This window comes from Lineus longissimus, chromosome 4 (genome assembly GCF_910592395.1).
Source record: "Lineus longissimus chromosome 4, tnLinLong1.2, whole genome shotgun sequence".
In the NCBI taxonomy this organism is placed as follows: Eukaryota; Metazoa; Nemertea; class Pilidiophora; order Heteronemertea; family Lineidae; genus Lineus; species Lineus longissimus.
The window spans coordinates 16,876,378-16,998,273 of record NC_088311.1 but is presented as its reverse complement, the minus strand read 5'-3'; the positions used below and the strand labels follow the sequence as shown (position 1 = coordinate 16,998,273).

Here is a 121,896-nt window from a genome sequence, read left to right as displayed (position 1 = left end):
GTCCTTCGATGCGCACGGTGGACGTTCGGGAAATAAAGCATTCATGTCCCCTGCTATCTTCTCCCATGCTGCCTGTTTTCTCTTGTTTGCCTGGACATCCGTTCGCTTGTCTTCAACGATATCTTCATGAACTCTTACCAGCTCAATTAGAGCTCTCCGCTGGTCCGGAGTGAAATTCTCACTTCTCTTTCTTCCCGACATTGCCAAGCGATGTACGTCACTTTACGGCCTATGGGCTGAATGCTGTGCAAAGGAGTTCAGTTAAGGTCAACCCCATTCACCAAGTATTACATGATCGTCTGAACAAAGGAAATGCAATCTATGCTTCACATTGCATCACCAGCTGGACTAGTCTAGCTAGACAGACGTCCTTCTGTGGTTCAAATTTCCGATGAACACCAGTGTTTTGTAGGACATGTCTACCTCTAGTCTTACAAATGTTTAGGCTTAAACAGGTCCAAGTTAAACAAAAGAAAAACACGCTTTATAAGTTCGGCCCCCTATTTTTAGTCGCAACGTACGTGCATGGCTTCAATGAGTGATAGAACTTGGTCTCACTCCTTTTTATTCAATTTTTAAGGTTGTTCGACAAAATACTTCGGGGATAACTGCGAATATCAGTGTCACTGTAATGGGGATGAAGATTGCAGCCAAGACGGGTCTTGCCCAAATGGATGTGCCAGTGGATGGGATGGGGAGTATTGTCAGCGCGGTAAGTTTTAAAGATAGATCAACTATGTCGACACCGAGCGGTTTAGTTTCCATACTGTTGCACAGAGATATCTTACAACATAACAATGATTTGATCTTTTTCATATCGCATAAGTAATCAGGATTTTTTAGGACATTCACATAGAAAGACAACAGCAATAATCATCTAGATGACCAATTTGTTTGCGAATTTCCGATAGTCAGGAATTCATCATGCTTTCTGGCATTTTCTGGTCAGGTGGCCAGGAATGAATCATGCTTCCTGGTATTTTTTGATAAGGTGGCCAGTTGAAGTTGTTTATTCTCATTACAAAAGAAGTAGGATACCTTGACTTTTGAAACCTTTAGTGTCAACAGATAAGATAAGCATCTAAATTTCTGAATACTTCACAAGGCAATAAATACAAGACAGAATTCTTCTGGCTGTCGTTCATCCATGTTTGGCACGCCTCGGCTTGAAAAAATTGGTCATGATTATTGCTTGATAAATATAAAAATGCTCATGCCTATAATATGCTCATGCCTATATATGTATAGTGGGTGGGTGAAACCTAGGAGATATTTTATAAAAAGATAGGGTCGTCATATCGTTTCTAAGTCTGGCATTATCTGATTCAAAATTCTGTAGGTTTGCAGATTTGCTCCACCTGTTTCTTGAATATTCAGACACGTTCTTGCATGTCTTAGATCGGTGAAACTAAAGTATGTGCATGGCGTGTGGCGAGCTGTAATTGGCCACAAGGCACTGTGCAACCTCCTTGCGCATGACCGGAACTATTGATATGGACGTCGTCCCGTCCCTGCTTGAAATGGCCGCCACTGCAATCTGAATGTGGTGAAATACCACATCCATGAAACTACCAGACTTTTTGTGGGGTTTTCTTATTGCAAAAGTTCAAAAAAGGTTGTCATATTGCATTTCAAGTCTTTGTCTGAAAAAATTCCCCCTAAAACAACGTGACTTTGAGGTGTTTTATGACACTTTTTTGCTAGCGTGTAGAAAAATTGTGTGGTCAGGTTTGTTCGTGCAGACGCTGATTTAAAGCCTGCTGATTTGAAGCGATGTGAGTTTGGCCCTTGAACAGTTTTTTTTCGTGGGCAACACGGCGTTAAATAACAAATGCCTTGGAAAGAATTCTCCGAATCACTTATGTGGGTATAGGCCGTTCACGTCCTATACCCTCCCACAATATGCATGATAGGATTCCATGAGCTTGCCCTACACTATACCATTTGAAAATATACTAGCTTGGGATGTTGAGGGCGCAGTCCAGGATTGCCTGAAATCCATGTGTCATTTCAGAAAAAACTACTGTTTTGCAGTGCCACCTACAGACCGCACTCTAAAATACAAACGGACATTTTTTAATTTTCTGCAGCTCCTTCAATCACAGACTGACATCTATCAAAATAAAGCTGGGCAGTCATTGGCGCATTGAGATATTCCAACTTCAAAAGTTATTTTTTTAAGAAGTCTAATTTTGACCCTAAAAACAGTGACCATTCCAGAGGCCCTAGAAAGAAGACTGTCTGTTTTAGCGACCTGGAATTTCAGGATTTTGCTATCTACCCATAGGCCTTCCACCAAAACAAATTTCAGGCAAATCTGAGATGGTCATACATGTATATCACCCTCTAATAGAAATCCGTCTGATTCTTATAAAAACTGGCTCTTAACACGGATAGGCCATTCAATACAAGAGGAAAATATAGCATCAACTGAATTTTAAAAAAAAAGAAATACGTCTCATTGTATGAATGAAGAAAACCTAAACGAAAACGCTGCACTGGTTACGTGCAAGACTGAAACATACTCTTGTTTTATTATCCGTTTTTTTTCGCGTAATGAGCTGCTTGCGGAAAGACTCTCCGAAAAACGCTTGTGTACGCGTCACAAGAGCGCAAATTCTGATGACCTAAATGTCGACGTTCGGGAATACGTCGTCACATAGGTTGGTTTTTTTTCTCGTATACGTAAACGTTTTGCTATAAGTTGCAGATCTCAACTGAATGCGTTGGGAGAGGTTTCGCACTTTTGAACTACGAACAAGTATGTTCTTCATTTATTTAGTTCTCACCAAATATACTGTATGCCTACTCTCGCTCACAACCTATGTACATGTAATGCATTCATGCCTACATCCATGTGATACTGCAACTTTCGTCTTTCTGCAGACTTACGACGTGATAGAATAGATATGGAGACACCGATAGGAAGCCATGTTTATCCTCAATGTGTTGACATTGCTCAACTTCCCGACAACGCGCGTCGGTATAGGCGGAGGCTACGGAGGCAATACCGCTGGAAGTTCAGTATGAGAGGAAACTAGCATGACGCAATGCACATTACCACTGAGCTTAAAAAATGTATCGTTATTATTGTATCGTCTGTTTTAGGTAATGTTGCTGCAGGAAAGTCTTCAGACGCATCACAGGGAACGACCAATGGCACGCATTACGCCTCTTTGGCTCTGGATGGTTATACGAATCAGGCGTTTTCAAGATGCAGTCATACAAACCAACGCGAACATTGGTGGCAGGTGGATCTAGGGAGGAACTATGTCCTATTTACAGTGACAATATGGACAATGGGTAAGTCATAAATGTGATGAATATCAGAGATAAGGCCTCAATATCAAGCAAAAATGGCAGTATTTAAGTGCCAGTGGGTGATTTTTTTAAAACTCAAAAATGGCGTTTTTGACTCATTTGAAGGACAATTAAGGAGGTGAACTTTTATGCAATAATGTTTTGGATTTTGTTACGCAGAGTTTTATAAACCCCGTTATTAAGAGGGACGACGGTATACGAGTCACGGCAGCCGAGATTTCTTTCTGAAACGTTCGATGCGTCTTATTTTATTAGACCTCCAAAGAATTTACCTCTTGAAACTCAGGAGTCAGAAAACATTTTGAAGACCTGCTCAGAGAAATTTTGTGTTGACAAAATGTATCGTCTGGATGTTTGTTGTCAAAATTTGTACCTTTGTCGGCTTTTGTCGTTGCGTCGATTACCGACCCACCTAGCTGATGCACATGTCGTCATCATCTGGAATATCCGTTCTGTCGTCTTTTTTTCATGGTGCCATTGAAAAGGTCATTATGACCAGTACGGTTACCAGTGGTACATGTATTTTTATCAATGTGTATTTTACAAGTGCATTTTATTTACTGTATCGATGATGTTATGTTTTATTTCGCTGTGTACATGTATCCACGAAAACACTTAACTAAACTAAATATGGCCATAAACAATGTTGTTTTTTTGAGAACGTGTCTTCCGACGGGACGGGAGACTTCTTGAAAATGACCCTTTCTGAATTGGCCTGAGAGGCTAAGCCTGAGATGGGCCTGGTTGAATATCGATTTCTCTTAGATGCTGCAAATTTGGGGCATGTCATATGGACTGCTTTTGAACAGGATGGCACATTTCCACTGGCTGTTCGGCTCTTGCTCAGGTGAATTTCAAACGTGCAGCTTTGGAGACGACGGGGGTACTATCCACGGGGGGGGGGGGCATTGAAAATAGGATCTGTTGCGAGTTCGAGAGTAACCCCAGACATACTCCAGATGTCGGGATGGATAGTGCTGCTCAGGACCTTTCTTCTCCGGGTCTGGACGTGATCTGTCATTAAAGAGTTGACTGGTGGCCGAGTTGCGGTTGGGAGAAGGTAAGGTAGCGGAGCGAGTTATGGGCAATAATAGACGATAGGGTCAGCTCCTGAACTTGTGGTACATACGCCAGGTGTTTCACACGTAACCAAGTGGTAAAAGAAGCCAGGACACGGACGATTCAGTATCGACATGAATTGAAAATTATTCAGCTCAGCTGCTCAATATCGTTTAACTTAAACCAAGAATGCTTATTTATACCAATGGTACGTTTTTAGCTCACCTCTTAGCAGAGGTGAGCTTATCCCATACCGTGGCGTACGTCGTCCGTCGTCGTCGTCGTCGTCGTCGTCGTCGTCGTCGTCCGTCGTCGTCCGTCGTCCGTTAGCAGGGCACGTTTCGTAACTGTTAGAGCTATTGAGTTGAAACTTGGTACACATGTACCCATATGTAATGACACCTTGGAGACCAAGTTTCGGTCCGATTCGTTTCATGGTTTGGCCACCAGGGGGCCAAACGTTAAAAGTGAAAATATGCAATATCTCCCTTAATAGTAGTCGGGAAATTTTGAAAAAAATATGGTAGGTACTTCTAGCAAAGGTGCATCATATATCCTCCGGGTTTTTGATTTGACCTCCTTTTCAAGGTCACAGAGGTCAAATGGTGTAAATTGGCCGTTAGGATGTAACGATGGCACGTTTCTAAACTGCAATGACTATTGATACCAAATTTGGTACACATTTACCCCTTAGTCAGGTGATCTTAAGGACCGAAGTTTGGTCCAATATGATTCACCACTTGACCACCAGGGGGCAAAATCCAAAAACCTTAAAAATGTGATTATTCCTTAACTTCTTGTCCGATTGCCACCAATTTGATATCATGGGTACATCTAACCACCATACAGTATATGTCACACAGGTTTTTAATTTGACCTTCTTGTCAAGGTCACAGAGGTCAAATGGCGTAAATTCGCCGTCAGGCCGTAACTATGGCACGTTTCTTAACTGCAATGACTATTGATCACAAATTAAGTACACATGTACCCCTTGGTCAGGTGATCTCAGGTACCGAAGTTTGGTGCGATCTGATTTGCCGTTTGGCCTCCAGGGAGGGGGCCAAATCCTAAATTCTTCAAAATGCCATTATTCCTAGTAATGACTTGCCCGATTGGCACCAATTTTATATCATAGGTACATCTAATTCTAACAACCATTCAATGTGTCACCCGAGTCTTCTTTGATTTGACCTACTTTTCAATGTCACAGAGGTCGAATGTACTGTAAATTGGCCATTTTAGGGAAATTGTAATTGCTTGGACATCAAACCTAACACTACATGACACAATACCATGCTCTTTATCCATCTTTCCTCCACATGAGGTGAGCACAATGGCCCTGGCCATTTCATTTATAAATATTTATGATAAATATAATATATCATATGTATCGAGTGACCCAGAGAAAAGGTTCCACTATTTAAAATTGTTGAATATCACAAAGTTTGTATCGTATACATGTACATGTACATGCAGCAATGGAATTTTGATACCCTTACCGCATCACTGGTGCGTCATTGACCGGCAACTCGCGCAACTGACGCGAAGCAGGACGGATGTCAATTGTGATTTGGACTGTAATTCTACTACGACTATCATTATCACTATTATTATTTAAACCATCGTTTAACCCCTAATGTTAAAATTTCTATCAAAACATGCGAACGTTCAAAAAGCTTATTCACAAGATGATTATGAAATTTTGCGATAGCATATGAAAACCTTTATATATATCTAATAAATATCATTAAACTATCAGCACCACATAAATACAGCTTAATTAGCCTTCCCCAGCCAACAATCCTGGGATAACTTGATTTTAATCTACTATTAAAAAGTCCTTCTTCAATCTTCTTATTATCATTATCATTATTATCACCTCTGCATCCAAAGCGGTTAGCAGTTTTTAATGAAATTTGACACAAATATTAGTTAGGGGATAAGAACGAAAATTGCCTTGTCCTTTTTATCATTGATTACGTAATTTACATGAAATAATTTGTTTCATGGCTACTTTTTGGGCAAATATTGACCAAAAAAAATTTCCGGAGAACTCCGAGCCGCTCGACGGAGGGCAGCCTGGTAAAACCAAGCGCCTCCCTGCGAGATCTCATGATATTTGGGTGGTAGATCGCTCCGGTCTGGACGGAGAGCACTGCAACTTTCAGGGATGATAGTTGATATGTTGAAGTTGTGCATGTGGGTTTTACATTTTCAGTTATGTAACTTATTCACACAATAACGAGTTCCATTGTTTTTTTACCTCGATAGCTCGTAGAGCTCGCTTTTTATCAAAGCTATTTTCATGCAATTTTCAGGGAAGGTGGATCAGACGTTTTGTAACAACTCTTTAATTTGATATTTGCCTTGTTCATGAAATACTTATCAAATGTCTAAACATTGTTATCGGACAACTCCTCCGTCACCACTCGGCGGAGAGCAACTTTCAGGGATGATAAGTGATATGTTGAAGTAATGCACGTGGGTTTAATACTCTCCGTTATTCAACTAATTTGCATAACAGGCCTACTAGGCTCCATTGTTTTACCTCGTTATCTCTTAGCTTGCGTATCATCATTGCTATCGTCGTGCAATCTTCAGGGAAGGTGGATCAGATGGAGAGCGGAGAGCGCTGTAACTTTCAGGGATGATAGGTGATATGTTGAAGTTGAGCATGTTGGATTTGATCTTTTCAGTTACTTGAATAATTTGGAGAAGAAATCACTGCGGGGAAGCCTCCGAGTTTGCCCCGCGAACTCGGGACACCTCTAGTTTCTCTTCAGTTCTGTTCACAGTGCCAGAACTAAAATGATAACAGAAAATATAACTATCAGAAAATCCGGTTATTTTAAAATGAAGTGCAACCAAACGAAATCGACAACAGGAGTTACGATATTGAACTTTCATACAAAGGAAATTGATTTTGAGACTGATGGATGAATGCCGAGACATATTTAAGTAGTCCATTGCAAATTCGACATGCAAACATTACTGAATTCTTATTGGGTGTCAAAAATGTGACATCACTCTATAGGGTCGTTTACATGGATCGGTTCAGATTGGCCTGCCATGTATTCGCACGAACTTGATCTGGTCTGGTTCGATGTAGGCCTACGTCATTTTTAGACTAACGTCATTCATGACGTCGCGAGCGATGTGATCTGATCCGGTCTGGTTTGGTTTGGTCTGGTTTTGTTTGGTCCCGTGTAAACGGCCCTTAGCAGTGTAGTGCAGTGCCTAAAAAAGAAATCGGTCCAAGCAGACGGGACTTTTTTGATTTAATAATGTTCTGTTTGTGACAATTGTTAACTGAATCCTTTATTTTGAAATTCTGAGAAAAAGTAGGGCATGCTGCCTAACTATTAGACAGAAACCTCACTTCTTGCTGTTAAAAAACTGCAATTCCAATATTTGATGACGTCATCTACATTACAACCAAGCAGGTGTTGCTGATGATTACAGATATTACAGATTTCTCAATTGATTCGATATCGATTTCATTTTGAACTTTTTCAGCTGAAAGTGAGTGCAAGAATACTACGATAGGTGCAGAATACAGGGGAACACAGAGCACGACGTTGATGGGTTTCACCTGTGCGGATTGGCTTGTATACAACGGCTACTATACGCCGGCTGACTCCTACAATTACTGTCGGAACCCAGACGATGCCGCTCGTGGACCTTGGTGCTATATTACAGCCACACACACATATCACTATGATTACTGCTTTATTCCATACTGTAAAAGTAAGTAACGCCCGTATAAGGGCACGGTGCTGGAAATCTTATCAGTCGATATTAGAACACTTTTTGACATTGTTAGCCAGGGTACTAGTATACACTCTTGAAATAAATTTGTAAAAAAAACTATTTTACAGTAATCTATTATACCGTACTTATCTGGTAGTTGCTATTGCACCGACTGTCAAATTAGGTTTTAATCATCACCATAGTAATTCTTTAAATACCACTTCAATTAAACGAATTCTAATAATACACTAACAATTGCATTAGTTGGACCGTTGCCAAAACAGGCGACGAGGTTGGACAACGTGCGATCGGCGTTGACCTTTGCCCTCTTAAAAAACAGAAGAAAACAGGAAAATCGATGGAATCCGTCATGGGTTTGTGGAGCTCGATAGTTGTGATGCAAACACAGGAGAGTCAGGATGGACTATAGTTGGTTTCTTCAACTACTACAATTACCATGTATTTTAACTAATTTCAAAGTTGGTGCAATAGCAATTATCAGATTAGTTTTGACTCACTCTTAAATTTCAAGAGCGTATAGGCCGGTTGTGTCGCTGCAACCAGAGTCTTTCAAATAAATATGAAAGACTCTGCTGCGACTGAGCCGGTTGAGTCGCAGCAGAGAAAGGCTCTGTTTGGCGTGTACAGGCGGCTTATAACGCATCGACACAGTATATACTTTAGCTCCCTTCTGAGCGGGCCCCACGAGTGTTTCATAACCTCTGCGCTACAATGCTGTCAGATGCCGCCCGCTGTGGACAGCTTGCAGCGGCCTCTAAATGTTGAGCAGACGAACCCACTCAGTCAGGTAATAAATGGGTAGAGCATTTTTAACATCATCCTATATCGGCTGGCACAGCGCGCCGTAATCTGAAACAATATTTTCATCGGTTGGTGCTCGGTATGAGCATCCTGAGATTCAGGTTATTTTTAGTCTACGTCATATACATAACCTGTTTGAAATTTCGACAAGTTGAGTATTATTGAGAACCACTGGTTATGCCAGGATGCGGTATAAGAGGCTGATGGACGTATGAACAAGCAGAATGGTGGGCAAATTATCACTTGATATAGTGTAATTTGCATGTGACTCTCAAGGCAATGATTTTAAAGTTCTGACCTGCACTTCTTTTATTTAACATTACTTCAACACCCATTACAATATTTCAATAACATTTACACACACTGTGGGAGGATTAAGAAATGCATGAATTTTCACTAGGATTGACTGGGGTGCCTTTTGAGATATACAGGGGTGGCGAGTGCTCTAAATTTTGGGATATCATGATGTCTAGACGAGAGTATTGTTGTGATATTTTGACATATCACTTAAATTTTGCCATAAATCTAAAATCATCAAACTTAGCTTAGATTAAAAGATTAAGAAATGCACGAATTTTCACTAGGATTGACTGGGTTGCCTTTTGAGATACAGTGGTGGCGAGTGTTCTAAATGTTGGGATATCATGATGTCTAGACGAGAGTATTGTTGTGATATTTTGACATATCACTTAAATTTTGCCATAAATCTAAAATCACCAAACTTATCTTAAGCAAATGAATAATGTAAAGAACAACCACCACATCGCCTTAGAGTGGATATCTTTGTAGTTATTTATCCTAAAATGTGGCGCGTTTTTTATCCATTCGGCCATTTCTGAAATCTGCCTACTGTTTTCGAGACAATGGCACTCAGTCACCCGTGACTGTATAAGTCGGTGATGTGTACGTGTTAAAAAAAGTATGTGCATGCAGCTCCTCCTATTTGCTTTTAGTTTTCCATGAAATGTATACTTTTGAAGATTCGCCCTGTATAAAGCTAGTTTAAAATGTTATGTATGTAACCTCTTACAAAAGTCGAATCGTCCCAATTGCTTTGTAAAGTCAAAATGCATTCTCTTAATAGTATGTGTGTTTTGTCATCATTGCAGACAAACTGACGAATTTTAAGATCTTGATAGATGAAAATCTCTGCCATCATGAAACTGGAACAGTACAGTTTAGTCGAGCACAAGAAATTAAATGTGACACGACGGGTCCTGTTGTTGGAAGACGCCTGAAGATCCAACGAATGGAACCATCGTCTTCTCTAACATTGTGCGAAGTGAGCGTACAGGCTTCCAATTTAGAGGTTCGTGTCAGCAAGGTCACGTAAAGCCAGCTCTATGCAGGCTTTTTATCACTTTAGCTCCTCCCACACTGCTCCTATACTTCTGGGAATTTTGTCAGCATGTGTTCTTGTAGCGTTCGACTGAGTTACCTAGAAAATGACTAACGAGCGTGGTAAATCACACCTTTGTCATGTTTGTCAGCAGCATCACAACCCTAAAGTTATGCAGCTGTATATGCCAGTATGAAGTTGTTTAAAAAAGACTGTAGAATTCTAATTTATAGAACTTTGCGCATCTATCAGAATGCCACAACAAGCGCTATGGCCCCAACTGCAACAACCAATGCCAATGTGCCAATGATGAAAAGTGCGATGACAAGACAGGACAGTGTCCATCTGAGTGTAACGATCGCTTCACAGGCCCTTACTGTAACATAGGTAAGAATCGTGCAAGGAAGGATTCATAAGAAGGACGACCTGAGCTTGGGATAACCAGGAGAATAATGTGCCCCTGCTCGTCATTATGGACTTCAAATGTGGTGTCACACAAAGCTGATCTAATGATGATTTTCGCTAGTGTTGTGTGGGGTTTTGGACTTCAATGATTTTTATAGTCCTGCTGGGAGCAATAATCGTATGAAAAGCCAACAGATCTATTAATGAAACTTCTTGAAGGGACAGGTTGAGCATGGTGTGGCTATTCCATGGTATACATATAGATAAACGGTGATAACGTATGCAACAGAAATAGTCCTCCGACGGCCATTACCGATATCAGGAAGGATTGATTACCAAATGGTGACACGAGATAATAAGACATTCTAAAACATCTAAATTTATAAGAAACCGCAGTTTACAGTGTAAAATGCACTATGCGCCAACAAAGCCTCGTTTTGAATTCAGCGACCATGAAAACCGCTTGGGTTGGTGCAAATTATGAAAGCAGTCAAAAAACAATTGTGCGTTGTTTAATTTGAGATGTTTTAGAATAGATAGTAATACCTCACTGCTGATTGTCTCAAAAACCGCGAGGGTGGAGCAAAATGTTGGCCGAATCATCGGCTGTCGACCCCCGCGGTTTCGGTGTGACAGCCAAAACCTCCAGTTCGGTATCCTTATTCCACTAGTTCTGGCTTGCTCGATCCATCTTCTGCGCCATTTGACGGGGTGTCTTGGCGTTCTTGGTTTAGGAATCCACACTCATCTGATGGCCAACTGCTATCAAAATCAGGCTGAACGAATTTTCTCTACAGTCATTTTCTCTACCAATAAATGTATTCAGTAATAGTCTATCTGAGGCTTACGGAGCAAACTGCATTTCTTTAATTACATCATCTTGTATTTAAAGGGGTACCAGCAGTTACAAAGGATGGTCTCTCCACCCCGTCTTCCGTCAGTGTCCGGTGGCAGTACACCCTTCACGACAGTGCCTTTGATGCCGGCAAATTTGATCGGTTTGTTCTGAGATACATGGAACACTCGTCAACTTCTTCAACTGTCCACGCCGAACAATTCCCGAGCCAGGAAAATGTGAAGCATAACGTGACCGGTCTCAAGCCATCGACAGAATACAGCTTCCATGTGCAGCTCATATATAAAATCTCCACGAAAAGTGAGGAAGTAAATGGGTCAGTTGAACACTTTCGAACTGAATCATGTGCAGGTAATTTGAAAACATCACTTTTTTTACCAAAAAACATATATAATGCATCAGCCCCTCAATGTGATTCATCATCGATGGTTTAAAACTTCTCTAAAACTACTCCAAAAACATACTCACAATTCGCTTTCGAAGACAAATATTTATTCTTCTGTTTGAAGTACAAAGTCATGTACTCAGCTGCATTGCCTGTTTGAGTAAAAAATGCTCAAATATTTAGGGTAAAAATACTGCACCAGTTTTAGTGCCATATCCCAGCTATATAAAACCATTTCGGCCTGCCTCGGGCCCGGATAATACAGAGTGTGGTTGCAAAGAGTTAACCAAAGGTTTGACATTTGACATTTTGTGGGCAGGTTATATTTTGCAACTGATAATATAGGATTAATGTGTTTGGCAATTTCTTTTAAAAATTTATTTCGTTTAATATTAAAGGCTACATGGGTTCGCCGATGATAACGCAATCGGACTCAGTTGTGGGAGGAGGTGCCTGGCCAAACAGAGTATCCCTTACAATACACGCACAGGTATAAATCGTTTTTAAAAATTCGTTTTCATATTTTTTTCCAGTCAGGTTATTTCAAAGGCCTACGCCGTTCGTTGAAAATTTTCAAAATTTGTACATGAATTTGATAATGTTCAATTGCGTAAAAACGTACGAAATATAAACTTCCGGCATTATTGCCGCTGTACATACTATAAATACCAAGTTTCAACAAATTCGTAAGGAGTGTGTAATAAAAAGTCCCTTTCTCAGCCAAACATCTTTTCATAAATTTTTGTGACCATCAACCAATGATGTTTCAGAAACCAGAGATGTTAGCTGACTGCTTTAAGGATTTCCACGTGTACGCCAGGAAAACCACCGAATCAAGCTACATGAAATTAACAGAGGCAGACCAAACTCACACTCTCCACAACCTTACAGCATTCACAGAATATGACATCAAGGCGGCTGTGACAAGTCCCGATGGACAAGAGAAACATAAGCTTCAGAAGATAACAACAGCAGAAGATTGTAACTGTCTTAGAATTATCATATAAAGTTGCCTCTTTTACTAGGTTCTGTTATATCAATCCTTCATGCAGGTATGCATTTATAAACAAATAGGACGCACAGGGGGAGGGGCAGGGGCTATGAAAACGATCCCCCGACCATTTTGAGGTATATTGTTGAAATTCAATGAGAAAAGCCCTTTTTCAAGATTGCCAGTGATTTGCCCTTGTAATTTTTGGAAAACGCCTTTGAAAGTCCCGGGGGACTACCATGAAAAATTTATAGTAACATTATCATTTTTTCATTTTGACTGATCTATTACCGTTGTTCTGATGGTCACGTTCCAAGTATATTATGTTATGGCAAAATACTATATAAGGCGAGCTTATATACATTTGGGGCCTATTAATCACAGGAAATGCCTATCCAAGCTTAAAAACGGCTTTCTTGAATAATCCTTGGTTATAATACAGCTGGCTGCTAAATGTCTCAAGTACTCATGCCGACTTACCGGCGGTGAACATCAGTCCTAAAGTCTACTCCTCTAAGAAGGATGGATAATTAGGCACAACGACGGTAGATCGGCATTGAAGTACAATGCTTGTTTGTCCTGTTTCAGTTCCGTCAGTGCCGACCATTGTGAAAATTGGGGGAAGTTGTCAGGAATTACGCATTCCTGAACCAAGTCATTTCCTGAATCAAGTTATTAGTTCGACTGCAGCTGCGTGGAGCCAGGAAGTCTGAGGAAATCCTTGCGGATTAAGCTAAGCTTAATCGTCTAAGCACCTTCTTTCATCTCTTGACATCTGTTAATTCGTAATCTTGTTTACTTAGTCAATAGTTTGTAGAAATAAAGTCAGTTGTAAAAAAGATACGATAGAGTCAAGTTCACCATCAATTTGTAGTCAGCAACTCCCCAGTAGAAAACCCGAAGTGCGGAGTTTTCGACATGGTGCCGTGACCAGGATCTGGGAAATTCACCGAGTAAATACACAACGCAATATACTAACGTAAAGGTCAAAATGGATAAAATCGATCAACTCAAGAAAAACAGAGACTTGTTACAGGAAGCCTTGGACACCGGTTTCGAACAGGCAAATGCCGTGATTGAAAAGGAGTCACCAACGAAATTCGAACTGTCAAAAGTTGAAGCATGTTCAACAGAAATCGACGAAACGTTCGTCAAGTTACAAAGTCTAAACGTGGAAATAGCGAAACTAGTTACAAAACAGAAGGAAGATGACCTAACCAAAGAGGAAATCTTACAAACGAAACAGAGGAATATAGACAATCGAACCAAACTAGTGCACGTGAGTAAGTTTGTAGAATTACAGTCCAAGAAAACGGTCGACGCGCCAGCCGCGTCAGTACCCAAAACAGCGCAACTGCCAAAGTTGAAATTACCGACATTCGATGGGACTTACACATCATGGAAATCTTTTTGGGACACGATTGAAGCAGATGTTCTCAGTGCTAACTATGCGGATATCACGAAATACAATTATATCAAGGGACAGTTAACGGGCTCAGCGACAGACGCTGTTGCTGGTCTTCAAGCTTCAGGGGAAAACCTGAAAGTACTGGTAGAAATCTTGAAAGAACGTTTCGGACAACCCCGAAAAATCATTCGATCACATGTGAATAACCTCTTAGAAATGCCAGGGCCTGCAGGACATTATAATGCTCTCCGGGAATTCCACAACCGAGTAATGGGGGACATACGGTCCCTAGAAAACCTCAACGTCGATATCTACAAATGCGCTCCGTTTATTGTACCAATCATCGAAAAGAAGTTACCGAAATTCTTCCGGGAAAAAATGGGAACCTCAGGGCAACAGGATGCTTTTGACTTAAAGCGATTCATGCAGTCTTTCTCGGAACAGCTTGAAAACGTTGGAGAACGCGCAGATGCTCCTCCACAGTCGGATATTAGTCATAGGAAAAGTACGCAGAATCAGAATCGAAACCTGAACGGGAGTAAAGTTTCATTGGATTCGTTTGTAAGTGTGCCCACAGCCAAACCCAAAATGTGTCAATTCTGCAACTCCGGTCACAGTTGTTTTGAATGCACTCTATCACCAACAAACCGATACAATGCCGTTTTCAACAAACGCCTGTGCATCAACTGTCTTCGAACATCTCATATCGCCAAGAAATGTAAAAACCGCAGCAAATGCCACACGTGTGGTAAAAAGCACCACACCAGTCTTCACGAATACTTTGAACAGAAATACAGAAATTCAAGTAACACAGGAATGTGTGCCGTAACCCCCAAGTACTCCGATGTACGAAAAATCGATATCAATGATCACGTGGGATTTAAAACAACAAACGTGAACTCCAAAAAACGCGCAACCAATAGGCCGTCCACAGTTCTACTAGAAACAGGGTATGTTACCTTACAGAATAAAGGGAAGGAAGCCACAGCAGGAGTGCTGATTGATAGAGGAAGCATGTCCTCTTACATTCGCAAAGATACAGCACAAAAGCTTCAACTCAAACCGGTGCGTTCCCAATCCATAAGTGTTAATGGCTTCGGAGGCCACTCTTCAAAACGGCAATACGACATTGCAAATGTTGAAATTGCAACCACTGACGGTATCAAAATAATTGAAGTTCTCATCACCGATGAAATAGTCAACCCCATCAATCAACGAGAATGGAATACATGTAAGGAGTACCCATACATAGCGAACATTGAAAACAAGTTAGCAAATAACTTTAGTGCCGATGAATTCACCGTGGATATCATGATTGGATGTGATCATGCCTTCCAGTTCCTTGAAAATCGTCTCGTGAAAGGGGACGGGCCGACAGTACAGTATTCAAATTTGGGATGTTTTGTGTCAGGACCACTGTTTCCCGTTAAAATCGAACACTCCGTGATTACATCAGCAGATCGAATCAACACAACCGCAAACGAACATATCATCGAGGACAATGATCCCGAGATACAATCACTTGAGGAATTCAATTTGTAGTCAGCAACTCCCCAGTAGAAAACCCGAAGTGCGGAGTTTTCGACATGGTGGAGCAAAATTTTGGCCGAATCATCGGCTGTCGACCCCCGCGGTTTCGGTGTGACAGCCAAAACCTCCAGTTCGGTATCCTTATTCCACTAGTTCTGGCTTGCTCGATCCATCTTCTGCGCCATTCGACTGGGTGTCTTGGCGTTCTTGGTTTAGGAATCCACACTCATCTGATGGCCAACTGCTATCAAAATCAGGCTGAACGAATTTTCTCTACAGTCATTTTCTCTACCAATAAATGTATTCAGTAATAGTCTATCTGAGGCTTACGGAGCAAACTGCATTTCTTTAATTACATCATCTTGTATTTAAAGGGGTACCAGCAGTTACAAAGGATGGTCTCTCCACCCCGACTTCCATCAGTGTCCGGTGGCAGTACATCCTTCACGACAGTGCCTTTGATGCCGGCAAATTTGATCGGTTTGTTCTGAGATACACGGAGCACTCTTCAGAGGGTCAAACGCTAAGGTTATATTGCCCAAGTCACGCACATGGACTTACTGCCAACAAACTAATGAACCGATACCCGCGAAACTTGGTGCATTTATGCAGGTCGATGCCAGTTTCCCGCTGGATGGTAAAAGGTCGAGGTTATAAATAGTGTACCATCATGGTCGTGCGGTCGAAATAACCAAATAATGGACAACTTCAAAACATGAAGATACATTCGTTTACACCTACATGTAACATGCCTAAGATACAGTGGTGAAGGAGGTTTTATTGATTTTGTCGTCTTTCAGGCGCGAGCATTCACATCATATGGCGGTGGAGAGTGGACTGAGGTCATGAGTGTCCTCACCAAAGAGAACAGTACATGTAAGTAACCAGGGACGTGAAATAATCTTTATACGTTTTCGATATATTTTAAATATACATTGTATAGATCTGTAACCAAATTTAGGTGCATGTAAATAACGTTTTAGATGCACATGTAAGGCAATTAATTGTCAATTGTCATGGCCAAAGAATTTATAGGAGAACACATGTTTTTCCCTTGTTGTATGTATTTGAACATCGACATCGCCATTCTATATGAAAAAATTGAAATGCGTGAAGATACAGAATTAGTTTGTTAATTACTCAACGATGATTCATTAAAATGCCAATCTAACTGATAACACCCATCTAATCTTTGATAGGTGTTGTCAGTTAAACTTGCGTTTTAATTGATCGCGTGGGTCATCAATGTGTAAGTATTGAATAACTGGTCATGGATCTTTATTCGCCTGTGCAATAGCAACCACTCTCCATATACTCTAGTTTCTCACTTCTAGCGTCCAGCTAGACGCAAGGACCCAGCGCGCCGCGTAGCGGGAAAATAGCGAAGCTGGCGTAACATTTATAACGGTTAAACCGTGATCTCATTATGGACTTATAGCGCGATTATGGGGTTGTAACTATTTTGCTGTATATTGTCACGAGGAAAGAAAAGCACGCGACCTATCGCCAATCTATTTATGTAAAGTGATAATTAGAAGGCATATAGTTCAGGAAATGTTAATAAATAATCATTCCTTATCGTCTTTTGAGAATTTTTAATTTTTAATTGTAAAAAGTATATGCCTACGTCACAAAGTCTCTGCAATGGTCATTTTTATCACAAAAGTCTCGCGCAGCCAGACCTTCTTCACTTATTAGTCTGGCGCAAGCCAGGCGTTCTTTGTACTAGACGTTTTCCACCACAATGTATCTGGGCCGAAGAAACCCTGCGCAAGATTACCTCGAGCTGGAGTAAAGATTATATCATGCTAATGACTCGAGGAGCATACTTCCCGATTGCGTTTTCCCAGAATGGTGCATATCGCGTGAAGCTACTTAGTCTGATACCATTAGGCCCCGTGTGGTGGCGCTGAGGCGGCCGCTGTAATCAAGAGAGTGGTTAATTGAGTCACTCTATGTTATGACGGACCTAACCAAAATCGCTTACATATTCGCATTGCTACAATAAAATATCTTATACTGAAACCACATACCCCCTCACACTCAGAAACCACAAACGCCCACCCCTTCCTGCTACCTTAATACTTCTGGATCTTTACACAGTGCAAATTTCTAGGCCCGTAATGGGGTAATTTTCAGGCCTTCTATTCAAGCTTATTGTCATTGACGCTGCTGGTCAATCAAGTATAGGCCTAAAGAAACTCGTTCCTGCCGTAGGCCCACCAAAATGTTCGCATACACTGGCTTACCACATTGGACGTTAGGCGTGCGAAGCTAGAGTAGTGTAACCGTTATATTTTTCTTGCCAAAACTGGCCCTTCATTTCGTACAGCATCACTACAATAATGGACGTAGAGGTGTAATAGTTTGTAATGTATAAACTCCTCCGTCAGTTTAGATCGGATGACAACAAAGCCTCTCCTGAGAGTATGTCTTGGCGGGCGTTAATTTTGGAATTCTGAATTCTGGATTCTGGTCAGTCTAAAAGTGCTCTACCACAGCTTTCAATACTTGATGTATCTGAAGAGGCACTCTTGGCATGGCCTATCAAGGTGCTGCTCACGGTGCTGAACCTCCAGCTTGCCTTTCGACTAAGTGCCTTGCCCGAGACATTGCTAGGAGGAGCACGCATTTTAAGTTATAATAGTAATATTGTAATTGGTTCGAGCCATTGGGCAGCCGACATGACATGTGAAGGCCTATCTAAGTTCTCCTTCATGTCCTTTTTCTTCTCCGTATAAAAAGGGGCATATTGCTGACTGAGGAACGAGGCATGTTGACATTGCCTCATTATCTCTATTGGACCAATTGATGTCCTGGTCTGTGGACAATTGGTTGGTTTAATTTGCCTTATATTTTCATTGCAATGTAATCCTTCGGCCCGTGCAGCTCAAGAAAAAGCCCATTTGAACCTGCCTGCGCCACGGGTATATTGCTTGGTTATTAATTATCATATCACTTTGAATCAGAACAACGGGTACCATCCCTGAAAATGCTTTTTTATTTCTTTTCCGTTGTGGTTGTAGCTGAGACTAATGTTGGCCTGTTAGCTGGACTGGTTATTGTAATGATAATTGTTCTTGCGGCCATCATTATTCCCGTGGTCATTAGTGTAAGGTAGGTACAGTTACGTTAGCGTTGCGAGTGTTCAGAGACGTTTTTGCAGTAATCGAATCCATAAGCCTACAATTCTTAAACGGCTTGGTTACAATGTACACCTGTTTATAGTGCATATTGCATTGTGCCTCGTTTTAGCGGCAGTGATTATGGTAAGGCAACCATAGCATTTAGATTCCTCGCGGTGTTTCGTGAGACAACAAATAACGACAATGAGGTATCAATTCCTTAAACTCTATGTTATATTTGAGTCTGTTCGAAAAAAATATTAAAACGTCACGTATGCTTTCTGTAAATATTCCGTTGTTTGGAGAACGAAGCATGTAAAAACGTAATAGGACGTCATGTTTCGAAGAGCCAAAAGAGGCCCCGTGAGCCTAATGAATAACTTGCTTAAAACGAGGTCTATATTTCCTTCTGCTCTATATTCTAACAGGAAAAAGCGTAGAAGTAAAGAACAAGCAGCCGAATCACTCGAAATCCAGCAGCATGAAATAACAAGTCTAAGCATTATACAGGAATTCGAGTGTGGAGTTCTTCAAACAGAAAATGGTGAGAATCGAAAATAGCCCCGAGGTGTCATTTTACAAACATTCTGACCTAATCACAATGCGAGGTATAAGGATAGCACAAATAGATTTTCTTGAAGAAGAACCATCATCAATAATTGATAAAGACCAATTTTTTGTTTCAGTGTCAACTTTGCCAGTTGTCCCCGTCGATACTGGAAAGGGGTATTCAAATCTGCAAGGTCGAACCGTAACGATTTCTGATCTGGCTCCTTATGTCAAGAGTATCAGGGGCGATAGAGCAGTGGAATTTAAGGATGAGTTTGGAGTAAGTTGCTTACATTTTGTTGTCAAAGGCATGTTACGATAATGGTTGATCTTTTTTACTCGGATTGCATTTATACCAGGCCATGTAGAATTAGCCGAATAAGCGGAATGAGTGGATTCTGGGCTTCAATCACCTGGAAAAGCCAATATTTGTCGCGATGATTCTCGCCATGCCTGAACTCTGAAGACGAAAGGAGGTAACGTAATACAGCGCTGCGCGCGGCTACCGACTGAACTAAACTGTCCCTACGGACCAGTTTTCATACCCTCATTGCGAGTCATGGCTTAATGACTGTAAAAAGCGATTTTCAAATAATCTTTGTGGCGTATCTAACAAATTAAAACTTAATGAATTCCTTAAGTTCCATTTTGTATGAAATTATATTTTTTACAGAATCCGCTCATTCCGCTAATTCTACATGGCCTTTATACCACCCGTTCTAGTCCAAACCATGGTCCAAAACTGCCTCGCAACACTGGCGAAAATCATTATTAGTTATCAGCATTAGTTGATAAAAGAGTGGTGGCGCGCATGGTTGCAGGCTGAGGTATTGTCCGCCTGGCCTGGTAAAGCCAACGCCCAAGTTGTCCCTTTAAAAATGTACAGTATTTAATAAGTCAGTACAGATTTTTTCAATAGTCTATTACATGTATATAATAAATTGACAAATCATAGGTAAAACTATGACACTTATGAGGGTAACACGTTGGTGCAAATAATGAAGGTAAGGCGTTTTCCCGTCAATATGATTGGGGCTATACGTATTCTTCAATTATACATGTATATAATTCGGGACTATCCTATAACCAGAATTTTCTCTGCAGAAGCGATTCATTAAAAAAACCCGGAGTTGTACAGATATTTCTTTTAAAAGAACAGCACGGATGTATAGCACTATAACTGAAATAATCGTGCTATACGTCCGTGCTATCAGATACCCTTCCTTGCTTCAGGAGTTGCCAGTGGATGTTGTAAGGTCAACCAAAGAAGCGAAGAAACCAGGAAACAACCCGCTTAACCGCTACAAGAACATAATAACTTGTAAGCATTTCATTTCACGGTATTTAAAGGAATGGGCGGCTTTTTATTGCGGTATATGTTGGTTCTTCCCGTGGTTCATCAGTAAACTATTTTTCCAAACGTGATCGATGCTTTTCCAATTTTATAGTAGAAAAACGCGTTATTCGTCATTTCTAGTATGCATGGCACGAAAGACCTTTCCCGCCACTTGAGTGCACGCAGAGATCCGAGCTCAAGTCACCCCGTCATTTCCATTTATCGTCGCAGTTGCGGGGTAATCAAGCGCCATCAGTGTGACGTCGGAAAAATCGATATCAGACGTCACAGGGTAGATCCATGGCTCCAGAAAACCCCTCACTAGTGCATCGTTCAATGCTTAAAGGGTTGACGCATGGAGAGCTAACTCGGGTCAAATCGGAGTCAACATCGGAAAAGCGTGATAATTCAGTCAGATTTTGAATTTTTCCATTTTTTGTGCAATTTCTTGATGGAAACTACTTGTGACTGGGCAGCCGAGAGCTGGGTAATATTACCCTTAATAATGCCAATGGTCCTTTAAGTGTTTTTGTATACGTATTTGCAGATCGATAGACATAGACCACATGCTGCTTCTAAGGGGAATGTACTGTAGATTATAGTCCTTTCCTTAATATTATATCCGCTTCGCCCAAAATACTGCTGGTCGGATTTCTTTGAATTTTTTCTCAAACCAAACAGGATTTTTAAGATTCAAGATTGTCAGTCCAGAAGTAGTCATTTGGGGGGGGGGGGACACCTGGATAGGTAGTATTTTGTTTCTGGGTATTTCTCATTTATGCTTGGCACATGCCGAGTGGATGGACAGGAAAATATAATTACCCGAAGATTTAGACCAGATTGATCAAGAAATAAACCGTACAGAGCGGAAAATGTCTACATCCCTGAATGCACTTCGTCAATGTACACAAAACATTTTACAAAGAAATTATATCCTTGCCATGGTTAATCAAATCTTACAATCTTAGTATAACATTTACCAAGTACAGATTAGATTGCATTTACGAATGGACTATAGTTACTACTCGTTAGCATGTGTGATTATTTTTCAGATGATCACAGTCGTGTTATCCTTCAGCCCATTGGAGAAGAGCAATCGGACTACATCAATGCAAGTTACATCCATGTAAGTGGTCGTGTGACTCTAGTCTGCATCTAGAAAGCATATCAGGATGACGTTTGCCCTCGTATATGTATTTCAGAAGAAAACACCTCTGAATTTGCCAATTCGTAGCTGTAATTTTCCGTGCGTGTCCGATCGTCGGATCATCGGATTCAATATTACTTGCGAAGCACGCATGTACGGATACTAGTATATACTCACGTGTTAAGTGTCTATCAACAAATTGCATTTGAAAGACAATTAAATAAATGCACTAACATTAACCAGATACTAGAATCAGATTCGGATGGACTCCAGCATGATGCTCTATTTTTGCATTTGCAGGGTTATGATAAGGAGAAAGCTTACATTGCTTCTCAGGGTAAGATGAATTTATCATTTTATTATCTGTCATTAATTACAAAAATGCATACATGTTACAAAGAATATTTTATCAGAATAAAATTCGTCACAGAGGCTAAGACAAACCAATGAATATTTCGATTAAACAGCAAGATACTAGACGTATATATCTATAAAACAGCCAAATATCATCGTATTTGTTCAACACTGTCTTCTGAAGAACAACCGTATAAGCCTCGGCCCCACCGCATAACATATATTTCTTGAAGGTGCTAGCGCTGGTGTGTTCGAACTACAGTTTCTTTACAAACGCTACCATAACATTGCAGTTTCCTGCGGTAGACACATGTATTATTGGTATAAAAACAATCCAAAAACCTGCAATATAGGCCGGAATGCAACATCGTAACATCGATTTCCAAATCACTCTTTGGCATCTCATAACCATGGCAGTGAAAATGCCTCTATAGAAAATAGACATACTATGACGTCGACTTTTGTATTGGTAATTCCTCTCTAAAAATCTGTAAACATGCAGGTCCGCTTCCTAAGTCCATTACGGCTACATGGAGAATGATATGGCAAGAACGCTGTGACACCATCGTCATGCTCACCAAGACAATAGAAAAGGAAAAGGTTTGTAAACAACAATCGGCCTGAAAGACCTATATACCTCAATATAAACAGAATCTTTCAATGTAGATATTTATTGACATACGCTGATATCAACAGGTTGTTTGCATTCAGTTCTGTTCAAAGACGAACACACTATATTTGGTCAGAAGAAAGACGGTTTGAATCTGGAATGCGCGTGATGAGTAACTTGCCCCCAGCAAAATCACCTCCCATACTTTGTTTCCATACTTGTTTCAAATGTTTTTTAATTTGATTTCTCTTGTTTGTCATAATATAAGAAAGCAAAATTCGAAAATAGCATTCCCTAGTTTGTCATAATATACTGGATCCACTCACCAATAAGATCCGAAGCCCGACAATACCCGATTTGTACCACCGCCTCGATGGGTAGAGTCTAAATAGCCGAACAATAGTAGGCCTTTCGTAGCCATAAAATGCTTGGGATATCTATTCTAAAATACCTGTCGGCTCGGGTTTGGACTGTATTTTAGCTCCACCCTCGAGTGTCTTGGTAACTCAACCAAGGTCCTCCGCCTCGGGTTCAATTCCTTAATTCAAGAGTTAACAACGTAATCGTCATGAAGAGTCAAGACTCTACAGCGGAACTTTTCATATTACAATTAAATACCAATTGGAAGAAAAAAAGACAAGATGTCCCTCCCCTTTTATAGGTGCGAAAGGCCTTCTATTATGCCCGGCTGTTTAGGCTCTACCCATCGAGGTGGTAGTAGAAATCGGGTACTGTCGAGCTTGGGATCTTATTGGCGAGTATTACAGTAAGAACGAAAAGCACATGTCATAACAGGCGCTCTCTCTGCTTCAAAACATTACAGTCCTTCAATCAAAATTATGTTTAATTTTCATTTCAGAAAAAGTGCGAGCAATACTGGCCGAGCCAGGGAAAAAACACGTATGGGCCATTTACCATACAGCTGGTGGAAGAGTACAAGTTTACCGACTACGTGAATCGGATCCTGAAGGTCACATTGGTACGCTTATTATCATCAGTTTAATATGGGTTTGTTTGATTTTTTTAATTCAGGACCTTGGCTTGAAAATGCTTGAGAGAGAGATGGGGTAGGTGGACAAGTGTCAATAAAAGTCATCAAACGACAGGTTTTTCATGCAAATTGGTCGGACTGACTGAGGATAAAAGTGGTATGCCCCCTCCCTCCATGATCAAAAAGCTAGCTACGGGCCTGTTGATTTGGCAGAGCACAGATGTGCTATCAATGCAACACGACCCTCGCCATGATCACTTTGAAAATGCATTAAAGATAACCAAGGTATCCACGATAACAAGAGGTTCTCCTGAAAGATCCTAATTTGCGATTATTTTTTCTTTGCTACTATTGGAAATTATTATATTTACAGACGGCAAAGAAGGTCATGTTACTCCACACTGTTACACAAAATTATATTGTTATACGCAATTATCTTGATCATACAATATTGTTTGCTTTCAGAATAGGGAGGTGCGCATTGTCAAGTACTTCCACTTCACCGCCTGGCCCGATCACGATGTACCCAAGTTGGCTTGCTCTTTGCTAAACTTCAGAGCGAATGTTCTGAAGGAGACTGAGTATGGGAAGGTACCCATATTGGTACATTGCAGGTAAGTGAACCAGACATTTGTTGGTGTAAGGTATTGTATTCAGAGTATAAATATTGTAGCTTTTCGACCAAAGGTTGCTGCTGTATCACTTGGCTTCTCGTAAGTACGTCAATGAGCTCCGGCGGTTTTTCATTGCAAGCTGTATTGCATAATAACTAGTATTTCGTCCATGGTATTCCATCGACAATTCGCACAATATTACAGAACCACTGGTTCTAACAACAGTAACTGATTATTTTTACATGTATATCTACTAGCGTGCTTCTTCAACACACAGAAACAACTTGGAACTGTTCGCTTTGTTTGTTGCAGTGCTGGAGTAGGCAGGACTGGGGCCTTCATCGCTATCGACTATCTGATCCGACAAGGAAAGGCTGAGAAAAAGGTCAACTTCTACGAGTGTGTACTCAGAATGAGGGAACAGAGACCGAACATGGTACAGAACCTGGTAAGTCATCATCGAATGTATGCCCTCAAAATGAAGGAGCAGAGACTGCATAACCTCGCCATGGTGAGTCAACATCTCAAATGTGGCAGCAGAAACTGGCATTGGTACAGAACCTAGTAAGTCAACATCTACGAGTAAACCCTCAAAATGAGACTGTAGAGACCGAATGTGGTAAATCTGGTTTGTCAACACCTACAATAAGGGAGCAGAGACCAAACATAATACAAAACGAGGTAAGTCAACATCTCCGAAAGTCTCCTCGAATTGAGGGAGCAAAGACTGAACATGGTACAGAACCTATGTAGTAAGCCAACATCTACGAGTATGCCCACAAAATGAGGGAGTAGAAACCGAACATGGTACAGGACTTGGTCTATCAACATCTTCGAGTAGGCAATCAAAATGAGGGAGCAAGGACCACATTTAACATGGTACAGAACCCAGTAAGTCAAAATCTGCGAGTATTTTATCAAAATGAGCGAGCAGACACCGAATGTGGTAAGTCAACATCTAAAATGAGGGAGCAGAGACCGAACATGGCACAGAACCTGGTAAGTCAGCATCTACGAGTCCGAACATTGGTCCCTCAATTCGAGGACACTTTCGGAGATGTTGACTCACCTCGTTCTGTACTGAGACCGAACATGCAGCAAAACACGGTTAGTTAACATGTTCGAGTGTGGTTCGAATACCTGAATGCTTTGATAATTTGGGTAGACATGGTTAGTAATTTAAACAGACATTATTCCATTATAGACCTCTTTTTAGATCTGTAGGTATTAGAGCCTGACTGGTGGAGAGAGATCGCCGAAAGAAACAGGCTAATGTTCCAGACCGAAGTACAAGATAGATTAAATGTTCCTCGACATTTCAGATGTCACCGTACTTGGCTTTCATCAGAAAGCTACTATCGGGACTTCGTCTCAGTTATTATCATTGTTCCGTTTTACAGGGGCAGTACACACATATACATGACGCAATTTTAGAGTATTTCAAGATAGGAATAACGTCCATCAAGAGTGACAACTTTCCTCAGAAGTACAGTGACATGATCAAAGCAACACCTGGGAAAGACACTTGTCAATTACAGAACCAATACTCGGTTAGTACCTTCTTTCTCGAATCTATTATACGAGGGAGGGGGGGGGGCTATCAATATACCGGGGAAACCGATCTGTCAGTTACAGAACCAGTACTCGGTTAGTACCTTCTTTCGCAAGTGTATGAGTACCGAGGAGCGGGACCTATCAACTCCGGAATTCCGAGTCCCTCGATATTTTCCTCGCAAAAATGGCTCTCCCATGGCATACCTAAATATGTTCCGGATCTAGAGATTCTTGGCCTACTACGAACTGATTACAAGCAAATGGTGTGACGAAGCAAGCATGAACAACAATAAATTTTCATATTTATGATCAGAATTGCTGAAGAGGCTTTTTAGCTCAGGCAGAAAGCGCTGCTGTGCTTTTATGTTTTGTGAAAGAGATCATGTGTTCCACCACAACTAAATTCCGTCTCCCCAGATACACAGTTTTTCACAGGCTGTGTCTTTTTAATTCAGAGTTACCTAATCTTCGTTATCACATGTTCAATTCTTCTTGTGTTTTCCCTTCAATTCTGTCAAAATCTTCTGTTTTTGAAAATATGGCAAAATTCTTGTTTTCCAATCTTTTATTCTATTTTAATAAAAAACCTCGTGTAACAATAACTTCCTTGCTGTGAACGACTAGGCCCACGGGAGACATACGGCAGCGATTGGAGTCAGAATACAGTTGTGGACTGTCTTATCAATTTCAGATTCTGGGTGCATTCACTGATGCCATCAGCCCTTCAGAACAGGCCCTGGCGAACATGAGCAAAAACAGAAAACAGGACATTGTTCCAGGTAGGTGGTCAGCCGTCTGAAAAAAAATAAATCAGTCGCAAATATGTAGCCCCTTTAAGACCACCAACTTTTGTAAGTCTATCCTAAAGTCCACACTTCAGCATGGCGATCTACTGTCATAGTGCGTATTGAGGAGACTTTAGGATTGATGTTCAACGTCGATAAGTCGGCATAGCATTTCTGAAGTGACGACCGTTTCACTGTGGTACTTTGTATGTTGACATGTATACTGTAAACCTTAAAACTTTCGCGATGCCAAAATTTGGCGAATTTGTCATTTTTACTTGCCAATAGGCTACGAAATGTTTGCCTTCGATTCAGAAATTCAATGGTTAATGCTTTGGAGTCGAAATTCTCGCGTTTCATGGAGCATTTGCTAAAATCGCGGAAATAAAAAAAAAATCTCGATTTACTGAGGGTTGTTACGCATCATTTTATCAAGGCCATTAATCTTGTCCACTTGGCTAACAGAAGAAAGGACATTTGTCCGGGATATGGGTGGGGCCATGTATCCTACACTTCCATTAAGAATTCGTAAAGACTAATAATATAATTTTTTGGTACTATCCATCTGTGATCAGAGTTAAAGGTAGCACCAGTGAGGGGAAGACAATATACCATTCACTTCCTTCATTCTGAAATGGTTTAGCTGAAATGGTTTTTGGTCAAAGAGTAGCCTTAATGACGGAAGATGCAGCTTTTCGACTCGGAGAGTAGAAGCAAATGACGTGACACAGGCAAATTCTGAGTAGACTGACTAGTTATAAATGTCTCTATTCAACATATGGCGCATCTCGTGTGGTTTTGTCTACACCAATAGATGGATGGAATGATTATGTTAATGCAGTTTATGCCACGGTAAGACCGCGAATGTTACCGTTGGTGATCGGGATCCCCAGTAGAGGACTACTTTAAAGCTAGTCTGACTCTACGCTGCTCGTTTTTATTGTGTTATATCTTGTGGCTCATGTAAATAGAAATAGACAATGCAGTACTAAAGTCTTTATGCACGAAGATTCGGCGTTGGAACTTGGCATTCAAGGTATTTGCTTATCAGTGTATAGTAGCGTTGTTGAAATTTATATTCATTTTAATTCAAGTGGAGTAGGCCTTCAAAGTGGGGCAATAATGTGTATATGAGATCAAGAAGAAATGAAGAGCATTATTTTGTAATACAATGCTGTGCCGGTATTTGGCAGGGGGTATCATCATTCTTGTGACATTTCTATGTTAAAACCCACTGTGTATTATCATAGTCCGACTTAATTCAGATTCCACCATCTGCTTTCAGGGCTACGGTGAGAAGGACAACTACATCATAACCCAGATGCCCCTCCCTGAGACAATGAAGGACATCTGGAGGATCGTGCAAGACACGGGAATCTCCACTATTGTTATGATGAACATGGTCGATGATACTTATGAGGTAATATTTACTGGCCTCGAAGGGTTAATATTGTCACTATAGTTCACAGTAGACCGTATAGGTATCAGAAAGGTAAAGTTGCATTTCGATTTCTTCGACTAATGCATTTTGAAGGATAGGTCCTTGCTCAAAGCACGTCTGCTCAGCATCCCAGAGTCTTCATGTGGGCACCGAGGAGCAGCAACGAGAACATTAATTGACCTTAGCAAGAACGATGAAAGATATTCAAAAATAAGTAATTTGAATAAAAAATCGCGACATAGACAAACAAATTTTGGAACAAGGAACTTTAATGGGACATGGATGTTTGCAAAACTGGTCATTCATAAAAGGATACCGGGTCCTTGGTTCATAAAGTCGCTGGCAGCTTTATCGAAAACTGACTTATTTTCGACCTTCTTTTGTATCAGTTTTCCACAGTTTATTGGCCACAAGAGACTGAGCAGATGGAGTATCACCCACTGGTAGTAGATTGCCTGGACGTAGACACATCCAACACAGATATCACTGTCAGAAACATGAGGATATCAAAGAATGCGGGCAAGGCCGGCGTAGTAAGTAACATTCTTGCTCTGTGACATGTGTCAATAATAGAAGACGGGGCTAACGTCATTATCTAAATTGTATTTGTAAAGGCTAATGATAGAAACTATGATCAATAGATACTCTGACCGCAGTTAACATATTGGATTATAGCATTGCTTCGCTTCTATTAAGTGTGGACGGCGAGCACGGGGCTGCTGTGACCCGGGTGATGGCGGACACGCGGGATTTTCCAATTGGATATCGGGGGTGCCGCTCTCGCACGGGTCACCACGAGGCCGTGCCAATGCCCATGGACTTGTTGAATGTTCATTGTGAGTACTGGTGTAAACATTCATGTTCATTGGGCTTTGCGCGAGATAATTTGTGACCCGTCACAGCAAAACCAGGTGCATGTCGCACAGAAGATGAGCCTAAATGACACCAGGAAATAATGGAAGAAATTGATGTGCTCATATTTCACAAAAGGCAGACAGTAGAGAAATTAACCAACAGGCCGTCTCAACCTGCCAAGCTCAGAGCGAGAGGGGCCTGGTTTTGCTGTGACGGGTCACATTTATTTTGTTGGATTATAACGAGAAATTAAATACTCAAACATTTAAATTGCTACAACTGTAGATGAATGCCGGAGAACAAAAATTGAGCAAATAAAAGCGCTTGGGCTTAGCTGGCCTATAGTTTATTTAATACTGTTACCATATATCGTCTCTTTAGGGAAAGGATGATATGTCCGGTCGAGTGGTCCGGCACTTTCAGTTACAAAACTGGCCCGATGGTCAGGCGACGCCAGCGTCCGTGGAGGCGATCGTGGATCTGCTAGATAAGGTGGAGAAGTGGCAACAAAAGGTCGAGAACAAGAAGATACTTGTACAATGCCTGTAGGTGCTTTTAATTTGGAATCAGAGCTAACTAATGTACACATGCTTTATACAACACAAAGAAAATGGAAAGATTATGTTCGTGCTCGGAGTTATTCCTCACGGTTCAAAATGATTAATAAATAGCATACCTTTCTTGTATGTGATTAGGTCGTATTTTAACAATGTCATTGATATCTTGTCTATAGGGACCTTGCTTCTCAAATTGGCAAGCCTTCTGGGTGGCGCATGCACTAAATACCGCTCCTAATTATCTTTTACACGACATGATTGCGCATGGCCAGATGCTAGAAACGGCCTCGGCCTACACATTGGCCAACCCTTCGTGGTCCTCGCATACGTCATCCTCTATGGTGTGATATCATTTCTAGGGACGGTGCTTCCCAAAGTGGTGTCTTCTGTGCGGCGCATTCTGTCATTGAGAAGGTCAAGGTCGACCAGGAGGTGGATGTTTTCCAGTATCTCCGTCTGCTGAGGTCAAACAGACAACAACTTGTCAACACTTATGTAAGTTTTGCAACTTTGTCCAAATCAATGTCGGACATTGTCATTTAATAAGTTTTCCGGATATCCTGTTTTGTCTAGGCTGGTCATGTAGTGTTCAGTCAACTAATACAACCCCCTACCGTCTACCTAAAGTCTTAAAGGGGTACACTGTTTTAATTACTGGTGGTGAGGCGAAATAGAAATGCAGTTATACACAAGGTAGATGCCACCCATACACAATGCCGTATTGCAGTAATCATGCAGGCAACTTTGTTGAAACTTGGTATGAATAGTATGTGTGTATCTGTCTACATAATGGCAACGTTGAAATTTATATTTAGTACGTATTTACGCGATTGGAATTGTTTAAACGAATGGTTTAAACTGTCATTAGAAAGATGAACGCCATGACTCTGCCTGAATATTATTCTCCATGTTCGATATCACTTTCAGGAGCAATACAAGTATGTCCATGAAGTCGTTCTGAGATATCTACAAAATTTCGACCTCTATGCTAACTTCCAGTAAACAGTGCAATGTACTCCCAGGGAGTTACTTTATTTGAGCAACGAATCGTTTGTCGAAATCTATGATACAAATACCAGCAGCAGTGGATCGATCATTTAAAGGGAATGTTGTTTCCAGGCAAATTGTGGCTGGAAATGGTTCGTGACTCCACCACCACGGGTGTCAAAATCATTCTATTCAGTATATGTAAACTCTCAAGAGATACATGTAGGCCTGCATATTTTCATTACGATGGCAAAATGTATACCAGGTTACATGTAGGTGCTGGTGCCATATATCGGCGTCGGTCCAACTATCCCAGTATACCCTGATATCACGACTTTAGAGTAATTTAACTACGTGTTACCAAGACTTACCAAGAAGGCACTAGCGATCTCAGAATTTTGTGAATAAGGTGTAAATCATCAGCTAAGTATGCTTGATGTTTAGTGATTCAGTATTACTCTAGATTAACAGCTGAATCATGACCTGGACTATGTTTTACCTGATGTTCAAAGAACTTTTCCGTCAACCTATTCTCTTCTAGCAGGTATTTGGATTGGTCATTTAACACTCACACATAGCCTTGCTGAAATCGGGCCTCCCACAAAAGCAACAACTTGCTATCACAGGCTAGCTCTGTTTAAGATGCATGATTTAGTGTATCAATACATGTCAACATTAAGGATGGCACAATGAGGTGATGGACATTTGATGTTATGGCCAAGATATCCCACCAAATCAGGCCATACTCAGCAGGGCTTTGTGTGAGTGATCCAAAGGCCGTGGCACCACGGGTGTCAAAATCATTCTATTCAGTATATGTAAACTCTCAAGAGATACATGTAGGCCTGCATATTTTCATTACGATGGCAAAATGTATACCAGGTTACATGTAGGTGCTGGTGCCATATATCGGCGTCGGTCCAACTATCCCAGTATAGCCTGATATCACGACTTTAGAGTAATTTAACTACGTGTTACCAAGACTTACCAAGAAGGCACTAGCGATCTCAGAATTTTGTGAATAAGGTGTAAATCATCAGCTGAGTATGCTTGATGTTTAGTGATTCAGTATTACTCTAGATTAACAGCTGAATCATGACCTGGACTATGTTTTACCTGATGTTCAAAGAACTTTTCTGTTAACCTGTTCTCTTCTAGCAGGCATTTGGATTGGTCATTTAACACTCACACGTAGCCTTGCTGAAATTGGGCCCCCCACAAAAGCAACAACTTGCTATCACAGGCTAGCTCTGTTTAAGATGCATGATTTAGTGTATCAATACATGTCATCTTTAAGGATGGCACAATGAGGTGATGGACATTTGATGTTATGGCCAAGATATCCCACCAAATCAGGCCATACTCAGCAGGGCTTTGTGTGAGTGATCCAAAGGCCGTGGCTAGATGCAAATTTGTGCCATGTTTTATAAACACCTTGTTTTGGAATTCTATATTTTACATTGTAGATACGAACGTATATGTCTTCACTTATTTTTATTTATTCAAGACGGTGCTAGTTGAAATAAAAATGTGAGTGTATATCGGGTTATTCCAAAAAATGCCTGTGGACTGACAAAAGTGTCAAAAATTTGTTCACGTCTGTGATGCTGTGCCCAGAATGATGTCCATAAATTTCTGTAAAATATGCTTTTGCATTTGAATGGAGCTATTTTTAGCACGAAATACCGTTATTTGATATGAATATTTGGGAATTATGACGTCATTAGAGTGATCAACAATATCGGGTCATTATAACGCCTAGTATGCCATCAACAACGTCTCTGACCACAATGACCATATGGATAACTATTGGTCAAGTTCAGGAAAGCGTCTTCTTCATACGGGTCGAAAAGAGTCGTAGCGAACAGTTCATCAAAAATTTAGGGTCTATTTATACATTTTAGTTGTTTACATTTGTAAGTTATGGTGTTCTCGGTAAATTCAATTCAAATGGAAGGGATATTGAACTGACACATGTGTTTAGAAAGACAGATTAATAGAATCGGACATGGGCCTAGTCAAGAATGGAGTGATTAAAATGCAATTCTCAAACTGTGTTAAAAAACTAAAAATCTTGAGCTAAAACAGGCGACTGGAGATATGCAGTGCACTGGCATTCCGACGGCCTTATGTTCACCATATTGGACCAATTTAGATTCAGTTGAAATCTCGCTGAAAACAGAAAAAGTACCCTTAGTAGATAGCAATTAGAATGGTCATGTATCCTACGTATACTGTGAATGGATCGGATTGTTGTCAATTCGCAATTGATATCAAGTCCATAGAAATTTCTGGAGAGCTATTCTCGGCGAAAAGTGTTATAAGACGAGGCCGATACAGTCGCATAATAGCTTCGTCGTGGTTTGATGGTTCAGGAATATGTGCAGACAACATGTCCTCCGGCTCAGACACAACTAAATGCATCAGTTTGCGTTCTGTTACTCTACAGCAAGAAATCTAGACGCATATTATAGCAGTGGAACAAGGCTACCTTCATCCTGTTCATGTGTAGTTCGAAGAACAAAGCTTGGCGACCTTCATACCCGGCCGCTACACATCTAGCGAATCTCTTGTCCCTACATTGCATAAGACCTCAATGATGGGGAGGCTTCTGTGATGACTTTTCCGGTGGAACGTAAATTGCGTCTATGATAGTTTGTTGTAATTTGAATTTGCATTAAAACGTCTAAAAATGCAAGTATATGTTCTTAGTGGTGTGATAAATGCTACTTTAAACCAGTTGATTAATTTCCTGGGTTTGATTTTGGAATATATGTCCGTAAGTGACTCGTATGTCAATTTATTTATTTTTTGTATGTATAAATTGAGAAACTATTAAAAAGATGGATTTTTGCATTCAACGGTTATTTTATCTATTTTGTTTACCATCACAAAATATTAAGCTATCGTCCGTTCGTAAATATTTTGTCCGCATCGTTTTGAGATATGGAGCGCGAACTACAGGTCCGATTTCTTTGAAGTTAGGTTTTTACATACCTTGACCTAAAAACCAAACACGAACACCACCCTTCAGCCCATCAAATAGAATATTTGAATATATCTTGTTTCAGTACTTTCCATTTGAAAAAAGGGGCTACGGGGCCAGGGGGTCCTGTTTTCATTTGTCAGGCACAGGACCATTTAGTGAAGAATCGCAAAAACAAGCCAGACGTTCAAATACATGTAATTGAATGGTCAAAAGAAGAAAACTTGGACCGATTTATCACCGAGGTTGTATAGGGAGTTGTAGGTTTGGTTGTTGCCTGTTTCCGTCGAGTACAGTGTACAAGTGCTCGGGTACAGTTGTTAATCCAGACCTTTGTTTCTCCGTTTCCCGGAGACACTGATGCCCTGTGGTTTTTCTCCACCTTGGGGCAAGCAGGGAGGGACAGGGTCTGCCTTTATCATGTTTATAGTCGCATGTAGTTTGATATCGGACCATGGGTATCATTGTAGAACTTGTGTCCGTTGTAGATGCAGGTACAGGAGGTGCCTCGTTGGAAACTGGATGGCGGGTTCAATCCAATGTCGCGCCCATTTGAAACGAGGATCCCTCGTTACGTCGACTATAAGGTCAGACCGATATGCCCTCCCAACAGCTAGATTTAAACGAGAAAAAAGCATCAAAGACCAGATCGGTTAAACTGTATGTAATGGTCAAACTAGTTGTTGAGCAGCTGGCAAATGTGGTATGGTAAAAAAGAGTTAAAAGGGTTCAAAAAATCAAGTGGTTTGATAAAGAATGTGTGTGTGAGCGAAACAATTTGGAAAATGCTAAATCAATGAATCGTAGAAATAGGAAGGAGAAAAATTAGCTAGATGAAGAAGGCTAGTAAGGGCTACAAAAAAAGTAATTACTAAAGCAAAAAGAGACTGAGGAATAACTTTTAGAAGAAGATTATGAATGCCCAAGATTCAAATCCAATGAAAGTTTAGTCTTTGTTGAATAAATAGAGGTTCAGGTGCAAACTCAGGTGATTCATCAGGTAATATTACCATAGATAAATGTTATAGGCATTTTGCAGAGTTGAATGCAGCAGATGGACAGCCTGAACAGGAAGTGGATGACACCCAGTCAGTGAATATGTTTGACAACCCCATCTAAATTGTCCTATCTCTGTTGAGGAAGTTAATGGAGAGTATTCACGCCAGTACATTTAGGCCTAACGACTACATTTAGTCATCCGTAACCGTGAAACGGTCAACGTTTAATTAGACCATATCCACAACTCCGTGGATATGGTCTATTGTTTTTACTGAGCCGATCGCCAGGACCCGAGGGATGTGGTTTTCGACACGTATCTCGAAACTGCCGCACGGAACGACCTGAAATTTGGTTAGGTTACGTTTCATAACCTGCTAACGAACAACGTGTACTTTATTTTTGCAGCCGTTGCTTACTTTTTAAGTTTTCGGGTGATTTTTGATGAAAATCGCCGGTTCTGAACCGTTCCGGTAATAGCACTGCCTCCCGCGTTTTTACCGATTAGGCAAGTTGCTCAACGTTGATCTGTCCCGACCTGAACAGGTGGGAGGATACCCGCTGCATGGAAGAGCCAACAGACATTTCGTCTACGCATTCTAGACTGGGTGAGTGTGAATTTTTCGTGATTGTAATCGCCCTCAAATTTGTGTTGAAACACTGCATCAGACAAAATTAACTCATCAGAGGTCAAGAAAAGGATCTTAAGAATATATATTCGCTGTTAGTTTGGGTGATTATAGGGAGAACGTCCATCTTTTGAGGCAAACTTGTCATCCAAAAGTTTCCGGATCCCCGCAATGGCGGATATACATTCATCAAAAAAATTACGAATTCGGGCAAGTTTCATTAAACTGTGCGCCTTAAACACCTAAGAATGTCTCAAAATCACCGAGACTCTACACATGAGATATACCTTCACTGAAAATAATTGCTGAAACCTCGCTTAACGTGTCGCGAGTGCTGAAAGCAACAGTTTTGGAGATCGTTTTTCTGTACATCCTGCTCACTCCTGTAGAAATGTACAGTAAAGCACGTATACACGTGCAGTGTAAATGGACACACGAATGTATACACACCTTCTGAAAATATTGTCAGCAAAGGTGATAAGTGTTTGTTCTGAATTATGACAATGAAATTCATAGACTATTAGCAGGTAACAGTGTCTGTTGGTCTGAATAATGAATGATAAAACTTCTGGTGAAGTTAAAATATTTCCTCGCTCTGTTTTACAGCCTGACGGGGATGATCAGCATCTGTTCTGTTCTGCGACCGCATCAGTCACGGATATAGGAGCCTTGACCACGAGGAGCTGATGAGGCAAAGTCGTATAACCGTCTTAACCTTGACATCGGTGCAGTGCTGAATTTGCCGTCCGAAGACAAACCAGTATAATATTCCAGCCGTATTTCGTTCTTTTTCACTGTAATACTTTTTTTTCAAAAAGACTGAATAAATAAACCTACTGTGACAGTTAGTTTAAAAAGATATTATTGCATGTTACGTTTTTACTCTTAGTGCTGATCGGTCATACCCCTTGGGCCTGGCCGTAACCTTGCATACTGGTTGTCTCGATGCCGTATGCTATGACCATGTATATATCTACTGGACTGGTTTGTTGCACCATACCAAAGGAATTAATTGAAAGATCAAGACTATTCCTTCACAATCTACACTAAAAAAGGATTGTTGCAACTAGTTACCCCTATGTTGTAATCATGCACAAACTGGCCTGACTCGTCACAACCTACACTTCAAAGGAATTCAATGTTCAACTCTCATTTATTGGTCGTCCCAACATTGGGAGCTTTCATCCCCACCAGCCATATCAGATGGCCAACTGGTTTCCCTCACTCGACCAGAAAACTCGTCAAAAGATACGAAAGATGTTGAGATTCAGATTACATTTGCTTGTTGTCTGCTGGATTCTGACCATCCATATGCTGAGTTGTTGCAGTCCCAGAACCATCGCTATTTCTAGTATTTATGATGCACCTACTGTCACAACCTAATTCAGCTGGTTATTCAGGGTTATTTGCCTCTGATTTATCTGGTTATATCCTGGTGCAAACCTAATTTCTCAACATGACAAAATACTTTCACCAGGGATATGGTCTGCAATTTGCTGTTAGGCGAATTGCCCAATACTAGTTTATCGTGATTTCGCTGATAGATTCGGTTAGCCTTTACGGATAGTTGATAGACAAGGTTTATGTAAGTTTCCCTTGTAGAAGGCAGGTACCTTCAATTTGTCAATGGCATTCGACAGGTTAGGTAATTATTTTCTGCGCTTTGCACGGGTCATGTCCGAGGAGACCTACAAGTGGTAAAGTGAACAGTCGACGCTCAATAGACTTTCAACATGGACCTTCTACAAATGGCAGTCGAGGAAGAGGATGAAGATCTTCTATACATTCTTTTTCACGATAGACCACAGGAACGCGTGATTACATACGACCCTCAATGACCGAGGTTTAATTTGGATGAGCTTACTGATGACCAGTCATGGTTCAACTTTCGGTTCAGGAACATGGTTCAGGAAGGAAGAACTGTATCGTCTGTATCGCCTGTCGGGACTTCCTGACGTCATTACTGTAACAAACAGGTGCACGTGCAGCGGACTCGATGCATTGTGTAAGGTTTTAAGGCGATTTTCGTATCCGAACAGACTGAGCGATTTGGAAAGGTTTTTTGGACGACCTGCATCTACCATGTCAATGGTGATTGATGAGACTATAAGCCTTCTGTACAACACTCATGCTCATCGTTTGAGGACTCTCGACAACCCATGGCTGGATCCCGCACAACTTCAAATCCATGCAGACCAGATACACGCGAAGGGTGCCCCGCTGCTGAACTGCATAGGTTTCGTAGATGGCACGTTTGTTCTATATGCAGGCCAACACGCCATCAACGCGTGTGTTATAATGGGCATAAGCGTATACATGCGATTAAATTTCAGTCAGTAGCCATACCAAACGGGTTGATTACGCATCTGTATGGTCAACTGGAAGGGCGTCGACGCGATTGCGCTTTGCTTCGTGTGAGTGGACTGATGGAGCAAATAGAGGCTAGAGATCTCACTGATAAGAATGGCCTGCCATTTGCAATATACGGCGATCCGGCTTATCCCATTCGAAGGTATCTGTCGAGTCCAGTCAGAGGAGCAAACCTGTGTGCCGCAGAAGAAGAATTCAACAGGAGAATGTCCTCTGTCCGTCAATGCGTGGAATGGGGGTTCGGAAATTTGGTGCGAAACTACGCGTTTTTGGACTTTAGGAAAAATTTAAAAGTACTGTTGTCTCCAGTAGCCAAGTATTACTTGGTATAAAGTGCTCTACTGTCAATCAGTAGCTGCCATTATAGCGAGTTTCATACTTTCGTGCAGAAGAAGAAAAAGTTATTCTTACCTTTCTTTCCATGTTGTTCGAGATTTTCATCAGCTCCGTCCAACTCACGATCAAAACCATCGGCGTGTTCTTCCGGATCGTCTCTTACTTTCAGCGTCTCCATAGCAGCCTGGCGTATTTGTCGTCCCTGGGCTTCCTTGAGATCGGGTTTTTCTTCCTGCTTTTTGGCCGCCCTTTCCACACTAAGGCTGGCCAAATCAGTAAGCAGCTGGGCTCGCTCGTCGTATTCCTCATCTGTCCCAGACCTAAAAAGTGACACAAAAGTTGATGAGTAACATTGCAGGTCCTGATCAAAGGTCAGCGTGACGCATTTTCAGCCGAGAAAGAAACTGGGAGTATAAATTATAAAATAGTGTTTTAATTGGTGCTAAAGCTATGGAAAAACACATATAGTACATGTATATACTTGGACCAATTTTTTCCATGAAGAAAATGATATCTCCCTGGTAACTAAAAATCACCAAGGGCCTAATGACACGCTCTAAGCCACATTTGTGTTACACTGCAATGTTTCAGTGTTTAAGATACTTACGCTCTAAGAGATTTCAACTCGTCCTTCTTATGAGCCTCTTGGAGAGTTTTCACCCTATCCTTGCATGCCCGGAGAGTGACAAAGCTGTCACGCTTCACCTCCGTCAAAGCTGTGTTCACATGTTGGTGGACTTCATCCCACGCTGGCTTAGTTGTTGGTTGTACCACAACCAGTTCTCTGAGAAGAAGAATGTCAAGTGCTGGGAAAAATCGAGTAGGCGCGTTTTTTTGTTTGTTGACTTGCTGGTACTTGCACCTTCGGTCGCCATGCTAAAAGAGAATCAGGAAAGTTTTATGCAGGCCTTTTTTAAAATCATAAAATTCCATTTAAAGAATACGAAATTATTTCCGAAACAAAGGATTAATAAAAATTAGCTACTTCTGGCACTGAGATCTACCACCAGAGAAAATCAAGCTACCCGTAGTGTATTTTTCCAAACATGCTAAACGCCATTTACCTTGCGGATATCCAGCTTGTTATGCGTGAAATGCAGACGGCTAGCAAAGAGGCCTCTTATAAGGGCCTGTGTACACGTAACGACCGCACAGAAGTCGATGACTTAACAGTGCTGATTTTGTAATCAGTTAAATTGCGAAATGCCTCTTTTGACTGTTTTGGATATCAATGAAAAAGGCACTCATGAACGGCTATAAACAAGATATTTAAAAGTGAAATAAACATGGATACAAATGCCAGAAACGAAATGTTTCACAAAAATTGCAAAGATATTTGTTCATTGATGATTTTAAAAGAAAATCTATCTTTGTGGGAACATTTTTTTGGATAATCATGCTGTTTTGTCAAAGCGTTTTTCACTCACGTATTGTAACTAGCTACGGATAATAATCTCTCCAAACCGTATTGTGTAAACGTCATAAGACCGCATTATTTGATGACCTAAATGTAGTCGTTTGGCTAACCGTGCGGGTGCGAATACTCTCTATTTGTCAGGAATTACGCATTCCTGAACCAAGTCATTTCCTGAATCAAGTTATTAGTTCGACAAGTCGCTGCAGCTGCATGGAGCCAGGAAGTCTGTGGAAATCCTTGCGGATTAAGCTAAGCTTAATCGTCTAAGCACCTTCTTTCATCTCTTAACATCTGTTAATTTGTAATCTTGTTTACTTAGTCAATAGTTTGTAGAAATAAAGTCAGTTGTAAAAAAGATACGATAGAGTCAAGTTCACCATCAATTTGTAGTCAGCAACTCCCCAGTAGAAAACCCGAAGTGCGGAGTTTTCGACACTATTAAAGGCGTTCGAGCAGTTAAGAATGACAAATCCACTTGTATTGATAATGTTACAAATGAGATGCTCAAAGCTTGTATTGAAAATATGTTCAACACTCTGTCATTGATTTTCAATGTAATTTTAACCTCTGGGAAAATTCCTGACAGATGATGTTTGGGCGTGATCAAACAAATTTATGAAATAAATGGTGTAGAGCCGCGTCTCCCATTTGGCGTCGTCAGGTCACTTTGCAGGGGTGCATGCCGACTTACCGGCAGTAGGCGTCAATCCTAAAGCCTCCTCCTTGGATAATTCGCACAACGCCGGCAGATTGTAGTAAACAAGCGGTGCAGAACTGCTTTGGCTCCCTTACGATGTAGAGGTATATTTTCCTGACCCATTTTGATCCCTTCATTCGAAAATCTGTCCGCTCTGTCCGTTGCCTGGATAATACGTCTTAGAGACATTTAACTTCGGTTTTTTTCTTCCTCACCCGATATACGTGAGTTCCGTATCAATAAAGCTACTTTGTATATACAGATGCAACCTAACGTTTAGAAGGGCGCCACGGGAATGAGACAGGGGACATAGTCTCTCTAATACCATTAGTCATCGCCATATTGAAAAATCAGTCAACGCATCGAGATTGTGACCAGGTCGCTTCGGTGGCAGAGTGGTGAATAGACCAACACAAGTCTCCTAAAATAAAATAACCTACACTTCGATATATGTGTAGTTATTTCTCCATATGTACAGTCCTACCAGAAAGTAAATGTCCACAGGTTTTTTAATATCACAGAGATAGAGTAAGATAATTGAATGCGGTTTCCAGCAGAGAATGGTATGTCTATTTGGTCATGTATCTGTTGTATTCGGGCCCAGCTTATCCTGTCTCTTCATTATGTAACAGACAATTTTAAAAATGTCCAAAAAGTAACTTTTTTATTTTATTTTATTTTCGTTCTTTTATTTCGAAAATTAGTTTTAGCTCGCTACAGGTGATTGGGTTTTTTTAGACAGCTGGTTACCTTTGAGAACACCCCTCATCGTCAGCAATGCAGTCAGTCAGGGTCTTTATGGCCAACTCAGCTCATACATGAGGGATTATCAAAGGTTATGGAAGAGATTTTTTTTCAATAACATAAAAACCGTAAGTAAAAATGTGTATTTGTCTTGGTAGACGAGTTAAACTTGCTTGGTAAAGGTCTTAATATTGATGGTCGACATATATGTTGCCTTCTCTAAGCAGACGACATTATTCTTTTGAGCGAGAACGAGGAGAATCTACAATGTATGCTTTCCCATCTTGGTACCTGGTGTAACAAATGGAGGTTAAAGGTTAACGCGGACAAATCACAAGTGATGCACTTTAGAAAAAAGCGGCGGCGGCAAACCGCATTCCAGTTTTCAGTAAATGAAACCCCCCTCAAACTAGTCAGTAAATATAAATACTTAGGGGTAACTTTTGACGAGTTTTTGGAAATGAACTCAAACGCAGAGCTGCTAAGCCAAAGTGGTGGCAGAGCCCTCGGTGGTATTATTCACAAATTTCGTGAGTTCAGAGACATAGGATTTAGTACGTACACTAAGTTATTTGAGTCTGGTGTGGCCCCAATACTAGACTATGGGTCAGAAGTATGGGGATTTGCAGCGTTCGAGAAACTTGAAACTGTACAAAATCGCGCAATACGTTATTTCCTTGGACTGCCACCCCGGGCCCCGATCATAGGGTACCAGGGGGACTTTGGGTGGATTCCGGGTCGATACAGAAGGTGGATTAAGATTGTTATTTTTTGGAACCGGCTGTGTGGCCTCAATAGAGAAGGCATACTGAGGGATGTCTTCAGGGAGGACCTGAGGCGTAGTCACGATAATGCCAACTGGTGTTCCCAAGTGAGATCAATTCTGGCTAACTTTGATATGGGTCATCTTGTTGATAGTAATAGACCGACATCGTGTAATCTTGCGGAGGTTAAGGATCGGATCAGAATGTTGCACTCCGAGACTTGGGAGCAATCATTAGGAACAAAACCCAAGTTGAGGACTTACGTAAAGTTCAAGCACTTATTTCAAACGGAACCTTATGTATTTTCATTTTTAACGCGATACCAGCGTTCTTTATTTGCACAATTTCGGTGTGGGGTACTCCCCCTGGAAATAGAAACGGGTCGTTTCAGTGGCACGCCACCTGCACTTCGAATTTGTAAACTTTGTAATTTAAACACATGTGAAGATGAGCAGCACTTTTTATGTTCCTGCCCTCGATTTAACGAATTGAGGGCTACTTTTTTTAATTCTATTAGTATTTCACATCGTGAATTTGTAGCAATGTCCGAGGAGGCCAAGTTAATTTTCTGTTGCACCAATAGGCAAACACAAACCTCAAAATTTGTTTCTCGGGCGTGGAGGGTGCGGACTGATATTTTGTTTAAATAAACAGAAGGTCGGTCCGTACTTTCCCTGCCTGAGAGATATATTTTTGGGTGGGTGCTGTTTCTTTTACTCTTGTGTAAACAAAGGTGGTAATTAATTATTATTATTTATTTATTTTTCACCGTCATATTGTGTACTTTTTCTATTTGTTTTGGACACTTAAAAACTATTATGTATTTTTTAGTTCGAAGTGACAAATAAGCCCAGGAGGGCTGGGTGTACTTAAGTTAATTTCTAGATATCTGTACATATATTATGACTGTATACTTGTCACTATAATAAATAAATAAAACTAAAACTAAACTATACAATTTTTAATTTATTAGATGAAAAAAATTCTTGATTCGCGAAAATATTCTTCTGCGAAATGTCCCAAAAAAATTTTTATGTCGCGCAAATTTTCTGTTCTACAGTAACTCCATTCTAATCGATCAAAGTCAATGTTTTTAAGCAGAATGGGACGATAAAGGTTGAAACTAAAACAAATATTGAAAAAAATAGGCGACCTATTGTGATCATCATGTTACACGATCATGTAGGCCCTAGATCTTTTTGAATTGCTTAGTCCTCAATACGCTTGCATGAAAATGTCCGCTAATGAGATGCTGTGTTGGCGACAAGGAAGTAGTTTATTTGCGATAACCACTTAATTTGCTGTCTTCAATACCCCGTTAGGCAGGTTAGGCAAGAGTAACCTACTTTAATTATTTTTTTTGTCAGCACTTATATAGTGAGCGCCGCAATGGTCAATGAAGAGTCGAATATACAATAAATATGTATTTTACGTGTACGATCCAGGAAGTGTCTTTCAGTTGACAGAATAGCAGACCTTGAAAGCAGGTTACTGATTCTATCGTCATGAAAGGACACGCCGTCAGCAAGATTTTCCCGCTAATTCTTCTGCTGGGGATATTCACAGGAGCAAGCACCGCAAACGGTAGGGTTTTATCTATAGAGTATCGATTATAACCGAGATCTTGGACCAAGTACATGTATATATTACTCTAGACTCATTGATCAACGATCGTTTCTGGATATGCAAGCCGAGCCCACTTAGATGTTATGCGCAGTGTCGTTGGATACGATTCAACATTGTTCAATCAGGATGGACAATGGGCGGACGACACCAATTTGTTAAATAAATATGCATTTTGACCTTGCATTAATTTTATAGTAAGAGTTCTGGATGGCAGACGCTTAAAGATTTCTCTTTATCATCAATGCGATTTCTTTTATTGAAGATTCGTTGTCAATAGGCTTAGGCTTTGGTTTGACCGATATACTGTACATGTAGCATGTTTCTTAACCAGGATGAATTCCTAACCACCAAATATCTATACGGTGAGCACAATGGCCCTTGGTCGTTTCATTTGTTGTATGCGAGCAATTGGCCAGACACAGGGCCGTCCCAATACAAGTGCGCGTATCCGCCCGAATGGCCGTGGAGCGTTGTCGAGTGAGTCAGAGATTGAAAAGTTGTGTTTTCCTGTTGAGCTCGACACTCAGGAATGGTATTGATAGCTCAACTTCCTATCGATACGATTCATTAACGGAAATGCTTATGTCCAGCAAATTAATGATACAGTACGTTGCGTGTAACGCATCTAAGTGACAGCCCATAAAGAAAATACTTGATAAATATTGCGGACTGCCCAAAGATGACGTTTTGTACTAGGTTTTGTATAGGCCTGATCCACTGTTTTGAAACCCATTTCACGTATATCGGATAGAAGCGAATTCTGCTGTAAACGACTTCGTGAATTTTTTATTTTGAAGATTCTTGGTAGTCATGCGAATGATTAACTAATCATACCTTTTACTGGCAATCTTTTTTTGTAATAGCGAATTTTGATTTTTTATCAAGTTGTAAATCCAAAAATCTGCGGTTGTGACGAAGAAGCACGAGTATGAGAAGAATATACTAGAATATCATTTTCATCTTAAAATATCAAAAAATGTGTTTAGTTTGACATTATTCTTAGTGGTACACATATTTCAAAACACAGTCGAGTGGAAGATGTCACAAAAGATAAATGGTCGGATTGATAAAGGCAGACATCTAATTATCAATAGGTGTATAATATCTGAAGTGTCTATCTGTTCTACTTTTCATATGGTTAGAACCACTGACAGGCAAACTGAAAGTGCAATTCCCAAAAAAGTAACTTTGCCTTACACGACTCAATTAGAAATAATAGTATAAGCCCTCTTTAGTAAAGCTGAAAAGGTGGATGTCGTCCTGGGTGTCGACAAATGGTACCCAGGTTCGAGATCGACTGGACAATAAGCACCCTGGGTGCCATTACACTAGACAAAGAGCACCCAGCTTCTTCTTCTAAACTTTTCCTATACCTACAACCGAGGTTGGCCCCACGCTCACGGAGGTCACGTGTCACGATAACCATCATTTTGCAAGATGGCGACCGTCCCTGTTTCCAACCGCGCTCTAAAAACCTTTCTTTCATCAATTCCATCTTAATTAAACGGGGTATTCGTCTCTAAGGGGAGAGAGATAAAGAACCTATAGGCCTAAACGCGTTTTTTTTCTGTTTATCTGTTCTTTTTATTTCGCGCACTGCTAATGCCGCAAGTACCACGGCGCGAGATAAAACGAGATTACAAGAAACGTCCTCGTCCCTAAGATCTGTAAGCCAGGCAAAAAGAAGCTGGGTGCTGTTTGTCTAGTGTAATGACACCCAGGGTGCTTATTGTCCAGTCGATCTCGAACCTGGAAACCATTTGTCGGCACCCAGGACGACATCCACCCTTTCAGCTTTAGTAAAACCAAGGCGCGAATTCCCATCATCAGTCAGATAGAAGCGAATTCTGCAGTAAACGACTTCGTGAATTTTTTATTTTGAAGATTCTTGGTAGTCATGCGAATGATTAACTAATCATACCTTTTACTGGCCATCTATTTTCTGTAATAGCGAATTTTGTTTTTTTATCAAGTTGAAAATCCAAAAATACGCGGTTGTGACGAAGAAGCACGAGTATGAGAAGAATATACTAGTATATCATTTTCATCTCAATAGGTGTATAATATCTGAAGTGTCTATCTGTTCTACTTTTCATATGGTTAGAACCACAGACAGGCAAACTGAAAGTGCAATTTCCCAAAAGGTAACTTTGCCTTACACGACTCAATTAGAAATAATAGTATAAGCCCTCTTTAGTAAAACCAAGGCGCGAAATCACAAAAGCCTAGATTATCATTTGTTAAATGGACAGGCTTAATTCCACTCAAGCCACAGGGGATGAATAGGTCTCGTCATCAATTTCGTTCGAGGCTGGGTTATGGTACTGTATACCTGAATGACTTGACCGGCCCACCATGACATTTGCCAGAAGTTGAACACATCAAAGTCAGTCGCTGATATTGACAGTGACCATAGATACATATCGAGGCCATTAATGCAACTTATACGGTATGAAGTTCGCCAACAAATCGACTTGCCTTTATGTTTATCGCGTGGTACAGCACGACATAGGCCTAGGCTCCACATCATTGGTATGAACCAGCGATATAAAGTAGTGTTTTATTGTTTATTGAAGTCCCGTGAGAGGTGGAGACGGTTGTTTTTTTGTCTCTCTTTCTCAAGCTGGCCATTTACATGAAATAGCGGCTTGCAGGTTAGATCCTATCCTCGACCTGATACCTATCCTTACCTCGATCCCGGAAACGGGATAGCCGAATCTCTCTAATGATAAAACCTAAGCATCATGGTATAAATAAGAATGTACCTTGGATAGGAATTGTACTGTCAGTGTTATAGCTTATTGAAATTCGGAACACATTTCGATGACATGGCGTATTATACGCTCCATGAAAAAGAAAATTCTTGGTCAGAAGCCGTTGCGACTTTTTCAAATCCTGGCAATGTCCCTGTCCCAATGAAAGGTTTGTCAGTGGTCATGAAGTAATGATACTCTATGATACTCTTTTGGTGTGAAAACGGCAAGAAGACTACAAAATCTGCATTGCTCTCTACCGATGGCTTTGCCCCTCTTTACTGGTACATGTAGATCTCTCTCGTGTTTAACAGCCAACTGCATGTTTGTCTGAGAACAGTGTCGTCTAATGATCTCCTCCTTCGAAAACGGAAACATTGCTTTGGTTTCTCCGTCGGTTTGGTTTGCCAGCTCAAACGTAGGGGTTCCGTGAGGTTGCCAAAACACCCTATTTTTAGTCGCAACCTACGTGCATGGCTTCAATGAGTGATAGAACTTGGTCTCACTCCTTTTTATTTAATTTTTAAGGTTGTTCGACAAAATACTTCGGGGATAACTGCGAATATCAGTGTCACTGTAATAGGGATGAAGATTGCAGCCAAGACGGGTCTTGCCCAAATGGATGTGCCAGTGGATGGGATGGGGAGTATTGTCAGCGCGGTAAGTTTTAAAGATAGATCAACTATATCGACACCAAGCGGTTTAGTTTCCATTGCACATAGATATCTTGCAACATAACTGTTTACAATGATATGATCTTTTCATATCGCATAAGGTATCAGGATTGTTTAGGACATTCACATAGAAAGACAACAGCAATAATCATGAAGATGACCAATTTGTTTGCGAATTCCCGATAGTCAGGAATTCATCATGTTTTCTGGCATTTTCTGATCAGGTGGCCAGGAATGAATCATGCTTCCTAGTATTTTTTCATAAGGTGGCCAGTTGAAGTTGTTTTTTCTCATTACAAAAGAAATAGGATACCTGGGCCTTTGAAACCTTTAGTGTCAACAGATAAGATAAGCATCTAAATATTTGAATACTTCACAAGGCAATAAATACAAGACAGAATTCTTCTGGCTGTCGTTCATCCATGTTTGGCACGCCTCGGCTTGAAAAAATTGGTCATGATAATTGCTTGATAAATATAAAAATGCTCATGTCTATAATATGCTCATGCCTATATATGTAAAGTTGCGGTGGGTGGAACCTGAGATATTTTATAAAAAGATAACGTCGTCATATCGTTTCTAAGTCTGGCATTCGAAATTCTGTAGGTTTGTAGATTTGCTCCACCTGTTTCTTGAATACTCAGACACGTTCTTGCATGTCTTAGTCGGTGAAACTAAAGTATGTGCATGGCGTAAAGCGAGCTGTAATTGGCCACAAGGCACTGCAGCCTCCTTGCGCATAACCGGAACTATTTATATCGACGTCGTCCCGTCCCTGCTTGAAATGGCCGCCACTGCAATCTGAATGTGGTGAAATACCACATCCATGAAACTAACAGACTTTTTGTGGGGTTTTCTTATTGCAAAAGTTCAAAAAAGGTTGTCATATTGCATTTCAAGTCTTTGTCTGAAAAAATTCCCCCGAAAACAACTTGACTTTGAGGTGTTTTATGACACTTTTTTGGTAGCGTATAGAAAAATTGTGTGGTCAGGTTTGTTCGTGCAGACGCTGATTTAAAGCCTGCTGATTTGAAGCGATGTGAGTTTGGCCCATGAACAGTTTTTGTTCGTGGGCAACACGGCGTAAAATAACAAATGCCTTGGAAAGAACTCTCCGAATCACTTATGTGGGTATAGGCCTTTCACGTCCTAAACCCTCCCACAATATGCATGATAGGATTCCATGAGCTTGCCCTATACTATGCCATTTGAAATTATACTAAATTCCAGTCCAGGATTGCCTGAAATCCATGTGTCATTTCAGAAAAACTACTGTTTTGCAGTGCCACCTACAGGCCGCACCCTCTACTACAAACGGACATTTTTTAATTCTCTGCAGCTCCTTCCATCACAGACTGACATCTATCAAAATAAAGCTGGGCAGTCATTGGCGCATTGAGATATTTCAACTTCAAAAGTTATTTTTTTAAGAAGTCCAATTTTGACCCTAAAAACAGTGACCATTCCAGAGGCCCTAAAAAGAAGACTGTTTGTTTTAGGGACCTGGAATTTCAGGATTTTGCTATCTACCCATAGGCCTTTCACCAAAACAAATTTCAGACAAATCTGAGATGGGCATATATCACCCTCTAATAGAAATCCGTCTGATTCTTATAAAAACTGGCTCTTAACACGGATAGGCCATTCAATACAAGAGGAAAATATAACATCAACTGAATAAAAAAAAAAGAAATACGTCTCATTGTATGAATGAAGAAAACCTAAACGAAAACGCTGTGTGAATTACGACTCACTGGTTACGTGCAAGACTGAAAAATACTCTTGTTTTATTATCCGGGTCTTTTTCACGCAATGAGCAGCTTGCGGATAAACTATCCGAAAAACGCTTGTGTACGCGTCACTAGAGCGCAAATTCTGATGACCTAAATGTCGTCGTTCGGCTAACCGTGCCAGTGCGAAAGCTCACTATATTATTGACACGAATACGTCGTCACATAGGTTGGGTTTTTTTCTCGTATACGCAAAAGTTTTGCTTTAAGTTGCAGATCTCAACTGAATGCGTTGGGAGAGGTTTCGCACTTATGAACTACGAACAAGTATGTTCTTCGGTTCGTTTATTTAGTTCTCACCAAATATAGGCTTACTCTCGCTACACACCCTATGTAATGCATTCATGCCTACATCCATGTGGTACTGCAACTTTTGTCTTTCTGCAGACTTACGACGTGATAGAATAGATATTGAGACACCGATAGGATGCCATGTTTATCCTCAATGTGTTGACATTGCTCAGCTTCCCGACAACGCGCGTCAGTATAGGCGGAGGCAATACCGCTGGAAGTTCAGTATGAGAGGAAACTAGCATGACGCAATACGCATTACCACTGAGCTTAAAAAATGTATCGTTATTATTGTATCGTCTGTTTTAGGTAATGTTGCTGCAGGAAAGTCTTCAGACGCATCACAGGGAACGACCAATGGCACGCATTACGCCTCTTTGGCTCTGGATGGTTATACGAATCAGGCGTTTTTAACATGCAGTCATACGAACCGACGCGAACCTTGGTGGCAGGTGGATCTAGGGAGGAACTATGTCCTATTTACAGTGACAATATGGACAATGGGTAAGTCATAAATGTGATGAATATCAGAGATAAGGCCTCAATATCAAGCAAAAATGGCAGTATTTAAGTGCCAGTGGGTGATTTTTTTAAAACTCAAAAATGGCGTTTTTGACTCATTTGAAGGACAATTAAGGAGGTGAACTTTCATGTAATAATGTTTTGGATTTTGATACGCAGAGTTTTATAAACCCCGTTATTAGGAGGGACGACGGTATACGAGTCACGGCAGCCGAGATTTCTTTCGGAAACGTTCGATGCGTCTTATTTCATTAGACCTCCAAAGAACTTTTTACCTCTTGAAACTCAGGAGTCAGAAAAAAAAAATTTAAGACCTGCTCAGAGAAATTTTATGTTGACAGAAAGTATCGTCTGGATGTTGGTTGTCAACATTTGTACCTTTGTCAGCTTTTGTCGTTGCGTCGATTACCTACTCACCTAGCTGATGCACATGTCGTCATCATCTGGAATATCCGTTCTGTCGTCAGAATATATGTATTGTGGTGGTAGGAATCTAGGTAATTCTAAGCTATTTTAACAAAAGCCCTTACAGGCCTTTTTGTCTCAAATTAGCTTAGAAACCCCTAAGAACCAGACACCACAATACATATATTCTATCATTCATGAAATGGTCAGTGAAGCGTTGCAGTGAAATGGTAAGGGAATACTAGAGTTCAATGGGTTAATGTAATCATGACTTACTGTATTCCAACAGAAAGTACACGTCAATAGCTTTCCAAGGATACATCATTGCAAATATCCATTGAGAAATGGCAGAGAAATGAACCCTTGAAGTTCGCACATCTTGATAGTCCCAGCGTATTCCAATAAATGCTGTAGGCCTACAAGACAGCTGTTACAGCGATTAATCATTGTTGCTTGAATCTATTTAAAATAATGTTGACAGTGTCTGCATGTACATAGTAACATATGTTACCAAACAATACTCACGTCCCAAAGTATTACAAAAGTCTATTGTTCGTTAATGCGTTTATCCGACAGAATTTCCAGACATTATTTTAACGACCGCAAAAATAATTTTCAGCGCTGAAAATATTTTCTAAAATTCTGTCGGATAAACGCATTAAGACACAATAGGCCTTTTCATGTTTTTGACAAGCAAAAATAATTAATGACTGCAACATCTGATATGGCCATTGTAATTTGCAAGCACAAATAATTAATGATTGCAACATCTGATATGGTCATTGTACAACTTAATATCACTATGGTTTAAAGGCAAATGTTATTCTGTCCATGGAGACATGATGTTAACGTCACACTTCCTCCATCTGGTGAGATTATTCCATTAAAACAAATGGCCTTTTTACTGTCTTCATTTACCAAAATTCAAGGAAAAAATTCAAGTAAATTAAATGTATTATCCAATAGCAAATCAACATAAAAGTAAATTCACCTATGACTTCTTTAATTTAGAAGTAACTGTTAATACTAATAACTTCTTCAGACTACAAGAAACTAAGATAACACCTGGGTTTTTGAGCCTGAAAAATAAGAAAGACTGTCTGCTACTGGAAAAGAATCCATTATCGTTTTACCAGAACCAATTTAACATGGCTGTTTGGTTTGCTACAACAGGTTGTGGTATTTCAATAGACGATCACTTGAATCACAGTGACCCATTGTTAAGGTCAATTTACAGGTTTCATGTTTACTATCAAATATTGAAGATCATGAAGAATCTAGAGATACCAATTCCAGGTGAAAGTGATTTTAATGAGACAAACAATAACATTAACCATAGGAAACTAGGAGGGTTATTGAGTGAATTTGGTTTAAAAGACGAGTACGATTTCTCGGTGTTTGAAAATAACGGTGGTTGGAGGTCATGGAGTGTACCGGATTACAACCCGAACATAACTGATCCCGGATATTACATCAATGATTCTAAAATCAATTTCTTCCTCATGCAAGTTCATGAAAATAGAATGCCACCGATGTTCAGTAAAGACTGGGATGCTGGAATGGCTAATTTCAAATATCCAGATATTTTCATCAAGGATCATGTCAGGAGACACAAGAATGTATTTGATGTAATTACACAAAATGAATGTCAAACCTATCAACAATTCATGATATTTAAATCAAATGGTTTCTCTAATCCTGGAATAGAGAGGTTAAATGATACAATAAGAACATATGTTTACTGTATTCTGGGTGCTCAGGCGTTGACCAGAACACCAATAATTGGAGTACCGGGTACAGAATTGGATGCACAGAAGGAATTTAACAAACTATTAAAGGACTCGATTAATCAACATCCTGATATTCCCACTTCAATTCAAAGATACCAAAAAGCAGTGAGTGACACTCATACAAGACTAGATTATGTAATAGCACCAGGATTGTATGTCATAGGTTCAAATATGGTACTCGTTATTGGTAAGCTGGATAACTACAATAATAACATTTTAATAGCACCAAAAAATGCTAAACCCGGTAAGAATGACATTAACCACAAAAAGACCTTACCACCACCACTGATGGAAGGAAATAGTTCTAAGAAAATAAGAGTTAAGAGTAGTGTTGGTACATCAATAACCAGTCATAAACCAAAGAGTAATGTTGATACACCAAAAACAACTGAAACCTCAAAGAATACTCCTACTGCTACTAAACTTGACACCAAAGTTGAGAAGGTGGATGATACTCATGAAACAATTAAATTCATGCTTTACTCAGTTGTTGGTACATTGATTGTTTTTATGGTTAGATAAATAAGTAATTATGGCTGAAGGAGGTGAAAATTATGAAATGGATGATTACGATTCACAATCATCATCATCATCATCAGGAACTTTTGAACAAATTCTAGAAATGAGAAAGGATGATTTAATTAATCAATATATTCACGCAAGATACAACACAGGTGAAATCAAAAGAACTTTTCAAGATGACGGCACAACATACAACACAGGAGGTGAATATATCCAAATGGATGAGATAGATCCTAATACAGGTGAAATCAATAGAACTTTTCAAGATGACGGCACAACATACAACACAGGAGGTGAAAATCTTACTACTGAAACTTCATTCACTAAAACTCCAGAAAGGCCAGGCACAACATACAACACAGGAGGTGAAAATCTTACTGATGAAACTTCATTAAGTACACCTCCAGAAAGAGTAAGAGGTATTGTCCCTGAATTGATGGAAAAGGAGTTAAGTTACGATACAATAGAGGATAAACTTGATACAGCATTGGGAGGATCAAACTGGAATTATGACAAGAAAAAATTGAGTAATCTTGCACCACACATTAGTTACAATGGAAACAAACTTTATTACGATCCGAAAACAAAGTATGAAGTTGATTTGATTAAAGATAAACTAGAAAACAAAAATTTATTTGAATATCCTGATAAAAATGGAGAAAAGATAAAGTTAATTCCTTTAACTAAGGATAATGGAAGCTTCTATGCTGAAGGCACATTAAAGACTAAGTTTGGTACTAGATTTGCTAACATGATTAGAGGTATGATTGCACCTGACCCACCAGTAAGGGAACCTACATTAGTAACCCCTGAAACACAGGCAGTAATTAATGAGGTATACAGTTCAAACCAACCAATAGATAAATTAATTGATTCTAATGATGATGAACTTAAAACACTGGGTTTTACTGAATCTGCCTTGAGAGAACTTAGAGGGTTAAAACAGGCTGGTGATGATCTAGCTGCAGTAAAGAGGGATAAGGACATGCAAATAGAAAGCCTAGAAGAAGAACTTAATAATTTAACAAGAGACTATGTAAAGTCTGTAGAAGAAGATACTGAAGATAAAGGAGAGTTGAAAAAGCAAATAGATGAACTAAATGACAAATTGTATGAGGAACAGTCAAAGGTATGGAGGTTAGACAATGACAGGGAGTCACAAACTAGAAGAATTAAACGTTTAATTGTTGATGTTCTAAAGAAACCAGATTCAACTATTCCTCTGAAGGACAGAATAAAGTTACTTTTTAAGACGTATGGTGTAACCATTAGCGCCATAATAACAGCTGTTGTAATGACATTTACAACTCTAGGTCTTAGTATCAGTAGTGCTTTAAGTGGTGCCACTAAATCTGTAAAACCAACTCCAGGACCAGACCCAACTCCAGGACCAGAACCAACTCCTGGACCTACACCAGAACCAGGACCAAAACCATCAATACCAGATAAAGTAAAAGAAGGTCTCAAGAAGTTTGCTGAATGGCTAAAAGAACTAGCCAAGAAATCAGCTGCGGCTTTACCGGGAATCATCGGTTCTATCGTATCATTTCTCCTGAAAACAATTGGTGCAGTTGTTGGCTTTCTAGCTGAACATCTGATCATAGCAGTTATTGCTATTGTTAGTTCCATAATCTATGGTTTAATTGGGGGTGTTAAAGCCTTAAAATCACGTAAAACAGTAAAATCACGTAAAAGGTCTTAGGTGACCTTCTATCAAAACAATGTTTAAAAAAATAATTATTATGTAAATATGAATAAATACATCTCATTAAAAGATTATTATTCTAGTGAGTCGGACTTTGTCCTGAGAGCAGAGCTCGAGTGGAACAATGAGAATCTTAAAGGATACATTCGTCCTAGGGTCATGGATCGAGCAGAGCTCTCGGGACTTTGTCCTAGTCCGACTAGAAATTTTAGTGAAGAAAATGTCAGCAAGAATTATGACAGTGGGAAATTTGATAAGCCTACTCGAGCTATGCTCTCAAGACGAAGTCTGACTGAGACAATCAAAGTAGTCCTGCCAAGAATGAAAGAATATGACGTCAGTACCAACACTAATGCTCAATTCTGCCGTAATTGTAAAAGGTGGACACTTTTTGAGTATCAAAAAAACTTGAATTCAGCAAGGTACGCAGCTAAAACTGTGAAGTATCAATTCTGCACCAATTGCAATTCGACTACTTACGACGATGATTTTAAAACTCTTGAGATCAATATTGACAACAAGACACGTTACTTTGACAGTATTCTAAGGAAACTTGGATGGAGTCGGCTGTCCGAATCGGCAGTTAAGTATTTAAAGGACTTTGTGGAAGGGTATTTACAGTGCTACTTTTCAAGTCACAGAAAATGTCTTAGTAAGCAGAGATATGAAAATACTCTTCAGTCAGCCCTAAAAATGGGTATTAACACTCTCCCCTCTAAGTTTTGTAACCAAGGGTTACATGGTGAAGCCATGCTTTTTAAATTTCACTGTGGGGAATATGATTGGTTTCTTGCCATTGAATTTATTAACAGGGCAATTGGTATACCGCAATTAACCGATGAGAATATCACTGACCTTAGACTAGTGTACTATGCTTTCCTTAGATTTCTGCATTACTGTGGTGTCAAGGTCACCATTAACTACAAGGTATTTTTACACCAAGCCTTTAAAACGCTGAAAATTGATTATGTAATATTTACACCTTTTTTAACCAACAAGGAGCGAGTAAATGATTTGGAGATATTATGGTATGATTTCACTCAAAGTATTTTCTTCCAGAATTACAAGGTTGAGAAGGAATATGACCAGGATATTGACAAGCAGTTTGACGTTTTACTGAGTGCCAGTGCAGGTCGAGACATTAACTGCATCAGTAATATTAAGTTTACACCAGCCAGACTTCGTCCTGAGAGCACAGCTCGAGCCGGACTTCGTCCTGAGAGCACAGCTCGATCTAGTGTTAAGATGCAATAAAGTTGTGAAAACAGCATTTTGCACTTAACAGTCATTTTCCATAATTTTAAATGAATAATCAGCAAATGAATAGTCAGACATCTGCAGTGATTGAACAACAGATGAAACAGATTGGTGTTATGAGTCCTGAGAGCTTAGCTCGAGTTGGGGCTTCTAACCAACAGAACACTGGTAGTTACCAACAAAACAGAACTAACTTTCAACAGAACTGCTCTACAAATCAACAAGTTTCAAACAAGCAGTTGAATAGTTCAAATTTTGTTAATCCTAGTCAAGGAATAGTTAATCCCAGTCAAGGAATAGTCAATTCTAGTTGCCAACTAGGCTCAACTCGAGCTACGCTCTCAGGACAAAGTCCGACTAGCAATCAACAAAATTTGAACTATTTGACTGATAGTGGCCTTAAAGCCAAACAAGACTTAGAGATTCTAGTTGCAACTGGTAAAAGCAAGGATTTCCTTAATAAACAAATAACTTTTAATGACTTAGATAATATGACTGAAAAAGAAATCTTAAAACACCATAGAATGTATGAAACAAAGATGGCTGCCAGACTTAATGATTCTTTGGGTAAGACAGTAATTAAAGCTTACACTAAATTATCAAGGTGGTTATTACCAATAGATGATGAAGATAATCTTTACCATGATCTTAGAAATGATTATTTGATAACTAACGAGTTGGATAAATGGCTTGGATGGTTGAGTTTGAGAATGGGACCATTAACTGCACTTGCCTCAACAACACTTATTACTTTAGGTCATTGTCATGAGGAATCATCTATGAATACATCTAGTATGACTGCATCAAATATGAATACACCAAATATGACTGTCTCTGAATGTGACAAATCAATAGATGAAAGTCTAGATATCACAGGTAGTGATGATAAAGAAGACTAAATTAACCTGGTTATGAGAACATAGTTCGAATCAAATTCGGCCAAGATAAATTGAACTTGAAACTGTAACTGATACTACTCGAGCTATGCTCTCAGGACAAAGTCCGACTAAAGTTTCAGTGTCTAAGAAACCTCGATCAGAGAAACAATTAGCATGGTCTAGAGAACTGGGTAGAAGATCTAAGGAATTTAAGAGGATAAAAAAGGATAAGACGACATTTAAAGTACAGGACTCCTCACCAAACAACAGAGTTGTGGAAAAGGAGGAAGAAGAAGTAGAGGAAGAAGAACCACAATCTCAAAATACTGATGTATCACTGCGTGAATCTAGTAGTAATACTTATGTCTATGTACTAGGTTTAGGTGCAATTATTTTAGCATCATTTATCATGTTTAAGAAACTTCCTAAAAAAGTAAGTAAAGAGCAGCGATCAGGCTTGAATCAAACTTTGTTCTCTGGACGTAGTCCGAATGAAGCAGTCATGAAGGGATCAATTAACCCTCTTGTTAAACCTGTAGTTAAAGAGAAGAAATGTACTATTCCTTTAATGGAATGATCTAATCAGGTGGTCAAGCTTTGCTCTCTGGACCTTGTCCTAGTCCGACTTCGTCTTGAGAGCTCTGCTCGAGTCAAGCTTTGTTCTCTGGACCTTGTCTCAGTCAGACTTCGTCTTGAGAGCAAAGCTCGATTCTTAACTCTAAAGAAACCTCTGTTCCTCTGAAATTAACTAGCTTACCATTCTCATCAGTGATTTCGAATTTTATGGGATTAGTACACTTATTTATCGTTTTCTTACAATTCGGTTTGTATCGCTGCATTTTTATTTGGTCACCATCTTCTACAGGTATGATGCAGAAAATGTTAGATGGTTTATTGTTGTAGAGGGTCTTAGCTTTGTCAACCAAATTAGCTTGCAGGAATAGATATTTCCTGTAAAAGTTGAGTGGTCTTGTGGAGTAGTATTTTCCTTTCTTGGTGAATTTAGTTTGCTTAAAGCCAAACCACTCATTCACCACTGTGAGCTGTTTTTCTATCACCTCTCTTATGGTTTTGCTTATTTGAAAACCTTCTGTGTTTCTCTCAATCTTGATTTTTTCATTTTTATCTAACTTGTCTACTTTCAGAGGGTACTCTTTATCCTCTGTAAGTTCAAGGGTTATGTAATTATTGTTATCACAGTAAATTTTCACATGGCTTACTCCATTTTCTTTTATGTATTTTTGCCATACCTCACAAAACTCACTTAAACTAAAATGTCGAGAGTATGGAAATGTGTATTGAGTAATGGTGTCTTTAGTTGTGGTAGAATCATTTTCCAAATGCCGTTCGCAAATTTTCATGACTTCCTTTTCAAGTGTATCTGTTTCAAGTCCAGGAGCAAATAATGTCCTACACCATAATTGTTTATCTAAGGGCTCATGTGTTGTAATTCTGGTTATTTCGACTAGAAATGAGAAAATCCTTACTCCCTCTGGTAGAAAATCACCTGTCCACCATGAATTGTAAAAGGTTATCGATTTCAAAGTAATGGATTTTATGTCTAATTGGTCTGTTAAGTAGTACTCAAATTTGGCTTCATTACATTCTTGTTCATTGATTATGAAGTCCATTTCTATTTAATTCAAGATATTTATTGAATTTAATAAATTTTAATCTAATAAATAGAATGACTGATAAGAATCAGAAAATACTTTGCACTACATGTGACAAGTACATATCCTACAATAATATGGCTATTCACAGGAGAACCAAAGGTCACTTAAGTAAATTAAATCCGGATTATGTGCCTCTTGCTCAACCCCGAGCCCCATCACTGATCCCTAAAACTATGGATAAGAAACTTGCATTTGAGGAAAATGAGCTAGATGGCATAAAGAAAGTGAGTGGAATAGAAATAGTAAAACAATTTGGCAAGCCTGTAGTCACCATTAGTTTGAAGATTGACAGAGAAGCTAAACAAGTGTATGAATACAGAGATAAATTAGAGGAGGTATTATTTCAACTCAATGATTACCATCACAAAATTAGCATATCAGTATTTGCTCAGTTTGATCGTCAGGGTGAAAGTGTAACACACCCCATACAGTCTCCAATGGAAAGCATAATTTCAAGGAACCAGGCAATTTATGCCATAACCAACCAGTTAAACTACATTAAGACACAGATTGAGGAAAGGTACTTTCAAGGTTCTGGACTTACTTTAAATAAAATAGAGTCTTGTAACATGACCATCTGTTCTTACAAGAGGTGTAAAGGTGGTCATTACACTAAATTACCATTTAAAACAAAAGCAGTAATAAATGTGGAATCAAATGACAATAAATGTTTTCTCTGGTCTTTATTGGCCGCTAAATATCTGAAAGAAAATCCAGAGACGGACTTTGTCCTGAGAGCAGAGCTCGAGAGTACATTCAATATCACTACCGATATCAAAATCAAATCATTTCCTGTATGTATTCAAAAGGATATCCCTAAGATAGAGAGTGATAATAATCTCAAGATTAATGTGTTCAAGTTAGAGAACGAATGGGCTAAGAGCACCTGTGAGGCAAAACTAGAACCTCTCTACCTGTCCAAGAATTATGATGATGATGATGTCATCGATCTGTTGTATTTCAAGGACCATTTCATGTACATAAGAGACATCAATCTTTTCTTCAGGACACTAGCTCATAGAGTGTATATTTGCAGGAGATGCATGAATTACTTTTACAGGAAGTCAACACTAGATAAACATAAAAAGAAATGTGGAGAACACGATTACTGTAAGATTACTTTGCCTACACCTAACAGTAAATGGTCACAAATTAAATTTGAAAAACACTCATTCAAAAATAGAGTTCCGTTTGTGATCTATGCTGATTTCGAAGCGATAAGCGAACCTTGTTCTTCTGCCGAAGGCAACATACCAGTAGTATCAGTAGAGCCACCTATGATGAAAGAACCGAGTTCAAAGAAACTTTTTAAACAAAATGCATCAGCTGTTGGTGTTTATGTTCACTCAGACTACACACACCTTTACAGTAGCCAGTATGTGTCTCACAGGGGTGCTGATGTTGTAGATGTGTTCTGTAATTGGTTAATCAGGATGGAAGAACAATTCTCCAATTTATTGAACTGTAACTTTCCTCTAACAATGACAGATGAAGACTGGCATAAATATCAATTAGAAACACATTGTTACTATTGTAATCAACCTTTGGGTTATGACAAGGTCAAGGATCATGATCACTACTGTGGTAGATATCGAGGTGCTGCTCACAACTCGTGTAATTTGAATGAAAAGAAAGCTATGTTTGTTCCAGTGTTTTTTCACAATCTCAGTAATTACGATTCTCACTTATTTATTAAAGAATTAATGAATAAGCTGCCGAAGTACAAGAAACTGAAAATACTTGCCAAAACATCAGAGGAATACATCTCATTTCAGTTCGGTTGTTTCAGGTTTTTGGACTCGTACAGATTCCTGCAGTCCAGTTTAGACAACATAACCAAATCAATGTTGGATGATGATTTTAAAATTACCAGACAGCTGTTCCCAAATACCACTGACTTTAAGCAATTGAGGAAGAAGGGTTCAGTACCTTACTCTTTTTACACATCACATGAAAGCTACAATGTTACTTACCTAGAAAAGTCTATGTTTTTTGACGAATTGAAAAATGAAATGGCACCTGATTCTGCCTATGATGAGGCTAAGGTAATATGGGATCATTTCAAGATCAGGAATCACGGTGAGTTCATTGACCTCTACCTCAAAACTGATGTGATCCTTTTAGCTGATTTATTTGAGAAATTCAGGGATGTCAATTTGAACTACTTTCAGATAGATCCCTGTCACTGTTACTCGGCACCAGGCCTAACCTGGCAAGCTGGTTTGAAGTACACAGGAATAAACCTAGAACTACTGACTGATACCAACATCTTACTTACTTTTGAGAAAGCAATACGAGGTGGAATTTCGGGTGTTATGGGAACAAGACATGTAAAGGCAGATGAACACCACAAACTACTCTACGTAGACGCAAATAATCTCTACGGCTGGTCCATGATGGAACCTCAACCCTATGGTAGTTTTGAAATGATAGATATTGATCCACTCGAGCTCTGCTCTCAGGACAAAGTCCGACTAGGACAAAGTCCCGAGAGCAAAGCTCGACTTAACATGAATGTTATCAGTAAAGAGCAGATTATGGCAATTCCAAGTGATAGTGAAGTAGGCTACTTTTTAGAGGTTGATTTGGAGTATCCAGGAAATATTAAATTTAAGTCAAGGAACTTTCCATTCTGTCCCGAATCTCTCTTTATTGAAGATGATGAATTAAGTCCTTACCAGAGAGAGTTACTGGGCGATGATAAAAGATCAAATGTAGAGAAACTAATACTAACACAAAAGGATAAAACTAATTACATAGTGCATTACAGAATGCTACAATTTTACCTAAAGCACGGAATGGTACTTAAGAGGGTTCATTCAGTGATAAGCTTTAAACAATCAAAGTGGTTAGCACCATACATTGATTTTAACACTAAAAGACGTATGGATTCTAAGACTGATTTTGAGAAAGATTACTTTAAATTAATGAACAATGCGTTCTATGGAAAAACTTGTGAGAATGTAAGGAACAGGGTTGAAATTGAATTTGTATCGGACGGGGAGAGAGCCAGGAATGTATTGGCCAATCCCAGGTTTTCATCGATATGCGTATTTGACGAACATAATGCTGCTATTAGCATGAGGAAAACATCAATGAAATTCAACAAACCAATCTACATAGGAGCTTCAGTACTTGAATTGTCTAAATTATTAATGTATGAATTCTATTATGAAGTTCTTCAACCGTACTTTGGTGAGAAAAATATTGAACTACTGTATCTAGATACAGATTCCTTTGTACTTAACATTAATACTGATGACTTAACTAAAGACTTAAAGGAGTTGAAACACTATTTTGACTTCAGTAATTATCCAAAAGATCATCCACTCTATGATACCAGTAAGAAGAAGGTACCAGGCTACTTTAAGGATGAGCTAGGAGGAGTAGAGATGACTGAATTCATTGCCCTGAGAAGTAAGATGTACGCTTACAGGACCAAGACTATGTCTGGAGAGCAAGGATCGACTGGGACAAAGTCCCGAGAACAGAGTTCGACAAAAGATTACGATTCTAAGAAATTGAAGGGTATTGCCAAGAATGTAGTAAGGAGAAATATCTCATTTGATGACTATGTTGATTGTCTTGAAAAGAGTAGGTCATTTTACCACAAGATGAGACACTTAAGATCAGATAAACACCAAATCTATTTGGAAGAAGTTAACAAAAAAAGCCTCAGTCCTTTTGATGACAAGAGGTTCATACTTGAAGATGGAATAAGCACCTTACCATTTGGAATGTATTATGAAGGCTACATAGATTACAGCGATTCAAACTTCGCTTGAGTACGACTACGTCCTGAGAGCATAGCTAGATTAAACTAATGAATAGGGTGGTGCTGATGGTAGTGTTACTTGGTGAAATTCATCCCTAACACCGAAGTCATGATAATAGTGATAGTGATACACCACATTAGGATTAGGACGTAGTCCGGGTCCTGTTTGATTTACTGAACTTTTAGTTTTTCTAGCATCTCTGTCTGTGCTAGTTTTTTTCCTTCTTCTAAAAAAGTCTTCTTTAAAGACTCTACATCAACAGCTGAACTTGCCTCCCTTTGTTTTTTCCTAATGGCATTTTTCATCGAAATGTATTTCTCCTTCTCCTTGAGAATCAAAGTAAACTCATCTGTAGATATGTGAGAATCGGTTAAGGCTTTACTAACCAAATCATTGATTGTGTTCAGTTTTGAAATTGCCAACATTCTGATATTCTCATGCTTTTCAATTTTCTTAAGAATATTCTTTTTCTCCCAGCCTAAGGCTGATGAAATAATGGCACTACCTATTGTTACGCCACCCAAAGCTAAGCCTATCGGTGCCGTGATGACACCAGCTAGAGCGGAAACACCAACAGATCCGGCTGCAACGCTGGCAAAATTAAGGAAATGGCTAATGCCAGTAATTACGCTAAATGCTTTTTTGTACTTTGAAAATATCTTTCTTCTAAATTCAATCTCGCTTTCTAAGAAACTCTTAACCTCACATATTTGTTGTAGTCTGAAAGCCTGAGGGTTACTTTCTGTATGCTTTTCAGACCTTTCATAGTTCAAATGACTTTCAGAGTTTAAATTACTTAAATCTGGATAAACCTTATTGTCTCCATCCATTTAATTAGTGGGAAAAACTAGAATCAGTTGTTCTGTCATTTCTAGTGTTTAGTGTTGATCCTACAGACACTACAGGTTTTTGAAGTACATTAAATTTTAAAGGTTTTTCTGACCCAGCAGGCCCAGCAGGTTTTAAAGGTTTTTCGGGACCAGGCTCCAACTTTGACTCTACTTCTGCCTCTAATTCTCTATGAAATCGTTCTAATCTTTCTTTCCAATTACGTGGTCGTTTTGTGTAACCCCAAGTTCTATTCATTTAATTAAGTAAAATAAAATCAATTCACTGCAAAGAGTAAATTTCTTTCAAGTCTCTTATTCAACTTAATCATCTCGTTTATGATTTCTGTCTGACTACATATGTTAATGTTCTGGTTCATTCTCATGTTATTATTTAAATTCGATAATCTATCAAGCAGAATCATATTTTCATCACGAAGATAATCCCCGAAATGCTGTGATATCACTATTTTCCAATTTGGTATTACATCCTGGTCTCGAAAGACAAACCAGTTTTCACTTCTCATTTTTACCATGAAATCCATTGACCTATCCAATTGATCCTTAAATAGTGTGTAGTCTACTTTAGCACTCTTCTGTCTGTTTTGTGTTTTAGACATTGGTCTCATGTTAAACCAAGCAAAGCACAGTTCAGGTTTATCTTTGAATTCCTTGATTGGTAAGACATGATCCAACTCTTCTTCTACTATTCGAACTCTGTTCTCGGGACTTTGTCCTATTGGAGATAGACTCCTCTGGTACTTTAACCACTGTGAGAAGAAACTGTCTGTACATCCTAGATTAAATGAGGATTTACCGATACACTCTCCCTTAGAAATGCGGTTTAGACCAACTCTAATTTTGTGTCTGTCTCTATTACCATTTTGGTCAAGGTAATCCTTTTTGTAATATGAATTAAAACATGATCTACAGTTACCTCTATTTCCGTCTTTACCAAATTCACCATCACTTAGTAATTTATTTTCATAACATTTATTACATACCTTGATTTTACTTGAACCACATTCTTTACAGTAATCAAGTAGTTTATTACGCCTGTTCTTTTCAAAATTAATTTCAGGTTTCTTTTCACAGCACTTAACACAATAAATTGTAAGTTGATTTTCCATGTTTTGATTCATCATATTATTCTGATTTTCCATATTTTGATTCATCATATTATTCTGATTTATCATATTTTGATTTTCCATGTTTTGATTTAAGATAAACTGATTTATCATATTTTGATTTAACATAATCTGATTTATCAGATTTTGATTTAACATATTATTTTGATGCAAATAATACAAAAACTTCTGAATATTCTGATTCATCATATTATCATGATTCATCATATTATTCTGATTCATCATATCATTTTGATTCATCATACCATTTTGATTATCAAATATTGCTCCATCCATTTCTTTCTTTATTTAGTAGGACATATTTTTTTTAAATTACGTTTTTCGAACTTGTTCTTGTGACTTAAGTCACTTTAGAGACTTTATTTCATTTCAATGATTTGATATCAGAAACTGGTAACCATTCATTGAACTTATCACTGTAACCCTTCCACTTCACTAATCCGTATTTCTTGCCTTTACTGGTCTTGTACCTTAGGATTTTCTCGATCTTGTACTCTAGCTGGTCAGGATTAGGAACATAGCTCAATTCCTCTTCATAGAAATATCCTTGAATTTCTTCTTTGTGGTAATCCTCAAGCTGGTAGACGATAGGGTGAGTAAATATGATCTGTTTGATTTGGAACACCTCCTCAGTGTAGTTTGGCATGTAACCTTTACCGAAAATGGACTTGTACTTTGAAATTCTTACACTGTCACCTACTTTGTACTTTGGATCACCAAATGTCTCTTTGAGGTGAGGACCGTAAAGATTGTACCACACTGTTCCTTCGTTTTCCATCTTTCTGGCGTCTACAGGTTTCATACCTATTGATGAGTGAAATGTGTTATTGTAGCCGCTGACCAGGTCATCCAGAACGTCAATCCACTTGTCAGTCTCCTTAGCGGTGAAATAACGCCACATTTTTTCCTTAAGGGTTCTATTGAATCTCTCTACTACTGCTGCCTTCTTATCAGATTTTGTGGAGAACCATTCTATGTCATTTTCTGTTAAGAGTTCCTTGAAGTGTTTGTTGTAAAATTCTTTACCGTCATCAAACTGGATTTTCGTTGGTTTTGCTTCCTCAAATATCACTTTAAATGCATCTCTGATTTCTTCTCCCCTCTTACTCTTAACTGCTAGAGCCCAAGAAAAACGACTAAATAGATCTATGACTGTTAAAATGAATCTGAAACCCTTATTCTGTTTCTCAAATTTTTGCATGTCAACCAGATCTGCTTGCCACTGTTGATCGATGTACGATACCATTGTCTTCCTGAAGGTGAATTTCTTAATGGCCGGTTTGTGTAGTTGGTGAGTTGGTAGTGTTTCTAGAAATTCTTTCACTTCTTTTTTTTTAATAAGTTTTCCTGAGCGGGACTTTGTCCCTAACAACGAAGTTGTGCTCTGCTCTCGTGACGAAGTCATATCTTCCTTGACCTGTTTCCAGATTTTACTCAAAGAACTGTAAGCCACGGGACTCTCAGGGTTGTAGTACAAATCCCTTAGATACTGCTGTGTGTCATCCTTTACATTCATTTAAATGAGTGAAGTATTTATTTACGAGCCACACAATATGTTAATTTCTGGTGTTACCAATTGTGGTAAGACATATTTTGCCCTTGACCTCTTAGAAAAGGAGTATCGGCACAAATTCCAGAACATAGTCATTTTCTGTCCAACATATTTCAACAATAAGACATATGAAAGGAAATGGATTTACCAAGACAAGAACGTCTACATAGTTAATCCCGAAGCTGTGGCCAGTAATTTGGACCTTGTGCTTCAGTTTGCTACTCTGACCTTTGCTGGTTCTAACACATTATTCCTCATTGATGACTGTGCTAATTTGAGAGACACAAAAAAGAAGGTGTCCGAGTTATGTAATCTTGCCTTTTCCGGCAGGCACTACAATCTCACTGTTTGGTTACTAGTTCAGAAGTACAATTCAGTTGTTAAGGACTACAGAGAGAACATAAGAATTTTAGTATTATTTTTTAATAAGGATGAATCAGCCATGAAAGATGCCTTAGAAGAAAACAGTGTTATTCCTAAGGAGAAAAGACAGTACTACATAGAAGAACTTAAGATGAAAAAAGGATCAAAACTGATCATTAGACTACAACATCCATTTGGATTTACTCTTTCACATCAAAAATCTTAGTCCCGCTTCTCATCGAGCTATGCTCTCAGGACTGTGTCCGATCATCAGGACTGTGTCCGATCAGTTGTCTTAGTCTTTCTAACCCTAGTAAAATAATAAATTATTAACCCTAAACCACTAAGTCCTAGGATAATCCATAGGTACTCGTATTTCTTCATTTCATCACTAGGTTGGTAGTAATCACTTAATTGTGGTCGCTGAGGTAGTACAATAGTTCTTTCTGGATGTAAATGATTGTAAACAGTAAGTGCTGAATCAGTATTGTTAAAATCAATAGAAGCGTCTCTTTCTCTCTTTAATTCAAGATTAACGAAGTCAATGGTACTTTTCCTATGCTCCTCCCATTCGGTTGAAGCTTTTTGTAATTGCTCCTGAGCCAAATCATGTCTTTTCACTTCAGTCTCATAGCCATTCTTGTCTAGTTTTTTAAAAAGGTAACCGGATCCAGTGAATGCTAATCCATTGATTATTGCAGATCCAAATAACATGCCAATGCCAGCCATTTAATTCCAATGAATTTTAATTTCAATGATGTGTCCCTGAGAGCATAGCTCGAGTTAATACCAATTGGTACTGTACATTATGACCATTAAGATCGATGATTTCACCTTTTTCATCAGTTAAGCGAATATTCAGCTTATTGAATCTTGGTTTACAGGGAATTGCTATTGGTTTCTCAAATGTGTATGCTATTAAATCCCCAAAATTAGCTTCCTTTATTGGTCTTGTGGTTAGCACATCAGATGCTTCACCATTACTTAATACACTATTAGATTCGATTATGTCACAGTGAAAAACAAAATGGTTAATTGGTCTAAAATTGATGGGTTTCTCGCTTACAACATCATCCTTACTTTTATTGTCTAAAGGATAAGGCCATTCTGATTTCATGCCAAATAATTCATTACTTTTACCAAGAAAATAGATCTGATAATGCGCCTCATTTTTTCTCTTTAGGAAGTGTAAGATGGCCTTACCTGTTGGTTCTTCAAGGTCAAATCTGACAGCACCTCTACTCATACTATTTTCTTTCAACTTATCCGCAAATACTTTTGAAAAGCTCTGTAGGTCATAGAGACCATCTGGTAGCGTAATCTCTGCCACATCAAAACCCTTAACTTTGATTCGGTTATTCTCCCTGGCTGCACTTATGTTGTAGAATGTACAAGGTATTACTGCAAAAGTTAAAGTGATGCTACATGCATCTTGAATTTCAGTCTTGAGATTGACTGTTAAATCACTTGAACTCTGATCTGGATAGTCACTTGAATCTATGTTCATTACAGTAATCATTTACTTAAGCAAATTTTCGTTTTCAAATTTACCTTTTATCAAATAAGTAAATTATTCTTACTTCATAATATTTCTGGGTAGGATTCCTTGATCGTAAATGTACTCTAATGTTCCATTACTAATAGCTACAGTTCCTCCCAGTTTAAGAATTTCCTCTAGGTCGGCCTGACTTGGGGGACCAATATTGATTCTCAAGAACCTTTTCAGTAACATAGAGTAACCAATTGTTGTTGATGCCAACAGTAAACTTTGATACAGTGTATTTATGATATCTTTCTTTCCTGGTGTATCCATTTAATTACTTAGAAAATCACTAGTAAAACTCATTTATCTAGTATTCAGTGTTGGAGCGAACTTTTGTTCTTGCAGCACCTCAGTGCTGGAGTGAAGCAATCTGAGAATTCTGGATGTTTACCTGGGCGTCAGAAACCACGAATATGTGCATTTTGTATGGTCCCTTTCCAGATTTCTTTGTAATAGATAATTGAATACCATCTTTTGTGTTCTGGAGCTTCTTTCCTGATCCGTGAAGGCGATTATCCTCAGAAGTTCTCAGGTCCAACCATAAACCATAGTGATTAGAATCACCATAGTATTTCTCCATGGTCATGTTACAGTCATGAGTTTTCTTCAAATCTTCAGACATAAAAGGTTTCTTGATCTCCTCCCATTGATCCATCATTCTCATTCCTTCTGGGAACACCTGATTGGCAACACCCTCTATTGTGATCTGCACTTTACTTATGTTAGGGTTTTCAAACTTCTCTGAATCTCTAGCTCCATCTACATAGTCAGACACAAATAGTAATAATAATCCTTTAATAGACATTCTTGGAAAGTTGATGTTCTCATTAATTAGTGTTTCATTAGCAGTAACATTGACTGTCTTAAAATGGTCTACCCAATCATAAAATATTGAGAATCCAGAATTGTACTTGTTACTCAATTGACTAGCAATCATTTTGTTGGTTACGGTATCATATTCAAAACAAATATTCTCTAGTTTGTAGCCCATGCTAGCTGTGTTTGTGGTGACTATGATTTCCTCCTTTGGTGCTAAAGTTATTTCAATAATCACATCTTCTTGAATTGGAAACTTGTAAAATGGAGCATGATGATGAAATAGTTCAAAATCTAATGGTATTTTGTACTTCTTGTCAAACACTTTCTTTAAAGTCTTTTCATTAGCTGTTTCTCCAGTGACATCAGCTTCAGCGACTCCTGATCTTAATTCTCTAAGATTTTTTGACTGAATACCCTGAAAAACTCTATCATTTCTTTCTTCTTCTGTAAACCACAGATCTTTAAATGTAGAATAATGACTGTATTCGTCAAGGTCAAATATCTGCTCTGTTCCCCACTTAACCACCATCTTTGAAATCAGGTTTCTACCAAGATTATTTACAACACTATTTTTAGAATCACCAGAAATGGTTACATCAGCAGACAGATAAAGAGATTTAGGTACAAAGAATGTATTCTCTCGCAATGCCGGTATTCTAACATACAGTGTTTCTTTGGGGTTAGCAGATGATGGGTTATGAGTAATGATATGATGCTGCCTCTCAGCTTTCAAACCAAGTGGAATCTTATGTGCCCTTTCGGTATTTAATAAATATCCTGTTGCCATTTTCTATTTATTTACTAGTAAAATTATGTACATGCAGTGAACAGTGCCAACATCATATATCAGGTAAAATGCACGGAAAAAAGCTATTGACGTGTACTTTCTGTTGGAATACAGTAAGTCATGATTACATTAACCCATTGAACTCTAGTATTCCCTTACCATTTCACTGCAACGCTTCACTGACCATTTCATGAATGATAGAATATATGTATTGTGGTGTCTGGTTCTTAGGGGTTTCTAAGCTAATTTGAGACAAAAAGGCCTGTAAGGGCTTTTGTTAAAATAGCTTAGAATTACCTAGACGCAAGGGCCCAACGCGCCGCGTAGCGGCAAAAAAGCGAAGCTGGCGAAACATTTATAACGGGTCACCGTCACTTATTATTGGACTTATAGCGCATTTACGGGGTTGCAACTATTTTGCTTTATAGTGTCACCAGGAAAGAAAAGCATGCGACCTAACGCCGATCTATTTGTATAAAGTGATAATTGGAAGGTATATAGTAGGAAATATCAATAAAATAATCATTCCATGTCGTCTTTTGAGGGCATTTTTGATTGTAAAAAATATATGTGTACGTCACCGTAGTCTCTGCAATGATAATTTTATCAGAGCAGTCTCGCGCAAGTAGAAGTTCTTTACCTACTAGTTCTTCACTTATTAGTCTCAACGTCTGGCGCAAAGCCAGACGTTTTCCATTACGATTTCACTACGATGTTTGACAATAAGGAGCAGTGCGCGAGATATGCTAATGAGCAGACTTCCCTCGCTTGAGTTTCTGAAGAATGTTCCATATCGCGCTAAGCTCATCACTGCTGATTATGACAGGCGTGCAGCGGTAGGTATCTGCTCCCCAACTTCCACCCTAATACGGTACAAAAAGTTACCATTTGATGAGAATGGGACAATGCCCTCACTGTGTATGGAGTCATAGGGATAAGAAGACATTATTCATTAGTGTTGGTACAAGTGATTTTGCCCAAAAAGCATGCGCATTCAAAAAACAAAATATGCAAGGTATCACGTCCATGACCATGACGACGTGCAGAAAGTGCACTGGCCAGTGCATACCCTATGGCTATGTATAGTAAACATGGTAAACATGAACAACATCATTATTCATCGGCAGTTCATTTTACTCCGAGCTTTTCCTGAAACATATTGCCATGATGATTAGGCCTACCATGTACCATGACCAATAACGGCACTAGATCATGTAGATGTCAACAAGTTCACATGAACCGTATAATCCCGCATAATCCCGCATGGCGCATGTGGGACATGCGTCTAAACCAAAGCCCCAAAATCACTTGTTTTGGTCTATTTCACTTGTGTTTCCCCCGTCTCCCAGTCCATAATACATTTACAGTTTACAATCCCCGATCATGGCCCAACAAAAGGTCATCGGTTGACTAAAGCCAAGGAACACAACTGTTCAATGGATTTATAGTTGAATGCGATCAAACTACGTCTTTTCAATCGTGGATTGTAAATTTAACCCCATGGGCCTAGGGAAGGCCCTATAACAATACTTTCGACACAGTTATTATCTCCGCTGCCTCCACCATGTTACACACAGTGCTCACTGCTGATTCTAAAATGCGCCACCTAGTCAATTGCACTATCGTCATCACCTCATCATACTTCATTGACATTACAGGCACACATTGACATAGACCACTGTTGCAATCAACGACACAGTCGCTATCCAAGTAGCATTATAGAGGTAATTATCATTATCATACCTCATTAGCATGTGAACCAATCGCGTCGCGTCCTTTGCGATCACGGCAAAGCCTCATGGAATAATGTCTTTCAACGTTGAATAATTTTTCATATTCCATGCCTACAACTTCAATTTCTTCATAATCCATGGCTAGAAGTTCAATACTAATATAATATCCAAGATAAAGTTACAAGAAGTAGTCAATAGGGGTCTCTCACCTCTCACTGTATGTCCACACTATTCACGCTTGTACGAGGAATACATTCAATGCTGAATCTAACAACACCCAGTGCCCTTACTCTGTATATTAGTCACTGGAAGATGGCCCATTTCACTCCTTGCTTCTACTTCACCTATAGTCTCATTGCAAACGCCTCAGTTCTATGATATCACATTCACTTTCAGCTGTCATGCAACGCAACAACTGTGCTATCTGCCATCGCACATCAACGAAGAAGTGCAGCCGCCCACATTCCACCTCACGTCTGTCCGACCAGCTGCAATCCTCGAGGACGCCCCACTGTACCACGATTTCACTACGATGTTTGACAAGAAGGAGCAGTGCGCGAGATAGGCTAATGAGCAGACTTCCCTCGCTCGAGTTTCGGAAGAATGTTCCATATCGCGCTAAGCTGACCACTGCTGACCATGACAGGCGTGCATTGGACTGGTACAGGTTGGAACTGAACATTGAATATGCTGGTGGTGACGCTTTCTGATGAGAAGTTGGTCGTGACTGATGCAGTATCCTTGGACTTGTCCACAGCATCGTTCAATCATTGCTCTCTGAGCTGCCTTGATTCTGCCTTGATACTGTACCCAAATACTAAGACCAAATGCCTGTTGACTGTGCTTTAAGAGAGACTGGCGCCATGCCTAGAGATATGACTGACCCCTATTGGCAAATTTGTATGACTTTATCTTGCCTACCTAGCTGCTGCCTATAGTCTCCCTTTAACTGCGGAACACTTCAAAGTCGATAAAATGCCATGTTCCACCTTTTAATGTGTTCAGACTGCCATTTTCAAAATAATCAAGTCAGGACACTGCCTTCTAGTCTCATAATAAATTTTGCTTTCCTCAATATATAATAACATTTCTTCTTCTTCAATGCTTTCATCATTCCAAACTTCTCCTCCTCTGACTTTTACAGGGGTACAGTCATGGCAATCAAAACCCAAATACTGAGACCAAATGCCTGTTGACTGTGCTTTAAGAGAGACTGGCGCCATGCCTAGTCTCTCTTAAAGCACAGTCAACAGACACCAACCCCCTCAGACTCAGAAACCACAAACGCCCAACCCTTCCTGCTACCCTAATACTTCTGGATTCCTACCACCACAATACATATATTCTGTCGTCTTTTTTTCATGGTGCCATTGAAAAGGTCATTATGACCAGTACGGTTACCAGTGGTATATGTATTTTTACCAATGTGTATTATACAAGTGCATTTTATTTACTGTATCGATGATGTTATGTTTTATTTCGCTGTGTACATGTATCCACTAAAACACTAAACTAAACTAAATATGGCCATAAACAATGTTGTTTTTTGGGAACCTGTCTTCCGACGGAACGGGAGACTTCTTGAAAATGGCCCTTTCTTAATTGGCCTGAGAGGCGGCCATGGCGATTTAGCGGATCCTGCGGATTCTGCGGAACCTGCGGAATCTGGTCTGCAGCGGATTTGCTATGTTATGGGTATCCGGTCGTTTCGCTGACGTTTTCGCCCCCAGCCTTTTCGCCCCCAAACTTAGCCTCATACCATTAGGCCCCACGTGGTGGCGCTGAAGGTGGCCGCTGCCGTGATGTAATGTAATCAAGCTAAATCCAGAAGTATTAAGGTAGCAGGAAGGGTTGGGCGTTTGTGGTTTCTGAGTCTGAGGGGGTTGGTGTCTGTTGACTGTGCATTAAGAGAGACTAGGCATGCCGCCAGTCTCTCTTAAAGCACAGTCAACAGGCATTTGGTCTCAGTATTTGGGTTTTGATTGCCATGACTACCCCTGTAAAAGTCAGAGGAGGAGAAGTTTGGAATGATGAAAGCATTGAAGAAGAAGAAATGTTATTATTGAGGAAAGCAAAATTTATTATGAGGTGAGAAGGCAGTGTCCTGACTTGATTATTTTGAAAATGGCAGTCTGAACACATTAAAAGGTGGAACATGGCATTTTATCGACTTTGAAGTGTTCCGCAGTTAAAGGGAGACTATAGGCAGCAGCTAGGTAGGCAAGATAAAGTCATACAAATTTGCCAATAGGGGTCAGTCATATCTCTAGGCATGGCGCCAGTCTCTCTTAAAGCACAGTCAAGAGGCATTTGGTCTTAGTATTTGGGTAAGTACAGAATCAAGGCAGCTCAGAGAGCAATGATTGAACGATGCTGTGGACAAGTCCAAGGATACTGCATCAGTCACGACCAACTTCTCATCAGAAAGCGTCACCACCAGCATATTCAATGTTCAGTTCCAACCTGTACCAGTCCAATGCACGCCTGTCATGGTCAGCAGTGGTCAGCTTAGCGCGATATGGAACATTCTTCCGAAACTCAAGCGAGGGAAGTCTGCTCATTAGCCTATCTCGCGCACTGCTCCTTCTTGTCAAACATCGTAGTGAAATCGTGGTACAGTGGGGCGTCCTCGAGGATTGCAGCTGGTCGGACAGACGTGAGGTGGAATGTGGGCGGCTGCACTTCTTCGTTGATGTGCGATGGCAGATAGCACAGTTGTTGCGTTGCATGACAGCTGAAAGTGAATGTGATATCATAGAACTGAGGCGTTTGCAATGAGACTATAGGTGAAGTAGAAGCAAGGAGTGAAATGGGCCATCTTCCAGTGACTAATATACAGAGTAAGGGCACTGGGTGTTGTTAGATTCAGCATTGAATGTATTCCTCGTACAAGCGTGAATAGTGTGGACATACAGTGAGAGGTGAGAGACCCCTATTGACTACTTCTTGTAACTTTATTTTGGATATTATATTAGTATTGAACTTCTAGCCATGGAATATGAAGAAATTGAAGTTGTAGGCATGGAATATGAAAAATTATTCAACGGTGAAAGACATTATTCCATGAGGCTTTGCCGTGATCGCAAAGGACGCGACGCGATTGGTTCACATGCTAATGAGGTATGATAATGATAATTACCTCTATAATGCTACTTGGATAGCGACTGTGTTGTTGATTGCAACAGTGGTCTATGTCAATGTGTGCCTGTAATGTCAATGAAGTATGATGAGGTGATGACGATAGTGCAATTATTAAATATTGGCAAGAGATCATTCTACAACATAGGTCTTGTTTTTGACAGATGACTGTGCGACATTCCCATTGGGTCTTGTTAGAGTCAGCGCTGCATGTATTCCTTGTACAAGCTTGAATAGTTGTGACGACTTTGAGGGGTGAGAGACCCCTATCGGCTACTTCGGCTAACTTTATCTTGCCTACCTAGCTGCTAGCAATAGTGCCCCTTTATCAAGACTGAAACCCACTGTGCGGGGCTAAGAAATTACCTTTATAATCCTAGTTGGATAACCACTAGATGATTTGAAGAGTGCTCTGTGGATGTGTGCCTGTAATGTCAATGAAAGTATGATGAGGTGATGACGATAGTGGAATGACGAAATACTGGAAAGAGATCTATTCCTAGAAGAACATATGTCCTGTTTTGACTAGGTGGCGCATTTTAGAATCAGCAGTGAGCACCGTGTGTAACATGGTGGAGGCAGCGGAGATAATAACTGTGTCGAAAGTATTGTTATAGGGCCTTCCCTAGGCCCATGGGGTTAAATTTACAATCCACGATTGAAAAGACGTAGTTTGATCGCATTCAACTATAAATCCATTGAACAGTTGTGTTCCTTTAGTCAACCGATGACCTTTTGTTGGGCCATGATCGGGGATTGTAAACTGTAAATGTATTATGGACTGGGAGACGGGGGAAACACAAGTGAAATAGACCAAAACAAGTGATTTTGGGGCTTTGGTTTAGACGCATGCCCAACATGCGCCATGCGGGGTTATACGGTTCATGTGAACTTGTTGACATCTACATGATCTAGTGCTGTTATTGGTCATGGTACATGGTAGGCCTAATCATCATGGCTATATGTTTCAGGAAAAGCTCGGAGTAAAATGAACTGCCGATGAATAATGATGTTGTTCATGTTTACCATGTTTACTAGTACATAGCCATAGGGTATGCACTGGCCAGTGCACTTTCTGCACGTCGTCATGGTCATGTACGTGATACCTTGCATATTTTGTTTTTTGAATGCGCATGCTTTTTGGGCAAAATCACTTGTACCAACACTAATGAATAATGTCTTCTTATCCCTATGACTCCATACACAGTGAGGGCATTGTCCCATTCCCATCAAATGGTAACTTATTGTACCGTATTAGGGTGGAAGTTGGGGAGCAGATACCTACCGTTGCACGCCTGTCATAATCAGCAGTGATGAGCTTAGCGCGATATGGAACATTCTTCAGAAACTCAAGCGAGGGAAGTCTGCTCATTAGCATATCTCGCGCACTGCTCCTTCTTGTCAAACATCGTAGTGAAATCGTAATGGAAAACGTCTGGCTTTGCGCCAGACGTTGAGACTAATAAGTGAAGAACTAATAGGTAAAGAACTTCTACTTGCGCGAGACTGCTCTGATAAAATTATCATTGCAGAGACTACGGTGACGTACACATATATTTTTTACAATCAAAAATGCCCTCAAAAGACGACATGGAATGATTATTTTATTGATATTTCCTACTATATACCTTCCAATTATCACTTTATACAAATAGATCGGCGTTAGGTCGCATGCTTTTCTTTCCTGGTGACACTATAAAGCAAAATAGTTGCAACCCCGTAAATGCGCTATAAGTCCAATAATAAGTGACGGTGACCCGTTATAAATGTTTCGCCAGCTTCGCTTTTTTGCCGCTACGCGGCGCGTTGGGCCCTTGCGTCAAGAGAGTGTCTGAGAGTCACTCTACCCAAAAATTAGTCGTTTCGCCTATTGGCTGGTATTTATAAAAACCAAGCATATGCTTATCCTTGGATTTTCAAGTATTAAGTATGCTGCATATTCATAAAACCTAAGGTAATGCTTGTACTTGTAACCTTATGCTTCAAGTATAAGTGTCTGCTTTTCAGGCATCTTGCCTAGATTTAAAGTCTAAGCTTCTGCTTCATTCCATATTTATAAATACGAGTATTAAGCATATGCTTATAAGTATATCCTTAGATTTTTCAAGGTAGCTTCAGACCAGGCTTGAACTTCGAAGTAGAAAGACGTGTTTGACATGGCAGCTTTTCTTGCACTTCCGGAGCGATATCCGAAGGAGTACACCCCAAGAAAATCATGTTGCCCAGCATTTTATCGACGATTTTATCGATTTGATGAGCAAAATGTTGAATGGTTTATAGCTCATCATTTTTTAGAATATAGTGGAAAAACTCGTGGCGGGGCACTGACAGTAAATACACAAATGGAGACTTTCCATCGATATATATCGGACCCAGGGTTTCAGATGGGTGTTGCTGAGGATGTTGGAATTTTCCAATCCACCGTGTCAAGAACATCCCACGCAGTACTCGACAAGATTGTTGAAAATGCAGGACTGTGGATACATTTCCCAAGCACGGTGCATGAGATACAGTCAGCAATGGACAACTGGCAAACGCCCTACGAGATGCCTTGTGCGATAGGTGCTGTCAGCTGTACCCACGTCTGAGTTCTGAAGACACAAGGGAGGCATGCACATGGCGACGAATACGTAGGCCGGAGTGGAAAGGCTACGTTAAACGTTCAGGGAATTTGTGATGCAAAGGATACGTTCACAAGTATTGTAGCCGAGTGGCCTGGGTCTGTACACGACAGTAGAATATGGAGAAATTCGGTACTTTGTCATCGTTTGTCCACTATGAGGACGGATGCATTACTGCTAGGGGATAGTGGATACGGCATTGCCCCCTGGCCTCTCACACCTTATGGGAATCCTCAGCAACCGGAAGAGGTAACGTTCAATAGGATTCTAACAGTTGGTGTACAAACCAGAAGGTTTACATGCACTAAGGACAGGCATGAAATACCACAATATTAACAAATTAACGAATGAGCGAAAATGACGTGTGTTTTTCGGGTGCGTAACTATTACGGGCCAACTCGGCCTACCAACTCGGCCTGGGTTATAGATCACGGCCAATGTGGAAATCGTCAGATAATAGAATGCAGACATTTTTTTCATGCATGTTGGGGTTTTTCCGAAATGCTTGATAATCTTAGCCGTTTAGACAATTTAACAGTTATGGAATATTACAAATATTTATCATAAGGATAATTTATCATAATATCGATATTCTCGTGCTCTTTTTATGCTGATTCCGCCCAGATTCCGCAGGTTCCGCAGAATCCACAAGATCCGCTAAATCGGCATGGCCCTGAGAGGCTAAGCCTGAGATGGGCCTGGTTGAATATCGATATCTGTTAGATGCTGCAAATTTGGGGCATGTCATATGGACTGCTTTTGAACAGGATGGCACATTTCCACTGGCTGTACGGCTCTTGCTCAGGTGAATTTCAAACGTGCAGCTTTGGAGACGACGGGGGTACTATCCACGGGGGGGGGGGGGGCATTGAAAATAGGATCTGTTGCGAGTTCGAGAGTAACCCCAGACGTACTCCAGATGTCGGGATGGATAGTGCTGCTCATGACCTTTCTTCTACGGGTCTGGACGTGATCTGTCATTAGAGAGTTGACTGGTGGCCGAGTTGCGGTTGAGAGAAGGTAAGGTAGCGGAGCGAGTTATGGGCAATAATAGACGATAGGGTCAGCTCCTGAACTTGTGGTACATACGCCAGGTGTTTCACACGTAACCAAGTGGTAAAAGAAGCCAGGACACGGACGATTTAGTATCGACATGAATTGAAAATTATTCAGCTCAGCTGCTCAATATCGTTTAACTTAAACCAAGTATGCTTATTTATACCAATGGAACGTTTATTTTATAAATATTTATGATAAATATAATATATTCATGTATCGAGTGACCCAGAGAAAACGTTCCACTATTTAAAATTGTTGAATATCACAAAGTTTGTATCGTATACATGTACATGCAGCAATGGAATTTCGATACCCTTATACAGTCCAAATCACAATTGTCATCCCTAAATTCGCGTCATTGGCGCGTAATTGACGCGCTACCCAGTGCGTAGGTCGAGCGTAATTTATGCGAAACAGAGAGATGAACGCATCACTGGTGCGTCATTGACCGGCAACTCGCGCAACTGACGCGAAGTAGGACGGATGTCAATTGTGATTTGGACTGTAATTCTACTACGACTATCATTATCACTATTATTATTTAAACCATCGTTTAACCCCTAATGTTAAAATTTCTATCAAAACATGCGAACGTTCAAAAAACTTATTCACAAGATGATTATGAAATTTTGCGATAGCATATGAAAACCTTTATATATATCTAATAAATATCATTAAACTATCAGCACTAAATAAATACAGCTAAATTAGCCTTCCCCAGCCAACAATCCTGGGATAACTTGATTTTACTCTACTATAAAAAAGTCCTTCTTCAATCTTCTTATTATCATTATCATTATTATCACCTCTGCATCCAAAGCGGTTAGCAGTTTTTAATGAAATTTGACACAAATATCAGTTAGGCGATAAGAACGAAAATGGCATTGTCCTTTTTATCATTGATTACGTAATTTACATGAAATAATTTGTTTCATGGCTACTTTTTGGGCAAATATTGACAAAAAAAAATTTCCGGAGAACTCCGAGCCGCTCGACGGAGGGCAGCCTGGTAAAACCAAGCGCCTCCCTGCGTGATCTTATGATATTTGGGTGGTAGATCGCTCCGGTCTGGACGGAGAGCACTGCAACTTTCATGGATGATAGTTGATATGTTGAAGTTGTGCATGTGGGTTTTATATTTTCAGTTATGTAACTTATTCACACAATAACGAGTTCCATTTTTTTTTACCTCGATAGCTCGTAGAGCTCGCTTTTTATCAAAGCTATTTTTATGCAATTTTCAGGGAAGGTGGATCAGACGTTTTGTAACAACTCTTTAATTTGATATTTGCTTTGTTCATGAAATACTTATCAAATGTCTAAAAATTGTTATCGGACAACTCCTCCGTCACCACTCGGCGGAGAGCAACTTTCAGGGATGATAAGTGATATGTTGAAGTAATGCACGTGGGTTTAATACTCTCCGTTATTCAACTAATTTGCATAACAGGCCTACTGGGCTCCATTGTTTTACCTCGTTAGCTCTTAGCTTGCGTATCATCATTGCTATCGTCGTGCAATCTTCAGGGAAGGTGGATCAGATGGAGAGCGGAGAGCCCTGTAACTTTCAGGTATGATAGGTGATATGTTGAAGTTGAGCATGTTGGGTTTGATCTTTTCAGTTACTTGAATAATTTGGAGAATAAATCACTGCGGGGAAGCCTCCGAGTTTGCCCCGCGAACTCGGGACACCTCTAGTTTCTCTTCAGTTCTGTTCACAGTGCCAGAACTAAAATGATAACAGAAAATATAACTATCAGAAAATCCGGTTATTTTAAAATGAAGTGCAACCAAACGAAATCGACAACAGGAGTTACGATATTGAACTTTCAAACAAAGGAAATTGATTTTGAGACTGATGGATGAATGCCGAGACATATTTAAGTAGTCCATTGTAAATTCGACATGCAAACATTACTGAATTCTTATTGGGTGTCAAAAATGTGACATCACTCTATAGGGTCGTTTACATGGATCGGTTCAGATTGGCCTGCCATGTATTCGCACGAACTTGATTTGGTCTGGTTCGATGTAGGCCTACGTCATTTTGAGACTAACGTCATTCATGACGTCGCGAGCGATGTGATCTGATCCGGTCTGGTTAGGTCTGGTTTTGTTTGGTCCCGTGTAAACGGCCCTTGGCAGTGTAGTGCAGTGCCTAAAAAGAAATCGGTCCAAGCAGACGGGACTTTTTTGATTTAATAATGTTCTGTTTGTGACAATTGTTAACTGAATCCTTTATTTTGAAATTCTGAGAAAAAGTAGGGCATGCTGCCTAACTATTAGACAGAAACCTCACTTCTTGCTGTTACAAAACTGCAATTCCAATATTTGATGACGTCATCTACATTACAACCAAGCAGGTGTTGCTGATGATTACAGATTCTACAGATTTCTCAATTGATTTGATATTGATTTCATTTTGAACTTTTTAAGCTGAAAGTGAGTGCAAGAATACTACGATAGGTGCAGAATACAGGGGAACACAGAACAAGACGTTGATGGGTTTCACCTGTGCGGATTGGCTTGTATACAATGGCTACTATACGCCGGCTGACTCCTACAATTACTGTCGGAACCCAGACAATGCCACCCTTGGACCTTGGTGCTATATTACAGCCACACACACATCTCACTATGATAACTGCTTTATTCCATCCTGTAAAAGTAAGTAACGCCCGTATAAGGGCGTGGTGCTGGAAATCTTATCAGTCGATATTAGAACACTTTTTGACATTGTTAGCCAGGGTACTAGTATACACTCTTAAAATAAATTTGTAAAAAAAACTATTTTACAGTAATCTATTATACCGTACTTATCTGGTACATGTACTACATGTATAGGCTTTTTTCAGAAGTAAATGTCGCTGTCCATTTTAGGTCGTTGTGCAAAACTCGTGGGCCGATTTCTTCAAAGTTGTTTTTTAAAAAATCTAATATCGGGTTCAAACACAAATTCCAGGTTAGAGAAACTTAATCTGCAACAAAAAAAGTTTACTTGAGCATTTCAGCAAAATTCATCCAGAAATAAGCAGTACGGAGGAGAAAATGTCAAAAGCCATGCACCACGTCAATGTACCCGAATAAATACCCAAAAAAGTTTCGTAACCATGGTTAATGAAATATGAACATCCTCTTGGTTCCCGAAATTGGAGATAAGAAAAACAAACTTTGTAGAAATCGGCCCAGTAGTTTTTGAACAGTGACACCAAAGGACATTGTTAGCCAGGGTACTAGTTAGTATACACTCTTAAAATAAATTTGTAAAAAAAACTATTTTACAGTAATCTATTATACCGTACTTATCTGGTAGTTGCTATTGCACCGACTGTCAAATTAGGTTTTAATCATCAACATAGTAATCTATACTATAATGCGCGTTGTGGCCGCTATTTAGGAGGTAATTTTTGTTTCAAAATTGGGCCTTGGAAATGCGTCGAATTCTTGCAACCTTTGGCTTCGTAGGTCTGGATCATACGTAAGAGTGTCACTGAGGGTGTCATACGTCGAATATCTTCGTGGTTTTAGAATAAATAACAATTTTTCGGAGAGCACGTCGACTGGAGAGCTCCGCTCATTCTCAAAAGCATACACAAACTTCACGCATATTCTCCCTGCCACATCAGTATTAGCTTCCAGCACGTATGTAGTGCTATACAACCTGGTCCATGGTGCAGGGTATTAGCAGGGAGATTAATGATTAGCCTGTTCTATTTTAGTTCTATTCGAGAAACACTGACCTGAGTGATAAGGCAAATTCTGCAGAGTGGCCTACCGGAACATGCAGTCAGGGTATCAATAAACAGTTATGCCAGGATGGACAAAATATGTACAGTGGCCAGCGCTTGCTCTTTGATTTGTTCTTTACTGACTGATGTTGTCAGTTTGAATTGCGTTCTGCATCTCTCATGCGCCTGGCTTTGGTCCGACAGTGGCATTGGGTACGGGAGTGGGTAGGTGATATGCCTAATATGTGAGGGCCTTATTTGGAACAGGACCTGCTGTCACTGGTCTCAATGCATTGTGCAAAATAGCGTACTCCAATCAATCTATTAGGGGTTGCATGTAGATAGCAGCAATAAGTCCCTAAATGCAGTTAATTTCGTGTTTAACCTTTAATAAAACTTCAGTAACGTTAGAAATTTAATGTAGCTCAACACATCGTGCCCATTTAACTAATGTATATTACATTTCAACTTTGCCCGCTCCATGGGTATATGCTAGTTCTTTAAATACTACTTCAATTAAACGGATTCTAATAATACTCTAACAATTGCATTAGTTGGACCGTTGCCAAAACAGGCGACGAGGTTGGACAACGTGCGATCGGCGTTGACCTTTGCCCTCTTTAAGTTTTCATATCAGCGCTGTGATTGGGGCACGCGCTGAGGGCGTGCCGAGAAAACAGGAAAATCGATGGAATCCGTCATGGGTTTGTGGAGCTCGATAGTTGTGATGCAAACACAGGAGAGTCAGGATGGACTATAGTTGGTTACTTCAACTACTACAATCGCCATGTATTTTAACAAATTTCAAAGTTGGTGCAATAGCAATTACCAGATTAGTTTTGACTCACTCTTAAATTTCAAGAGCGTATAGGCCGGTTGTGTCGCTGCAACCAGAGTCTTTCAAATAAATATGAAAGACTCTGCTGCGACTGAGCCGGTTGAGTCGCAGCAGAGAAAGGCTCTGTTTGGCGTGTACAGGCGGCTTATAACGCATCGACACATTATATACTTTAGCTCCCTTCTGAGCGGGCCCCATGAGTGTTTCATAACCTCTGCGCTATAATGCTGTCAGATGCCGCCCACTGTGGACAGCTTGCAGCGGCCTCTAAATGTTGAGCAGACGAACCCACTCAGTCAGGTAATAAATGGGCAGAGCATTTTTAACATCATCCTATATCGGCTGGATACACAGCGCGCCGTAATCTGAAACAATATTTTCATCGGTTGGTGCTCGGTATAAGCATCCTGAGTTTCAGGTTATTTTTAGTCTACGTCATATACATGAACCTGTTTAAAATTTCGACAAGTTGAGTATATTGAGAACCACTGGTTATGCCAGGATGCGGTATAGAGGCAGATGGACGTATGAACAAGCAGAATGGTGGGCAAATTATCACTTAATATAGTGTAATTTGCATGTGACTCTCAAGGCAATGATTTTAAAGTTCTGACCTGCACTTCTTTTATTTAACATTACTTCAACACCCATTACAATATTTCAATAACATTTACACACACTGTGAGAGGATTAAGAAATGCATGAATTTTCACTAGGATTGACTGGGGTGCCTTTTGAGATACAGTGGTGGCGAGTGCTCTAATTTTTGGGATATCATGATGTCTAGACGAGAGTATTGTTGTGATATTTTGACATATCACTTAAATTTTGCCATAAATCTAAAATCACCAAACTTATCTTAAGCAAATGAATAATGTAAAGAACAACCACCACATCGCCTTAGAGTGGATATCTTTGTAGTTATTTATCCTAAAATGTGGCGCGTTTTTTATCCATTCGGCCATTTCTGAAATCTGCCTACTGTTTTCGAGACAATGGCACTCAGTCACCCGTGACTGTATAAGTCGGTGATGTACGTGTTAAAAAAAGTATGTACATGCAGCTCCTCCTATTTGCTTTTAGTTTTCCATGAAATGTATACTTTTGAAGGTTCGCCCTGTATAAAGCTAGTCAAAATGCATTCTCTTAATAGTATGTGTGTTTTGTCATCATTGCAGACAAACTGACGAATTTTAAGATCTTGATAGATGAGAATATCTGCCATCATGAAACTGGAACAGTACAGTTTAGTCGAGCACAAGAAATTAAATGTGACAAGACGGGTCCTGTTGTTGGAAAACGCCTGAAGATCCAACGAATGGAACCATCGTCTTCTCTAACATTGTGCGAAGTGAGCGTACAGGCTTTCCAATATAGAGGTTCGTGTCAGCAAGGTCACGTAAAGCTAGCCCTATGCAGGCTTTTTATCACTTTAGCTCCTCCCTCACTGCTCCTATACTTCTGGGAATTTTGTCAGCATGTGTTCTTGTAGCGTTCGACTGAGTTACCTAGAAAATGACTAACGAGCGTGGTAAATCACACCTTTGTCATGTTTGTCAGCAGCATCACAACCCTAAAGTTATGCAGCTGTATATGCCAGTATGAAGTTGTTTGAAAAAGACTGTAGAATTCTTATTTATTGAACTTTGTGCATCTATCAGAATGCCACAACAAGCGCTATGGCCCCAACTGCAACAACCAATGCCAATGTGCCAATGATGAAAAGTGCGATGACAAGACAGGACAGTGTCCATCTGAGTGTAACGATCGCTTCACAGGCCCTTACTGTAACATAGGTAAGAATCGTGGAAGGAAGGATTCATAAGAAGAACGACCTGAGCTTGGGATGACCAGGAGAATAATGTGCCCCTGCTCGTCATTATGGACTTCAAATGTGGTGTCACACAAAGCTGATCTAATGATGATTTTCGCTAGTGTTGTGTGGGGTTTTTTGGACTTCAATGATTTTTATAGTCCTGCTGGGAGCAATTATCGTATGAAAAGCCAACAGATCTATTAATGAAACTTCTTGAAGGGACAGGTCGAGCATGGTGTGGCTATTCCATGGTATACATATAGATAAACGGTGATAACGTATGCAACAGAAATAGTCCTCCGACGGCCATTACCCATATCAGGCAGGATTGATTACCAAATGGTGACACGAGATAATAAGACATTCTAAAACATCTAAATTTATAAGAAACCGCAGTTTACAGTGTAAAATGCACTATGCGCCAACAAAGCCTCGTTTTGAATTCAGCGACCATGAAAACCGCTTGGGTTGGTGCAAATTATGAAAGCAGTCAAAAAACAATTGTTCGTTGTTTAATTTGAGATGTTTTAGAATAGATAGTAATACCTCACTGCTGATTGTCTCTCAAAAACCGCCATTGTGGAGCAAAATGTTGGCCAAATCCTCGGCTGTCGACCCTCGCGGTTTCGGTGTGACAGCCAAAACCTCCAGTTCGGTATCCTTATTCCACTAGTTCCGGCTCGCTCGATCCATCTTCTGCGCCATTCGACTGGGTGTCTTGGCGTTCTTGGTTTAGGAATCCACACCCATCTGGTGGCCCACTGCGATCAAAATAAGGCTGAACGAATTTTCCCTACAGTAATATTCTCTACCAATAAATGTATTCAGTAATAATCTATCTGAGGCTTACGGAGCAAACTACGTTTCTATAATTACATCTTCTTGTATTTAAAGGGGCACCAGCAATTACAAAGGATGGTCTTTCCACCCCGACTTCCATCAGCGTCCGGTGGCAGTACATCCTTCACGACAGTGCCTTTGATGCCGGCAAATTTGATCGGTTTGTTCTGAGATACATGGAACACTCGTCAACTTCTTCAACTGTCCACGCCGTACCATTCTCGAGCCATGAAAATGTGACGCGTAACGTGACCGGTCTCAACCCATCGACAGTATACAGCTTCCATGTGCAGCTCATATATAAAATTTCCACGAAAAGTGAGGAAGTAAATGGATCAGTTGAACACTTTCGAACTGAATCATGTGCAGGTAATTTGAAAACATCACTTTTTTTACCAAAAAACATATATAATGCATCAGCCCCTCAATGTGATTCATCATCAATGGTTTAAAACTTCTTTAAAACTACTCCAAAACATGCTCCCAATTCGCTTTCGAAGACAAATATTTATTCTTCTGTTTGAAGTACAAAGTCATGTACTCAGCTGCCTTGCCTGTTTGAGTAAAAAATGCTCAAATTTCTAGGGTAAAATACTGCACCAGTTTTAGTGCCATATCCCAGCTATATAAAACCATTTCGGCCTGCCTCGGGCCCGGATAATACAGAGTGTGGTTGCAAAGAGTTAACCAAAGGTTTGACATTTGACATTTTGTGGGCAGGTTATATTTTGCAACTGATTATATAGGATTAATGTGTTTGGCAATTTCTTTTAAAAATTTCTTTCGTTTAATATTAAAGGCTACATGGGTTCGCCGATGATAACGCAATCGGACTCAGTAGTGGGAGGAGGTGCCTGGCCAAACAGAGTATCCCTTACAATACACGCACAGGTAGAAATCGTTTTAAAAAATTCGTTTTCATATTTTTTTCACCTCTGGTTATTTCAAAGGCCTACGCCGTTCGTTGAAAATTTTCAAAATTTGTACATGAATTTGATGATGTTCAATTGCGTAAAAACGTACGAAATATAAACTTCATTATTGCCGCTGTACATACTATAAATACCAAGTTTCAACAAATTCGTAAGGAGTGTGTAATACAAAGTCCCTTTCTCAGCCAAACAACTTTTCATAAATTTTGGTGACCATCAACCAATGATGTTTCAGAAACCAGAGATGTTAGCTGACTGCTTTAAGGATTTCCACGTGTACGCCAGGAAAACCACCGAATCAAGCTACATGAAATTAACAGAGGCAGACCAAACTTACACTCTCCACAACCTTACAGCATTCACAGAGTATGACATCAAGGCGGCTGTGACAAGTCCCGATGGACAAGAGAAACATAAGCTTCAGAAGATAACAACAGCAGAAGATGGTAACTGTCTTAGAATTATCATATAAAGTTGCCTCTTTTACTAGGTTCTGTTATATCAATCCTTCATGCAGGTATGCATTTATAAACGAATAGGACGCACATGGGGGAGGGGCAGGGGCTATGAAAACGATCCCCCGACCATTTTGAGGTATATTGTTGAAATTAAATGAGAAAAGCCCTTTTTCAAGATTGCCAGTGATTTTCCCTTGTAATTTTTGGAAAACGCCTTTGAAAGTCCCCGGGGACTACCATGAAACATTTATAGTAACATTATCATTTTTTCATTTTGACTGATCTATTACTGTTGTTCTGATGGTCACGTTCCAAGTATATTATGTTATGGCAAAATACTATATAAGGCGAGCTTATATACATGTGGGGCCTATTAATCACAGGAAATGCCTATCCAAGCTTAAAAACGGCTTTCTTGAATAATCCCTTGGTTATAATACAGCTGGCTGCTAAATGTCTCAAGTACTCATGCCGACTTACCGCCGGTGAACATCAGTCCTAAAGTCTACTCCTCTAAGAAGGTTGGATAATTAGGCACAACGACGGTAGATCGGCATTGAAGTACAATGCTTGTTTGTCCTGTTTCAGTTCCGTCAGTGCCGACCATTGTGAAAATTGGGGGAAATCTCACTTCCGTGTCCATCAAAATCACCCAGCCAGACCAACCATATGGAGTTATCCAGAAATATGACCTTGCAATGTGGGAGAGGGGCAGTGTGAACCATACGGTCTCCAGCCAAGGACCAACCAATCTTACCCTCACCTTCAACAATCTGAAGCTAAACACAACGTACAATTTCAAGGTAAAACCATACAAACATCTCTTCCCCATCAAGTCGATTTTCTCAAAGGCGTATAATTCCAATTCCTACGGGGTTTCGGTCGAATGTAGATACTTTACTCTGCCCATTGAATAGCTCAAAACGGTTACGAGTTGTGGTTGATGGTTGAAACAGACATGATATTGGCATCATATAATAATTTGAGGACTGTTTAACTGTCTGTCAGTCTGCTTGTTCAGGGGTCGGGGGGTATGGGACCGAGTTTCCCACCAAAGTGAGTCATTTTCAGTCAAAACGAGGCATTTTCTGTCATCTGCTAACGGAAACAAAAGTAATGTGTAGTTTTATCCCCTTCGAACAGCAAAGAGCTCAGGAATGGGACCGCACATCCCGGAATGGGACCTGTTCTGGTTTTCTTCTTCTTTGTCGTTTACTAGGCCTGGGTGAGCTCTCGCCATCTATATTTTCAACCTTACATTATTCTGACTGTGGGCATGCGCACTCGCGCCCCGCAGCCATGGCCGCCTAATCCAAAAGGAGATCTTCCTCAACTTTATTCTATATTTCTGGGTCAAAGACTTTTGCCACGTCGTCTGTTGGTTAATATAAATCTAATACGTCTTCTCTCATCGTAATTATCGATAGGAACAGACAAGACTACGCGTACCCTAGCCTGAGTTCACCCAGGATTCTAGTAGGACTTCACTTCTTCTCGGATTCCATGCTCGGATTCGATTCTAATACAAATATACTTTATATATGGAAACCACTTGTGTTGTGTGGAGTCAATGTTCTATCCCTTGTTCGGGTCCTAACCCGAACAAAAGTCACAAAAGTTCTTGCTAGAAGTTACACGTTTTGGCAAGTTACGAACTATATTCATTGGATTTGGATTGGATTTGGATTTCACGGATATTTTACATTCACTTGGACATTGGTATGTACATTTAGTTTTTGATATCACCTCATTATTATGCGAGCGAGTGCCACCCATATGACGTCACCGATCGAGCCATGGCTGCGGCTCAACCTTCACTCCAAGGTTGCCTACTATAGTTCATGAATTTTGGATGGAACCTATTGCCTTTTGTGTGAAGCAAAGGATCATTTTTAGCAGTATAGACTGTTTATGCGTTATATCGGAGCTTCTCGGAACCCAGAGATTTTGTCTTCGGATCAAGTGAACTTTCACCTTTCGACGTCACGCACGTCACGAACCAGTCGGCCAATCAGCACGCGGTACTTCGGTCATCTAACAGGTGCGAAGCCTGGATAAGCACATTTTGGGAGTCAGCTGTTTTCGAAGATTTCTACAACATGCATGGATTCTACATACGGCCTATACGCGCAACGGTTTAGCACACGGACGCTCTGCTTTATTGATCGGAATGAATGCGGAATAAAACGTGGATTTAGCTGTCAAACTTGGATCGGCGAGTGAGTACAACTATAAACTGTTGCTTGTTTGAAAGGGCCTACTACCATTTGCGACACTTATCACCTTTATTGGCATTGTGGTTTGGAGAATGTCATTGTTTTGGTGAAGGTGACTTCTGAATGGGAATTTGGTAGTACTTTGAACATTGCCAAGTGAGTTTTAAGTTTGGTAATGGTACATATATGCATGGACTTCTTCGTGGACGGATAGATGGCGCTTCAGTCGTGATGATTATCTCTTTAGTGGTATTGAACTAAACTTAGTGCCTTACTTGTCAATAGGGAGCGTTAATTGCCTGTTGGATTTACTTTTCGGTATTGGACTCTACTTTATGGACCGAGGAGTTTCAACTACTAGGTGGCGCTGTTGCTGAGGCATTAAAGTTTACAATTTGCTGAGGCCAAAGGACAACGGACACATGACTTGGGCCTATACTACGGGAGGCACTGCTGTCGTTGGTCTTTTGGATCAGATATCATTTTCGAGATTATCACTAAGGACGCTTTTACGCTGATGGTACAGGCTGATGTTCCTTTGTTGGATAGGAGACGTTGCTGATAGATCGGTTCGGAGGTGAGATTTTATTTTTCTGAATTAAAGTCTCATAGTATCAGTCATGGATCGACCACGTAGAGAGCACCGACGTAGGCCAGCATACCTTGATGCCTATGAATGCGATGAAACTGGGAGTTACTTGCCGCCTTCTTCCACGGATAGATGTCTTCGATCTCAGGTGGAATTACAGGGCTTGAAGGAGAAATTGGTTAGGAATGCTCACAAGGCGGAACAGATTATTAGTCTCTGGGGAAGCAGAACATTGCTCAGGCAGATCGAGGAGCGGATAAAAGATACTGTCCTTAAAATGGATTCGATTGCGGACGATATTAAATTGGCAAAAGACTCTGAATTTTTCATGAAGATCCAGTCTTGGCAGAATCAGGTGCAGGGCTATGCTGAGGACATATTAGATAATATAACTCAACATTTGGATACTAGGTCAGGAGAGGATCCTTCCGAGAAAAGGACTAGTATTCAGTCTGATCTTCTGAGTTCGAGTCGGGTGCTGGATTGGATCGTTAGCACAGCCAGGAAGCCGGAGAAAAATGTTGGGGAGATCGAAGTCAAGGTGGAGAAGCCTGAATCAAGTCAGATAGATCAAAGTCGACGGTCAGAGGGATCTTGCAGTCATATTACCAGTGATTGTGATCGGAAGTTAGAGATTGAAGAGGAATCGGAAGATGATCTTGAATCTGAGGAGTCTGAAGCTGAATCTGGACTAACAGAAGAGGATTCCAAACTTCCTGAAGATGTCGATACAGAAAAGGGCGAGAAGCCGGATATACCGCCGGATGCTGGGAAAGTAGAGGATGCTACGGAGGGATGCGAAGGTTCAGTGATCAAGTCTGAGCCTGATCGAACTCATACACCCGCTATGCTGCCATCGGTGTCCGAGGATCCTACACCTGGGACATCATCTACGGTATTGACCAGGATTGGAGATAGTAAGCCTGTTGTATCGTCATTCGTAGCCAAGACTGGAGATAGTCGTTCTGCTATGTCGTTGGTGGCAACCAAGTCGGGGAATGGAAAGCCGGCTGTAACATCGTTCGTCACCAAACCTGGAGATGGGGTGACACCTGCTACGTTCCCGCCCGGAGATGGTTTGACGTCGGGGATGCTACGGAAAACTGCCTTCTTGCCACGGAAAACTGCACAATTGGATCCTAAATTTTCTAACTTGTACTTGCAGCCAGCGCCTCCTCCACCAGATCTGTCACTTTCATCAGCCGGTCGTCGGTCCCCATCGAGGTTCCAGCCAGGGGATGGTGGGTTGTCACGGATGTCGCCATTGGTGAAGCCTGGAGATGGTATGAAGCCTAGAATACCGCCGCCTAGATTGCAGTCGTCTGGAGATGGCATTACTCAGGATGTGAAGCCTGGGATGCCGCCACCTGGATTTATGCCGCACGGGGATGGTGCGACACAGGGTGTGAAACCTGAGGTGCTGCCGCCCGGAGATGGAGTAACTCGAGATGTGAAGCCTGGGGTACCTGGTTGTCTGACGTCCGGAGATGGTACAACACAGAATGGTTCGAAGACTGTGATGCAGCCTCCGCCTGGATTTATGCCGCATGGGGATGGTGCGACACAGGGTGTGAAACCTGGGGTGCCGCGTTATAGATGCCCGACGTCCGGAGATGGTGCAACCCAGCATGGTGTGAAGACTGCGATGCAACAGCCACCTGGATTTATGCCGCTTGGGGATGGTGTGAAACCTGGGGTGCCGCGGTATGGATGCCCGACGTCCGGAGATGGTGCGATGTACATGTATGGTGTGCCACCTGTGATGCAACCGCCGCCTGGATACCAGACTTCCGGAGATGGTGCGATGTACATGTATGGTGTGCCACCAGGATGGTTGCCGCCTGGAGTTGATTGGACCCAGGGTGTGTTGCCGACTGGAGTGACACCTACTGGAGATGGTGGGACCACCGGAATTACGTCATATGGAGATGGTGTACACAAGATATCTACCGGAATTACGCCGGAATTTACGCCGAGTTCGCAGTCGAAGGATGCAGTGGATGGATGGATTTCTGGCTTGGAGATAGGGAAAGAGACCAAGTTAGATGCCGGGGATGCTAGTGATGGTACAATGTCGTCACTGTTGCAGTCTATTGTCCGTCTGAATTCGGAAAAAGACCTTCCTCCTGTTTCGATTCCGAAATTTGACGGGAGTCCTATAAACTGGCCTAAGTTTATTGAACTTTTCTATGCGCAGGTACATACGAAACCAGGACTGTCGGACAATCGAAGGATGGACCTACTTATCAGCCATTTGGAGGGAGAGGCCAAGCGATTTATCCAAGGAATTTCTCACTCAGGGAGATACTACGCTCAGGCTTTGAAGGAACTCCAGGCACAGTTTGGGCATAGACACAAAGTTGCATCGGCTTATCTGGAGAAGATAACTAATGGTCCCGTCCTACAGTCTGCTAATGCGTCGTCACTGAGGAATCTCTATACGGGAGTACGTGATTGTATCAGCACTCTGACGTCACTGGGATATCTATCTGATATTACGGGTACAGATGTGCTGATGAGGGTAGCTAGACGGATTCCTGGAGATCGGATTACGCATTGGAACCGCTATATCACCAAAGTGTCCCAACAACGACAGCCGAATCTCATAGATTTTAAAGATTGGTTGGGACAATGCGTTGCCGCCGAATACAATCCGTATGCTATCCGACGGCGGGACAACAAAGACAAGACGAATACTCAAGTCTCAGGCAAGGAGAAAGTCGTGTTGAAGACAAGTACAACAGAATCAGCGGTGAGGACAACGTCTCAGCCGAAGAAGAGTGGTCAAGGTGATCAACGACTCGAGCCTGCAGGATCAAATTCGGGTACAACTTCTACACCTGCAGCTGGTGAGAGACGCTCTGACCCATCAGACAAGAAGACACAGAAGCTATGCTCTTTGTGTAAAGTCGAACAACATCCGCTTCACAAGTGTAACGTTTTCACCAAGAAATCTGTCGCGGACAGAAGGAAAGATGCAAAGCAGCTGAATGTATGTTACAACTGCCTCAAGCCACACAGAGTTAAGAACTGCAAGTCTACTGTTCGATGTCAGGTAGACGGCTGTGGTAGAAAACATCACACGATGCTTCATATCCCGCCTGAAGGAACAAATGATAGTCCCGCTGAAAAGACTGTAAACACTACCATATTGACTTCGTCAAAAGGAGATTGGAGGGATAGAGGAAGGGATTTGCAGACTTGTTTTCCTCTCGTGCCAGTTATCGTCTCCAAGAATGGAATTACCGTGAGAACTGTCGCTCTATTGGACTCCGCCAGCGAGATTACTGTCATCCAGAGCTCATTGGCGGAACAGCTGAATTTGAAAGGTCGCTCAGTTCCACTTACGCTCAAGACTCTCGGACCAGATGTTACCAAGACGTCACGTATCGTATCATTCCAAGTGAAGTCCGTGGATGATCCTGATGCAAAACCCTTGAGTGTAGTTGATGCCAGGATTTTAGACATTGCGAGCTTTGAGACGCCGCCACAGAAGATACAGCCCGAGTGGGAACATCTGTCACATCTGCCACTGAGAGATATTGATGCTTCAGATGTTAAACTACTCATCGGCGCGAATGTTCCAGAGGCACATATAACCAACGAAGTGGTGATTGGAAACAAGCACCAGCCGTACGGAACACGCTCTCAACTAGGCTGGTCCATCATTGGATTGACAGAAAAGTCAAAAGTAGATCGTGTCTCTAAAAAGATACTCTGCACTCTCAAGAAAGACGACCAGCTGCTCGAGAGTGTCGAGCGATTTTGGAATACAGAGTCGTTCGGCACTACATGCAGTGAATCGGAGCCGATGTCACTGCAGGATAGGGCGGCAGCTAAACAGTTAAAGGAGAAAACCAGTCTGTTGGAAAATGGTCACTATGAAGTTCCCATGCTGTGGAAGTCGGATGAATTGACATTACCCAACAACTTTGCTGTAGCTATGCGCCGGTACAACAGCCTAGAGAGACGTCTTCACAGAGATCCTGAGTGTAAGAGGATGTATATGAAAACCATGGAGGGTTACATCAGTAAAGGACACGCAGTGAAACTGACCCAAGAAGAGAAGGCGAAATCTTCCGAGAGGACATGGTATATTCCACATCACGGCGTGACTAATCCAAACAAACCAGGAAAGGTTAGAGTTGTCTTCGACGCGGCTTCCGAGTTTCAAGGTCAATCGCTAAATGACAGCCTCCTCACCGGACCAGACTTGCTGAATAACCTTTTCGGAGTGTTGCAACGGTTTAGGCTATACCGGGTCGCTGTGGTTGGAGACATCGAGGGTATGTTTCACCAGGTATACGTGCCAAGGAGTGATGCTGACTCATTGCGGTTCCTTTGGAAAGAAGACCCTACCTCACCCGGACCACCGGACACCTGGATGATGGTTGTTCACATATTTGGCTCAAAGGACTCCCCAACCTGTTGTAACTACGCCTTACGTCGCACAGCTGAAGATAACATCAACGCTTTCTCCAAGATGGTTATACAAGCTTACCTGAAAGACTATTACATGGACGATCTCGTTTCGAGCATCCAGTCTGTTACAGTAGCGATGAGCTTTGTAGATGAGGTAATCGAGCTGGGGAAAAGGGGTGGATGGAGAGTTCACAAGTTCATCTCTAACTCCAAAGAGGTCATGCAACACATCCCAGAGACAGAGAGGGCCATCCAGCCCCCTGGACCTATTGAATTCGGTCGGGTGCAGCGAGCACTTGGTGTCGGATGGGACGTAGGAGAGGACTACTTTGTTTTCGGCGCCGAGGTCAAGTCAAAGGGCAGTACTAAGAGACAAGTCTTAAGCACTGCCAGCAGTATCTTCGATCCCTGCGGCTATTTGGCACCCTTTACTGTGAGAGCCAAATGTCTGATCCAGGAGATTTGGAGGAGAAACATCACTTGGGATGAGCAGATCCCAGCTGACCTGTTGAAGCAATGGACAGCGTGGCTGACAGAACTTCCCAAGATTCGATTGCTGAAGATACCACGTCATCACCCAGAATTCTCCACCGATGCCAAGAACGTCATGTTGTTGATATTCAGCGACTCATCCGAAATGGCTTTCGGTTGCTCGGCCTTCCTACGCTATACTTTGGAGGGGGGAAGGATCGTGTGCTCATTCCTCGCAGCGAAGACGCGTGTAGCGCCCATAAAGCCTCAACTCTCGATTCCAAGGCTGGAACTACAGGGAGCAGTATTGGCAGTCAGGCTAGCTGAAACGTTGATGAGGGAGTTGCAACCAATCAATATCACGAGACGAATATTTTGGACGGACTCCACCACAGTACTCGCCTACATACGCAATGAAAGCAAGAGGTTCAAACCATTCATCGGAAATCGTGTGGCAGAGATAAGGGAGTTCACCCAATTTGAGGAATGGAGATACATCCCAACTGCCCAGAATCCAGCGGACTATTGCTCACGGGGGATGAAGGCTGATGACCTGACCATGGAACACGCTTGGTTTACAGGACCAACGTTCCTATCAAAAGATGAGCAAGATTGGCCTGAACAGGTCATCCCGAACAGCCAACTGAAACCTGATGACCCTGAAGTGAGGAAAGCCGCTACTGCCTCAGTCTTGCTGATCGGAGAGAAATCTGAGAAGTTCATCTATCGATACGAATTCGAAATCGCATCATTGGTGAAGGTGGATTATTTCAGCACATGGCGAGGTCTAGTCAGAAGAACAGCGTGGATCCTGAGGGCCTACCGGAACTTTGCGTCAAAATTGCCAAGACTTGGAGTAAAGGCCATTACATCATCAGAGATAACAGCAGAGGAGTGGGAGGACGCTGAGCATCTGTGGATACAGCACACACAAAGGGAGGCCTATCCCGAGGCCTGGAGAGAGCTAAAGGAAAATGGTATGCTTAGCCCAAAGCATCCATTGTCGCCACTGCAGCCGTTTCATGATGGGATCCATCTACGCGTAGGTGGCCGGCTAAGGAAAGCAGATATCAATCAAGAAGCCAAGCATCAGTTGCTGCTACCGAGAAATCGTCTGACCAAGCTGTTACTACAAGACATCCACTCGTCACAAGCCCACTGTGGAAGGGAACAACTAATAGCTGAGACACGACAGAAGTACTGGCCTGTACAGGGAAGGACCACGGCTAGATCGGTCATTAAGGATTGTATTACATGTCGGAGGAAACGCCTGAAGCCCGTTCAGCCTAAGATGGCCGATCTACCCACCTGCCGACTCAATGCTGCTGCTGGCGCCTTCTACCATACGGGGATTGACTACTTTGGCCCAATTGTAGTCACACAGCGGAGGTCTTCAGTGAAGCGCTGGGGGTGTCTTTTCACTTGTATGAGTGTCAGAGCCGTCCACCTCGAACTAGCGGATTCCCTGTCTACAGACGACTTTCTACTATGCCTGCATCGATTTATTGGCATGAGATCACAACCAAGAAGAATCTTCAGCGATAACGGGACAAATTTCGTCGGGGCGAATACAGAATTGCGTCGATGTCTTCAACAGCTTGACCATGACAAGATACTACAGTACGTCACGCCACTGAAGATAGAATGGTACTTCAATCCGCCGACACACTTCGGTGGTGCCTGGGAGCGCCTCGTCAGATCCGTGAAGAAGGCCCTGTCAACTGTGATCGCTAATGTCCAAGTTAGCGAGGCTGTCCTGAGAACAGCTCTAGTGGAGGTCCAGGCCATAGTCAACAATAGGCCTTTGACCTACGCTAGCGAAGATGTCAACGACTTCGAGGCCCTGACGCCCAATCACTTCATCTTTGGGCGTGCCGCCGAGGGGCTGTCACCTTGCCGAGATGACGACCGTGATATCAACAGCCGCCAGAGATGGAAGCGTGTACAAGTGGTAGCCAACCGAGTCAACCAGAGATGGCTGAAGGAGTACCTCCCCACCTTGACGCTACGCTCCAAATGGCGTCGGGATGGTGAGATAGTTGCTGCTGGTGATCTTGTCACCCTAGTCGACGATAAGCTGCCCCGAGGATCCTGGACTCTTGCCAGAGTAATCCAAGTCTACCCTGGAGACGACGGAATCATTCGGACGGTGAAGGTCAAGACAGCTGATGGCACCTACGTACGACCGGCTAACAAGGTGTGCATACTGGAGGAGAGTGCGAGGACGGAAAGCAAATGGCCAGAAAACCTTGGTAAAAAAGCGCTCTATCTTAGAGCCAAATTCTGGTAACTTCATTGCGTTTCATTTTGCGCCATTATGCTTCGTCTGATCGCTTTCTTCCACCATGCGTCCCTTAGCAAAGATGGACTATATAATATGGACAATGCGGTCCTCACATATGAACTTTACCGGAAATACTGGTTTCCCTTGCGTATAACCAGTAAATATTCGCATGGACTTTCATACTGTTATACCGTTTACTTACCGTGTGATGCTTCACTACGCTGCGGTTGGACAATCCGGTCATTTATGAACTTTATCTAACATCACTTTATGGAATATCATCATGGATGATCTATATATTTCAAGTTATGCAATTGCATGATTGCAAGTTCTCGTTCTTTGGGTTTAATGCACCTGTTTATCGGGGGGTTTGGCCTGACTTAGAATACTACTGTATGATTGACTCTGTCAGGGCGGGCGGGCATGTTCTGGTTTTCTTCTTCTTTGTCGTTTACTAGGCCTGGGTGAGCTCTCGCCATCTATATTTTCAACCTTACATTATTCTGACTGTGGGCATGCGCACTCGCGCCCCGCAGCCATGGCCGCCTAATCCAAAAGGAGATCTTCCTCAACTTTATTCTATATTTCTGGGTCAAAGACTTTTGCCACGTCGTCTGTTGGTTAATATAAATCTAATACGTCTTCTCTCATCGTAATTATCGATAGGAACAGACAAGACTACGCGTACCCTAGCCTGAGTTCACCCAGGATTCTAGTAGGACTTCACTTCTTCTCGGATTCCATGCTCGGATTCGATTCTAATACAAATATACTTTATATATGGAAACCACTTGTGTTGTGTGGAGTCAATGTTCTATCCCTTGTTCGGGTCCTAACCCGAACAGGACCAAACATCAAAGGAATGGCGGACGAAAATCATTTTGATAAGATTTGTTTGCTTGCATTTGTCCTCCACACTCGTCTTAGAGAACGTTATTCGCAAAACTGGCTCCATCAGGCAAAGCATTTCTTATTAAGCTGTATGATAATGCCAATTATGTTACGTATATACATCCCAGGAATCGAGAATTTCCATAAGATTGTCGACCTCCAAAATTGATATCGAGGGTATTCAAGTGTAGTTAATGGACAACGAGGTCAAAGGTCAAGGTCAGACGGCTTAGAGTCAAGGTCATATGGTCCAAATTACGCACACGGGCAAATTGCCACCAAACTAATGTCACGATTTCGATCAAACTTTACACACATACAGAATGCCCTTAAGGGTAAACGAGGTTAAAGGACAAGGTCATAAGGTCAAACGCTAAGGTTATATTGCCCAAGTCACGCACATGGACTTACTGCCAACAAACTAATGAACCGATACCCGCGAAACTTGGTGCATTTATGCAGGTCGATGCCAGTTTCCCGCTGGATGGTAAAAGGTCGAGGTTATAAAGTGTACCATCATGGTCGTGCAGTCGAAATAACCAAAAAATGGACAACTTCAAAACATGAAGATACATTCGTTTACACCTACATGTAACATGCCTAAGATACAGTGGTGAAGGAGGTTTTATTGATTTTGTCGTCTTTCAGGCGCGAGCATTCACATCATATGGCGGTGGAGAGTGGACTGAGGTTATGAGTGTCATCACCGAAGAGAACAGTACATGTAAGTATTACCAGGGACGTAAAATAATCTTTATACGTTTTCGATATATTTTCAATATACATTTATAGATCTGTAACCAAATTTAGGTGCATGTAAATGACGTTTTAGATGCACATGTAAGGCAATTAATTGTCAATTGTCATGGCCAAAGAATTTATAGGAGAACACATGTTTTTTTCTCTTGTTGTATGTATTTGAACATGGACATCGCCATTCTATATGAAAAATTGAAATGCGTGAAGATACAGAATTAGTTTGTTAATTACTCAACGATGATTCATTAAAACGCCAGTCTAACTGATAACACCCATCTAATCTTTGATAGGTGTTGCCAGTTAAACTTGCATTTTAATCGATCGCGTGGGTCATCAATGTGTAAGTATTGAATAACTGGTCATGGATCTTCATTCGCCTGTGCAATAACAACCACTCTCCATATATTCTAGTTTCTCACTTCTAACGTCCAGCTAGATCTTTATATAGTGCACTTCAGGCCTTCTATTCAAGCTTATATTGTCATTGACACTGCTGGTCAATCAAGTATAGGCCTAAAGAAACTCACTCCCGCCGTGGGCCCACCAAAATGTACACATACACTGGCTTACCACATTGGACGTTAGGCGTGCGAAGCTAGAGTAGTGTAACCGTTATATTTTTCTTGCCAAAACTGGCCCTTCCTTCCGTACAGCATCACTACAATAATGGACGTAGAGGTGTAATAGTTTGTAATGTAACTTCTCCGTCAGTTTAGGTCGGATGACAACAAAACTTCTCCTGAGAGTATGTCTTGGCGGACGTTAATTTTGGAATTCTGGAGCGATTATGGAGAAATTGCATTTTTGTTGCTTCCATATAAGGGCGTGGTCACCATCATAAGGCAGATTGTCAAAAGACAACAGGAGTTCTCATTAGCATATGGGGGTATTTCATGAGTCAACAGTGCGGAAATACACCGAAATAAAACCAAATTGCAAAATAAATATCAGTGTAAATTGTTTAGGTACCTACTAAAGCTATTTATTCTCCTGTTTTTATGTTAATTTCAGTTGATTTTTTTCACTTTTAACTGAGAGAAACAACCCCTCTGACCAGTTGATGGCTTTGCATGTGACCATGTGATCCACCATTCTCACCAGATACAAATATTTCTAAATACCCACCAATACGCAACTTTATACTCGCCTCTTTGCACACAACAAGATAAGGGATCTACATGTATTGTGGCTTTGGCGCGTTAAGCATACATGAAAAGCCTATAGACTAATTTCTTTTGGAAGAGATTGCGAACTTATTCTTGGTACAGCAGGTATCCCCAGGGAGCCTGATGAGGTGAAAACTTTCTGGTTCAGGGGATATTCCGAGGGACCCGATAGGGGAATTGTTTTGGAGTGCTGTGTTAGCCAGAGCTGGCCCTTGTTTATGAAGGGATTTTCAAATGAAGGTGACCATGGTCTGTCTAAAAGTGCTCTACCACAGCTTTCAATACTTGATGTATCTGAAGAGGCACTCTTGGCATGGCCTATCAAGGTGCTGCTCACGGTGCTGAACCTCCAGCTTGCCTTACGACTAAGTGCCTTGCCCGAGACATTGCTAGGAGGAGCACGCATTTTAAGTTATAATAGTAATGTTGTAATTGGTTCGAGCCATTGGGCAGCCGACATGACATGTGAAGGCATATCTGAGTTCTCCTTCATGTCCTTTTTCTTCTCCGTATAAAAAGGGGCATATTGCTGACTGAGGAACGAGGCATGTTGACATTGCCTCATTATCTCTATCAGACCAATTGATGTCCTGGCCTGTGGACAATTGGTTGGTTTAATTTGCCTTATATTTTCATTGCAATTCAATCCTTCGGCCCATGCAGCTCAAGAAAAAGCCCATTTGAACCTGCCTGCGCCACGGGTATAATGCTTGGTAATTAACTATCCGCAATTTGAATCCGCAGAACAACGAGTACCATCCCTGAAAATGCTTTTTTGTTTCTTTTCCGTTGTAGTTGTAGCTGAGACTAATGTTGGCCTGGTAGCTGGACTGGTTATTGTAATGCTAATTGTTCTTGCGGCCATCATTATTCCCGTGGTCATTATTGTAAGGTAGGTACAGTTACGTTAGCGTTGCGAGTGTTCAGAGACGTTTTTGCAGTAATCGATGCTATAAGCCTACAATTCATAAACGGCTTGGTTACAATGTGTACACCTGTTTATAGTGCATACTGCATTGTGCCTCGTTTTAGCGGCAGTGATTATGGTAAGGCAATCATAGCAGTTAGATTCCTCGCGGTGATTCGTGAGACAACAAATAACGACAATGAGGTATCAATTCCTTAAACTCTATGTTATATTTGAGTCTGTTCGAAAAAATGCTAAAACGTCACGTATGCTTTCTGTAAATATTCCGTTGTTTGGAGAACGAAGCATGTAAAAACGTAATAGGACGTCATGTTTCGAAGAGCCAAAAGAGGCCCCGTGAGCCTAATGAATAACTTGCTTAAAACGAGGTCTATATTTCCTTCTGCTCTATATTCTAACAGAAAAAAGTAAAGAACAAGCAGCCGAATCACTCGAAATCCAGCAGCATGAAATAACAAGTCTAAGCATTATACCGGAATTCGAGTGTGGAGTTCTTCAAACAGAAAATGGTGAGAATCGAAAATAGCCCCGAGGTGTCATTTTACAAACATTCTGACCTAATCACAATGCGAGGTATAAGGATAGGTACAAACAGATTTTCTTGAAAAAGCACTATCAATAATTGATAAAGACCAATTTATTGTTTCAGTGCAAGGAGGATACCGCGGTGACGTCACATCACGTGATCCCGACCCATATTAGTGATCGCTATGGCCAATCAGATTCAGTCTACTGACAGCACCAGCACTGAACACATCCCCACGTCTCACTGTCTGGTGCGCTCCTGTACACAAAAACACCAATAGACATGAAATATTGCAATACCTAGTATGGATTCTTCCTGTGTAAAATAAAATTTACAGAGCAGATTAACTTCCACGAATAAAAAAGACGTTTGGCGTGGCCAAAGTGCGGAAATAATGTCTCCGCTAAAATACACTACGAAATACACTAGGCAATACACTACGCAATATACAGTAGAGATGCAGTTGAGTTTGTTATTGTTTTGACTTAGAAGCCCGCCCATATCATAATATATTCATGTATTCATGAAGTATGAACTCATTTCTGTCCCATACAACTCTAAGAACAGTCAATTTCTCCTTAAATCATCACCTAAACCGCGATATCCGCAGGAAGATTTCGTTCTCGTGTCCGAAAATGCATGATCTTATAGGGGCGCTAACTCGTCAAATAGAGGGGATCTATGGGGATCTATGCCAGTTTGAGGTATTACAGGTCTCGAACTTGTAAAATCTGTAAACATGCCTCCAAATCCCATTATGATAATGAAGAGATTGCCCCATATCTGGGAGACTGTTTTGAAACCATCGCTAATTTTGGAAGATCGGTGCCGGCTATTTGGTTTAAAAAACCCTATTTTTCCCCATCAAAACAGCACTTTTCATTATTCAAATGATAGCTTATTGTCTGAAGACTTATTTCATAGCAGAAAAGTACTAATAACTCTGACTTGATGCGAAAAATCTAACTTTTTTGATGACTTGATTTTCCCTTGGCCGTGGATCGAGTTTGTTTACAATATGCAGCGCCATCGTGGAAAAGCCGTGACGTCACCGCGGTATCCTCCTTGGTTTCAGTGTCAACTTTGTCAGTTGTCCCCGTCGATACTGGAAAGGGGTATTCAAATCTGCAAGGTCGAACCGTAACGATTTCTGATCTGGCTCCTTATGTCAAGAGTATCAGGGGCGATAGAGCCGTGGAATTTAAGGATGAGTTTGGAGTAAGTTGCTTACATTTTGTTGTCAAAGGCATGTTACGATAATGGTTGATCTTTTTTACTCGGATTGCATTTATACCAGGCCATGTAGAATTAGCGGAATAAGCGGAATGAGCGGATTCTGGGCTTCAATCACCTGGAAAAGCCAATATTTGTCGCGATTGTTCTCGCCATGCCTGAACTCCGAAGACGAAAGGAGGTATGGTAATACAGCGCTGCGCGCGGCTACCGACTGAACTAAACTGTCCCTACAGACCAGTTTTCATACCCTCATTACGAGTCATGGCTTAACGACTGTAAAAAACGATTTTCAAATAATCTTTGTGGCGCATCTAACAAATTAAAACTTAATGAATTCATTAAGTTCCATTTTGTATGAAATTATATCATATTTTTTACAGAATCCGCTCATTCCGCTAATTCTACATGGCCTTTATACCAGTGCATGACTGCGTAGCAACTGTGAAGGGTGCGCGGAAGCCGCACTCTTCCTCCCTGAGATGTTGGAATTGTCAAGATAGGGCAAAGGCCACGGCTAAGTTGCTAAATCGGCGTGTCAGAGAGAGAGACGCCAATGTCAGCAGGTCGCTAGTGGAGCGACCAGCCCTAAGATGACCGCTGCACGGATGGGTCACTTGTTTTCAATTGGAATTATAATCGGAATGGCGCGATAGTTCAGTCAAATTTTGAATTATATTTGTTATGACCAATTAGATGATAAAAACTACTAATACAAAGTGGAATGCGATTGGGCAGCCGAAAGCTTGTTTTTCATACAAAAATCGCTACTAGCAGGACCGTGACTTCTCCAAACAAGATTATTCAAGAATCATTAAACTGCAATAAACAATGTGAATATCATGCAGGCCTATGGTTATATCCCGTTCTAGTCCAGACCATGGTCCAAAACTGCCTCGCAACACTGGCGAAAATCATTATTAGTTATCAGCATTAGTTGATAAAAGAGTGGTGGCGCGCATGGTTGCAGGCTGAGGTATTGTCCACCTGGCCTGGTAAAGCCAACGCCCAAGTTGTCCCTTTAAAAATGTACAGTATTTAATATGTTAGTACAGATTTTTATAACTATGACACTTATGAGGGTAACACGTTGGTTTAAATAATGAAGGTAAGGCGTTTTCCCGTCAATAAGATTGGAGCTATACGTATTCTTCAATTAAATATAATTTGGGACAATCCTATAACCAGAATTTTCTCTGCAGAAGCGATTCATTAAAAAAGCACGGAGTTGTACAGATATTTCTTTTAAAAGAACAGCACGGATGTATAGCACTATAACTGAAATAATCGTGCTATACATCCGTGCTATCATATACCCTTCCTTGCTTCAGGAGTTGCCAGTGGATGTTGTAAGGTCAACCAAAGAAGCGAAGAAACCAGGAAACAACGCGCTTAACCGCTACAAGAACACAATAACTTGTAAGCATTTCATTTCACCGGGTATTTAAAGGAATGGGCGGCTTTTATTGCGGTATATGTTGGTTCTTCCTGTGGTTCATCAGTAAACTATTTTTCTAAACGTGTTCGATGCTTTTCCAATTTTATAGTAGAAAAACGCGTTATTCGTCATTTCTAGTACGCACGAGTCATGGCACGAAAGACCTTTTCCGCCACGTGAGTGCACACAGATATCCGAGCTCAAGTCACCCCGTCATTTCCATTTATTGTCGCAGTTGTGGGGTAATCAAGCGCCATCAGTGTGACGTCGGCAAAATCAATATCAGACGTCACAGGGTAGATCCATGGCTCCAAGAAACGCCATACTAGTGCATCGTTCAATGCTTTAAAGGTCGACGCATGGAGAGCTAACCCGGGTCAAATCGGAGTCAACATCGGAAAAGCGTGATAATTCAGTCAGATTTTGAATTTTTCCATTTTTTTGTGCAATACTTGTGCCTGGGCAGCCGACAGCTGGGTAATATTTCCCTTAATAATATTGCCAATGGTCCTTAAAGTGTTTTTGTATACGTATTTGCAGATCGATAGACATAGACCACGTGCTGCTTCTACGGGGAATGTACTGTAGATTATAGTCCTTTCCTTAATGTTATGCGCAAACTACTGCTGGTCAGATTTCTTTGAATTTTTTCTCATTTATCTGAGGTTCAAAACCAAACAGGATTTTTAAGATTCAAGATTGTCAGTCCAGAAATAGTCATTGGGGGGGGGGAGGGGGGCACCTGGATAGGTAATATTTTGGTCTCATTCATGCTTGGTACATGCCAAGTGGATGGACAGGAAAAAATAATAACCCGAATCAGATTGGTCAAGAAATAAACCGTACAGAGCAGAAAATGTCTACATCCTTGAATGCACTTCGTCAATGTACACAAATACATTTTACAAAGAAATTATTTCGTTGCCTTGGTTAATCAAATCTTACAATCTTAGCATAACATTTACCAAGTACAGATTAGATTGCATTTACGAGTGGACTATAGTTACTACTCGTTAGCTTGTGTGGTCGTATGTATTTTGAAATGGTCTCGTTATCATTATTTTTCAGATGATCACAGTCGTGTTACCCTTCAGCCCATTGGAGAAGAGCAATCGGACTACATCAATGCAAGTTACATCCATGTAAGTGGTCGTGTGACTCTAGTCTGCATCTAGAAAGCATATCAGTATGAAGTTTGCCCTTATATATGTATTTCAGAAGAAAACACCTCTGAATTTGCCAATTCGTAGCTGTAATTTTCTGTGCGTGTCCGATCGTCGGATCATCGGATTCAATATTACTTGCGAAGCACGCATGTACAGCATACTAGTATATACTCACGTGTTAAGTGTCTATCAACAAATTGCATTTGAAAGACAATTAAATAAATGCACTAACATTAACCATATACCAGAATCAGATTCGGATGGACTCCAGCATGATGCTCTATTTTTGCATTTGCAGGGTTATGATAAGGAGAAAGCTTACATTGCTTCTCAGGGTAAGATGAATTTATCATCTTATTATCTGTCATTAATTACAAAAATGCATACATGTCACAAATAATATTTTATCAGAATAAAATTCGTCACAGAGGCTAAGACAAACCAATGAATATTTCGAATAAACAGCAAGATACTAGACGTGTATATCTATAAAACAGCCAAATATCATCGTATTTGTTCAACACTGTCTTATGAAGAACAACCGTATAAGCCTCGGCCCCACCGCATGACATATATATTTTTTGAAGGTGGTAGCGCTGGTGTGTTCGAACTACAGTTTCTTTACAAACGCTACCATAACATTGCAGTTTCCTGCGGTAGACATATGTATTATTGGTATAAAAACAATCCAAAAAAATGCAATATAGTGGAATGCAACATCGTAACGTCGATTTCCAAATCACTCTTTGGTATCTTATAACCATGGCAGTGAAAATGCCTCTATAGAAAATAGACATACTATGACGTCGACTTTTGTATTGGTAATTCCTCTCTAAAAATCTGTAAACATGCAGGTCCGCTTCCTAAGTCCATTACGGCTACATGGAGAATGATATGGCAAGAACGCTGTGACACCATCGTCATGCTCACCAAGACAATAGAAAAGAAAAAGGTTTGTAAACATTAATTGGCCTGAAAGACCTATATACCTCAATATAAACAGAATCTTTCAATATAGATATTTATTGACAGACGCTGATATCAACAGGTTGTTTGCATTCCCTGTTCAAAGACGATTTGGTCAGAAGAAAGACGGTCTGAATCTGGAATGCGCGTGATGAATAACTTGCCCCCAGCAAAATCACCTCCCATACTTTGTTTCCATACTTTGTTTCCAAGTCTTACATAATGACCAAAGCCCGGTGTACCTCAAGGAGTTCCTCAGTCTTCGTGCCCTGGACCGCAGGCTTCGGTCTTTCGAGGACCAATGACTCCTTTCCATACCACGGACAAGGGGCTTCTTCGGAGACCGTTGCCTGGGGAACTTGGCACCCAGGCTGTGGAACTCACTTCCGGCCTGGATGCGTGATCCCATTCGCACCAGCGCCTTCAAAAAAAATGTTAAAACTCACCTTCGACACCAGCACCCAAGGAGGATACCGCGGTGACGTCACATCACGTGATCCCGACCCATATTACTGATCGCTATGGCCAATCAGATTCAGTCTACTGACAGCAGCAGCACTGAACACATCTCCACGTCTCACTGTCTGGTGCGCTCATGTACAGAAAAACACCAATAGACATGAAATATTGCAATACCTAGTACGGATTCTTCCTGTGTAAAATAATATTTACAGAGCAGATTAACTTCCACGAATAAAAAAGACGTTTGGCGTGGCCAAAGTGCGGAAATAATGTCTCCGCTAAAATACACTACGAAATACACTAGGCAATGCACTACGCAATATACAGTAGAGATGCAGTTGAGTTTGTTATTGTTTTGACTTAGAAGCCCGCCAATATCTTAATATATTCATGTATTCATGAAGTATGAACTCATTTCTGTCCCATACAACTCTAAGAACAGTCAATTTCTCCTTAAATCATCACCGAAACCGCGATATCCGCAGCCTCATCACTCCCTACGTGCCAACCCGGCCACTAAGATCAGGGTCGCAGGATATTATAACTCAGCCAACATATAGACTCAAAACGTTTGGTGGGAGAGCATTCGAGATTCTTGCTCCCCAAATGTGGAACACTTTGGACGCCACACTGCGACAAGAGACCTCATTGGCCACATTCAAAAGTTCTCTAAAGACATTTCTATTTCGAGACTATTTCGGGGTGTGATTCAAACTAGGTGGGGAGCGCCACAGAACATTGCGACAGTGATATGGGGCGCTATAGAAATGCTAATTCTATCTATCTATCTATCTAAGATTTCGTTCTAGTGTCCGAAAATGCATGATCTTACAGGGGCGCTAACTCGACAAATAGAGGGGATCTATGGGAGTTTTAGGTCCTACAGGTCTCGAACTTGTAAAATCTGTAAACATGCCTCCAAATCCCATTATGATAATGAAGAGATTGCCCCATATCTGGGAGACTGTTTTAAACCATCGATAATTTTGGAAGATCGGTGCCCGGCTATTTGGTTTAAAAAACCCTATTTTCCCCATCAAAACAGCACTTTTCATTATTCAAATGATAGCTTATTGTCTGAAGACTTATTTCATAGCAGAAAAGTACTAATAACTCTGATTTGATGCGAAAAATCTAACTTTTTTGATGACTTGATTTTCCCTTGGCCGTGGATCGAGTTTGTTTACAATATGCAGCGCCATCTTGGAAAAGCCGTGACGTCACCGCGGTATCCTCCTTGACCAGCACCTAAATGTTTTAATCTCTATGAATGTTTTAATCTCTATGTACAATTTTCTCTTTTACTATTTGTTGTTTTTTAAATTGTACAGTGCTTTGCAAATGATTTTCATTCAAAAGCACTTTTAATATAATAAATTATTATTATTATTATTATTATTACTAGCATTATACCCGTGGCGCAGGCAGGTTCAAATGGGCTATATCTTGAATAGATTGAATTGCAATAAAAATCTAATGCAATATCAAAGGAGCAATATTGAAGAGGCAAATTAAACAAACCATTTGTCCACAAACTCGGACCTAGCTGTGGCGTGCTGTATGTGTGCATAAAAAGTGTATCAATTGGTCCGATAGAGATGATGAGGCAATGTCAATATGCCTCGTTCCTTAGTCAGCAATATGCCCCTTTTTATACGGAGAAGGAGAACTCAGATAGGCCTTCACATGTCGGCTTCCAAATGTCTCGGGCAAGGCACTTCGTCGACAGGCAAGCTAGAAGTTCAGCATCGTGAGCAGCTCCTTGATAAGGCCATGTCAGGTTCAGCGTGCCTCTTCAGATACATCAAGTATTGAAAGCTGTGGTGAGCACATAAACAGACCATGGTAACCTTCATTTGAAAATTCCTTCATAATCAAGGGCTAGCTCTGACTAAAACAGCACCCATAAACAATAGACCATCAATTTGACCCCAGCTCCTAACTGCGGGAAAACCCAAGTCCAGCAACCAAAGTACCAAAAATACATTTTTGTTTACATTTGAACTGCACACATGCGTTTGTTTACAATTTCATTTCCCGCGAAATCGTGGATTGAGAATAACATTAACCTGGGTTCAGCAGGTCAGCAGGTATACCGGCTGTTCCAATCATCCCCCACAGCCAGCTGTTCAAAAGGTAATGTTATTCACCCCAGAGGGAGTGCAGATAATTGATTAAGCCCCTGCATAATTTAACAGCAATAAGTGGTAAGGAGAATTGACAGTGTCCGATTAAAAATCCCTCATTACTGCTCCGATGAAGTAAATTTTTGAACAAAACCAAGACGTTGCATCAGGGTAAGGTGTCACCACAATTCATGCAAAATTTCAAGGCAATCCAACGCCTCTAAGTGTGACTTTATTCGTCCCCCTTCCAGTATTATTATATAGATTATTATTATTATTATTATTATTAGTAGTAGTATTATTATTATTATCATTAGTGTTATTATCATTAGTGTTATTATCATTAGTGTTATTATCATTAGTGTTATTAACATTAGTGTTATTATCATTAGTGTTATTATCATTAGTGTTATTATCATTAGTGTTATTATCATTAGTGTTATTATCATTAGTGTTATTATCATTAGTGTTATTATCATTAGTGTTATTATCATTAGTGTTATTATCATTAGTGTTATTATCATTAGTGTTATTATCATTAGTGTTATTATCATTAGTGTTATTATCATTAGTGTTATTATCATTAGTGTTATTATCATTAGTGTTATTATCATTAGTGTTATTATCATTAGTGTTATTATCATTAGTGTTATTATCATTAGTGTTATTATCATTAGTGTTATTATCATTAGTGTTATTATCATTAGTGTCGTCGTCGTCGTCGTCGTCGTCGTCGTCGTCGTCGTCATCGTCATTATTATTATACTTGTCTCAAATGTTTTTTTAATTGGATTTCTCTTATTTGTCATAATATAAGAAAGCAAAATTCGAAAATAACATTCCCTAGTTTCTCATACTGGATCTACTCACCAATAAGATCCGAAGCCCGACAATACCCGATTTGTACCACCGATGGGTAGAGTCTAAAACAGCCGGACACAATAGTAGGCCTTTCGCAGCCATAAAGGGGTGGGATATCTATTTAAGAGTTAACAACGTAATCGTCATGAATGGTCATGACTCTACAGCAGAACTTTTCGTGTTACAATTAAAGACCAATTGGAGGAAACGAAGACAAGATGTCCCACCCCTTTTATGGGTGCGAAAGGCCTACTACTATGCCCGGTTATTTAGGCTCAACCCATCGAAGTGGTAGTAGAAATCGGGTATTGTCGGGCTTGGGATCTTATTGGTTTATGCCTGTTTCGCCTATTCCTGTTTCGCCTACTTCCTGTTTCGCCTACTTTCCAGTACCCCTACAACAAATCGACTCTCCCCCGGGGAACCTTAGGGATGCATGTCCATTTTATGGGGAAAATGTGAGGGGACAATTGGATGATGTTAACGATGTGATGACAATTTGACTAATCAAATGCCATCAACTTTGTTAACAAACCATGCCATGACCGTTTTGAAAGAGTCACCTTGAAAGCGGGGACAGTCCGGGACTTATTTGACCATAGGACCATACTGACACACAGTAAAAACTAATAGATTAAGTAGAGTAAAGCAGTCGTTTATTATATAACCATACCATAAAATAAGCTAAAACATAAGCCTATGTAAGCTATGTATAATTTTCCAAAGTTATTCCGAATAATACTGAAATAATTGACATGTCGCTAAATCCATTATTTCAGACTTTATTCTTAATGATAGCCTTTAACACTATAGTAAGGGACGGTTCATATTCCTACGTCTGTGGGGAGGTTAGCAATACATTTGAATAGGCGAAACAGGAATAGGCGAAACAGGAACTAGGCGAAACAGGAAGTAGGCGAATCAGGAATAGGCGAATAAGGAATTAGGCGCAACAGGAATAGGCGGAACAGGAATAGACGGAACAGGAATAGGCGAAACAGGAATACACCATCTTATTGGCGAGTATATCCAGTAAGAACGAAAAGCACATGTCATAACAGGCGCTCTCTCTGCTTCAAAACATTACAGTCCTTCAATCAAAATTATATTTAATTTTCATTTCAGAAAAAGTGTGAGCAATACTGGCCCAGCAAGGGAAAAAACACGTATGGGCCATTTACCGTACGGCTGGTGGAAGAGTACAAGTTTACCGACTACGTGAATCGGATCCTGAAGGTCACATTGGTACGCTTATTATCATCAGTTCAATATAGGTTTGTTTGATTTTTTTGTCCCCCGGAGTTTGTGTAGGGGGACATGGTATTAGTACATGGCACCAACTTTGTGCTCGTTTCAACCCTACAGCTTCTAAACGACTCAAGCAATTCAATCGATATTTGGTGGAAGGAGTGAAGGACATCTGAAGATGTGTCCCACTAAAAATCATCCCGGTCAGATTCCCGGCCTGGCCAGTAGGGGGCAAAATGTTGCGCCGCTCGCCGCTCGCCGCTCGCCGGACGCCGGACGCACGTTTCCTGTCCGCTCTATAACTTCTGAACGACAAAATATTTTGGATTGAAATTTCGTGTGCTGATAGAGGGTGGGCAGAAGGTGTGTCGCGTCGAAAAATCGGCCGAGTTTCATTCCCGATTTGGCCACCAGGGGTCCAAAACCAAAAACACATAAAGTGTTAAAACTCGCTTAATATTTCTCCGATCTTTACCAAATCTTTATGGTAGACTAGGCTAACAAAGGTACACGATATATCTCTGGAGTTTTTAGTTTCATACATTATTCTGCCCCATAGGGGGCACTTCCTGAAAATCATGAAAATTCCCTTCCGCTCTGTAACTTCTAAACGACAAAATATTTAGGCTTGAAATTTGGTGTGTCACGTTACTGGGACACCCAACTGAACCATAAACTTCAGTCAATTACAGCCAACAACACCACACGGATTCAAACTACACATTTTTCAAAAAACACCTAACTGCGACGGGGGACAGTCAACGCTATGCTTGTTTAAATCAGGACCGTGGCTTGACAATGCTTGAGAGAGAGAGATGGGGTAGGTGGACAAGTGTCCACAAAAGTCATCAAACGACAGGTTTTTCATGCAAATTGGTCGGACTGACTGAGGATAAAAGTGGTATGCCCCCTCCCTCCATGATAAAAAAGCTAGCTAAGGGCCTGTTGATTTGGCTGAGCACAGATGTGCTATCAATGCAAAACAACCTTCGCCATGATCAGTTTGAAAATGCATTAAAGATAACCAAGGTATCCACGATAACAAGATGTTCTCCTGAAAGATCCTAATTTGCGATTATTTTTTCTTTGCTACTATTGGAAATTCTTCCAGGAGACACGAATTGCAGTACACCTTCACAGCGCAATTCTAATATATTATATTTACAGGCGGCAAAGAAGGTCATGTTACTCCACACTGATACACAAAATTATATTGTTATAGGCAATTATCTTGATCATACAATATTGTTTGCTTTCAGAATGGGGAGGTGCGCATTGTCAAGTACTTCAACTTCACCGCCTGGCCGGATCACGATGTACCCAAGTTGGCTTGCTCTTTGCTAAACTTCAGAGCGAACGTTCTCAAGGAGACTGAGTATGGGAAGGTACCCATATTGGTACAAAGCAGGTAAGTAAACCAGACATTTGTTGGTGTAAGGTATTGTATTCAGAGCATAAATATTGTAGCTTTTCGACCAAAGGTTGCTGCTGTATCACTTGGCTTCTCGTAAGTACGTCAATGAGCTCCGGCGGTTTTTCATTGCAAGCTGTATTGCATAATAACTAGTATTTCGTCCATGGTATTCCATTGACAATTCGCACAATATCACAGAACCACTGGTTCTAACAACAGTAACTGATTATTTTTACATGTATATCTACTAGCGTGCTTCTTCAACACACAAAAACAACTTGGAACTGTTCGCTTTGTTTGTTGCAGTGCTGGAGTAGGCAGGACTGGGGCCTTCATCGCTATCGACTATCTCATTCGCCAAGGAAAGGCTGAGAAGAAGGTCAACTTCTACGAGTGTATACTCAGAATGAGGGAACAGAGACCGAACATGGTACAGAACCTGGTAAGTCATCATCAAATGTATGCCCTCAAAATGAAGGAGCAGAAACCGCATAACCTCGCCATGGTGAGTCAACATCTCAAATGTGGGAGCCGAAACTGGCGTTGGTACAGAACCTAGTAAGTCAACATCTACGAGTAAACCCTCAAAATGAGACTGTAGAGACCGAATGTGGTAAATCTGGTTTGACAACACCTACAATAAGGGAGCAGAGACCAAACATAATACAAAACGAGGTAAGTCAACATCAACGAAAGTGTCCTCGAATTGAGGGAGCAAAGACTGAACATGGTACAAAACCTATGTAGTAAGCCATACAGAACCTATGTAGTAAGCCAACATCTACGAGTATGCCCACAAAATGAGGGAGTAGAAACCGAACATGGTACAGGACTTGGTTAATCAACATCTTCGAGTAGGCAATCAAAATGAGGGAGCAAGGACCACATTAAACATGGTACAGAACCCAGTAAGTCAAAATCTACGAGTATTCCATCAAAATGAGCGAGCAGAAACCGAATGTGGTAAGTCAACATCTAAAATGAGAGAGCAGAGACCTAACATGGCACATAACCTGGTAAGTCAGCATCTACGAGTCCGAACATTGGTCCCTCAATTCGAGGACACTTTCAAAGATGTTGACTCACCTCGTTCTGTACTGAGACCGAACATGGAGCAAAACACGGTTAGTTAACATGTTCGAGTGTGGTTCGAATACCTGAATGCTTTGATAATTTGGGTAGACATGGTTAGTAATTTAAACAGACATTATTCCATTATAGACCTCTTTTTAGATCTGTAGGTATTAGAGCCTGACTGGTGGAGAGAGATCGCCGAAAGAAACAGGCTAATGTTCCAGACCGAAGTACAAGATAGATTAAATGTTCCTCGACATTTCAGATGTCACCGTACTTGGCTTTCATCAGAAAGCTACTATCGGGACTTTGTCTCAGTTATTATCACTGTTCCGTTTTACAGGGGCAGTACACACATATACATGACGCAATTTTAGAGTATTTCAAGATAGGAATAACGTCCATCAAGAGTGACAACTTTCCTCAGAAGTACAGTGACATGATCAAAGCAATACCTGGGAAAGACACTTGTCAATTACAGAACCAATACTCGGTTAGTACCTTCTTTCTCGAATCTATTATACGGGGGGGGACCTATCAATATACCGAGGAAACCGACCTGTCAGTTACAGAACCAGTACTCGGTTGGTACCTTCTTTCACAAGTGTATGAGTACCGAGGAGAGGGACCTATCAACTCCTGAGCTCGGATTCTGGTATTCGGGAATTCCGAGTCCCTCGATATTTTCCTCGCAAAAATGGCTCTCCCATGGCATACCTAAATATGTTAGAATATAACTGATGCAAACATCCGGATCTAGAGATTCTTGGCCTACTACGAACTGATTACGAGTAAATGGCGTGACGAATCAAGCATGAACAACAATAAATTTTCATATTTATGATCAGAATTGCTGAAGAGGCTTTTTAGCTCAGGCAGAAAGCGCTGCTGTGCTTTTATGTTTTGTGTAAGAGATCATGTGTTCCACCACACCTGAATTCCGTCTCCCCAGATACACAGTTTTTCACAGGCTGTGTCTTTTTTAATCAGAGTTACATAATCTTCGTTATCACATTTTCAATTCTTCTTGTGTTTTCCCTTCAATTCTGTCAAAATCTTCTGTTTTTGAAAATATGGCAAAATTCTTGTTTTCCAATCTTTCATTCTATTTCAATAAAAAAATCTCGTGTAACAATAACTTCCTTGCTGTGAACGACTAGGCCCACGGCAGACATACGGCAGGGATTGGAGTCACAATACAGTTTTGGACTGTCTTATCAATTTCAGATTCTGGGTGCATTCACTGATGCCATCAGCCCTTCAGAACAGGCCCTGGCGAACATGAGCAAAAACAGAAAACAGGACATTGTTCCAGGTAGGTGGTCAGCCGTCTGAAAAAAAAAATCAGTCGCAAACATGTAGCCCCTTTAAGACCACCAACTATTGTAAGTCTATCCTAAAGTCCACACTTCAGCATGACGATCTACTGTCATAGTGCGTATTGAGGAGACTTTAGGATTGATGTTCAACGTCGATAAGTCGGCATGGCATTTCTGAAGTGACGACCGTTTCACTGTGGTACTTTGTATGTTGACATGTATACTGTAAACCTTAAAACTTTCGCGATGCCAAAATTTGGCGTATTTGTCATTTTCACTTGCCAATAGACTACGAAATGTTTGCCTTCGATGCAGAAATTCATTGGTTGATGCTTTGAAGTCGAAATTCTCGCGTTTCATGGAGCATTTGCTAAAATCGCGGAAATAAAAGCCTCGCAAAAATATCTCGATTTACTGAGGGTTGTTACGCATCATTTTATTGAGGCCATTAATCTTGTCTACTTGGCTATCGAACAGAAGAAAGGACATTTGTCGGGGATATGGGTGGGGCCATGTATCCTACACTTCCATTAAGAATTCGTAAAGACTAATGATATCATTTTTGGTACTATCCATCTGTGATCAGATTTAAGGTAGCACCAGTAAGGGGAAGACAATATACCATTCACTTCCTTCATTCTGAAATGGTTTAGCTGAAATGGTTTTTGGTCAAAGAGTAGCCTAAATGACGGAAGATGCAGCTTTTCGACTCGGAGAGTAGAAGCAAATGACGTGACACAGGCAAATTCTGAGTAGACTGACTAGTTATAAATGTCTCTATTCAACAGATGGCGCATCTCGTGTGGTTTTGTCTACACCAATAGATGGATGGAATGATTATGTTAATGCAGTTTATGCCACGGTAAGACCGCGAATGTTACAATTGGTGATCGGGCTCCCCAGTAGAGGACTACTTAAAAGCTAGTCTGACTCTACGCGTCTCGTTTATATTGTGTTATATCTTGTGGCTCACGTAAATAGAATTAGACAATGCAATGCTAAAGTCATTATGCACGAAGATTCGGCGTTGAAGCTTGGCATTCAAGGTATTTGCTTATCAGTGTAATAGTAGCGCTGTTGAAATTTATATTCATTTTAATACAAGTGGAGTAGGCCTTCAAAGCGGGGCAATAATGTGTATATGAGATCAAGATGAAATTAAGAGCATTATTTTGTAATACAATGCTGTGCCGGTATTTGGCAGGGGGTATCATCATTCTTGTGACATTTTTATTTAAAACCCACTGTGTATTATCATAGTCCGATTTAATTCAGATTCCACCATCTGCTTTCAGGGCTACGGTGAGAAGGACAACTACATCATAACCCAGATGCCCCTCCCTGAGACAATGAAGGACATCTGGCGGATCGTGCATGACACGGGAATCTCCACTATTGTTATGATGAACATGGTCGATGATACTTATGAGGTAATATTTACTGGCCTCGAAGGGTTAACATTGTCACTATAGTTCACAGTAGACCGTATAGGTATCAGAAAGGTAAAGTTGCAGTTCGATTTCTTCGACTAATTGTGCATTTTGAATGATAGGTCCTTGCTCAACGCACGTCTGCTCAGCATCCCAGAGTCTTCATGTGGGCACCGAGGAGCAGCAACGAGAACATCAATTGACCTTAGCAAGAACGATGAAAGATATTCAAAAATAAGTAATTTAGATAAAAAATCGCGACATAGACAAACAAATTTTGGAACCATGAACTTTAATGGGACATGGATGTTTGCAAAACAAACTGGTCATTTATAAAAGGATACCGGGTCCTTGGTCCTGGCAGCTTTATCGAAAACTGACTTTTTTTCGACCTTCTTTTATATCAGTTTTCCACAGTTTATTGGCCACAAGAGACTGAGCAGATGGAGTATCACCCACTGATAGTAGATTGCCTGGACGTGGACACATCCAACACAGATATCACTGTCAGAAACATAAGGATATCAAAGATTGCGGGCAAAGTCGGCGTAGTAAGTACGGACATTCTTGCTCTGTGACATGTGTCAATAATAGCAGACGGGGCTTACGCCATTATCTAAATTGTATTTGTAAAGGCTAATGATAGAAACTATGATCAATAGATACTCTGACCGCAGTTAACAGATCGGGTTATAGCATTGCTTTAGGCTATTAAGTGTGGACGGCGAGCACGGGGCTGCTGTGACCCGGGTGATGGCGGACACGCGGGATTTTCCAATTGGATATCGGGGGTGCTGCTCTCGAACGGGTCGCCGCGAGGCCCTGCCAATGCCCATAGACTTATTGAATGTTCATTGTGAGTACTGGTGTAAACATTCATGTTCATTGGGCTCTGCGCGAGATAATTTGTGACCCGTCACAGCAAAACCAGGTGCATGACGCACAGAAGATGAGCCTAAATGACACCAGGAGATAATGGAAGAAATTGATGTGCTCATATTTCACAAAAGGCAGACAGTAGAGAAATGAACCAACAGGCCGTCTCAACCTGCCAGGCTCAGAGCGAGGGGGCCTGGTTTTGCTGTGATCTTGACGGGTCACATTTATTTTGTTGGGTTATAACGAGAAATTAAATACTCAAACATTTAAATTGCTGCAACGGTAGATGAATGCCGGAGAACAAAAGTTGAGCGAATAAAAGTGCTTGGGCTTAGCTGGCCTATAGTTTATTTTACTGTTACCATCTCTTTAGAGAAAAGATGATATATCTGGTCGAGTGGTCCGGCACTTTCAGTTACAAAACTGGCCCGATGGTCAGGCGACGCCAGCATCCGTGGAGGCGATCGTGGATCTGCTAGAAAAGGTCGAGAAGTGGCAACAAAAGGTCGAGAACAAGAAGATACTTGTACAATGCCTGTAGGTGCCTTTAGTTTGGAATGAGAGCTCATGCTTTATACAACACAAAGAAAATAGAAAGATTATGTTCGTGCTCGGAGTTATTCCTCACGGTTCAAAATGATTGATAAATAGCATACCTTTCTTGCATGTGATTAGGTCGTATTTTAACAATTTCATTGATATCTTGTCTATAGGGACCTTGCTTCTCAAATTGGCAAGCCTTCTTGCTGGCGCATGCACTAAATACCGCTCCTAATTATCTTTTACACGACATGATTGCGCATGGCAAAATGCTAAAAAAAAGGCCTCGGCCTACACATTGGCCAACCCTTCATGGTCCTCGCATACGTCATCCTCTATGGTGTGATATCATTTCTAGGGACGGTGCTTCCCAAAGTGGTGTCTTCTGTGCGGCGCATTCTGTCATTGAGAAGGTCAAGGTCGACCAGGAGGTGGATGTTTTCCAGTATCTCCGTCTGCTGAGGTCACACAGACCACAACTCGTCAACACTTATGTAAGTACCCGGGTTTTGCAACTTTGTCCAAATCAATGTCGGACATTGTCATTTAGCCTCATAGGTCTTCCGGATCTCGTGTTTTGTCTAATGCAATCATCATGATCATACGATCCCCTACCGTCTACCTAAAGTCTTAAAGGGGTACGCTGTTTGAAATAACTGGTGGTGAGGCGAAATAGAAATGCAGTTATACACAAGGTAGATGCCACCTATACACAATGCCGTATTGCAGTAATCATGCAGGCAACTTTGTTGAAACTTGGTATGAATAGTATGTGTGTATCTGTCTACATAATGGCAACGTTGAAATGTATATTTAGTACGTATTTACGCGATTGGAATTGTTTAAACGAACGGTTTAAACTGTCATTAGAAAGATGAACGCCATGACTCTGCCTGAATATTATTCTCCATGTTCGATATCACTTTCAGGAGCAATACAAGTATGTCCATGAAGTCGTTCTGAGATACCTACAAAATTTCGACCTCTATGCTAACTTCCAGTAAACAGTGCAATATACTCCCAGGGAGTTACTTTATTTGAGCAACGAATCGTTTGTCGAAATCTATGATACAAATACCAGCAGCAGTCGATCGATCATTTAAAGGGAATGTTGTTTCCAGGCAAATTGTGGCTGGAAATGGTTCGTGACTCCACCACCACGGGTGTCAAAATCATTCTATTCAGTATATGTAAACTCTCAAGAGATACATGTAGGCCTGCATATTTTCATTACGATGGCAAAATGTATACCAGGTTACATGTAGGTGCTGGTGCCATATATCGGCGTCGGTCCAACTATCCCAGTATAGCCTGATATCACGACTTTAGAGTAATTTAACTACGTGTTACCCAGAAGTATTAAGGTAGCAGGAAGGGTTGGGCGTTTGTGGTTTCTGAGTCTGAGGGGGTTGGTGTCTGTTGACTGTGACTGTGCTTTAAGAGAGACTAGACATGGCGCCAGTCTCTCTTAAAGCACAGTCAACAGGCATTTGGTCTCAGTATTTGGGTTTTGATTGCCATGACTGTACCCCTGTAAAAGTCAGAGGAGGAGAAGTTTGGAATGATGAAAGCATTGAAGAAGAAGAAATGTTATTATTGAGGAAAGCAAAATTTATTATGAGACTAGAAGGCAGTGTCCTGACTTGATTATTTTGAAAATGGCGGTCTGAACACATTAAAAGGTGGAACATGGCATTTTATCGACTTTGAAGTGTTCCGCAGTTAAAGGGAGACTATAGGCAGCAGCTAGGTAGGCAAGATAAAGTCATACAAATTTGCCAATAGGGGTCAGTCATACCTCTAGGCATGGCGCCAGTCTCTCTTAAAGCACAGTCAACAGGCATTTGGTCTTAGTATTTGGGTAAGTATAGAATCAAGGCAGCTCAGAGAGCAATGATTGAACGATGCTGTGGACAAGTCCAAGGATACTGCATCAGTCACGACCAACTTCTCATCAGAAAGCGTCACCACCAGCATATTCAATGTTCAGTTCCAACCTGTACCAGTCCAATGCACGCCTGTCATGGTCAGCAGTGGTCAGCTTAGCGCGATATGGAACATTCTTCCGAAACTCAAGCGAGGGAAGTCTGCTCATTAGCCTATCTCGCGCACTGCTCCTTCTTGTCAAACATCGTAGTGAAATCGTGGTACAGTGGGGCGTCCTCGAGGATTGCAGCTGGTCGGACAGACGTGAGGTGGGATGTGGGCGGCTGCACTTCTTCGTTGATGTGCGATGGCAGATAGCACAGTTGTTGCGTTGCATGACAGCTGAAAGTGAATGTGATATCATAGAACTGAGGCATTTGCAATGAGACTATAGGTGAAGTAGAAGCAAGGAGTGAAATGGGCCATCTTCCAGTGACTAATATACAGAGTGAGGGCACTGGGTGTTGTTAGATTCAGCATTGAATGTATTCCTCGTACAAGCGTGAATAGTGTGGACATACAGTGAGAGGTGAGAGACCCCTATTGACTACTTATTGTAACTTTATCTTGGATATTATATTAGTATTGAACTTCTAGCCATGGAATATGAAGAAATTGAAGTTGTAGGCATGGAATATGAAAAATTATTCAACGGTGAAAGACATTATTCCATGAGGCTTTGCCCTGATCGCAAAGGACGCGACGCGATTGGTTCACATGCTAATGAGGTATGATAATGATAATTACCTCTATAATGCTACTTGGATAGCGACTGTGTCGTTGATTGCAACAGTGGTCTATGTCAATGTGTGCCTGTAATGTCAATTGAGTATGATGAGGTGATGACGATAGTGCAATTATTAAATATTGGCAAGAGATCATACTACAACATAGGTCTTGTTTTTGACAGATGACTGTGCGACATTCCCATTGGGTCTTGTTAGAGTCAGCGCTGCATGTATTCCTTGTACAAGCTTGAATAGTTGTGACGACTTTGAGGGGTGAGAGACCCCTATCGGCTACTTCGGCTAACTTTATCTTGCCTACCTAGCTGCTAGCAATAGTGCCCCTTTATCAAGACTGAAACCCACTGTGCGGGGCTAAGAAATTACCTTTATAATCCTAGTTGGATAACCACTGTGTAGATGAGCCGATGAATAATGATGTTGTTCATGTTTACCATGTTTACTAGTACATAGCCATAGGGTATGCACTGGCCAGTGCACTTTCTGCACGTCGTCATGGTCATGTACGTACGTGATACCTTGCATATTTTGTTTTTTGAATGCGCATGCTTTTTGGGCAAAATCACTTGTACCAACACTAATGAATAATGTCTTCTTATCCCTATGACTCCATACACAGTGAGGGCATTGTCCCATTCCCATCAAATGGTAACTTATTGTACCGTATTAGGGTGGAAGTTGGGGAGCAGATACCTACCGTTGCACGCCTGTCATAATCAGCAGTGATGAGCTTAGCGCGATATGGAACATTCTTCGGAAACTCAAGCGAGGGAAGTCTGCTCATTAGCATATCTCGCGCACTGCTCCTTCTTGTCAAACATCGTAGTGAAATCGTAATGGAAAACGTCTGGCTTTGCGCCAGACGTTGAGACTAATAAGTGAAGAACTAATAGGTAAAGAACTTCTACTTGCGCGAGACTGCTCTGATAAAATTATCATTGCAGAGACTACGGTGACGTACACATATATTTTTTACAATCAAAAATGCCCTCAAAAGACGACATGGAATGATTATTTTATTGATATTTCCTACTATATACCTTCCAATTATCACTTTATACAAATAGATCGGCGTTAGGTCGCATGCTTTTCTTTCCTGGTGACACTATAAAGCAAAATAGTTGCAACCCCGTAAATGCGCTATAAGTCCAATAATAAGTGACGGTGACCCGTTATAAATGTTTCGCCAGCTTCGCTTTTTTGCCGCTACGCGGCGCGTTGGGCCCTTGCGTCAAGACTTACCAAGAAGGCACTAGCGATCTCAGAATTTTGTGAATAAGGTGTAAATCATCAGCTAAGTATGCTTGATGTTTAGTGATTCAGTATTACTCTAGATTAACAGCTGAATCATGACCAGGACTATGTTTTACCTGATGTTCAAAGAACTTTTCTGTTAACCTGTTCTCTTATAGCAGGTATTTGGATTGGTCATTTAACACTCACACGTAGCCTTGCTGAAATTGGGCCCCCCACAAAAGCAACAACTTGCTATCACAGGCTAGCTCTGTTTAAGATGCATGATTTAGTGTATCAATACATGTCAACTTTAAGGATGGCACAATGAGGTGATGGACATTTGATGTTATGGCCAAGATATCCCACCAAATCAGGCCATACTCAGCAGGGCTTTGTGTGAGTGATCCAAAGGCCGTGGCTAGATGCAAATTTGTGCCATGTTTTATAAACACCTTGTTTTGGAATTCTATATTTTACATTGTAGATACGAACGTATATGTCTACACTTATTTTTATTTATTCAAGACGGTGCTAGTTGAAATAAAAATGTGAGTGTATATCGGGTTATTCCAAAAAATGCCTGTGGACTGACAAAAGTGTCAAAAATTTGTTCACGTCTGTGATGCTGTGCCCAGAATGATGTCCATAAATTTCTGTAAAATATGCTTTTGCAATTGAATGGAGCTATTTTTAGCACGAAATACCGTTATTTGATATGAATATTTGGGAATTATGACGTCATTAGAGTGATCAACAATATCGGGTCATTATAACGCCTAGTATGCCATCAACAACGTCTCTGACCACAATTACCATATGGATAACTATTGGTCAAGTTCAGGAAAGCGTCTTCTTCATACGGGTCGAAAAGAGTCGTAGCGAACAGTTCATCAAAAATTTAGGGTCTATTTATACATTTTGGTTGTTTACATTTGTAAGTTATGGTGTTCTCGGTAAATTCAATTCAAATGGAAGGGATATTGAACTGACACATGTGTTTAGAAAGACAGATTAATAGAATCGGGCATGGGCCGAGACAAGAATGGAGTGATTACAATGCAATTCTCAAACTGTGTTAAACAACTAAAGATCTTGAGCTAAAACAGGCGACTGTAGATATGCAGTGCACTAGCATTCCGACGGCCTTATGTTCACCATATTGGACCAATATAGATTCAGTTGAAATCTCGGTTAAAACAGAAAAAGTCCCCTTAGTAGACAGCAATGGTAGGTGATAAAGCTTGGAACCAGTGAAACCTTGAAACCAGTGATAAACCTTTGAATCAGTCCTAAAAATGCATAAAAACATGAAATAATGCCATTTAAACCTAAGGTGGTTACCTATTCAATATTTGGAGCTTATTTTTATATGATCAGATCGGAATTTGACGGTAGATTAGAAATCAGTCGCATATCCGATTCAATAATCTATATTTTAGAACAACCCAGTCGTACCTCGCCTCCAGTGTACATTACTGATCTCCCAAGGTCTCACTAGCCAGTGGTGATCAGGTTAAAAAAAAAGTTCTTCAATCTCAGGCGATTAACATGGATACAGATAAGCCTATCATATCGCTATTGCTGCATGTTCAAATGTCGGTGTCCTGGGTATTTTGTGAAGAGGTAGCTCTGACGATTATTTGAGGAAAATATCAGCTTCTTCTGTGCACGTCCGCAGTGACCAGGCCTCGCATGCTATTTATAGCTCAATCGGATGTTGACATGAACTGGTTCCTGTCAGACTGCACATGTTCTTAAGGTGAGACGCTCAAAGAAAAGCCGCAACGGCACCCTATTTTGGTATCAAAATTTATAATTGTTATTGTTTGGCTTTCTCAAGGTGATAAGTAGAAGTTTATAAAAATATTATTTCACCATCCATGTTAATTGTCAAGTTATAAGGCGGCAAGGTGAAATTTTCAAAATTTTCATCGATGTACAGGGTGTCTCATGTATTGTGCTGCCCCCATGTTCTCATGACTGAATTACTTGATAACAATGAA

General features: G+C 40.6%; 4 protein-coding genes and 2 long non-coding RNA genes across 6 annotated transcripts; all 6 read left to right on the top strand.

Annotated features, from left to right (window-relative positions):
- The first annotated feature begins 391 nt into the window (after window positions 1-391).
- On the top strand, window positions 392-10,285 carry LOC135486790 (plasminogen-like). Its single transcript, XM_064769890.1, has 5 exons — window positions 392-401; window positions 581-712; window positions 3,109-3,303; window positions 7,897-8,127; window positions 10,062-10,285. The coding sequence occupies exons 1-5, from the start codon at window positions 392-394 to the stop codon at window positions 10,283-10,285; spliced, it is 792 nt and encodes a 263-aa protein (XP_064625960.1).
- Window positions 10,286-27,713: 17,428 nt separating this feature from the next.
- Window positions 27,714-28,887, top strand: LOC135486277 (uncharacterized). Its single transcript, XR_010446677.1, has 3 exons — window positions 27,714-27,783; window positions 28,217-28,351; window positions 28,762-28,887. It is a non-coding gene; the product is annotated as an uncharacterized LOC135486277 (long non-coding RNA).
- Window positions 28,888-29,619: 732 nt separating this feature from the next.
- On the top strand, window positions 29,620-32,213 carry LOC135486274 (receptor-type tyrosine-protein phosphatase T-like). The gene is made up of 3 exons (XM_064768962.1): window positions 29,620-29,772; window positions 30,144-30,279; window positions 30,712-32,213. The coding sequence occupies exons 1-3, from the start codon at window positions 29,621-29,623 to the stop codon at window positions 30,784-30,786; spliced, it is 363 nt and encodes a 120-aa protein (XP_064625032.1). The 5' UTR covers window position 29,620; the 3' UTR covers window positions 30,787-32,213.
- A 13,951-nt stretch (window positions 32,214-46,164) lies between these two features.
- LOC135486789 (uncharacterized) lies at window positions 46,165-104,633 on the top strand. The gene is made up of 16 exons (XM_064769889.1): window positions 46,165-46,258; window positions 46,618-46,749; window positions 49,154-49,348; window positions 79,402-79,632; window positions 82,710-82,910; window positions 83,193-83,327; window positions 84,242-84,556; window positions 84,987-85,078; window positions 85,355-85,565; window positions 86,166-86,380; window positions 97,099-97,174; window positions 100,905-101,047; window positions 102,394-102,481; window positions 103,569-103,642; window positions 103,965-104,001; window positions 104,521-104,633. Exons 1-16 carry the CDS (start codon window positions 46,165-46,167, stop codon window positions 104,631-104,633), a joined length of 2,352 nt encoding a protein of 783 aa, XP_064625959.1.
- LOC135486276 (uncharacterized) lies at window positions 69,161-70,845 on the top strand. The gene is made up of 3 exons (XR_010446676.1): window positions 69,161-69,250; window positions 70,073-70,138; window positions 70,544-70,845. It is a non-coding gene; the product is annotated as an uncharacterized LOC135486276 (long non-coding RNA).
- Window positions 104,634-111,149: 6,516 nt separating the features above from the next.
- LOC135486273 (receptor-type tyrosine-protein phosphatase T-like) lies at window positions 111,150-117,316 on the top strand. The gene is made up of 9 exons (XM_064768961.1): window positions 111,150-111,185; window positions 112,161-112,310; window positions 113,045-113,132; window positions 113,925-113,998; window positions 114,432-114,566; window positions 114,974-115,117; window positions 115,819-115,982; window positions 116,344-116,479; window positions 116,915-117,316. Exons 1-9 carry the CDS (start codon window positions 111,150-111,152, stop codon window positions 116,987-116,989), a joined length of 1,002 nt encoding a protein of 333 aa, XP_064625031.1. The 3' UTR covers window positions 116,990-117,316.
- The last annotated feature ends 4,580 nt before the right edge of the window (window positions 117,317-121,896 follow it).

Bases quoted from the DNA above. Each gene is read 5' to 3' on its own strand.
- LOC135486274 (XM_064768962.1), top strand. From the start codon at position 29,621: ATGTCCGGTCGAGTGGTCCGGCACTTTCAGTTACAAAACTGGCCCGAT. The intron at 29,773-30,143 runs GTAGGTGCTTTT...TATCATTTCTAG, and splicing joins AAGATACTTGTACAATGCCT to GGACGGTGCTTCCCAAAGTG. The intron at 30,280-30,711 runs GTAAGTTTTGCA...TATCACTTTCAG, and splicing joins AACAACTTGTCAACACTTAT to GAGCAATACAAGTATGTCCA.
- LOC135486790 (XM_064769890.1), top strand. The intron at 713-3,108 runs GTAAGTTTTAAA...CGTCTGTTTTAG, and splicing joins TGGGGAGTATTGTCAGCGCG to GTAATGTTGCTGCAGGAAAG. The intron at 3,304-7,896 runs GTAAGTCATAAA...GAACTTTTTCAG, and splicing joins AGTGACAATATGGACAATGG to CTGAAAGTGAGTGCAAGAAT.
- LOC135486273 (XM_064768961.1), top strand. From the start codon at position 111,150: ATGAGGGAACAGAGACCGAACATGGTACAGAACCTG. The intron at 111,186-112,160 runs GTAAGTCATCAT...TCCGTTTTACAG, and splicing joins CGAACATGGTACAGAACCTG to GGGCAGTACACACATATACA. The intron at 113,133-113,924 runs GTAGGTGGTCAG...TCTATTCAACAG, and splicing joins AAAACAGGACATTGTTCCAG to ATGGCGCATCTCGTGTGGTT.
- LOC135486789 (XM_064769889.1), top strand. From the start codon at position 46,165: ATGGCGTATTATACGCTCCATGAAAAAGAAAATTCTTGGTCAGAAGCC. The intron at 46,259-46,617 runs GTTTGTCAGTGG...TTAATTTTTAAG, and splicing joins TGTCCCTGTCCCAATGAAAG to GTTGTTCGACAAAATACTTC. The intron at 84,557-84,986 runs GTAATTTGAAAA...TTAATATTAAAG, and splicing joins TCGAACTGAATCATGTGCAG to GCTACATGGGTTCGCCGATG.